The sequence below is a fragment of the Vombatus ursinus genome, unplaced genomic scaffold (assembly GCF_900497805.2).
Source record: "Vombatus ursinus unplaced genomic scaffold, bare-nosed wombat genome assembly UNPS02014798.1, whole genome shotgun sequence".
Taxonomy (NCBI): Eukaryota; Metazoa; Chordata; class Mammalia; order Diprotodontia; family Vombatidae; genus Vombatus; species Vombatus ursinus.
In genome coordinates, this window is record NW_020954576.1 from 1,030,394 (window position 1) to 1,163,045 (window position 132,652).

At 42.6% G+C, this 132,652-nt stretch overlaps 5 protein-coding genes and 2 non-coding genes across 19 annotated transcripts in view; 1 reads left to right on the forward strand and 6 right to left on the reverse strand.

Annotated features, from left to right (window-relative positions):
- Nucleotides 1-23,829: 23,829 nt before the first annotated feature.
- Nucleotides 23,830-49,815, reverse strand: LOC114049858 (phospholipid-transporting ATPase ID). 2 transcript variants are annotated; one of them, XM_027871295.1, is made up of 28 exons: nucleotides 49,578-49,815; nucleotides 44,656-44,723; nucleotides 40,661-40,719; nucleotides 40,305-40,418; nucleotides 40,090-40,188; nucleotides 39,790-39,851; nucleotides 39,574-39,646; nucleotides 36,617-36,687; nucleotides 36,312-36,391; nucleotides 35,855-36,013; nucleotides 35,519-35,607; nucleotides 34,471-34,667; nucleotides 31,445-31,653; nucleotides 30,545-30,588; nucleotides 30,016-30,181; nucleotides 29,661-29,849; nucleotides 29,356-29,471; nucleotides 29,095-29,259; nucleotides 28,892-29,003; nucleotides 28,539-28,644; nucleotides 28,207-28,351; nucleotides 27,777-27,960; nucleotides 27,380-27,603; nucleotides 27,127-27,210; nucleotides 26,491-26,736; nucleotides 26,148-26,286; nucleotides 25,074-25,204; nucleotides 23,830-24,747 (listed from the first exon to the last, which is right to left on the reverse strand). In XM_027871295.1, the coding sequence occupies exons 2-28, from the start codon at nucleotides 44,684-44,686 to the stop codon at nucleotides 24,469-24,471; spliced, it is 3,573 nt and encodes a 1,190-aa protein (XP_027727096.1). In that variant the 5' UTR covers nucleotides 44,687-44,723; nucleotides 49,578-49,815; the 3' UTR covers nucleotides 23,830-24,468. The 2 variants fall into 2 exon arrangements, with proteins under 2 accessions (XP_027727096.1, XP_027727095.1); XM_027871294.1 differs by lacking the exon at nucleotides 49,578-49,815 and adding an exon at nucleotides 48,996-49,071.
- A 3,410-nt stretch (nucleotides 49,816-53,225) lies between these two features.
- Nucleotides 53,226-55,584, reverse strand: LOC114049833 (aquaporin-10-like). Its single transcript, XM_027871256.1, is given in 5 exon segments — nucleotides 53,226-53,474; nucleotides 53,996-54,122; nucleotides 54,297-54,437; nucleotides 54,795-54,907; nucleotides 55,480-55,584. Coding segments are annotated over 5 exon segments (735 nt in total).
- Nucleotides 55,585-77,592: 22,008 nt separating this feature from the next.
- Nucleotides 77,593-80,578, reverse strand: LOC114049829 (HCLS1-associated protein X-1-like). 2 transcript variants are annotated; one of them, XM_027871252.1, is made up of 7 exons: nucleotides 80,433-80,578; nucleotides 79,874-80,127; nucleotides 79,508-79,695; nucleotides 78,892-78,943; nucleotides 78,611-78,717; nucleotides 78,418-78,523; nucleotides 77,593-77,901 (listed from the first exon to the last, which is right to left on the reverse strand). In XM_027871252.1, the coding sequence occupies exons 1-7, from the start codon at nucleotides 80,483-80,485 to the stop codon at nucleotides 77,816-77,818; spliced, it is 846 nt and encodes a 281-aa protein (XP_027727053.1). In that variant the 5' UTR covers nucleotides 80,486-80,578; the 3' UTR covers nucleotides 77,593-77,815. The 2 variants fall into 2 exon arrangements, with proteins under 2 accessions (XP_027727053.1, XP_027727054.1); XM_027871253.1 differs by having other exon boundaries at nucleotides 78,418-78,508; nucleotides 80,433-80,577.
- Nucleotides 80,579-82,467: 1,889 nt separating this feature from the next.
- Nucleotides 82,468-127,519, reverse strand: LOC114050196 (ubiquitin-associated protein 2-like). 8 transcript variants are annotated; one of them, XM_027871831.1, is made up of 27 exons: nucleotides 127,467-127,519; nucleotides 123,117-123,246; nucleotides 121,420-121,497; nucleotides 120,321-120,431; nucleotides 116,948-117,116; nucleotides 116,173-116,268; nucleotides 115,744-115,789; nucleotides 115,036-115,148; nucleotides 111,061-111,113; nucleotides 109,359-109,444; nucleotides 107,722-107,893; nucleotides 104,665-104,866; nucleotides 103,833-104,110; nucleotides 102,565-102,737; nucleotides 100,334-100,523; nucleotides 99,552-99,606; nucleotides 97,924-98,098; nucleotides 97,358-97,430; nucleotides 94,027-94,222; nucleotides 93,845-93,933; nucleotides 92,875-92,928; nucleotides 92,281-92,362; nucleotides 90,596-90,813; nucleotides 90,033-90,138; nucleotides 85,397-85,464; nucleotides 84,592-84,789; nucleotides 83,042-83,256 (listed from the first exon to the last, which is right to left on the reverse strand). In XM_027871831.1, the coding sequence occupies exons 2-27, from the start codon at nucleotides 123,204-123,206 to the stop codon at nucleotides 83,161-83,163; spliced, it is 3,267 nt and encodes a 1,088-aa protein (XP_027727632.1). In that variant the 5' UTR covers nucleotides 123,207-123,246; nucleotides 127,467-127,519; the 3' UTR covers nucleotides 83,042-83,160. The 8 variants fall into 8 exon arrangements, with proteins under 8 accessions (XP_027727627.1, XP_027727631.1, XP_027727632.1 ...); XM_027871826.1 differs by lacking the exons at nucleotides 83,042-83,256; nucleotides 120,321-120,431; nucleotides 121,420-121,497; nucleotides 123,117-123,246; nucleotides 127,467-127,519 and adding exons at nucleotides 82,468-82,591; nucleotides 84,131-84,193; nucleotides 113,288-113,347 and having other exon boundaries at nucleotides 116,948-117,088; XM_027871823.1 differs by lacking the exons at nucleotides 120,321-120,431; nucleotides 121,420-121,497; nucleotides 123,117-123,246; nucleotides 127,467-127,519 and adding exons at nucleotides 84,131-84,193; nucleotides 113,288-113,347 and having other exon boundaries at nucleotides 84,592-84,786; nucleotides 116,948-117,088.
- LOC114050266 lies at nucleotides 92,438-92,572 on the reverse strand. The gene has a single exon (XR_003569971.1). It is a non-coding gene; the product is annotated as a small nucleolar RNA SNORA58 (small nucleolar RNA).
- On the reverse strand, nucleotides 99,896-100,036 carry LOC114050268. Its single transcript, XR_003569973.1, has one exon. It is a non-coding gene; the product is annotated as a small nucleolar RNA SNORA58 (small nucleolar RNA).
- A 322-nt stretch (nucleotides 127,520-127,841) lies between the features above and the next one.
- Nucleotides 127,842-132,652, forward strand: part of LOC114050038 (uncharacterized protein C1orf43 homolog) — a 5,856-nt gene continuing 1,045 nt past the window's right edge. The window contains exons 1-6 of one of the 4 annotated variants that reach the window (XM_027871572.1): nucleotides 127,842-128,076; nucleotides 128,320-128,421; nucleotides 128,906-129,023; nucleotides 129,240-129,308; nucleotides 130,619-130,785; nucleotides 130,888-130,956. In XM_027871572.1, the coding sequence (XP_027727373.1) occupies nucleotides 128,011-128,076; nucleotides 128,320-128,421; nucleotides 128,906-129,023; nucleotides 129,240-129,308; nucleotides 130,619-130,785; nucleotides 130,888-130,950 (585 nt within the window). In that variant the 5' untranslated portion in view covers nucleotides 127,842-128,010 and the 3' untranslated portion in view covers nucleotides 130,951-130,956. The remainder of the gene's footprint in view (nucleotides 128,077-128,319; nucleotides 128,422-128,905; nucleotides 129,024-129,239; nucleotides 129,309-130,618; nucleotides 130,786-130,887; nucleotides 130,957-132,652) is intronic. The other 3 variants (XM_027871570.1, XM_027871573.1, XM_027871571.1) reach the window with 3 other exon arrangements.

The window sequence follows — 132,652 nt, forward strand, 5'->3', positions numbered from 1 at the left end:
CTGAGGTTTTCTCCTTTCTCTAATAACCTCAGACAGGTTCTGGACCTACAAAACCCCAACTACTGCCACCATGACACCCAGAGTCTTACAGAATGTCTATTTCTCCTAGGTCTCTAGGGTTCATTGTAGACCAAGTCTTTCTTTCCCCAGGTCAACTGAAATACTAAGAGTCAATGGTTGGGTTTTTCAAAAGGAGCTTTACAATGTAAGGAATGTTTCTACAATACTGTTTTATCTGTGGGGGGGAGAGCCAAGGAGCCCCCAAAGACCCCATAAGGGAGAAAACAGATTTGTGGGACCATGAAGTGACTATATCTGTATTTATATAAAGGTTTCAGTGTTTCATTTTTCCTTGGCCCATAAGAAACTCCTGTTCACCACGTGAGGAACTGGGGTATTTGGTGTCTGTCATTAGAGACAGGGTTGCTGATTGTCATGACAGAACCAGGTAGCTAACTTTTGGGACTGAACCTGCCAGGGTGTCAGAAGGCCATGATAGTAAGAGAAGCTATTTACTGCAGCCCTAGGACTCTGTTTGGGGGTTGATGAGACCATTGGAGGAGCTATGCAAGCAGAGACAGGCTCCCAAAATCCAAGGTGCTTACAGACCCAGATAGTAGAAATCAATATGGTGGAAAAGGGTCCCAGAATGGCAGGGATAGACAGCTAGTGAAAATCCCATTGTTTGGTGAGAGGGAGAGGAATATGACTTTCTTGACCCTGTGCTTCCCTGGTTTCCCTATGGTAAGATCTAGAACTAGCCCCCGGATATGAATATTTTTCCTTTATTCTCTCTCTACAATCAGCCTACTAAGCCAAAAGAATGGGGAAGATAATTAGGAGGAACTTTGGAAGAAGGTTGAGTGGAGGTCTCCAGGTAGGAGTGCTCAATATCTGGTCACTGTATATTGAAAGTCTTTGTCCTGTGAATATGAGGTTGCTGAGATGGAAGAATCTAGATGCAGAGCAGGCATGAAATCATAAGTTTTCTACTTTCAAAAAAAAAATTGGGGGATAATATTCAATATCATATCCTAGCTAAAATCAGAACACAGCATGATTTTTAAAAAGTTATTCCGCACTGCTGTTAAAAGTCATGTGACATAGGGGGCAGCTAGGTGGCGCAGTGGATAGAGCACCCGCCCTGGATTCAGGAGGACCTGAGTTCAAATATGACCTCAGACACATAACACTTACCAGCTGTGTGACCTTGGGCAAGTTACTTAACCCCCATTGCCAAAACAAAAACAAAAACAAAAAACAAAAAACAAAGTCATGTGACATGGTGGGAAGGGAAGCCCCTCACATACGGGCACCAGAGATACTTGGATGAAATCCTTTGACTGGTGGCTTGAGAAGAGTGAAGTCTGGTAGACAACTCAACTATTACCTTCCCTTGGTGGATAATTAATATAATGACATTCTACCCTCCTGCAGGCTTAAAGAAGGCAGCACATGGGCCAATTTGAGCTGCTTGCACTACTGCAGTGCCCCAAACGTCATCTAGTATACACATGTGGTGCAACAAACACACCACCATGGGTGTCACAACAAGAGAGAATAAAGGTCAAGTGAAAAAAAACACCAAAGTCATGATAGGTAGCTAAGTATTGAAGGTCTATTAGTTGATCAATCAATCAACATTTATTAAGTGCTTACTAATTGCCAGGCACTGTGTTAGGCACAGGGATACAAATACGAAGAATGAAATATTTACTTGTAAGAAACTGACATTCTAATGGGGGAGAAAACAATATATAGATGAGTACATACTGAATAAATTTAAAGAGAATAAATGCAAGGTAGTCAAGGAAGGAGAATGCCAGCATTTGGAAGGACTAATGAAGGTTTCTTGTAGCAGGTGCTGCCTAAGCTTCACCTTGAAGGAAAAGAGGGTATATTCTAGGCATGAGAACAAAGGCATAGAATGGAAAGGCACATGATGCAGGTATTTGAGGAACAGAGAGAGTCTAGTTTGGCTGGATCTCAGAGTGTGAGAGGAAGAGTAATGTCCAATGAGGCTGAAAAAAGAATTGATGCCAAATTATAGAATACTTTAAAAGCTAAACAGAATATGTATGTATGCATATAGGCAATATACATAGGAGATAGATAGATAGACAGACAGACAGACAGATAGATAGATAGAGGCAATAGGGAAACATCGGTGTTGAGCAAATAGAAACGTGACATAGCCAGGTCTGTATTTTAAGCAAATTACTTTGACAACAATAAGTAGGATGATCTGGAATGTGGAGAGACTTGAAGAAGGGAGACCAATTAGGAGACTGTTGTAATAACCTAGGTGAGAGGTGATGAGGTAAAGTGGTAGTTGTATGAGTAGAGAAAAGGGATAAGATGTGAGAGATAATATAGAGGTAAAAAGGGTGATGTTTGGCAATTGATTGTATACATGGGGTGACAGAGAGTAAGGAGTCAAGGATAACACTGAGGTTAGGAACCTGGGAGACCAGAAGAATAATGATGCCTTCGACAAAAATGGTGACATTTGGAAAAGTGATGGGTTTGGGGAAAAAGATAGAGTTCAGTTTTGTATATGTTATGTTTAAATTGTCTTTGGACATCCAGAAAGAAGTATACAATAGGCAACTGGTGGGAAGAAGGTGATTATGATGACAGGTAGATAGATAGATAGATGGATGGATGGATGGATAGATAGTAATATATACATATATATATACATAGAGAGAGAGATGATAAATAGTTGGATAGATAAATTGTTGTTGTAAACGTATTACATTTAAAAGTTAATGATATCATGGTAACTGATTTTATGTAAATGGAAGCACACTGGTGAGGGCTCAGAAGCTACAGTGGCAACTAGTTAGAGCCCATCACACCTCACCCTCCATAACAATGTTGTCCCTTGTACCAGTGTGATGGTGATCCTTCTCTAGGAACTCTAGACTTACCAGTGTGGGGACAGGTTGTGTGAACAAGTCAGTTTAAAGAATAAGAATCATAGCACACCTGTACCAAATAAGTGTATACAAATAGATGCAAAGTAACTTGTGAGTAGACTGGATAGCAGTGGGGAGGGGGGGGGTGGATCAGAAAAGGCTTCCGGTAGAAGGGACTCAAAGGTGGAGATGAGGCAGCAGTACATTTCAGGCATAGGGGACATGAGCTGCAAAGGAACAGGAAATGCAGTGTCTTGCATAAGGAATAATAAAAACATCAGTTTGGCTGAACCACAGAATGTGGTATAACAAGATTAGAAGAGCAGGTCAGGGTCAGATTATGAAAAGCTTTGAAAGCCAAAGAAAGGAGTTTTATCTTAAAGGCAGTCAGGAGCTATTGTAGTTTATTAAGTAGGGAAGTGACATGGTCAGACCTATACTATGGGAAAATCACTTGAGCCCTTCAGGTGGTATCCCTGGGCTCTTTTTTTTTTTTTTTTTTTTTGGTTAGGCAATGGGGTTAAGTGACTTGCCCAGGGTCACACAGCTAGTGTTATGTGTCTGAGGCCGGACTTGAACTCAGGTCCTTCTGCGCCCCTACCTGCCCCCTTGGGATCTTCTTATAGGGAATTTCTGATTGACTTCTCTGTTGGTCAAGGACTCTCAGTTACCTCATCAGTTTCCCAAGCCTTTCTACATAAACACTCCTTTCTGTGTTCCATCCTCACCTACTTATCTTCAACACCTGGTTCCATCCTTGCTGCTTTCCTTTTATCTGCTCTCTTTTTCCTTTTAAGGGTGTTGTAGTGGGCTATTTCTCTAGTTCCTTCATTCCAGACTGACTTACCGGCCTTCTCTTTAGTTTCTTTCTGAAAACTCAGTTTTACTTTAAAAAAAAAAAGCCTTCTTTCCTCTTCCCCTGTCAAGGCCATCAGTTAGGACCAGCTCAAAGTTCCTATTCTCCCTCTCATCCCAAATTCTCCAACCCCTATTCCAGGAGGAGTCCAGCTATATCCCTTCTCAGGGATTCAGGCAGCTCAAATAGACAGGAGTGAGTTAAACATGGCTACCATTGGGGTTTATAAGGTCCCACATTGCGTTCTCTTAAAACTTTAAAAAATATCAGAGGGCCCACCTCTATATTTATCACATAAATCTATGCACACCCACAGAAAACTAGGGTCACCCCTCCATCCACAATTTCTTTTTGACCATTTTTTTTTGCTACAGAGGGATATACAGTTGAGATCAGATTTGGGCTTGGCTGGGGTCATCTGTGGTCAGAAAGATTCAAGCAAGTCTTAAGAAAGAGGTGAGGAGGGGTAGCTAGGTGGCACAGTGGATAGACCACTGGCCTTGGAGTCCAAAGGACCTGAGTTCGACTCCACCCTCAGGCACTTGACACTTCCTAGCTGTGTGACTCTGGGCAAGTCACTTAACCCCAATTGCCTCACCAAAAAAAAAAAAAAAAAAAAGGTGAGGTTGGAGAAATGACTATACCAAAACTATGTGAAAAATATCCTATTGGGATAAAGTTGGAGGCAGGTGCTATGGATCTGAATCCCAGTCTGTTATTAGTTACTCTGGACAAGTCACTTCATCTTCATGAATCTGCTTTCTCGTCTATAAAATGAAAATAATACCTAGACCACCTATTTTATAGGGGTAAAGTGAAATAAGTGCCTTTTAAGCTTTAAACTACAAAAATATAAGTGATATGTGAGGCCAGTGACCTCTCAAAATGAGATGAACATTGTAACCTCCTTTTTGCCATATTTTCTCTTGTCTCCTTGCCCCAGTGTAAAGAGCACTGGATCCGAGGTCACAGCACCCAAGGTCTAAACCTATTAGAGAAGAATTAGTTACTATCTGTGTGACCTTGGGTAAGTCACTTAATTTTGCTTCATCTCACCTTTTTCCTCACCTATAAAGTGAAGGGATTGAATTGGTTGGTCTCTAAGGCCACTTCCAGCTTTCCATCTATTATCCTATAAACTTTTGGTCTAATTGGTAGGGCCAAACAACACACATATGCACTCCAAAAGACAGGTATTAGAGGATACCTGGTCACAGTACTCACTTATGAATCATCTAATAATAGCTTAATTATTGATTTATAATAATGATGATGCACATTTATCTAGCATCTTAAAGTTTACACAGTATTCTTCTCAATACAACCTTGTGAGGTAGGTAAGACGAGTATTATTAGCCTCATTTTACAGATGAAGAAATGGTGGCTGAGAGATGAAGGGGCTTGACACGAGCCCACTATAGCATAGTGGGTAGTTACCACAAATTGCAGGTCCTCGCACTGGAGAGGTTGAGTCATTTGGGGAAGTAAAGCTGCTGAAAGGAGCCCTAAGGAACAGAGCATTGTGATGGGAAAAGGGCCAAGAAGAAGGTAGCTATTGTTAGGGTTTGGACCCTCCCACAGAGACCCATCTCAGGCCGAGCCTGGCCTCCCCCCCCACCTCTGTCTCTTCCACATGCCCAAGGGACTGCTGCAGCCTTTCTAACTGCCACAACCCATTCTTCTACCAGGGTTTATCGCCTCTCAGGACCACTGAGCAACAGGATGCAATCTCACAATTTGCCCCTGCCCTGCCTTCCTGTCCCCGACACAAAACACATGGCCCTTTTGAAGTTTTCTGAGAGTGTTTATTCCTATAAGGAAACAGAAAATCATCAATGTTAGGAAATCAAAATATTAGGATCATAGGATTTAGAACTGGAAGGGACCTTAAGGGTCATCTAGTCCCACTGCCTCGTTTTAGAGATGAGGAAACTGAGACCCAGGGAAGGGAAGTGGTTAGCCCAAGTTCTGACAGACACTAAGTGCCAGAACCGAGATTTGAACCCAGCCGGAAAGAACTTTGGAGATCATCTCATGTTCTGCCACTGCTGTGCCCATTTTTCACATAAGAAAACTGTGGTCTGGAGAAGGGAAGGGTTTGGTTTTTGTTTTGTTTTGTTTCGTTTTGTTTTTAATGATACCTCAACTCAACAGTAGCAGAGCCAGAGACAGAAAGCAACTCTCTCACTTCCTAGTCCAGTGGTTCATGCCACAACCCCATCCAGGAATTTTGCTATCTCAAATACTGCTCAGAATAAATAGTCTAAGACTTGGGCATATTTTTGTCATGTCGACATTTTTTATTATAATTATAGTCTTTGTAATAGAACTTAACTTTTACTCTGTGATGTTAAAGCCAAAAATGACGATTGAGCCTAGAGATGCTATTAGCATATTCCCCAATCCCCCTACTTAAGAATAGGTCTTTGCCTTCATGTCTTGTCACCACCCTCAGTTCCCTACAGTCTCCCATCTGGCTTCTATCCTTATCGGTCAATAGAACTATTTTAAAGTAGAGGTGTGCTAGGCTAGGGAGTCTATTGTTAAATTTTCAGTGCAAGCATTTACACCTTGAAAATCAACAAATCAGGGCTTGATTTATTGTTTTGTTGATTGTCTAGATTTAAGGAAGTGATGGAGAAAATTATGGTAATGCAGATTAAACTTAAAAGTGTGTGGAGGGCAAGGCTTTGTGGAGAGCTGGTTGTTAAACATTTACCAGCACATCCCTGCTCTCTCTTAGTTAAAACAAGAGGTTTTTGTTTTTGTTTTTTAAATTCTCATGGTTGTTGGCCTCTCTTTAATGGAACTGGTGCTGCCAACCAAGGTCTTTTCTGTGAGAGGTGGCTTCTGGGGCAGCTAACTGGCACAGGAGGACATGAATTCAAATCTGGCCTCAGACACTTACTTGCTGTGTGACCCTGGGCAAGTCACTTAACCCCAATTGCCTAAAAAAAGAAAAAAAAATAAGAAAGTTGACTTCCATTACACTGTTCTCTCCTGTTTCTTCTACAGATGTTCTTTCTCACTGGAAGTTTTGAACTGAGAGCTGTCCCAGTCACAGAGGTAGTTGAATACGGCTGCAGCAGCAGGATTCCATAGAGCAAAGAGATGAAATAGAGGTTTGAGGGATGGTCTAGACACTGGAGAACTGAGTATTGATGCACAGCAAGAAGCCCCGAAAGCTCTAGCAGCCCCCTCCTTCCATGAGCCAGAATGGGAAGGTGCTTGCTTGTTCTAGTCTTACTTTTCTTCCCCCTTCTCTCTTCCCAAGTAGGGCAGCATCTGATTACAAAGCTCACTCTATTCTATAAAGCTAGTTTTCTTATTTCTGTTTAAGTAGTTTGAATGTATTTTGTAGGCTAGATAAGTGTGATCTGTCTACCTGCTACCAATCTTTGTATTTACTGCTTTATTTGTGAGTGGGGGGACTGCAGCAGGGAGAAATAGTGTTTGGGTATTAGTACTGGTATACACAGTGGTGTTGCTAGGTGGTGAAATAACTGAAGGCAGGAAGATGAGTGTTCTTGAGTTCAAATCTGGCCTCAGACACTTAACTACTTGTGTGACATTAGTTAAGTCACTTAACCCCATTTGCCTCAGTTCCTCATCTGTGAAATGAGCTGGAGAAGAAAATGGTAAAACACTCCAGTATCTTTGCCAAGAAAACTCCAAATGGGGTCATGAAAAGTCAGACACAACTGAAAAATGACTAAACAACAGTTTACAGAAAGGACCAGGGTTCAAACTCTGGTGCACCAAAGTGCCAGGTCCTGGTGGGGGTGGGGTGGGGTGGTTAAGCAAACTAAAAGAATCTATTGTTTTTAATTCATTGATTTTTGGATATACTTCCAAAAGGCTGAACTAGGATTGTCTTTCTGCCCCTCGGGTTAAAATGAGTCAAGAGTACCATTTTGCTGTCTGAGACAAGGCTTCCCTGTTGGGTGGTCTGGCCTTAATCACTCCCCAGTTTCTCATGCTTACACAGAGAAAGCTCTCCGCAGGGCTGAAGAAGACCGTGGTCACTCATATAGAAGATATATACCATACTCTACATTTTAGGCACAAGCCTGCCAGAGACAATTTGTATTAACTAATTCAAAGCATTTCTGCTTAGAGAGAAAAATCCAAAAAGAGAAATCCATCCTGCCTTTAGGAACCTCGGTCTGACACAAGCTGTTTTCACTCACAACTTGTCAAATCTGTGACAAAGACAAAATTCAACAATAAGAGATATGGCACGTAACTGTACTGTGGAGTCACTCTCCTGACCCCCATTCAAGTTAACAGATCAGGTCCCCAGAGTAAGGGTGCTTTCCCATTGATTATCAGTTGATTTCAGTCAGCTAGTCAGGTTTAAATAGCTTTTAGAGAAACAGGTTATTGACTAAGAACCAAAGTACAAAAATGTCCATAGCTGGGATTCCACTCTCCTCTATCCCCTGAGTCCCTGGGGAGAGTACATTCAAACTGAGGGTGGTAACTAGTCTGAAAGGTGACTGAACTCTCCTCCCTTTTAGAAATATTAAGTGTTTTTACATTAGACAAATCTGAAAGAGAAGCCCTTCTTAGTCCTCTTTAACCATCAGTTCTGAAACAGGGTCTTGCTCACCTCTCTCCAGACCAGTCCAGGAAAGCACTCTTTCCTGAAGTAATCAACACAGTGACCTAAAGGGAAAGGGGCCCCCGATCGATCCATCTAAGAATAGTTCCTTCTCTCCCTATGTCCTTCAGGGATTGGGGTAATTATCAGAAGGAAGAAATCTCTTTGATTCCTTCAGTTAAAAGAAGAATCTTTTGAGCTCACTTTTTACCACCTGAAAGGAGAACTCTTAAAAGCGGGGGTTCTTAATCTGAGGATCATGAATTTGGCTTTGTTTTTTTAAATATTTTGATAACTGCATTTCAATATAATTGATTGCCTTGGTCATCTTTCACACACTTAAAAACATTCTTCTGAGGAGCAGTCCATTAGCTTCACCAGGCTGCCGACGGAGTCCTGGACACACAAAAAAAGATTAAGAACTTCTGCCTTAGAGGAGTGGTCAAAGAGGAATTGAATATTTCTCTAAAGGCCTGGATAGTTGCCATCTCAATAAGGGGGTGGGGGAGAGGGGAGGAAAGGGGGGAAAGAATTTGGAACTCAAAATTTTTTTTAAAGAAGGTTAAAAATTATTTTCACATGTAATTGGGGGGGAAGAAAATATTATATTAAAGGCATGCTGAAATTTAAGTGACTTGTTCTGCTTGATGAAGCACACTGTTAACTGAACTGCTACATAAACTCTGGACCCTTGCTCAGTCTTGGCTGTGAAATGTTCTTTGTTCAACAATCCTAATAACTTTGAGCTCAAAATGACATGTTAGAGAGATGTACAAGAGTATGAAGAGGCTGTCCATTTGGATGTTTTTCTCTCTAAGCAGAAATGTTTGGTTAAAATAATCACAAGTTAATAAGCGCTTCTGGCAGACTTGTGCCTAAAATGCAGAGCACAGAGTTTCCTCCTTATATCACTAGCATTTCCCCAACTTCACTTCTGGGTGGAGCACAACAGATGGATGAGACACATCCTTGCTTGCAGGACTGGTATTCTGGCTGCTGGATCAGTTCTCTTGATAACATCAAGTGGGTTGATCCTCACTTGCCTTGGCCGCTGCAGCTATTATATGGCAGATTCTATTATAGGCTCTAGTTGCTTGACCTTGTCTCGTTCTTCTGACCTTTCAAAGCTTATAAAGTCATAGTCTAATATCAGGGACAGATGATACAGTAGGGCCATGCATTCACAGCCTCATGGAAGTCTGTGAGGAGAGATCTCTCTCTCTCTCTCTCTCTCTCTCTTTTTCCCCCCCCCCCCCCCCGGCCTCCCCTCCGGAGTCTTACTCTTGGACAGAACTTATACAGAGTTCTTCTCCCTCTTCTGAAACAGAACTGGAAGAGCTAAGTTCTGGCTCAGTAGCCAATTAACATGCTTTTTATCACCTTGTGGTAAGCCAACAGGAAATAATCAGAGAATGCTTTCACATGCTCTGAAGAGAGGAAATAAGAGCTACCTTTCCATCATGCACTACCACCAAACTCACCAAACTTCCATGAGGGTTGATACTGAGAAGAGCATATTGGGAATGTTGCAGGTACTACACCCATATTAACCATAGTCACAGCGTTCGGGTGAAGTTTCAATGAGCATTTTTCTTTACTACTGTTGTTCACAAAACAAGTTACTTAATCCTCTGCACACCCTGTGGAATCATTTTCCTAAAACTGTTCAATCTCTCTTTAACTATTCTTTCCTTAGAAATTCCTCTTTTGGGGGCAGTTAGGTGGCGCAGTGGATAAAGCACCGGCCCTGCAGTCAAGAGGACCTGAGTTCAAATCCGGATTCAAACATATAACACTCACTAGCTGTGTGACCCTGGGCAAGTCACTTAACCCCAACTGCCTCACCAAAAAAAAAAAAGAAAGAAAGAAATTCCTCTTTCAGAAGGGAGTGGTGATAGAAGGGAGGGCAGATTGGGGGAGAGAGTAGTCAGAAGGAAAACACTTTTGAGGAGGACCAGGGTGAAAGGAGAGAGAATAGAATAAATGGGGGGAGGGGATATCATGGAAGGAAATACAGTTCTTGTCGTTCTTCCCTTTTGCTCTGATTCTTCCTTCACAACAAGGCTAATGTGGAAATATGTCTAAAAAAAGAAAAAAAAAGAAATTCCTTTTTCAGCCTAGTCAAAAGCAAACACAAAATACTTGCATTAACTGAATTAATCAAAGATTTCTTCCTTCCCTTAATAGGATAATTATCCTAATCATTTCTGGAAAGAGTCTTTCCTGGAATGATTAGGCCCACCCTTCAATAGCTGGTCAGGCCTTGATAAAGATTACATAAAAAAGATTTCAGAGTAGGTCATTGTTTGAGAATTGATAGTTAAAGATTGATAGGGTTTTCTCATTCAGGTGGTTCCAAGAACTTAAAGCATTGTTCTAAAGTTACTTTGTATTATGTCCCTAAGGCACTCCATCTTCCAACTCGGAGGATTTTCACTGGCTGTCCCTCACATCTGGAATTCTCTCCCCCTGCCCCATCTTCATCTCCGGATGTCAGGGCCTTCCTTCAAGTTCCAACTAAAAGCCTATTCTCTATAAGAAGCCTTTCCTGATACCCCTTAATTGCTAGTGCTTTCTCTCTGTTGATTATCTCCAATATAGCCTGTATATATCTTGCCTGCATATAGCTGCTTCTGTGCTATCACAGACATTTAACTGTGAGCTCCTTGAAAGCAGAACCTGGGTTTTTATAGGGGTTTTTTGGAAGGGAGATGCCTTTTTTTTTAACCCTAGAGATTAGTGTATTTCCTGGCACATACTAATTACTTAAAAAGTGCTTGGTTTCCTATTTACTGACCCTAAGGAATGAATAAGGGTCATTAGACTGATTCTACACTAAAGACAAAAACTGCCTAATAAGAAGAAAAAAATATAACTGTACCTGGCCCACAATACACATATTCCAAAGCTGAGAGTCAGAGACAGGGAGATAGTACTTTCAGGCTAGTTGTGAGTCTCTATATCTCCTCTATCCTCTGAAACTCCAAAACACAAGCCAACAGGCAAACACGGCTCTTGACCAGACATCAGCAAGTATGGAGGAGAGTCTGTGGCAGTATCCAGGTAAAATTACATACATTGATGTTGCTGAGATTTCTGGTCACTACCTTGGTCAGCAACATGAGATTAAAACACTCAAACTGTAGGTCTCTCTGGGGGGATAGTGTGATTCTAGATTTTCTTTTGTCACATCCAATTTTATTTTAAGCACATAGATGAAGTTTTTGAATCTTAAGTCTTCACCCTGCCATTTGACATTCATTGAAGGTCATAGAATCACAGAATTCCACGGTTGAAAGGAGCCTCGATACATACTGTCTTAATTTCACCTAGACAAGCACATGCTCTCAGGGTCATATGCAAGAAGCCACTATCCTGGCTGAGAGAGGAAAGGGAGAGAGATCCTCTCCTTCCCAACCCAAGAGCATGAGGGAATCCTCTAGGCATTCTGACATGCTTAAAAGATGGGAAGAAAGAAAAAAGGTTAGGGGATTCTTATTAAAGTCTATGGAGTGGAACACACTCTTCCTGCCTCAGTGACTAATCATCTTTATCACAGGTCACCAACCTCACCAACCACCCCAGGCCATCAGGGTGCAGAATCATCCCCATAGGAAGTGCTTCAGCCTGTGCACATCAATCAATAAGTGTCAGGCCTGGAGTCAGAAAGACCCAAGTTCAAATCCAGCCTCAGTTCAATCCACACTGACACTTATAAAAAGTTAGAGAGACATAGTTTCTGAGTAATTAATCATTTTATATTAATAAAATGCTAGAGGATAATTAATTAATAGTGGCACTCTCAAATGCCAAAGACCCCTCATGGAACCCACTGAATGCTTATATGCCCTTGGAAGAGTGGATGTTCCTTAGGATGGCAATCAACTCTGGTTAACAATTAATAAGAAGAATGTTGTTGTTGTTGTTTATCCTTCATTCTCTAAGAGGACCATGACATCAGTTGTTGCCATGACTTGCAAGTGAATTGGATCTAAGTGAGGGAGGGCTGTGTAAAGTCACCAGCCTCACTTTCTTCTCCAGAGCCATCTGGGTCCAGTGGCCAGATATAGATCAGGATGACTTGGAGAGGGCCCTGGATGAAGTGGAAGACCTTGGCCTTTTAAAGCTAAGGTCTTTAATAACAGGTCTCAGTTTGAGTGAGGCAACGGCCATTCAGTGATTAAGGCTAGGTAATAAAGGAAGCAAAGAATGGTCTCTTTTACCTAGACAAAAAAAAAAAAAGAAAAGAAAGAAAAGAAATCAATCTGGGAAGGGTTGATTGGCCTAAGACCTACTGTTGGCCAATCAAGGAAAGTCAGAGGGATTTGGGTTTAAGGCATGGTCCTTAAGAAAGCAATCTAGCCAGTAAACTCCAAGATATCTTGGGAGATTTCAGCAATCAAAATTTACTTTCCTTTGGGCAGAGCACTCCAAAGAGAGGGCAGAGCTCTCATCTGAGCCAACAACAGATCCCAAGCCAAACCCCATTTGGTCATTGTTTGGGCCCTGATTGGCTCAGAGTGAATGTAAATAGCAATTGTTTCTATTTTGGCCAGAAACCCTTCCCAGATTGATTTTTTTTTTGACTAGGTATAAGAGACCATTCTTTGCTTCATTTCTTACTGAGCCTTAATCACTGTTGCCCTCTATAGTAATAAAGAAGGTAGGAGTGGGAAGGGTTTAGGGAATATAAGTCCCATTTTAGACATGCTGAGTTTAAGATCATTTACTGGCCAGCCACATTAAGATGTCTAAAAGGCAGTTGTAGATACAAGATTGAAGATCAACAGAGAATTTGGGGCAGGATAGGTAGATTTAAGAATCATTAGCATAGAGATGGTAAATCCTTGGGAGTGGATGAGCTCACCAAGTGAGTGAGAAGAGAGAAAAAAGAGAGAAGAGGGCTCAGGACCAAACCCTGAAGTATATCTGCCATTAGAAGGCATAATCTAGAAGAGGACCCAGCAAAAGAAACAGAAAGAATGATCAGATAGGTAGGGTGGGAACCAGGAGAGGATGGTGTTTGGAAACCCTAGGAGAAAAAAAGAATATCAAGATGGAGACAGTGAGGTACCACATCACACCTATCAGACTGGCCAACATAACAAAACAGGAAAATGATAAATGGGAAAACTGGAACACTAATGCATTGTTGGTGGAGTTGTGAACAGACCCAACCATTTTGGAGAGCAATTTGGAACTATGCCCAAAGGGCTATAAAAATGTGCATACCCTTTGACCCAACAATAGCACTTCTAAAGCTGTATCCCAAAGAGATCATAAAAATGGGAAAAGAACCCACATGTACAAAAATATTTATAGAAGCTCTTTCTGTGGTGGCAAAGAATTGGAAATTGAGGGGATGCCCATCAACTGGGGAATGGCTGAACAGGTTGTGGCATATGAACGTAATGGAATATTATTGTGCTATAAGAAATGATGAGCAGACAGATTTCAGAAAAACCTGGAAAGATTTGTATGGACTGATGTTGAGTGAAGTGAGCAGAACCAAGAGAACATCGTACACAGTAACAGCCACATTGTATGATGACTAACTTGATAAATTTAACCCTTCTCAGCAATGTAAGACATCCCCCAAAGTCTCATGATGGAAAATGCTATCCACATCCAGAGAAAGAACTATGGAGTTGGAATGCAGATTGAAGTTAAGAGGGTTTCATTCAGTTTCAGAAGCCGAGACCTTTGCCACTAATAATTTTATTGTTAAGCCCTTTTCCAAAGCCTCAGCCTGGCCTTTTTGATACCATCTTTCCTCCCAGACCCAAAAAAGAACCTGGTTCCTGTGTGTCTCTCTTTAGCTCCATTTGAAAGCAAACATCCCCCTTTCCAGTTCCCTTCATTATTTTCATTGTCTGTTCAAATCTCTCAGACCTTCCAAACACCTGGACCCTCTTTTTTTCAACCACCTCCCCCCTTCAACTGGCCTTTCCCATTGTTTCACCTTCCTGTGGCCCCTGGTCATTTCTCACCCTTAATCCTAGCTAGGCACCATGAGGTCCAGGACCCAGGAGTTCTGTTCACCCCAGCTTACTAGCCACTCCCATCCAGATCTCCTTAGACCCCCTCCTCCCATCACTCCAAACTGCTTGGCCACTCCTGGATCCCTCCCACAGTCTTTTTGTACTTACGACTCACCTTTGCCCCATTCAGATGCTGGGAATTTCTCACGCCCCTAGAGGCTTGAGATTCGCATGCCAGCCTGTCTTTACAGGCGGCACCTGACTTGGGATTCACCTGGCCTCCCCCATTCAGATGCTGAGCTGTTCTCAAGCCTAGAAGCTGAGACTGTCTCAAGCCCGCTCATCCTTAGAGCCTCACCTGACCACCTTTGCCCCCTTTCTGATGCTGAGAATCTCTCAAGCCCAGAGGACAAGACTCCTCACAGGTGTGACCTGGCCTATATGTGATTTATCTTTAGTAAACTTTTTCTCTGACTGGAAGATTTTGGGTTGAATTCATTTAGGCAGACTTGGCACCGCGATCTGGGGCTTTTCCCAGCACCCCAAAACCTCCTGCGATCTTGGGGTGCCTCTGTGCATCTAGGAGCACCCCAAAACCCCCACCCCTCTTCAGAAGCATACTATTCTTTTTTTCCCTTCTGTTTTGTTTTCTTTCCTCTTTCTTGTGGTTCCTCCGATTGGTTCTAATTCTTCCTTACAACATGACTAATATGAAAATGTTTAATATGAATGTATACATAGAGCCTATATCAGATTGCACGACCTCTTGAGGAGGGAGGTGGAGAAAAATTTAAAACTCAAAAGCTTATGGAAGTGATTGTTGAAAACTAAAAATAAATTAATAAAAATTTTTTTTTAAAGATTTAAAAAAAGATGGAGACAGTGATCAACAGTGTCAAAGATAGCAGAAGGCAAGGAGAATGAGCTCAGGAGAGATATTAGAAAAAATAGGCCACTGGATTTAGCAACTAAAAGATAATTAGTAACTTTAGAGAAGGCAGTTTGCAGTGGAATGTTAAGGTCAGAAATCAGGTTGTAAGAGGTTAAGAAGAGAGAGTAGGAGGTGAGAAAGTGAAGGCAACTATTGCAGACTTGTAGAGAAGTTTAGCTACAAAGGGCAGAAGAGACACAAGGCAATAGTTAGCAGGGACAAGGATCAAGGGCTTGAGCTAGTAAGGAGCTGCTATAGCTCATTCACAGGAGTAAAGTAGTCAGACCTAAGCTTTAGAAAAAATTGCCTTAGGACTCATAATTAAGCATACTATCTACCTCCAGATAGAAAGTTGATGAACTCATTGCATATTTCCTTTTCTTTCTTTTTTTCTTGGATATGTATAATGTGGCATAACAGTACATATTTGTAACAGGTTTTGTTTTTCTTGTCTTCTCAGTGGGTTGGAGAATGGAAGGAGGGCAGGAGGGAATTTGGAACTGAAAAAAAAATTGAATTAAAGGGAAAAAAAAGACCATCTTAACATCTAAAGGGAGAATGGACTGAAGTTGGGAAGAAACTAGAGATTCAGGAAAACCAATTAGCAGGCTATTGCAATAATCCAGGCAAGTGAAATGGTCTTGAACTCACTGTTAGAGTGGAAAGAATGGAAGATAGAAGAGAAATATTGTAAAGGTAGAAAAATGACTTGGCAACAGATTGGATATGTGAGATGCGTGAAAGTAAGGAAGGAGCTGAGGATGACATTGAAGTTTTGAGTTTGAGGGAATTGTGTCTCTCAATATTAGCAGAGAGGTTTAGAAGAAAAAGGAGGGGGGGCGGCTAGGTGGTGCAGTGGATAGAGCACCAGCCCTGAAGTCAGGAGGACCTGAGTTCAAATCCAGCCTCAGACCAAACACTTGACATTTACTAGTTGTGTGACCCTGGGCAAGTCACTTAACCCCAATTGCCTAAAAAAAAAGAAGAAAAAAAAGGTAAGAGGAAATAATGAATTTTGTTTTGGACATTTGAGTTTGAGGAGCCCACAGGACATCTAGTTTAAAATGTCCAGAAGGCAGTTGGAGATGTACAGCTGCAGCTTAGGAGGATGCTAGGGCTGGATGTATATAGATCTGGCAATTATCTTCACAGAGATGATAATAGGAGCTGATGAGATCTGTAAACTATATCTACCACATTTACCCAATCTAGCCGATTACTCCCACCCTTGGCATCTTCTCCTGCTTGTATACTCTTCCTGTTAAGTTCTATCACTGAAAAAGGATTCTGATTCAGATTGGTGGTCCTGGATTCTGGTAGACTTTATCCCACCTGAACTTTAAAGTCAACAAATCAACAAGCATTTATTAAAAGTTTACCACCTGCCAGGCTCTACACTAGCCACTGGGCATACAAAGAAAAAGCATAAAGTCCCTCCCCTCAAGAATCTTACATTCTAATGGGGGAAGACAGTATATAAAAGGGATATGAAAGAGGAGGAGAGATGAAAAGGGAGGCAACAGAGAAAGTCCTGTGGTGGTCCGGAGTGCAGCCTGAAGAGAAATGATGGCATGGGTGGCCTGGACCTTCTCCTTGAAATAGACACTCTGGAAGAAATCAGCCAATCAGAGAGACAAGGTACTTCCAATCTGAATATAGTTCAGGAGGGGAGCGAGCTTCTAAAGTGAAGAGGTTTCCATGGCATGGTAGACAAAGTCCATTGAAGAGTCAAGAGTACAGCCTAGGGAGGATTGAAGATTTCCCAGACTTTTGAACTCTCCTGTCTCCCCTTCCTACTTTGGCCTCCGCTCAATTAATCAATCAATCAACAAGTATTACTATTAAGTACCTACTATTAAGTCCAGTACTCTGAACCAAGCGTTCAGAGCAAGTAGGGATATGAAAACAAAAATAAAACATCCTCTTCCTTTGAGCAGATTACATTGTATCTGGGGAGTAAACACATACAAACATAAGTATACACAAATTAAAGTGAGCTTTGCAGAGGTGGCACAAGCAGCTGGAGGGTAACAAGGAAGACTTTAAGTAGGAGTTAGCTCTTGGGCTGAGGTCTGAAGGAAACTTAGATTCTAGGAGGCTAATGTGAAGACAAAGTACACCCCAAGTTTAAGGAACAGAGACAGGAAAGTATCCTGGTCAGAACCGTGATTTAGATATATCACTTTGGCAACTGGTTTGGAGGATAAATTAGAGAAACTGGAAGCAGACCGACCAACAAAGAAGCTGTTGTAATAATCCAGCAAGATGTGATGATGAACTAGGGTGCTAGCTGGGTGAGGGAAAAGGTAGATGCAAAAAGATGTTGTAGTGTAGCTAGTGACATTAGCAGAGAGAGTTGCTGGGCCTGGAGTCAGGAAGAACCAAATTCAAATCTGGCCTCAAGACACTTATTTGCTATAGGACCCTGGGCAAGTCATCTAACTTCTGTCTGCATTAGTTTCCTCATCTGTAAAATGGGGATAATAACAGCATCTACCTCCCAGAGTTGTTGTGAAGATCAATGAGATAATATTTGTAAAACACTCAGCATGGCACCTGGTACAGAGTAGGTGCTTAATAAATGCTTTTTTCTTTCCGCCCTTTCTTCCTTTTTTCCTCTAAAATCCATTTCGAATGAGTGTTAAGCAGTGGGGAAAAAATTGAGGATGACCTCAGAGTTGCGATGAAAAACAACATAATGGCCTCAACAAAAATAAGGAAGTTAGAAAGAGGAATCGGTTTTGTGGGAAACAGGATGAGTTCTGTTTTGTATATTTGGCCAATCATAGTTCTGAGTGTATGTTAAAACTGACTTCCAGATTTATTAGCCTCCTGTGAATCTGATTAACATGAAATAATAGCCCAGAGTCTAAATACTGTGAGTAACGTTCCTGAATCTGTAAACCTGAGGATTAGAGTATTGAGACCCAAGACAAGTCTACCAAGGTGCAGAGACCATGTGAGGCTTAGGTAGGCAGCCAATCTTTCCCTTTCTTGAGTCTCTTTCCTAAAAGAACCCTAATATAGTCAGACATTATTTACCCCTATAGAAACCATGTTTCCTACCCAAACACATACACACACAAGCTATGTTTTCACATTAATGATCTTACTCCCCCATCCCCCCCTTTATTTTTGGTCTGGACCAATGATCTCTTCCGTGCAGTTTTCCCCTAAGGAGAAAACTCCCCTTACCAATGCTGACCAGCACTTGTTCATCATTTTATTATTCTGGAGTGTTGTGCCTCTGAGCACTGAGAGATTAAGTGATTTGTCCAGGGTCACACAGCCAATATGTGTCAGAGGTCAGATTTGGAACCCTGTTATATTCTGAAGTCAGCTCTCTATCTGCTATACCACAATGTATAGCCTGCACACTATAGGCCCCCAATCCAATCTGACAAGGGGAAGGAGGAAGAGAAGGGAACAAGCACTTATTAAGCACCTACTATGTGCTAAGTGCTTTACACATATTATTTCATTTAATCCTCACAATAGTCCTGGGAGGTAAGTGCTGTTAGTATCCCAATTTTACAGATGAGGAAACCAAAATTAAGTGACTTGCCCAGGGTTAAACAGCTAGTAAGGGTCTGAGGCTGGATGTGAACTCAGGTCTTCCGGACTCCAGGCCAAGCATTCTATCCGCTGAGCCACTTAGCTATGCCTACTGTGCACAAGAAACTGTTCTAGGTTACAAATACAAAAACAAAACATATCGATTCACATGAGGAGCTTATAGTCTATTGAAGGGAAAACAACATGTAAATAGGCAAATATAGTCACAATAATTTGAGGGAGAACACTAAAAGGGAAATCAGGAAAGGCTTCTTTTAAGAGATAGGGCATAAGCTGAGTTTTGAACAAAGACAAAGATTCTAAGGTGGCTAGGTAGTACAGTGGATAGAGTGCCAGGCCTGGAGTCAGGAAGACTCATCTTCCTAAGTTCAAATCTCGCCTCAGGGGGCAGCTAGGTGATGCAGTGGATAGAGTCAGGAGGACCTGAATTCAAATCTAGCCTCAGACACTTGACACTTACTAGCTGTGTGATCCTGGCCAAGTCACTTAACCCTGTTTGCCTCAGTTTCCTTATCTATAAAATGAGTTGGAGAAGGAAATGGCAAACTCGTTCCAGTATCTTTGCCAAGAAAACCCCAAATAGAGTCACAAAGGGTTGACCAAGATTGAACTCACTGAACAAGAACAACAAAGATTCTAAGAGACAGAGGTGATAAGGAATATCTAACAGTCATGTGAAATGCAAGGGCAAAGAGGTGGGGGACAGAGTGTGATATTTGAGGAACAATAAGTAGGCCAATTTGGCTGGAATAGAGAGAGCATGAAAGGTAGAAACATGAAATAAAATCTCCAAAGATAGGCTGGAGTTGGATTGTGGAGGCCCTTACTTGCCAAACTGAAGCATTCACACACTCTTGGTCCCTGGTGCCCATCTTTCTTGGCCAAAAGGACCTTTCTTCCTGACTGGTCTGCTGTTTTCCCCAAAAATTAAAAATGAAGGAAATTTGATGGCATATTGTCCTGACAGAACTCACTGGGTAGGATTCTTTCTCCAAGGGAAAAATCACCAGTAATTTTTCCTCTGGTCTGCCATATATCAGTTTGCAGAAATATCTCTTCAAGAGAGGATGGCATTTCCAAAAGGGATTCCCCCCCCCCCAAAAAAAGGATCCCTATGTGCTCCCTCTTACTTTTTTCTTAATGGCTGGGCCCAGAAAGGGGATTAGAAAGCGACTATCTCCCTCAATAGTCCAGAATACCAAGTGCTCCTTTCCCTACTCAGCCAACAGCTTCTCTAAGGGGAGAAGATGAGGGAAACAGACCCCAAATATGTAAAACCCTAAATATGCTGATGGAGGAAGCCCCTGACCTGAAATTAGAAAGCTTTGCACATCTGGGGAGATTAAGCATCTCTCACTTGATACTGGAACCCAGACTCAAGGCACATACATACCTTAAGAGATCAAGGTCAAAGTAGGTTATCTTTTACTTTACTAAGTCACAGGTGAAGGAAGATACCTTCAACCCAGGTGTTCTCAGACAAGTGTCAAGATGGAAAGGAATAACATTACAATTTCAATAGCACTAGATTTAGAGTGAAAAGATCTGCGTTCAATCCTAATTTTTCCAGTTATTACTTGTATCAACTTGAACAAGTCCCTGGACCTCTTCTGGGCCTCAGTTTCATTTGTAAAATGAAGGGATTGTATGAGATGACCTCCTAACATTTTTTCCAGCCCTAAATCTATCCCATGTGATTAAACCCTAGTCAAGAAGCCACGCCCTGAACTTTTAATTAAAAAAAAAACATGGGTGTAGTATTGCTGGTCTTGCTATGTTAACTCTAAAGGAGTTTGAATACATGATCTACCTTTCAGGCAAAGAGCATCTATGTTAAACCTGTGAATATTAACAGCTTAATCAAGGACTGGCATTTCTTCTGGTCCCTAGCCACTGCTTTAGGCTGACTCTTCTTGCTGCTAGCCCCCTATAAGATTTGGAATAGTCGACAACGTAGTAACTCCCTCATCCCATCCAAGAAGAGAAAAGTAAAACAGTTGAGGGACACAGTTCTCAGCACAGTCAAAATAATCAGAAGACATTTCATTAATCACAAGACCTAGTACAGCCTGAAGATATAAACAGGCTTGAAAAAGCTTTATGTAAAGACTTGAATAAAGGGACAGAACTGTAGTGGGAAATTGGAAAAGTTCAGTGGACAAGCTCAACCTTTGAGAAAGACTTCACAACTGGAAAACTGCCAAACACTATCTACCGTATCCCCTCACTACCCAATCAGGGACAGAACATAGACTAAATGGTCCCAATGAACCCAATAGGTATTTCTAATGCTACACATTGAGGCAATGTGCTTATAGTGGACTTGACAGCAGGGGAGACCTGTGTTCAAAACTTGCCTCTGATACTTACAAACAAGACACATGAGCATGGGCAAATTGCTTAATTTCTCTGAGCCTCAATATTGTTAGCTGTAAAATGGAGAAAATACCACCTGTATCTCTGATCTGTTGTGAAGATCAAAATGAGAAACATATGCAAAGTGCTTTGTCAACCTAATGTTGGCTGCTCTCTACTAAAGTCCCACAGGTTGGTAGCAGGATGATGAAATTTTTAAACCACAACCCTCAAAGACCATCCACTAAATTATAGGGGAGTTTCAACCTGTTTCAATGGGTCACTAACAAATTGTGGCTCCTTTAAGTACTGAAATAATACATTCTTGTGTTCTCAATTTTTCATGGCTTTTTATGTCTTTTGGGGAGAAAGCAAAATGAGATGAGAGAACCAATTTGGTGTTTTGAATATGAGGGTGAAAGGAAGAACAGAAAAGGTAGGTAAATTAAGGAAAAGAGAATACTGAATATCTGGAGGAGGTGAGGGGGTAGGAAGTGGAAAGACAAGAAGAGAGAACAGAAATGCTTAGCCACCAGGACAGCTGCTTTTCATGCTCTGGTTGTCTATGTGGCCTCATCACAAATCCAGTTTTGATCCTCCCACTATCTTTACCCCCTCCACCTCATGCCTTCAGCACAAGCCTTCCTGAGGTCACTCCTCTAACAACAGAAGCTCCTGGGACTTAACTAACATTTGCCAAGCTCATTCCCTACAATCACAGTTATCCTTGACCTATAAGGTTTTGTATCTTCTGGATGCTTATTCCTAGGAAGGGCCAGAACTATGAATCTGGTATATGGAGATCAGTAAAAGAACAGGGCTGGGGAGAAGGAGGTCACAGGCTACCACAGGGTGAGGGATAAGTTAACTAGTGTATGGGAAGAAAGTCAAGGAACAGGAGTCTGTCGGATCAGCTAAACAAAATATCTGTAACCTTCTTTCATGAATATCACCCACATGTAAGATACCAGATAGACCCCAGGCCCCAAAGAGAGAGGCAAACAGAAAGGAAAAGGATTACCTTGTTCACTGTAATTAAATTTAATCTCTACAACCCTTGTTTAGATCTGTCTCATATAAAACCTCTTTTCTGTTCATGGTGGTATCATCCTTTCATGATCCATCTTGTTAAATACCAGAAAAAAAGACGTTTGACACACTTAGAAACAGTAAATTTATAAAAGGCTTTCTCTTTATACCCATAAAATGATACAATTTGCAAGTATAGAAATGTGTCATAAATTATATGGAATGTTCCTTAATTACAGCTCAATGCAACTTAGCTCTTCCCCCCTCCCTAAAAAACGAGAGAGAACCAAAAATAATATATAACTATGTGTGTGTGTGTGTGGGCGGGTGTATATACACACACAGAGACACATACATACACACACACACACACACACACACATATATATACATATATATGTATATATATATTAGACAAACCAAACATGAAAAAAAATCATTTCCTCTTTGGTATAAAAATCAGACTCTCGCCTTGAGAGACACACAAAGACAGACGTGATGTACGGTTTGCAGACTGCTTGACTGACAGGACCATGCTTCTCCAGACTCCATCCACTCTGGGTCCCACTTCCCTTTGCCTCAGTGAAACTCTTCCTCACAGGCCCCAAAATCAAACCATTAAAATCCACACTATCCTTCAAAGAAAAGAAGGGGGTCTCCCCAAGGTTGATTTGGTAATGGAGCAAAACCAGCACTGTGGGAGATGAGGGCACAGCACAAGGAGACAGAGAGCCAACCTGTCCTTCCAAACCTGGGTTCTGTACATGTGACCCCAGGGTGAGGCCCAGGTCCACTGAGTCCTCTACTGGAGCTCTAGGCATTGTAGCTCTTCTTCTAAAACCTCTAATGACGGACAAGAGGGACAAGAAACAGCCTACTGATTGGACCCAAGAAAGTAGTTCCTTCAGAGGCTGCTGGGACGGGGCAGGGCATGATTTAGAACTAGGGCATGGCCCAGCCATGCTTCTCATCTTAGGGTTATTGCAGGATCAGGGATCGCCTAATTCACGTTCAGGGGAAGAAAGGGGAAGGAGTGAGGAGTAGCAGGGTTAAGTTCCCCTTTCTGCTGTGACCAAGGCCCTCCACAGAGATTGGGACAGAGCCAGATGTGGGGTGTTGAGGGAGGGAGCTTAACTACAAAATATTTTGGATCTAAAATTAAAATAAAGAAAAACCCACACCTTTTTCTTCTGGGCCAAAATTCTTCTTGGCTGCAGCTTAATAAAAACTTGATTCCATTCCCTACCATCACCCAGGCCCCATCACCAGCCAGCACTCACACAGTCCTTGTGCCCAGGGATGCAGGCAAGGACCCCAAGGGCCTGGTGCTAGAACAGGAGGGTGCTACACTTGAACCCCAAATTGAACCCCTTCAGGCTGCCCCTTAGGTAATCTATTCCCACAACTGTAAAAGCTACTCCCAAACTGCTAGATGGGCTAAAACAAACTCCCTCAGACAATGGTCCTTCTGTGTGTGCCTTCATGCCCACATGAGGCCTAGATTCTGAGAGGGGCATAGTGTGCACCAACTTTCTTCCCCAGGAGTCAGGATACCAATCACAACAGAGAAATCACCATAATGGCCTCCTCCATTTACCAAATAAGAAAACAAACCAAACCAAATATAAACACGAACCTATGCATGACACATGACAGGGTGTGAGGGGCCCCAGGCCCCGACAGCTTCCGGGCTTCCCAGCACAATACATTCTTGTGTAATTCAGGAACAGGGAATCTTGCGGTCCCCTCCAAGGATTAGGAGTAAAAAAATAAGGAGATTTAGTGAGTCCCACTTTCCCCTTTCATCCACCCAACCCGTGGACTCCCAGGCACAGTGGGAACAGCTCTCTTTCTGCAATAGGTCCTTCTCTTTGTTTTTGGTTCCATATCTGTGTTCCCCTACTGAAACTGGTCCTCTTTGACCCCAGCTTTGTTCTTAGTACCTCCATCCTCTCCACTGGCCTACTTTTGAGCTCCCTCAGCTGAGGATGTTCTCAGCCATTCTTGGTGGGAACAGCAAAAAGGAAGAGAAAGAATAGTGGTGGAGAGACCAAAGGGGAACACCACTCAGCAAAAAGGAAACCAGAAACAGCTTCTCAGGGACTCTGTTTCCTTAGTGCCAGGCTGACCTAGGTGCTAAGTCCAGCACCCAAGCAGAGTAAGAGTCTCAGCACATCCCTGGTCACCACCACAGGGGTATCCCAGGTTGTAGCTCATCACCCTTTGAGGGGCTTCTCAGACCCACCACTAGGGCTGCTGGCACTGTCACTCTTCTTCCTGCGCAGAGTCTCAATCCAGCTGGAACTGGAACGTGTGGTGAAGCTTGAGAGGGCAAGAGAACTGAGCCGCATATTTTTTCCAGACATAATGAGCTCCCCAAAGCCCTCTTGGTGGGAGAAGGCATAGCCAGAGCGTCGAGAGCCTGTGCGGCCCACCCGCCGCATACATCGGTGCTGTGCCTTCTGTTTCTTCCTCACCAGTTGCGTGTAGCGGACCTAAGGGACGACAAAAAAAGGAGAGAGGGTCAGCAGTCCTCTATTAATCGAATAAGTGAAGAGTTATGTAAGGGAACGAAAGGAGCAGAAATGGTACAACATCTATGGCCAAAGCTCTGGACTGGCCTGAAGGAGGGCAAACAGAATTCAAAATATCTAGAGTGAGGGGCAACTGACCATCACAGATCCGTCCTTGATCCCTGGACAGTCTAGAAACTAGACATTCAGGAGGAGTCAGCCCAACATACTTCCCTTTCAAGCCCACCACCACACCAACAGCTTAGCTTTCCCCAATCCCTCCCACACAAACATGCCTGGCCTCTCACCGTGTCAGAAAGCTCAGGCTTCAGGTCCAACTTTAGGAAGCGGAAGGCTACCACAGGCATGATGCAGACCACTGTGGTCAGCACAATTGTGAACCAGACTGTGGGCTGGGCCAATGTGTTCTGGGCATTACCTATGGAAGGAGAAAACAATCATTAGCCCAAGGGAGTAGGGAAACTGACGGAAAGGTGAAGGGATGATCTCCGGACTTTCGTATTTCTGTTCCTGTCATCTAGACTCAAAACCCCAGGATTCGTTCCCTTATTCCCCACATCCAATGAGTCACCAAGTTCTGTTCATTCTTCCTTTGCAATCTTTTACATCCATCCTTTCCTTTTCATTCCCACTGTCACCACTCCAGTTACAAAAGCCTTTCCAAATTAATTTTATGTCCTTTTCCCTCTAATCCATCCAGCCATATTCATCTTCCTAAAGCACTACTATGATCCTGTAAGTCTCCGAATCTAAACTTTTAAGGACTTTCACTTTCCACTGAATAATATTAAAACTCCTCAGCCTGGCATTCGAGGACAACTACACTCTGGCCCCAAACTACCTTTTCTACTTTCCCTCCCTCTACTATCCTACAAATAACCTATGCACAAGTAATCCTGGACTACTCACCATTCCCTATGCCCGATCCCACCTCTGAACCTTTGCTCAATCACAATCCCAACTTATCAAAATGCTAGCTATCCTTCAAAGGCCACTTAAAATGTCAACTCCTCCAAGAAGCCTTCCTTGATTTCCTTAGCCAGAAATGCTCTCTGTCTCTTACGAATTCTTATTGTTTATTCTGCTACCACCTTTGTTACAAGGTTTACTGTAGCGCACTTATTTGTATGAATCTTCTTTACATCCGACTGTATGCTCTTTGAAGGTAGAGATGACGTCTTAATTATCTTTGTGTCTCCCACAGTGCCCAATACATTGCTGGTAACACAATGCTGGCACATGATATTTAATTGAATTAATTATAAAAGTAACAGAGGAGACACTCTGGGGTCCTCAGCTGGGCTGGCCCCAGGCAATGTTTAGTTCTCTTACTCATCCAAAATGGGGCTTTGGGGACTCACCCACAAATCGGAACTGGTTGGGAAACATCTCAAAAAGCCCCTTGCTGTGCATGGCAAAGAGGATGGCAAAGTAAACAGCCAAGCTTCCCCAGATGAAGAAGTGGTTGATGGCTGTCCAGTAACCTGTATCCAGCCCAATCTGGGAAGGAGAAAGGGGATCAAAAGCAGAAAGAACAACCACAGGCCACAATCCAGGGGAATGAAACCATGATGCCCAGAAGAGCATGTGCCAAGGGAGCCCCACCATGAAAGAGCCCAAACAGGGAATTGACGGAGTAAGATCAACCTTACCCAGGGGTCAGAGTGGGGAAGGAGGTGCCAAGCATGCTGAGATGCTCCATACCTGCACACTGACTACAATGACCAATGAGGTGGCCACAGTGACAGCAAAGGACTGGTAGTCGGCCAATTGGGTGCCATCATCCCGAGTAGCCTCAGCGAACACCCCATAGGGGATGAAGAACATGAGGACTGAAGTGTAGATGCCTTGGGCTATGCAGATGAAGAACTCCCGCTTGTTAAAAAGAAGGTTGAGTTGGCCTGGTTCATAGAGTTTGGGGTACTCCATGCTCCGTTGTTCAGGTACATCCTGTAAGAGGATGACTCATGCTGGGACCGCAGTAGTCACAATTTAAGGTTTACAAGGAAACGTGCTACCCTAAATTCAGCCTCAGTGTCAGTTAACAAAAGCCCAAAACTGCCTCTCTCTTTCCTCCCTCCCAAATCCTCTGCCAAATGGATTTAGTCCCAAGCCAGCTATGTGCACACGAAGATACCCTAGTGTTGAACCAACTATGAAAAGGAGACATGGTGTCAGCTACAGGGCAACTGCATGTATTTCAGAGTGGCACACTCATGTCCTCCTCAGCCAGGTGAGCTTGCTTCCCACATAAGCAGACAATGGCTGATATGATGTCACATTCTTCCAATTGTGCAGAATTATTCAGTGAAGCCCTCTTAATCATCAGCAATCCCATACCTGATCAAAGACCCCCATGGCCAGGACTGGGAGCGAGGTGTATACAATGTTATAGAGCGTGATGAAATATTGATCATAGACGGTCTATAGAAAGGGAGAGATGGAAAGAGGCATAAGTGTACAGGGATAGGGAGGGCAGAGAGAACAGCTGATGTGAGGATACCATCCCCAATAAGGAAACAGCTAAGTCAGAGGCCCTCCTCAGCTCCCTCTCTAAAGCCAACCACACTGAAGGACTGTAAGCACTCCATACCTGGGCTGAGAAGCCGCAGAAGAAGCCAAACCAGAAGTGGACCATGGTGAAAGCAAAATTCTTATAGAAGAAATAACAAAGGAACTTGCACATGCGTAGGTAGGACCAACGCCCATGCACCAGCAGAAGGCGCTGCAGGAACTTGAACTGAGAGAAGGAGTAATCTGAGGCCAGCACTGCCTGTATCCCTTCCTGTCCACTGATCCCCACTCCGATGTGAGCAGCTGCAGAGAGAAAAGATGGGAAGGTCAAGAAATCTACAAACACAGAGCCAGGCCTTTCCTTACTCCCTTAACCTTGTTCCCAAGAGCTGGAGTTAGGTGGGGCTAAAAGACTCCAGAAAAAAGAAAATCCCCCCCATCAGCCTGTGTATCCAACCCAAGCACCAAGTGCTCACTCTTGATCATGCTGACATCATTGGCACCATCCCCAATGGCAAGGGTCACGGCCTTCTTGTACTTCTTCACCAGCTCCACCACCTGGGCCTTTTGCAGGGGGGTCACCCGGCAGCAAATGACTGCTTTGCAAGCACAGGCTGTCTCCAAGAACTCCAGCTCCATATCTGCTTCCAGGGCATGGGCCTGGGAGGTAAAGGACATGTCTCAGACCCGCCTCATTTTCACCTGGAAACTCACCTCCTCCCCTAACCACCACCACCAATTTCCTCTCAAGACAAGAAGAATGAGGACAGACTCGTAGGTGAAGACTACGTGAAAAGATCTCAAAAATCTGGACAATGACATCTTGTTTTTCTGACTATCCAAACTCCATAGAGTAAAGGCTTCAGGAGAGCCTGAGATCTGAGACATGGGAAGGTATTCCCTTACCAAGCTATGACCATTGATGACCAGGGCATACTCTCCAGCGATAGCCTCCAGGACAGAGGTAAGCTTGGAAGAGGAAAGCTTCTCCTGGTAAGAGAAGCCATTGCCAACTGTGCGAGATGACTCCATCATCTTCTCCCGGGCTTTCCTAAACAGAGAAAAGGAATTGGCTAAGTTGAGCAGATAGCATGTACTGTGGCATTTCCCAAGAGAATAAGAACTTGGAACTGAGTCTAAACAGGGGCAAGGAAATCTCCCAGCTCTGACCAAGCTGGCCGAGTAACAACCACCTCACCACTATGGAGCAGACAGGGCCACCACCTCAGGCTTCTCACCTGAGTTCTTCCCGAACCTCCAGAACAGTGTGTCCAGTGACAATAAACACTTCTGTCATGTCATCCGTCAGCATCTTGCAGGAGTAGCCAATATTTACTGCAGTCTCTAGCAAGGAAGAAGCTCAAGATTTAATAGACAGAAAGCACTGGGAGTGAGCAGAATCTCCTTTGTCCTCACAGATGGGAAGGGGGTATTCAGGAGATTTAGATTCAATAGGGGAATTGACCAGTTATAAGATCTACAGACTCCAGCTTTTTTCACTAAAGGGATCAACGCAGCAGAGGAGAAAACCACAAAGAAAAAACCTTGAGTCAGATAAATATCCAAGCCTGCTTCACACAAGTGGTCTCACCTTGCTTATCTCCAGTCAGCACCCAAATCTTAATATTGGCCAGAGTCAGAAGAGCAATTGTCTCTGGGACCCCTTGTTGTAACTTGTCCTCAATGGCTGTTGCACCCAGAAGCTGAAAAAGACCACAATTGAAGAGGGATGAGGTCTCATCGATGTTTTCCATCCATACCCCGCCCCCCAACACAGATCCCTATGCCCCATACCATCATGTCATTTTCAACTTCCTCATAGACACTAGCCAGTCTGTCCTCTCTGCTGTCCTGGGCCAAGCTGGCTCTGAGTCGTCTTTCTGCCCATTCCTCATAGTATTCTTCTTCTAGATCTTTGTAGGCCAGGACCAAAGTCCGTAGCCCATCCCCTGCATATTCCTGGGAGATAAAAGGAGGGGTCAAAACCTTTGGCCCCCAAAATCGTGCTCAGAGCTGGCAAGAAGTTACAGTCCTCCTTACTCTCCCCACACTCACATTCAGATGATCAGTAGTGGTATTGAGCAGTTCTTGATTGGATGGGTGGAGTCTCTCCAACAGGATAGTGTCAGCTCCTTTGCAGTACAGTCGGATCTTGCCCTCTGGATTCCGTACTGTAATGGGAGAGAAGTTCCCGGAAAGATTCAGGCAAGCAGAGACTCAAATAATGTCCTCTCCTACATTCTGACACTAGATTTCAAGTACCCCTTGGCCTGGAGGTGGAATCCTCCTCAGAATGCAGGACTTCACCCACTCCAGGATGGAACTACCTGCCAACACTGCTTCCAGGTCGCTGACCTCACCTATGACTGACATGCGTTTGCGAATATTGTTGAAGTCCAGAATGGCCAGGAGCTGGTAGGTAATGGCTTTCCCCATCTCATGAACGGTGATCGTCTTTGGAGTGCGTGAACGGAACACGAAGCCAAAATTCCTGGCTGCAGTGACCAGTGCCCCCTCATCCGGGGACTGAGCTTTGTAGTACAGCTCCCCTGGTAAGGACAAAGCAAGCTCACTCTGAATAAATCACTCACTCAAAGGACTGCCACATCCAGAAAGCCTGAGCCTGGATTCGCAGCAGAACAAAAACCCCAAGAAAGCAATTAATGAACTAAACTAAAGCCAACACGAACAGCTAAGTCCAGCTTCCCTACTCACCTTCGTTCTTTTCTTCTGACATGACTGTGTGACACAGTGAAAGGAGCCGAAAGAACTCATGAGTGTGGCGGTCCCCCACCTTCACTGCTTCTAGCAGGCTCGGGTCCCAGAACAAGAATTTCTTGTCAGCCAGGGGGTTGAAAGAGAAGTCAATGGGCTCAGGCCTCTAGAATAGACACAAGTTGAGTGTGAGAGTGACCACATGGTCCACAATCAAGTGAGGTTGCTCAGCTGAATTCCAATGAAGGCGCTGCCCCTTATCCTATACCAGTCATTGGACACCCCAAGCTTCCTCTACCCAAACCTAACAAGCTTCCAGGCAGACTGAGCCACTTCCCCTTCGATGCCTGAAGGTAGATCATTAATGAGGTACAGGGTAGTCTTAATCTTAAGACCAGAAATCAGCATTCCCACATCTCCTCCCAACAAACCTTGCCCCTAGATTACTCCTAGATATAACAATTAATACATTTGAACCTTGTCCATGTTTAATGACTGTATTAGAATAATAAATGAGACTCAATCCTACCTCTCCCAATTCAGCCTTGTGTCCCAGGACATCAAAGACATCACCTGCCAACCACACACATCCCCGGAGAGAGATAAAGGGAGAGCATTAGAGCTGGTATTTCAGAGCAAGAAGGAGGTAGGGGGCAGAGGGAAGCTTTCCATCAGGTACATGGAGCCCTGAATCCAAATCTTTCAAATAGAATTACTTACATCATAAAACTAATTCTAAGGGCAACTTGGGGCTATAACTTCTACAGACTTAGAAGGAACCATCACATATTCCACCCAACTCACAGCATTCTCCCCAAAGACAATTTTCATTCTAATACTCATCCATGCTTCCCAAAAGCCTCACACTCTACCAGGTCCACACTTTAAAAAAAACCCAAACAATCCAAATGGTGGCCATTACATTGAGGTTAGTGCAAGCAGCAGTCACTACAGGGACTTAAGCTCTGCAAAACCATCAGTTGCTCTCCATGCTGTGCCAGCAGCTCAGCTATAAGGGCCGCTACAGCATGGCAGCCAATCTACAGGGCACATAAGAAAACCCAAGGCCATTTCCCAGAGACTCACAAGGCCCCTGTGCAGCAGGCAGAAGGCACTGCCTGCAGATCCACTCAGAGTTCAGCCTAGAAGTGCCACTCAGTGGCCAGTTTCTCAGGCTTCCTATCAGCCAAGGAACTCCCCTGTACCCTGGAGCTAGGACCAGGGCAACAACATGAACAGAGTATAAGGGAAGAAATACTCACATCACCTATACCAAAAGACACTTAAAATTGACCCTTTCATAGGTCTTTGTTGCAGTCCACATCAGAAAAATGCAAATTCCCCAAATAATGAAAAAACCCTCCAGTTGAGGGCTAAACCCCTAAATCCCCTCCCACCCTCTGAACTCAAACACCGGCCAGGGCCTCACCATAGCTTCGCCCATAGATGGAACACTTATTGAAGATCATGATATTCTGCGTGAGGGTGCCTGTCTTGTCAGAGAAGATGTACTCCACTTGACCCAGCTCCTCGTTCAGTGTGGTGGTACGAGCCTCTGCAGGCGTCCGCTTCTTCACACAGTACATCTTCTTGTCCCAGTTGATGAAGTAGCTATGACCAAGACGGATCACTTCCACACTGCATGGGGGAGGGGCAAGGGATGGAGAAGGAGATAAAGCTTACAATCACCTCCAGATACCACAATCTCTAACAGGATGAGGGAGAAGGAACACCACCCCCACGAACCATAGGGCATTCATTAGCTGCAGACTTCTACCAAGAACATCTGCCAGGGGAGAAACAAGAATGATGCAGGATCCTGGGAGCAGGAGGGGAAAAACCGTGCCCAGGAATGGGGTTGGCCACTTATACATGGCAAAGGAACCACCCCAACCCCTGCCCTCGAGTCTCTCTCCAGACAGAAAAGTAGAAAAGACCAGAGCAGGCAGGAGGACCACAGGTAAAGGAAGAGGAAAGGGCTGCTAACTAGAAAGGGAACTTCGTTCTTACCTCAGGGCTAATAATGACAGAAACCATGCAGAGAAAAAAACAAGAGAAAGTATGAGAGGGAAGAAAGAAAAGAGAAAAATAGTGAGGTTGTTGGGCATGCCAGGGCAAACTGCATTGTGGAAAGAACCAAAAAGAAGATTCCGGACAGGATTTCTTGACCTCCCAAATGCAAGGCAGGAATGGGCCTTATAACCTGGTTTTTGAACCCCATACCTACGCTGAAGCACTCTGAAAAAAGAGGGAGGGAACAAGGAAACTTGGAGGTCAATACCACTGTACATACGCAAAGTTTTTGGCAGGGTTTTCTTCAACTTTTCAAAATGTTTTTACATCTTTTGTCTCCAATTACCTGGTGGATATGGGCAGTTGGCATTTTCAGAAAAAATCCTATTTCTAGCAGAAAATGGAAAGCTAAAGAGACACTGACCTCATGTCATCCTAGTACCCTGTTCCCAAACCTGATTATAGATCCTATCAAAATTCAATTAAAATACTTGGAAAAATCTGGGTATCAATGAAATCTCCTAAAAACAAATACTCTGCTCAATTTACCAAACACCCCTACCACCACATTTCAACCTGATGAAGCTTTTTCTTGACTGAGATCAATGAAATGACTAATCTTAAGCCCAGAGGTCTAATAATGAAATACACCTCTCTCCTCTCAGTAGCGAGGTGGTGGGCTACCAGTGGAAAATGAAGTATACAGTATCATATATGGTCAATTTTTCCATTTATTTTGCTTAAATGTACTTTCCTTGTTACAAAGAAGGTTTCTTCTGGGTAGGTTATTCAGAAGAGATAGTAATATAAAAAGAATTGTTTTAAACCTCTGCAACACACACCAACCTACATTATAAAGAAGCTTCATTACCTCTCCCTAAACCCACCAAGAAAGAACTTTTTTGGGGCAGCCACTGAGGACAAAGAGAATGCTCAGAAGGAAGATGCAGGAGCCATCTTTAGTTAATAGCTTAAAGGCTCACGTCTGAAAGAAATCAGGCTCTGGTCGAGCAAACACTTGTGCATTATGTACAATCATGCTTCTCCATGCTACTTGCATAGTATTTTGATTTTTAAGTGCTTTCCAATCTATTGGTTCCTTTACTTTTCTCGACACTCCTGTTAAGTAGGCAGAACAAGTATTATCAGTCTCATTTTTCATGTGAGAAAACGGATTCATTGGGATGTTATAAATGACTTGCCTGTGGCCATATGGCTAATGAGTGGCACAGTTAGAATTAGAACCCAGAGCTCCACTCATCTCTGGCCTCATTTCTCAAAGTAAAGGCTCTTCCCTCCTTTTGAATCCCTCACCATCAATTATACCACTGCCAGAACAGTACATGGAAGACTAAGTCAAAACAAAAGGCAGTAGATCTGAGGAGTTTTTAAAAATGTTATCTGAAAAACTGCTTTCAGACAAATTCTCAAGTCCAAGTCATTTAGAAAGAAATGAAAGGTACACAATCATAAATTTTCAAGGTTAGTAGGATCTTGGAGATCATTTGGTCCAAACCCATCGATGGAAGGGTCCAGACGAGCAAAGAGACTTGCCCAAGGTCACATTGCCAGGCAATGGTGGAGCCAATATGGAAAGCCAAGCCTCAGGGCTCCAAGGCCAGTGTTCTTGCCAATGTACCACATAAATTTCTATCTTTCACTGCTGATTCTCATTCCAACCTATTTTCACATAACTGATTTTTTCCTAAAGAACCACTATTATATATCACTTCGCTACTTACAAATTTTCAGTGGCTTCTCAAGGCCTATTGAATAAAGTAAAATTCCTCAGAGCCTCACATGCAAATCTGTCTATAGCTTGGATCTCACCTGTCTATCCAGGCTTACCTGTCTCTACTGCCCAATATATATCACATGTTCTGGCCCAACCAGAATATGTATTATCTGAACAAACCAAATCTTGCCTCTTCCTGATTCTATTCCTGCCTTGATTCCCTTCACCTTTAATACCTTCAACTCTCATTTCTGTCATAATACTACTCAGCCTTCAAATGCCACCTCCTCCAAGCTTTCCCTGCTTCCAGGGAAAGTAATCCAGTAGTAATTTCTTTCTTCGCTGAACTCCCATGGCATTTTCTCTGCACATTCATTCCATAATGCCATATATCAAAGTTATTTATGCATAGATTTGGTAGGTTATGAGCTCCTGAAGGGCAGGGGCAGTGGTATTCAAAGTGCCTAGTTCGATGACTTGAACATAGTAGACAGTATATGTTAAATTTGGTTTTCATACAATATATCACAAAATATTTAGTTACCGTTGCGAAAAGTATGAAACATACATAACCAGGCAATGTTAATGTTTCACCTTTTTGTCCTATGAGGACTCCAAGTTACTTTCTTTAGAATTATAATAGGCTCATAAATATAAAGAACTGCTAAGGAGGCTCCTGATATTTCCAAGGCAGAGGAAGCACATACCTGACATAGAGTGAAATGGGCACCACAGTGTTGAGGATGATTATGTAGGACCAGAAGGAGAGAAAGCCGGAGAAAAAGGCACTGTCCACAGCCTCATCCCATGGCAGGTAGACCTGGAAGCGTGCTCCGACCTCATACTCCCAGATGGCGTTACCGATAGCCAGGATCACCCCCATGCAGACCAAGAAGCCAAAGATCTATTGAAGACAGGATGGGGGCTCAGCTCTCCTTGGCAGGAAAAGGTCACCTTACTACCATGTAACTACTCCTAGCCAAATGCCAACGAGGTTGAAAGAAGGTACTACTTCCACTCTGACGACCCCTCAAACAGGAGGCAGCTTCCCTGCTTACTTGGGATAAATCTGAAGTTCACAAAGTGGAAAATGTTAGTGTTCACAAGGGCCACCAGGGGGCGATCCATATCCACTGAGCGCCAATTTCTGCCATATTAACTCAGGCGAAGTCTGCCAACAGCCTGATCAGGACCAGGGCGGAAGCTCCTTCACCACAGAAGTTGGCGTCAGGCTACCTAGAGTGTGTTGGGGTGGGCAGAGGGGTACAAAAAGGGGAGCAGTACTCAGATTTCTAATGAGGCAAGATAGAATTTTAGAAACTGCCAGAATTAAGTCGGAAATTTTCCCTCTGGGACTCTATCCTGAGAAGGGGTAAAAGAAAGACCCCATTATTCCCCTCTAAAATAGCAATGTTTTCTACATAAGTCCTTCCCCACTCCAATGCAGGTACTGTAATCAGTCAAAGAGAAAACACCCTAAGGTCTGGTCTCCTGTCTCTGGCTGAAAAGCTGCCTTAGGCACATGCCATACTAGGTCATCCACACAGTTGGTATCCAGAGGAGGAGATCCACTGTAATTGTTTTTGTTGTTGATTTGTGCATGTTATTAACTAGATCTAAAAGATCCTGAAATAAACACAGGTTTTGACTGAATGTCTTGCCAGTGACTTTTAAATCAAAACTCAAAACTGTAATGATTACTATGGAAAAGAGACCACAGGAGGTAACAAAAGCACCAGCAGCATCCAGCCTTACCCAGAGCACCAGCGTATTCATCAGCCGGTCAATGCTCGTCCTCTTGAACTTTGTCCTACCACTGTTCTGCATCAACTTTGTGTCAGGACCTGAAAGAAAATGGTAAGTTAGGAAAGTGAAATGACAGACTTTCCTCAAAGATTCTATCCTCACTTCCGGAATGTAGAACTCACCAAAAATTCAGGCAAATGCAGGTTACATTGCTAAAATTTGGGATTGATATCCTTGCCGTTACACATTCTATCAGCCTCAAAGTCTTTCCTGTCACACATCTCAAGCACTGGGTTAAATTCCTAACTGTCTCTCACTCAATTCCTTGGCCTTTGGGAAGCTCACCTGCAAAGATGACCAGTCCAAAGCACCACTCAGTGTTGCGGAGCACACATCCCCGAAGTAGCATATTCTGGTTGCTCAAAGGGAACTTGTTCTCCTTCCAATAAAGGGTGCCACTGAACTTATCCAGCTTGTTGTTGGGGGGTTCACAGATAACTTCACCTGAAGTGAGGACAACAGTGTTACTGGCCTAGCCATGGCTGGCATTCCAAGAAGCAACCAAACTGAGAGAAGAAAGTAGCCTAGTGTCAAAACTCCAAGCCTCTCCCAGCACACATGGCAATAGCAGGAATCTATAACCCATGACGTTTACACAAACAAACCTCCAAGTTATAGATTTCAGTGGATATAGCCAAAAGCTAAAAAAAAAAAGAAAGAAAAAAAAAGAAAGAAAAGATTGAAACATTCCCACCAACCCACCCAATCCTGGCCAAAGACTGGCTCTCCTAGTTCTACTCACCATCAAATTTGGCTAGCTTATTGATGTCCCCCAGTTCTGAGGTCACAGGAATCGCCTGTCGTACTTTCATGTTGGTCTCCCTGGAATGATAGTTCCTCAGAATTCTAACTTCCTTCTCCCCTACATTCTGCCCATGGGCACCAAGAGGGTCTGACTGTTCAACCCTGCTTCCAAAACCCCTCTCATCCCTCAATTCCCAAGTAAGTATAGAATCTAGAACTAAGAACATCTTACCAAATCATTTTTTTAGTCACAGTAGGAAATGAGATGTGAGGCTTGGGATAATACATTTTTATGCTACTTACCCATCCAATTCTGCTGTCTCTATGTAGCATAATCCATGGGGTTCACTACTGGAAAGGAGAAGGAGATCCGCCTGGAGAGAGAATTCCATGAGGTGGTGATGGTAATCCTGTAACCCCAATAGCATCATTCACTGACCCCAACTTAGATCCTACTGCAAAAAGTTCTGGGTCTGCTTACATACTTGAAAATAGAAGAAATAGAATGTGCGCCAAACCTCATGGTAAAAAACAATATAGAGGTCACACTCAGAAAATATTTCTTCTATATTTTGTTAAAGAAGGAAGCAGTCAGTTAGCCAACAAGTAAGTATTAAGCATTTACTGTATTTCAAGGTCTGTGCTAAGCTCTGGGGGTACAAAAAAAGGAGAAAACAAAACCAAAAAACAATCAAAAACCAGTCCCTGCCCTCGAGGATCTCACATCTTAATGGGGGAGATAAACATGAAGATAATTAGGTACATGTACATGATGTAAGGTAATCTCAAAGGGGAAGACACTAGCAGCTAAGTGTACCAAGAAAAGTTTCCTGCAGAAGTCAAGATGTGAAGTGAGTCTTATAGGAAAACAGGGAAGGAAGCTAAAAGATGGAGGTGAGGATCCCAGGCATGGAAGTCAGCCAAGGCAAAAGCACAGAGTTGGGAGAAAAAAGTATCATGTACAAAGAATAACAAGAAAGCCAATGTAGCTGGATCTTAGGGCATGTGGGAGTTAGGGAAGGGAGTAAAGAATAAGAAGATCTGAAAGGTAGGAAAAGGCTAGATTGTGAAGGTCTTTAAAAGCCAAACAAAAGATCCTATACTTGATCCTGGAGATATCAGGGAACCACTGGAATCTGTTGAGTGAGAGGGATGAAATGGTCACATCTGTGCTTCAGGAAGATCACTTTGTCAGCTTAGTGGAGAATGGATTGGAGCGGGGGGGGGGGGGGGACGGGGCGGGGGACTTGAAGCAGGGGGGCCAATTAGAAGGCTATTGTAACAGTCCAGCTGACAGGTGACGATGGCCTTAATTACAACGGTAGCTCTATCAGTGGATAGAAGGGGGCATAAGAGAGATGTTCTGTGAAAGTAAGCCTTTCAAAGGTGACCCTGAGGTTTTGAGTACCCACAACAGCCATAGTCAAGTATGGAAAAGGGGAGCATCTGGAGGGGGTGGAAATAATGAATTCAGTTTTCGAAATGTTACGTTTGTGATGCCTATAGGACACTGAGTTCAAAATGTCTCAGAAGCAGTTGTTAATACAAGAGTGCAGGACAGGAGAGAGATTAGGGATGGATATATAGATCTGAGAATCATTTGCATAGAGGCAATAACAGAATCCACAGGAGCTGATAAGATCACCAAGTGAGACAGTAGAGGAGGAGAAGAAAAAAGGCCCAGGACAGAGTCATGAGGGATACCTATAGTTAGCAGGTTTGACATAGATGAAGAACCAGTAAAGCACATTGAGAATCAAGAGAGAGCAGTGTCAAAAAGAAAAGAAAAAGAAAACAAAAACAAAAAACTCAGAGGGGATCCAGGAACAAAAAGTGATCAACCACATCAAATGCTACAGAAAGGTAAAGCTGGATGATGAGAATTGAGGAAAAGTCATTAGATTCATCAATGAAAAAACCAACAGAAATTTTGAAAAAGGCAGTTTCAGTTGAAGGAAGCTAGATTACAAAGGATTTAGAAGCAAGTAAAAGAAGAAAAGGCACCAAATAGAAAGCTTTCTCAACCAGCCAACGATTTTTCCAAGGAGGAGAGATATAGGATTACAAATAGCAGAGATGGTGGGATCAAGTAAGAGGCCTGTTGTTTTGTTTTGTTTTCTTTTTAAGGATTTTAGAAGACACAGGCATGAAGGTACTAGAAAAGGACCCAATAGATACAGAGAAATTGAAGATTAAAAAGGAAGAGGACACGACAGTGGGGGCAATCTTCTGCAGAAGACGGGAGGGGAAGGGATCGAAGGTACATGTAGAGGGACTGGACTGGGCAAGAAGTACCACTTCTCACCGCAAAACCAGAGTAAAGGAGGGATAATAAGGAGGAAGTCTTGGCAAACAGCCTTAATTTGTTCAGTGAAGTGTGAAGCAAGGTCCTCAGCTGAGGGAGGGAGTGGCATGAGATGGGAGACCAGATGATTTGAAACGACCACTGTGAAGAGTGGGACAGTAAATCAATTAGGGAAGAGTAGAATGATTGCCTTGTTGCAGTGAGGACTCAGTTCAGATTAGATAATACAAATGTGTAGTATACCCAGTTTCATGATTTCCTCCAGCTCTGTTCAGCAGCACATGAATAGAAGCAAAGAAGGCAGATGGTAGGAGTAACTCAGGGTTGAGATTTGGCAAAGCATGGTCAGCAATAAAACAGAGGGAAAGAAATTCAAGAGTAGAAGTTAGTATAAAGTTGAGTTGGTTCACCAAGAGATGACAATAGCTATCATTTATATAGCACTTTAAGGTTACAAAACCCTTTATAAATATCTCATCTGGGGCAGCTAGATGGCGCAGTGGATAAAGCTCTGGCCCTGGAGTGAGGAGGACCTGAGTTCAAATCCGGCCTCAGACACTTGACACTTACTAGCTGTGTGACCCTGGGCAAGTCACTTAACCCCAATTGCCTCACCAAAAAATAAATAAATAAATAAATAAATATCTCATCTTATCTTCATAATAGCCCTGGAAAGTAGATGCTATTATTACCATCCCCAACTTACAGAGAAGAAACTAAAGGAGACCAAGATTACATGACTTGCCCAGGATCACACAGCTAGTAAGTGTCTGAGACTGGATTTAAACTCAGGTCTTCCTGACTCCAGGTCCAGTGCTCTATCCACTGGGCCACTTAGATGGGAATAAAGGGGAGTACCCTAGCCAGGGCAGGCTTCTCTAAATGGAGTAACTATACTATTCTGCCAAAGGTTAGAAACAATCTTACATGCCCAGAATGTTGCCCTGTTTCTTACCGCCACAAACTGGTTATTTTCTAGCTTTATAATATCACCAACACGGACATTCATCCATTGTTCTTGCTGGAGGCTGCAGAGGACAAAGAGACGAAGAAGTGCAGCATCAGTTACTAGTCTAGTTCTTTTTTTTTTTTTTTTTGGGTGTAAGTGACTTGCCCAGAGTCACACAGGATGAGACTGGTTCAAAGCCTCCTTCCTTAGGTAGGTACTTACATCCCACTGATCAGCACCTGAGACTGTCGGTTATTCACCTGGTTATCACTCTTGTGGCGGAACTGAAGAGAAAAGAAAGACCCAAAAAGGTGAAGGACACCATATCCCCCAGCTCCTTTTCACCTCCCAGGTATCAGATTAGGATGGTTTTAGGTGATGACTAGAACAAAGACTGCCCAGGATAATACCATTTGGTCCCAGGTAGATATACTCTGAATGGGCCAGGTTAGCCACGACAAGATATCCACTAACTTTTGTTGGGAGGAGGGTGGAGAGAATAGAGGATGGAAAACAACTCACATAATCATCAGTGGCATCTTTTACAGCTGTGATGGTAAGGACAAGAACCAAAGGCACAATGGTGGTGAACCAAGACAAGGAAGAGATCTGTGGGATCAACTACAAAGGAAAAAAACATGTATTCTTCTATTGCCTTGCCTTATTCCTCTCATTTGCTTCTCTCATTCCTGTGCTTTTCTGAGGTTAGTGGAGCGTACAGTATAAGGGTCACTCACCTGCAGAATGAGGAGGAACAAGAAGTAGGTATTGGCAACTTCCTGGAACTGTTCAAAGAGGTTGACAGGCAGGAAAGTGACAATGTTGTACTTGGAGGTCTTGATGCAGTTACTCTGTGGCAGGGAAAGGGTGGGGGTAACAGATGAGCATGGAGTGGCTACATTCTACTCCACTGACAAGTAACTAAATGAAAAATGCATGAGCAGCAACAGATGTGAAAATGGCCTAGGAAACTGGACCCACAACAGTCCCAGAATACCAAGAGAAAGATATACATTCCCACTTTGGTGTAATTTCAACATCTTTCCTTTAGGTAGACCAAATGCACAGCAGAGACTGAGACAAGGTCACTCACCGCATACTGGAACTTCTCATTGTATTCTCGGTCATTGGCCCGTGCCCGCCTCTCTTCCTCTACGACAGACATAATAATGAGTGTTAGCAGAGACAACTTGAGACCCAACCTACTATTTCATCACCCCTACTCCATTCTGTAGGGGTTCCACTTTCCTCTTAGAACACTTGGCTCCTTTTGCTTATTATAGTTCTAATAGCCCCCCTTCCTGGGGGAAAAATCTGTATCAATAAATTTCTCTTCCCAACACACAGCTATGCAGATATAGCTCACACTACAGAAAATGGCACAGCCAACATAGCTTTCTCTTTTCCTCAATATGCATTTCAACTGCTGGCACTCAATTTCTTTAACCCCTATTACCTTTGTAGCCGGCTAAAAGAATGCCACTGGAGAATTTCCCAGATCCCTTAGTATCACTGATTCAGTCCTCTTTTTCAAGAAGGGGTGGCAAGTGAAGAAACAACCCCTTTAACCTTTCTCTATCTACTTTCTCTACTACTAGCATAGTGCAAAGCACTACCCCTCACTCAAATGAAGGTGATAAAGGGTGGGGGCAGAAGGGAAACACTAGATGAAAAGGAGGAGAGTCACAGTGCCCCAAGAAACTACACTGCTGCTGCTGCAGTGTCCCAGCCCCACGTGTAGTCTCCCCAACAGGAGCCACCGATTGTCACATGTCACCAAGACTGGCTCCTTACTGGTCCATGATGACATCAGCTTATTTCAAAGCTCATCTTCAAGTCGGAAGGAGGGGGAAGAGGTCAGGGATATGGGTCATGCAGACTCAGACAGGGACTTTAGGGTAGGGGATAGTGAAGAAGAGCATGAAGGGAAGAAGGGAATGCAGTCAGAGCAGTTATACTCTAGCTCTCCAGCTATAATCCTCTATACTCCATGTTCTCTCTCCCCCACATATACCCTAAATGATGTTTACCAAGAATATGTCCAATGTATAATTATCCCAAACCCCTTCTACAGTTCCTACATAGACTTTAGGTGTCCAAAGGGACAGATCAGTGCCCAAAACCCCAGTCCCATTGAACTGTAGTGTTAACCCACGAATGGTGACCTCAGTATCAACTTATATCCAGGGGTTACCCTGACCCTCAGGCTAAGAAAGGGAGGGAGTACAAGGGCTTTTGCTGCCTTAGTCAGCAATTCTGGTATTTTCTAAACCTGAGAGAGACCTAAGCAGGAGGTAGGAAGAAAGGGGGAGGTGTATTGGGACACCACCTGCAGAACATACTGCAGTGCTAAACATCAACTCAATATCACTCACCTCCTCAGGCCCAATCCCAGGGGTCTCTTTCCCTGCTAAACCAATTTCTCTCAAGAACTTCCCAACAAGCTTTCCCCTTTTTCTGTCCCCTTGAACCACAGATATCACCATCCTGGAACTCTGCTAGTTCTGCACCACTGCCCCTCCCCCTACCTAGACTCCCCCAAATAGCAAGGAGGAATAAGGAGAGTAAACTAAGAGGCCACAGTACCAGCCAACAATCCCACAGACCTGGGGGGGGGGGGGACCTTGGAGAATGAAGTGATTGGGAAGGTCATGAGGGTGGAAGGGAATAAAAGGTCACAGGGAAGTGAGAAATAGGAATTTGAGGGGAGGTCTCCAAGAGGGGTAGGGTTAAAGATGTGGAGGTTTGGGGAAGAACTGATGGGCTGGGGGTCAGAGAGATAGCACAGCGAAGGGATTACAAAGATGGGAGTTACAGAGATAGCATGAGTGGCAGAGAGTCACAGAAATGTGATGGGGGTCTGAGGAATAAAGCAGAGAGACATAGATATTGGGACACCTAAGAAAGAAGAGTCAGAAAAGGAAAGGGTAACAGAGATAGAGGGGTTTGCAGACAAGGGATGAATGGTCATAGATATGGAGAGTGCCATGGTGATGGGATGGGGAGGTCAGAGAGATGGGATGGAGGAAGCCAGAGATGCAGTGGAGGGGGCCACAGAAATGCAATGGGGAGGTCACAGAGATGGGACAGAGAGGTCTCAGAGATGAAGTGGAGGGCCACAAAGATGGGACGGAGGGTTAAAGAAAGGAGATGGAGGACCAGAGAGAAAAGATGAGGGATGTACACAAGATGGGGGGCCAAAGAGATGAGTTAGGGAAGGTCACAGAGATGGAATGGGGGGGGACACAAAGATGGGATAGAGAACCACAAATAGGATTGAGAGCCAGGGAGAAGGGATGGGGGTGCAAAGATGGGTTGGGAGCCCACTGAGTTGGGATGGGGAAGTCGCAGAGATGGGATAGAAAGGGGCATAGAGATGAGATGGGGATACAGAGATAGGATGAAGAGGTCACAGGGGCAGAACAGTCAGAGGAGGGCGGGTAGGAAGAAAGCCTGGGTGGGGGTGAATGAAGAGAGCTCCCTCCCGTTACCTGTCCCCCAGGAGGGCTTCTTTCGACTCCAGGCGGGGGGCACCCCTGCCCGGGACCACTTCTCGGGCATCTCCTTGGGGACCGTCATGATCCCGGCTACAGTGAGGGGTGCAGACAGTTCGCAGGGTCCCTCCCTCCCTCCCTGTCTCCTCAACGGAGGAGGAGGAGGAGGAGAAGGCGGCGGGCGGGCGGCCCCCCAGGGAGGAGAGGGAGCAGCGGCCGCTCTGAGGGGAGCCCCGGCCGCCGGGAGCGCGCCGCACTAGCCTGCCCGGCCATCCTCGCGGCCGCCGCGAGCTCTGTCTCCGCCACCGCCCCCAGCACGCCCCCTCCCCTCCCATCCAGCCCCGCCCCCAACCGCCCCCAACCGCGCACGCAGAGGGGCTGGCGCACGCAAGCGTGCGAGTCCGGAGTCCCGCCCCCTCCCACGACTGCAGGGAGAACCCACTTGCCAGCGCGCCGCGTAGACGAAAGAGAACGCGCGAGCCCTACCTCTCCCTCCCCCTCCCCGCCCCTCAGCCTCCCATCTCTCAGGGATTAGCCAGTACGGTTACGGGATCACCGGCGTCTCCCGGGGCAACCGCCTCCAACCAGCTCCCGCTGCAGGGAAGCTCCCGACTAGGGGGGCAGGGCGGGGGCGGGATGTAGGAGAAGAGGAAGATGGGGTGGGGATGGTAGAAGGAAAGGATGGGGTTTGGGGAAAGGAAGGAAAGAAGGAAAAGGAGGGACCCAGAGAAACCTCTTTGTTAACGCCAGAGAATGGAAAAAGTGATGAAGAATGAGGAAAAATAGCACCGTGACTGGCCTGGCACTGGCCTCATTACTGCATACTCAAGGAGCTCTGTGTGACCCTGGCAAGTCGCTTAACTCTGAATCTGTTTGTTCATCTTTAAGATTAGAATAACACCTATTTTACGTGGTTGATGGGAGCATCAAATGAATATGTAAAGTTAATTGAGCACTATATAAGCGATCTATTATTATTAGCTAAAAGAGATCTTACAATTCATCTAGTACAAGCACTTCATTTCACAGACGATCAAACTGAGGTTCAAAGTGGGAAAGTGATTTGAGGTAATATCTTGGACCGGGGATTCCAATCCAAATGGCTCCAAATCCATCAGTCTTCCCACCACACCACTCTGCCTGCAATTCCTCCTCCCCACAACTGGTCCCACTCTGCTACTAGCAGCTGAAAGTACTCCCTAAGATGTAGAAAGGGAGATCTTCGATCCTTGTCCCCAATGCTGTTAGATTTATTCCCAAAGGGACTTTCAATACATAAAAACATAGGATTCAGAATGGAAATGGATCTTAGAGATCATAGTCTAATGCTCTCATTTTACTTTTGAGGAAACTGAGGCTTATATAGTAACCTGATAAAGATTCATCCAATCATTATTTATGGATCTATGTGCAAAGGTACTTTTTTTTTTTAAATTTCAGGTGTTTTTTTTTGTCCTAGAGTAGGGAGAGGTCAAACCCAGTATTATTGACTCTACTTCCCTCTAGTCCCCTTGCTGTTTTCCTAATCCCCTTTAAGCATTGGTGACACTCCTACAGTGATTAAAAAGAGCCATGCCATTCTTATTTTCCTTACCTGGGGGGCGCTTTTTTGTACACAATGCCATCTCACCCACAGCAATCCCGGCAAGCCCATGGGAGATCCTGCAGGGAGAAAGAGCGGGGATGCATCAAGACAATGACATCTATAACTGGATGTCCCGTGGACATCTTCAACTCAACATGACCAAAACTGAACTCAATCTTTTCCCTAAGCTCTTCCTGCTTTCAAACTTGTCCCCTAGACTTGAAACCTAGGTGTCATCCTTGATTCACTATAACTCCCCATGTCCAACCCGTTGCCAAGGCCTGTTGGTTTTATTTTTGCAACACCTCTACAATACACTCCCTCCTCTCTTCTGATACTACCACTGCCCTGATTGTGCACAGACCTCTGGACTACTGAAGCAACCTGCTGGTTGCCCTGCTTGCCACGTCTTTCCCTTCTCTAGCTAGTACACACTCCACTTAACTGCTAAAGTGATTTTTATATAGTCTAACCATTACACACACACACACACACACACACACACACACACACACTCTCTCTCTCTCTCTCTCTCTCTCTCTCTCTCAGTCCTCCCTCAACAAACTCCAGCAGCTCCCCATCACATCCCGGATCAAATAGAAAATCCTCTAGTGTGCACAGCCCTTGACTTACCCCACGATCACACACACTTTTCCGGTCTTCTTATACCTTACACCACTACACACACATACTCTTCAATCCACTGACACTGGCCTCCTTGTTGTTCTCAAAGGAGACACTCCATTTCCTGACTCGGGGTATTTTCACTGGCTGTCCCCCATTCATGGAAAGCTTTCCCGCCTCATCTGTCTCCTGGCTTCCCTGGCTTCCTTCAAGTCCCAACTAAAATCCTACCTTCTACAGGAAGCCTTTCACAATCCCTCTTAATTACGGTACTTTCCCTCCCTGGACTATTTCCTATTTATCTTGGACGTAGCTTGTTTATAAATAGTTGTTTGCAAGTTATCTCCCCCATTAGATTGTAAACTCCATGAGGACAGGATTGCCTTTGACCTTTCTTTGTATCCCTGGCACTTAGCACAGTGTCTGGTACACAGTAGGTATTTAATTAAATGTTTACTGCCTGACACCCTATGGATTTCCCCATCCCCCTCCAATACACACATTTTCAAATCAGGTCATCATTTTAGTCCTTTAAGAACAAGTTCAAGGGCTACTTCCTCTTTATAGGCCTCCAATCTCTTCTGCTGGTCCCTTTATGAACTTTTAATTCAGTTAGCTGAACGTACACTGATGAAGTACCTCCTCTGCACTTAGTAAAAACTGTGTGTTTTTAATTATTCTAACTTGTATTATAGTAACTATGCATATTCTTTTTCTCCCCTATTAAACTATCAGTTCCCTGACAACAGACTGTCCTTTTTTTATTTTTAAAACTGGTATCCCTGCCACCAAGCAGGGCCTTATTCACAGGTTATAGTATTAAACAGTTCATCAAATCCTGTTTTCCCCAGCTTCCAGCCTTTCAGCAACTAGTCCTACCTGTACCTCTCAATGATCTCAGAAAATGCTGATGCTGCTTATCCCCTACGTCCTCCCCTCTCTCTATGCTCCTCTTGGTGACGCTTCACCAAGGGCCCCAGCTGCCAAAAGCTGGGTAGCCTTACTTGTAGGGAAAACAGCTAGGAGCAGCTAGGTATTGAAGTGAACAGAGCTCTGGCCTAGGAGTCAGGAGAACCTGAATTCAAATCCAAACTCAGACACTTAACACCTACTAGCTGTGTGACCCTGGGCAAATCACTTAATCCGACTGCCTCACCAAAAAACAAAAAAAACCAAACAAACCAAAAAAAAGCTAAGAATGGAGAACAAACGTGGCTTTGTCTTTGGGGAACCCGCAAGGCCTTCAAGGAGAGAGAGATGCCTATATATGTGGCAGAGAAATCTGATGGGAGTATTCTCTACAAAGTGGAGTCCCCTAAGGACAAAGGTTAAGGGAGCTTGCTAGGGTATGAAAGGAAGCACCTGCCAGAGTATCCGGAAGAGGGTGGGTCCCACCCTTCAGGCCCCTGCTTCCTTTCCCCTCATTCCAGGGGCTCCTGTTATTACCTCCTCCAAAGGCTCTCACATCAGAGGTGTGGCCCTCACTTCCTGTACAAGTAGCACCCAAATTTCTTCCTCTTAGAATGGGGCTGGCTAACTGGCTCTCTTTCCTCTTTTTGATGGAGAAGTCTCCAAAGTTCTTGCAGGGAACTACCCCATCAACATCTAGCTTGGGAACATGACAGCACTCTATTCCTGCCCAGAGAACAGGGGACCAGGATAGGTACTGAGACCTTTCTGTTATGCTACTCTCTCCTTCTTTCTCTCCACTCCCTTCACGTATCCCAGAGTTTAAAATGACTTGGCCACCAAAAGGCTGTTGGAAGCATCTCCTCCCTAATTAAGCATGGTCCAGAGAAAGTTGCCAACCTGGTACCTGCCCCTTTCACCACCTCCTTTTCCCTTTATACAAGGGGTGGAGGCTTTCCCTCCTTCTCTGTCTGAGACACACCCCACAGCCTGTCAGCCCCAAGAGATACTAATTGCCTGTCTACTCAACCTATATAATTACAGTCTCTGGCTGAAGCCCCAGTCACATACATACCACGTTCTCCCTAAGCTGGCTCAAAGTTCCACCTCAAATCCCAAATCAGGGTTCAAGTTAGCCAAAGTTTTGCCCTGCCCCACTTTTTAACCTCAGAACCTGAGGGGTTTAGCTCAGAAATTGTAGGAGATATAGCCTTATCCACATTTTGAAGATACCAACCCCACCCAGTCTGGGGGATGACTCATGGGTGGGTGGGGTGATGGGGGTGAAGGGAGAGAATTGAAGGGAGGATAGGGCATCACGAGGTTCCTGTGACTCCATCAGTAATCCCAGCCCCACCCTGGGGTTTGAAGGCAATTTGGAGACCACTATCAGGGCCTCGGGAGGGAATCCTATGGGAGGTGGTTAATGAAAGAGACATAAACTCCTCTCAGGAGCCTTGGATGCCTCCCATCCCTGCCAAGAAAATTATTTCAATGTCTCAGACTCTGGGGAGATTCAAATTGGAAAATTAAACTCCCAACCCTTTGGAGTCCTCTCACCCCAACTCCATCTAGTTTCAGGGACTCTATACCTGGAAAAAGGAGTGGAAGAGATCATAGGAGAGGGCGTCCATACCTCACCTTCCTCCCAAGCCTAGTCTCTGAGACTGATCAGGGTCAACCCTGGCCGCCAGATTCCACCTCCACTCCCCCAGTCCCTTCGAGAGACACCCACCATGTATAAATAGCTACCAATGGAAAAGAAGCTGGGCTGCTTTGGGGCTGAAGAGAGGGAGAATAGTTGTGATAAACTCCTCTTCCTAAGTCAAGATACTACCCTGTCTTCTTAGAGAGCCCCTCTCCCAAATGTTCCTTCCCTCCTTTCCAGAGGATCTTGAAATAGACATGGAGGGAATACATCTAAGTATAAATAGGTAAGAACATGGAATTCAAGCACCGTAGGTCATTGCTTTTCCCACCAACCCACTTCCCAAAATGAAGAACTGAACCCTGGAAGTCCACAGCTCCCAATTTCCTTCCACTGGTCAATCAATATCTGCTTCTCCCCAGCTTTAAGGCGGGGAGTAAGGCCCTCATATAAAGGAATTTGGCCCTCTTTTCTCTATCAATTCTGTTCTTAAAACTTCACTGCCCCATTCTCCCCCCATCTTCAGTTTTTCTACCATCCCACACTCAAAGATAAAAATCTCCCAGACGGTCCTAGATCTCCCCAGAATCCCTTTTTTAACCAAGCACTCAGAAGTCTCCTGCTTTTTTCCAAATCTCTTTTTCTTCAATATCACTTCCTAGTACTCTCAGCCCCAAATCTCTGCATAATATTCTTACCTTCCATGCCCCTTCCCTCCTAGTTTTTCCCAAGCTCTCCAATATTCGAATTTCCTAGTTCCCAGTAATCCTATCAACCCATCCCACCTAGCCCTTCCTAGCTTCCATAGCTACTCTTATTCCCCCAGTGTCCTAAACAATCCTCATGTAAGCCAGTCGTCAGTTCTTCCTCCTTCTCTACCTGCAGATTTCCCCACCTTCTCTCACTCCTCTCCAAAATTCCTTTTCCTCCCTGGCTTGTCTGCCTCATCTGCTCCCAGGACCCCCATCTTCCCTTCTAACCTCATCCCTGCTCCCCATTTCCCCCTCTATCTGTCCCCGGGAGGGACCTCACGCCTCCCCTCCTCTATCCCTTCTCATCACCCCGAGCCCTTCCGCGCTCTGCCTCTCCCGATGCCCCCGACTCATCCCCTTTCCGCTGCTCCGGCACCCCCGCACTATCCACCCACGGGGCTCCGCTGCCCCCTCACCTCTCCTCAGCTTTCAGCGCCCTGCGCCCGGCCCCGGTGGCCCTGTCCTGCCCATGCCGGGGGCTGGGGCGGGGAGCACTCGGCTCCCCGCGGGCTCCCGCCCCCCCCACCCCAGCTACAGCCCCAGCTCCCCCCTGGGCCTCCAGCCGCTACTTTGTGTCAGTTTCGGCCACGGCGGGGCGGAAGTGACGGAGACATCTGTAGAGGGCGGGGGGCGGGAGAGGGGGGATTTGGGGAGCGGGAGATGGGGGGCGGGAAGGTGGGCGCCGCCATCTTTGTGAGGGGCAAGGCGAAGGTCTTAACCCTTGAGCCTCTGCAGTCTTGTAGTGCAATCCCTTCTACCCCCACTGGTCGCCCCTCCCATCCCCTCCCATCCCCTCCCATTCCCCGTCCATGTTAGGGGCAGGAGGGCAGAGAGAGGTTAGTTAGGTTTTGGTTTTCTAAAGGGAACGAGAAAGCTGTGAAAATTTCTCTGCGTCTGGAAGGACTGCCCGAGCATCTCCTTTATGCTGTGGAAGGGGCGAGGCCGAGGAAGCGGTGAGTGAGGAGGGTCTCCCTCTAGAGGCTGCTTCTCCAACTTACCCCTTCTGCTCATGCCCTGTAGAGTTGCCCCGTGCCCTGCATTCTTCTCGCCTTAGCTCATCTCAGTGCATTCCTTCCTCTCCTGGGAGAAACTCTAAGAAGTCGATGTTGGGCCTCTCGTGCCTCAGTTTCCCCCATCTCCGGGCCTCGGGTGCTGGGAAGGGTGGAACCCTATAATTAGCAGCAGAGGCGGCACTAAGACCGCTCCTTAGCTGGCTCACTCATTCCCTGTCTTCCCCAGGTCTTCTAGTGTCCGGGACAGATTCCCCCACCCCTAATTAACCTTTGAAGGTGTCTGAGTCAAGGGGAGGAGCCCCATTGGTGGTAAGAAATGACACTCGGGTGACCAGAATTTAGCCAGAGTTGAACGAAATAGGGAATTTGGATATTTCTGGGGGCGAGGAGAGGGGTGGGAAAGGGGATGCCAAAGACCAGCGAAGCTTTCTCAGGCGTCAAGGATACAGTGTCCCACGTTTGTTTTCCCATTCGGCTCCCTGGTGTCCTGGCATCTAGCTATCTGCGTGTCGTCCTCTGGCGGTCATTTTTAAGAACTGACGCTCCCGGGAAACTCCCCCCACTCCCACCCTTTCCCCCAGCACACTCCTCCAAGCCTTCTTTGAGAAGTGTGGTGAGTGTACCTTAGTAGATGGCTTAAGAGATTCGAGACAGAAGACCACAGCCTCCAGGTAGTCTTCCCCATCCCACATACAAACTCTGCCCAGCGCAAAAAGGAATGCTGTCTCCAGTGGAATTACAACTATGTAACAATTCAGCTGTTCAACAGGGTCTTCCTACAGCAGTTTGAACCTATTTTCCACTCTCCCATCACTCATCTACCGCTATTTTCATCCAGCGCTATTGCAAGCAGGAGAGAGAAGAGGAGGAAAGTACATAATTATGCCCAGTGGGAGGCCCTAAAAAGACAGAAATTGTGAGGAAAAGGTAATTTGGGTCACATTTGTCTAGGAGATGGGAGAGACAGTCTAAATTATGGAATCCAAATTCTGAGAATGGCCCAGCTCTTTACCTTGAGGCAAGAAAGGTATTATTTTACTACTTTACAGAGAGCTAATAATAACTCACAATTTTCCAGCTCTTTAAGGTTTGCAAATCCTTCATATATATTGCCTCATTTGATCAACTGAGGTAACTGAGACTCAGAGCAGCAGAATGACTTGCCTGAGATTACACTGTTAGTTAAGTGGTAGGCAGTGGAGAGGGGCCTAGAATCCAGGTGTCCAGATTCTGATTACTGGGACCTTTCCATTCTATCCCTGCTTTTCAGTGATGTGGGAAGTAAAGGAGAAAGTGAGCACCAGGGAGGTTGAATGAACCAGAGACCCAGTGGAGAGGAGAAAACAGGGAAGAGGCAGAGGAATAGAGGGACAGAAGAAGAACACATTGAGAAGCTAGGAAAATGGAATAGGGAAGGTACCAGGGGAAGCAGAAGATGCAGGAAGAAAGTCAGTCAGTAAGTCCTTACCATGTGCCAGGCACTATGCTAAACTCTAGGGATACAAAGAAAAGCAAAAAGGAGTTCTTATACTAATGTCCTCAAGGAGTTCACATGCTAATAGAGGAAACAAAAATGAAAATAGTTTAACTAGGTATATGAGATATATGTATATATATATATATACATATATACATAATAGAGGAAATAAAAATGAAAATAGTTTAACTAGGTATATGAGATACATGTGTATATATACACATATATACATGTACATATAACATGTATATAAGGCATGTGCAATATACACACATATGTTACACATATATAACATGTGTGTGTTACACTGCCTTATATACATATATACATGTGTATATATGTGCGTGTGTGTGTGTGTGTGTGTGTGTGTGTATATGTAGAGAGAGAAAGAATGGATGTAATCTCAGAAAGGGAGGTACTAGCAGCTAGGGGAACCAGGAAGGGTCTCCTACTGAAGGTGGGATGTGAGTTTAAGCTTCAGGGAAGCCAAGATGCAGAAGACAGGAAGGAAAGTGTTCCAGGTATGAGGGACAGCAATTGCAAAGATATAGAGAAAGGAGATGGAATGTCATGTGTGAGGAACAGCAAGTAGATTGGTGTAGCTAGATTATAGGTTTTATAAAGGGGAGAGCCAAGTTATGAAGAACTTTAAACACCAGAAGTCTTCATATGTAATCTTAGAGATAATAGATATCCATAGATAGAGTTTATAGAGTAGGAAGATGATATGATCAGACTTATGCTTTTAAAAAATCATTTTGGCACCTTGTAGTAGAGAGAGGCATCAGAAAAGGAGGAGGAGGAGGAAGAAGAAAAAGAAGAAATACTTGCTGATGAGGGCCTGAGAAAGGGACATAAATGAAGTAACAAGAAATAACAAAAATAACAAGATTTGTGGAATACATGGGAATGAGGAATAAAGAATGATAATAATGTTGTGAGACTGAATAACTAGGAAGATGGTGGTACCTTGAACAATAATAAAGAAGTTTAGAAGAGGAAAGAATTTGGAGGAAAATCTGAGTTCTGTATTTTGGATATATTGAGTTTGAGTGTCCTCTAGGACATTGAGTTCAAGATGTCCAAAAGTCAGTTGGAGATAAAAGACTGGAGCTCAGAAGAGAGATCTTCATGAAGATGATAAATCCATGGCAGCTGATGTGCTCATCCAGAGAGATAGTATACAGTAAAAAGAGCCTATGACAAAGCTTTGAGGACTCATGGTTAATGGATATGGCATGGATGAAGGATCTAGCAAAAGAGGCTGAGAATGGGGTGATTAGATAGGTGTGAGAAGAACCAGAGGAGAGCAGTGCCATACAAACCTAGAGAGGAGGGAGAAGGTGATCGACATTATCAATGCTGCAGAAAGGCCAAGAAAGATGAAGGTTAATAAAAGGCTGTTAGATATGGCGATTAAGAGATTATTGGAGGAGCAGCTAGGTGGCGCAGTGGCTAGAGCACCAGGAGGACCTGAGTTCAAATGTGGCCTCAGACACTTCATACTGACTAGCTGTGTAACCTTGGGCAAGTCACTTAACCCCACTGCCTACCACAAAAAAAAAAAAGACAAAAGAAAAGAAAAGAAAGAGATTATTGGTAACTTTGAAGAGAGAGGTTCAGTTAAATGATGAAGTCAGAATCCAGATTGCAGAGTGTTAACAAGAAAGGGAAAGGAGGGGGCAGCTAGGTGGTACAGTGGATAGAGCTCCCACCTTGGAGTCAGGAGGACCTGAGTTCAAATATGACCTCAGACACATGACACTTATTAGCTGTGTGACCCTGGGCAAGTCACTTAACCCCGATTGCCTCACCAAAAAGGCAAAAAAAAAAAAAAGAGGAGAGGAGCTAGAGGAACCTAGTGTGATGACTTTCTCAATGAGTTTAATTGGGAAGGAAAGAAGAGATATGTAAGATGACAGACTTGAGACAGTGTGGAAAATAGAAAGAAGGCTGGAAAAGCCATAGGTTCAAGTCCCATTTCTCCCACTTACTAGCTGTGAGACCTTGAGCAAATTGTTTTTAACTCCTCTGCAGCTTGGTTTCACCAACTGGAATGGAAACAATCTATACACTACTTCACAGGGTTTTGAGGATTATATAAAGTTATCTATGGAAAAACACTTTGTAAGGTATAAAGTACTATGTACATTAAGTTAATAGTAAAAAAGGGAAATACTGGGGGTAGGGAACACCTCAGGTCCCCAGCCAGCCACATAGGTGAAGAGCTGAGGTCCGAAGTCTCAAGGAGGGTTAAGTGGTAAACCACAGTTGACAAGCATGGAGAGGCCAATGGCCAGAATCAGCAGCCTAACTGTCACTGGCTTCAGTTCCGCAGGTACCCCCTTATTCTTGGTGTCTGTGATGGCAAAGATGCCCACAATCAGCATAGCAGTGCCTAGAACCTTGGGAGAAAGGTTTTCCTGTTAGATGATCCAGGGCTCCCCTGTAACTACCCTTACATCCATACTTTTCAGGCTTCCCCCACACCCCACCCTCCACACCTTTATCTTTCTTTTCTTTTCTCTCTCTTTTTTTTTTTTGGCAAATGGGGTTAAGTGACTTGCCCAGAGTCACACGGCTAGTAAGTGTTATGTGTCTGAGGCCTGCATTTGAACTCAGGTTCTTCTGACTCCAGGGCCAGTGCTCTATCCGCTGCGTCACCTAGCTGCTCCCTATCTTTCTTTATACATCCCATACTCTCACTTCCCACACCCTTTGATTTTATCCTTGGTTGCTGAGGGATGTATCAAGGCAAAGAGATCAACTGAATATTCTATGTTAGGATAGCACAGGACCTAGGAAAACAATAATGGAAGAAAGATAAGGATTGGGGGTACTAGAGGAAAGGGGGTAGGGACTGGGGGAATGCTGGAGGAGAGGGTTGAAGAACATTGGGTATTTTGGTGTGGTCTCCCACTTCTACTCCCCCCTGGTCCAGGAAGCCATTTCCCAGGGACAGATAAGGGGCTAGGTAGGTGGCAAAGATAGAGGCTGTCTCTTTGGGGCCTGTCACTGTCAGGTTTCCACCATTATAGTTCTGCAGAGCATCTGGTTCAGGAAGTAGAGGCAATGGACATTCAGCTTGAGGTCCTCCCTATCAATGTACAGAGGGAGTTTCCCACATGTGAACTGAATATCCCCATCTCCATCCCTAAGGTACCTCCCCATAGTCTGGGCTTCTCTCTTATGAATCCTGAATCTTTGAAAAGGCTATTCCATACCATAAATAGAGGACATAGGTTACTCCTGAAGCAGAGAAGGCAGAAAGCAGCTGTACCAGTATGTAGATGGGAAGTTTGGCCCAAGGTAGACAACCCATGAGGCACATGGACAAGGAGAAGGCAGGATTCAGGTGGGCCCCAAGGGAACAAAGGTTGTGGCAGGAAGAAATAGAGGAGTGAAAAGCAGTCTAGAATGGGTTGGGAAGATAATATATACAGAGAGTAAGCCCCACCCTCCCTCACTGAGGGTCTCTTCTTTGCCAGTAGGGTCCAGTTTGAGGAGAGAGATGGAAGTTAGACCTAGAGAGAAAACAAGGAAAACTTGGAAAGTGAACTAGGGAAGGTAGGCAGAGTAGAAACGTTGGGGGAAAAGGTTGGAGAGATCCAAGGGCTTGCCAATACCATGTGAAGTGTCCAATAGATAATATTCATGAGTCAGTGACTTGGGTAGTATCCACTTCCTGTCATTCCTCCAATCTGGGGTCTCCTTACTCACCCAAGACATTGCCTTCCACATAGAGGGCCACCACCACAGCCAGGGTGCCTTCCAGGAACATGGTGAAGAAGTTGCCTTTGGTTTCTTCACTGGTAACAGCCTGAGCCACTGCCCCCCTCTGGGATGAGCTGATGAAGACAAGTGAGGAGGAGGGAAAAAATGAGAGGAAAGAGGATAAGAAAGAAGAGGAGAAAAAGAGAGGTAAGAAGGGTAGGGGAATATTAGAGAGATTAGTAAGGGAAGGAAAAAAGGTAGAATTGGTGAAGAGAGGGGAGGGAAAGAAAAGGGAGATGAGATGAAGGAATAGGAATAGAGGAAGGGAAGATTGGGAGAGAAATTGGGAGAAAGAAGAAATCAGGGAAAGCCTCAAGAGAAACAGGGTGGGAAGAGGAGAGACAGGGATGGGAAGAAAGAGGAAAGGAGAAAGGGCCAATGAAGGGAGAGAGGACAGGGAGAGGAAAGAACGTGAGAGAGGAGAAGGAAAGAAGGGATAGAGTAGAAGATGAACAATGAACAGTGCAGTATAGGAGATAATCAGAGAAAACTGGAGAGATGGCAAAGGGCAGAAAAAGACAATAAAGAAGAGAAAAGGAACAGAAAGGATGGGGAGATAGGGTCACAGGTAAGAATAAAAATCATTTCCTTTCCCACCCTCCTCTCCTCTTGATTACCCCCATTCAACCCACCTACTATGAGTACAAAGACACCCAGAAATTCAGCCAAGCACTGTCGGGCTAGGAAGTTGCGGATTTGGATCCAGGCCCTGATCTGGGCCAGGAACATAGACTGAATCATGATGAAAGATGTCAGTGGGAGCCCAAGGGGGCAACCTCTCCGTGGCCACTGATCATCCAACTGGCTACTAGACTACACAAATAACTGAAGATAACAAAGAGACTTTAAAACCAATTAACCCCTGTGTAGATCCTGCTCAGCTGAGGCTACGAGGCTACACAGACAGCCAAAGATAGCAAAGAGACTTTAAGACCAATTAACTACTGTGCAGTCGTCACTCTTGATAGTGGGCAAGGTTAAGGAAAAGTTCTCATGGCACCTACATGAACTATGTGCCTGGAATGTTCTGGGCTTCCTCATCTTTAACCCCTAAGTCCTTGCAGATTAGACAAAGGTTCCTATGGGGCAGCAGCATCTGGTAGTGGAGTGAGCACTTGGTGACAGTAGACCTGGGTTTGAGTCCCAGTTTTCCTACTTACTTTCGGCAAGTCTATTAACCTTTCTGAAACCAATTTCTTCATTTGTAAAATGGAGATAAGAATATTTGTTCAGCCTGTCTCATGGGTTTGTTGTGAGCAAAGTGTTTCAAGAACTATATAAACGGAATGTGTTGTTGTTCAGGCATTTCAGTCGTATCTGACTCTTCATGACCCCATTTGATGTTTTCTTGGCAAAGGTTCTGGAGTGGTTTGCCATTTCCTTCTCCAGCTCATTCTACAGATGAGGAAACTGAGGCAAACAGAGTGAAGTGATTTGCCTAGGGTCACTGTCTGAGGCTGGATTTGGAATCAGGTCTTCCTGATTCCAGTTCCCATGCTCTATCTACTACACCACCTAGCTGCCCACATAAATGGAAATCGTTGTTGTATTCTGAGACCCCAACAAGAATGGAGGCAGTAGCAGTATCTTCCATTCTACGGGTGTGTGTACACACACCAATCTTGGTGGAGGCCCTGAGACACAGTGCAACTTACCCAAGGCCCCCAATATTTTGGGACTCAGACTCTCTTATCTCCAATCCCCTGGATAACCCTCAGATCCTTTGTTGGCTCTGGGATTATCCAGGGGCGCTTCCTTGGCACCCATGCCTGAAATGCTCTCTTTCCTTACCTGCACCTCCTGGTTTTCCTGACTTTCTTCAAGTCACAGCTAAAAATCCCGCCTTCTACAAGAAGCATTTCCTGGTCCTTCTTAATTCTAGTGCCTTCTCTCTGTTGATTACCTTCAGTTTATCCTGTGTATGATTTATTTATACATCCTTGTTTGTGTGTTGTTTTCCCCACTAGACTGTGAGCTCCTCATGAGCAGGAACTGTCTTTTGCCTTTTTTGGTATCCTCAGGGCTTAGCACAGTGCCTGGTTACATGACTGATTGTTGACTGAGGTCTTAATCTAGTTTTTCCTCTGGTAATGGAAGTGAGCATCTCCTGCCCACATGGATCTCTCTTCTCTGAAGGAGGTTTCAAATGACACTTCAAAAACTCAACATATCCCAAACCAGATTCATTCTGTTTTAGCCTTCTTCCTAATTCCTCCCTTCTGACTTGTGATTTTTATCAGTGTTCTGTCACTGCCAGTACCAATCACCCATGGTATTGAATTGCTGTCAGCTTTCATTCTTCCCACTCTTTCATCCCCACATTTAGTTGTTAAACCCAGTTATTTCTATCTCCATATCTTTTTTGCATCCAGCCCCTCTTATAGTCCATTGTCATGCCAGGGCCTTCTAATGTAACGTAACATTTTATCTCTGGTCTCCATGCATACCTTTGCATGCACTATACCCCTTTGTTTGAAATGCATTCCCTCCTCACCTGAGCATCTTTGAATCCCTGGCTTTCTTCTGGGCTCAGCTCAGACATCATCTCCTACAGTCAGCAGAGCCCTCTTCCCCCCACACAATATGGCTTTGTATTTACTTTACGTATATTTTGTATTTACTTATTTGTGTCCACATTGCCTTACTTGATAGAATGTAAACTCCCTGGGGGAAGGAATTGTTTCATTTTTATTTTTGTATCACTAATCTAGCAGAGTGCAGGGCACAGCCTAAGGACTTAGGAACTTATTAATAGATGATTGTTGAGTCTTTCCACTCTTCCTCTCCATTTTTCTGCCCATCCATTCCATTGACAGCTTAATTTTTTTTCTAATGTACTGATCACAGATCATGTTAAATGTCTGATCAAATCTCTCAAAGGCTTCCTAATACCTACCAGATAAAGTTCAAACTTTTTAGCCTGGCATTCAAGTTTGAATAGCTGAGAGGTAGATTGTCTAGTGGTTAGAGCACTGGACTTTCAGCCCAGAAGAAATGGGTTCAAATTGCACCCTCTGAAACTTATTAGCTATTTGTCACTTAATCTCTTTGAGCCTCAGTATCCTCATGTGTTAAAAATGAGGGTAATAATATTTGAAATACCAACCTTACAGGATCATTATGAGATTTAAATGAAAAAATGTAAGAGTAACAGAAGTTCCTAATGCCTTCCAGAAGGAGAAATGGATCAATGAGAAAGCTTGGGGTAGATAGGAATTATGTTTCCTCTAATCATCAATTTACTTCTCTTTGCAGGATCCAGAGTCAGGAAGACCTAAGTTCAAATCCAACCTTAGACACTTACTAGCTGTGTGACCCTAGGCAAGTCACTTAACCTCTATTTGCCTCAGTTTCCTCATCTTTAAAAAAGGGGTGATAATAATAGCACTTATCTCCCAGAGTTGTGAAGATGAGTTAATATTTGTGAAGTGCTTTGCAAACCTTAAATCACTATATAAATACTAGCTATTACTATTATTATCATGATCATCATCACCATCCCTGAAAAAAATTCTCATCTGCCATTCCAGGTCACTCTTTCCACACTACTGGCAAAGTAAGAGGTCCCCTAACTTCCCACTGCTAGCCATTTTCTGTTCCCCATGTCTGAAGGAGCCACTGTCACTGCAGTCTGAACTGAGCATCCTGAAGGATGAGTGGGGAAAGATCCTTAGACCTGCAGAGAAACATGCAGATATGAAGCAAAGCCTGCATCAAGGCTATGAATGACCTGGGAACAACATGGGGTCAACAGGGCACGATTGGGTATTGTAGTAGTGAAATAGACTAGGGTCCAGGAAAGATCAACCCAGTAGTTGCCATGAAACCTCAGCCTCCAGGGAGACTGAGCCAAGAGCCCAATCCCTATCACTGGGGTTTCCTCCTTATTTTTCTGGGACATCTTCAGAGCCAGTTTCCAAACAATACGCTCTTATTCTTTCTCCCATCTGCTTGTTGGAAAGAGGTTTGAAGAAAAAGACAATTGGGTAGAGAAGTTTCTTTACAGGTTTGTTGTGCTCTTTTATCATCACTTTACCACATGTTAATAAATCACAAGGACATTAAAAAAAAAGTCATCCATTTAAGTCATTTTGTCTTAGTCTTATGAATAAAATGGTTGATGGAAAGCAGATTTCCCAAATGCTGGGTGGAGGTAGAGCCACAAAGACAGCCATATTGAGATTTTCCTATATCCCATATTTCAGAGTAGCATTCCATTTCTTTTCTTCAGACTAAACTGAATCTAACCACCACAATCATGAGTCCTGGCCCAATTCAGGGCAATGGAAAGGATAGTAGTATAAGGGTACCTTAAGCTGAGTACCTTTAAGTGTGCTGTCATTCAGTCGTGTTTGATTCTTCATGACCCCATTGGGGTTTTCTTGGCAGAGATACTAGAGTGGTTTGCCATTTCCTTCTCTAGCTCATTTTACAAATGAGGAAACTGAGGCAAATAGAGGTTAAGTGACTTGCTCAGGGTCATATAGCTAGCTAGTAAGTGTCTGAGGCTGGATTTGAACTCGGGAAGATGAGTCTTTCTGATTCCAAGCCAGTGCTCTAACCACTGCACCACCTAGCTGCCCCACTCTTTAGTTAGCAGTGGGGAATATTATAATACCACAGCCTCTTGGGAAGCTAGTGGCCCACATTGAATGTCCTCTGACTCTGCCCCTTGGCTGGTGGTCTGAAGATAGTGCCAACTTGTGGCCAAATTTTATATTATATTTCTTTGCTCAGCATTTAATTAATTAATAATATGACAGCCTGCTTCTGTCTAGATTACAAAGAAAGAAAATGAGTCAGCTGTGGCTGCTATTACTATTGCAGCCCCACAAAGCCCACTCCAACTGCCAAATACGTGAAATTCTATAATTATTATTATTTATCTTGTTCTTACCTTTTTCAGTGGAGCTCAGATATTAGTAGTCCTGAGACAAGGAACTATCCTGCTATTTGTTGTTCAACTGTGTTGGACTCTTCATGACCCCATTTGGGGTTTTCTTGGCAAAGATACTGGAGTGGTTTGCCATTTCTTTTTCCATCTCAGTTTACAGATAAGAAAAATGAGGCAAACAGGTCACACTACTAGTGTCTGTGGCCACATTTGAACTAATGAAGATGAGTGTTCCTGACTTGGGACCCAGTCTGTGCTTTATCCACTGCCCCACCTAGCTTCCCCACTCTGTTATTAATTTTTTACTTTTAATGTTCTGTAGACTGTTGCATAAGTAGATAACATATCTGTTCATCTGTAATTGAATGAAACAATTAAGATAAACGCTCATCTTCTGTAAGCTCACTGAAAATATCTTTGGGATTATTTCAATAGTAGACAGGATACTGGGATGATATGTACTTCATCCTGTTCCCACATTCTTTTTTATTTCTTCTGCTGGGTTTCTACATTCTGGAAACTTTTCCATTTAGTTTGGACCTTATGAGTGTTTTTGAATCAATGTTTTGTTCAGGCAATTGGGGGTAGTGTCTCTGTCTGTGATAATGATTTGGTTCCACTACAATTTATTTGGTGAATTCTCAAGGATCTTTTGAAGTCTGTATTTTTTATATGGAGATTTGTCATCTATTATTTTATGAAAGATAAAAAGTTTCTGATGTATGATTCTGGCCACCAGGGTATTTTGTGGCTGCTAAATTTTCACAGCTTTCAGTGAGGTGTTACATAGTTTCCACCATTTCCTTGCATTAACTGAATTGACCAATAAGCCCAAGATTATTAAGGACAAGCCATATGTGATTTCTGTTGGCATTGGCAATGACGTGATCCGGAATTGACGTCATAAACTCTTCTGTTTCTATAAATAAATGCATGTGACTCAACAACTTATTTGATATTGGTGATTGAGTTCATGTGGATGTCACCCATGAAGGGCCTTTTCATCCACTGTTTGGATCTTTGATGATTGAATAATTAACTAATTGATGGATTAGCATACCAGAGGCTCCAACTCTCAGTAAATCTATTGGCAGCCTTTACTATTGCTTGGTGAAATGATAACTGTTCATTCCAAAAGTATTTCTATAAGTTTCTGACATGTTTATCATGTGCTCTGAGAATGTTTATCAATTCTCTTCTTCCTTTTTGATGAAAAAGTTTTCATTTTTTCATAGTTGCCTTCAGTTGATGAATGTGTTTCATTAATATTGTACAGATTTTTGTTAGGATGCTTTCCAAATCTGTTCTGGTCCATTTTACAATTCTGAAAGTCTATGTTAAGACTGGCATGGCTTAAGCATCAATTACTTTAAATATGTTCTTCCCAATGAGCTTTGATTTCAGTGTTTTCACTGAGTCTCTTGGCATGCACACCCACAGCTTTTCCCTTGAGAGTGCATGCTCAATGTCTTGCCTGAAGGAAACCAAAGTATTCATCCAGTGGACATCTGGATTCATCCTCAAAGTCTCTGTCTTTCCTTGGTGTTCATTAAGAATTGTAAACTTACTAAGTTCAAATAATATTCAGTATCATTGGAGGAAGATTCCTTGAGATGGAGAAGCTGTTTAATGTTTTTCAATAGAATCATATATATCTTGATGTTATCCACTTGTAACCAACTTTTTAAAGCTCTGCCCAAAGGCTTGGACACAGAGCAAGGAGTGAAAAGGGCAGGGCTCCTTGCTGAAGGGCAACCCCTTGTCCAGCATTCTCTAAACTCTGAGATCATTTCAGACCTGACCTAAGGGTAAACTTCCCAGAGTTCCCTTGACCTTTGATGGGGTTTGTGGATAAGACAGGCTGAAGCCCAGACAAGCAAAAAAGATGTGAAGGAACAAACACGTTAACTTTGGCACACAGTAGGGAAGGGCAGAGTTAAGGAGCCAGAATGATGTCTCAGCAGGAATTTATATGCTGTAATCTGCCATTGTGGGTTAAGACCAGCACCATCAGGCATCATCGCTCCCCAGTGACAGGGATGCAGCAAGGAAGATGGCGTCACCCACACTCACTTGTACCTCAGCCTTCTACTTGATGTGTTCTAATATTTAATTTTATCATCCCAAGATCGAGAGTGTTCTAGGGTATGTTTGAATATTTCCTTTCTAATTAATACAATTGTGACCTCTTTCTCACTAATTAATTAGCTGTCTTGGACTCCATGCCAATTCATGAAGTATTATCTACTAAATAAACTGTAGAAAATTCATTTTCCAATAATAGTTACTCATTTACAATTCATTAACAAATAAAAATAATAAAACAAAATCAGAGATACTTACAATATTTTGCTTATAAGAAAAATCATAGCCAGAATTGCCTCAATTTTTACCATAAAAGGATATTATTTCACTTCCAGAAACAAAATTTCACCATTCAGTTCACTCCAGATACTGATTAATGTCTCTTATGAATCTTTTTCATATTTCTCAAGATAAGAATTAAATTCAGTCTCCCAGGAAATGAGATAGGTCAGTCCCTTTCCTTTGTCATCTCTTTAATCATCACAGAAAAACAGTCTTTCTAGAATACACTATTCTTACCAGAGCCTCACAAACTCATAGAAATCTGCTTATAACTTTTGTAACAACTATTAAGACGGTCCTGATGAGAAATTTCTTCTCACCTTTCTCCCCATGTTCTCCTCCAATTCCTCAGAGAACCTCATAGCTAAAAGAAAAAAGACACACACTCTCTTAGCTCAAAAGGGAGAAGCCTTTCACAGCAAAACATTTTTCAAATGACTGCCAACTGCCAACACAAATTACTATGTTAAGTAGTCTCTGGCTCTATATCCCAGATCCAGGCCAGCAACACCTGTTGCTAGAACCTCAGGGCTCTAGGGGTATGCTGGGGGAGGGGAACAGGGGCAGATTCTCTTTCTCTAATGTCATTTGTTCAAACCTGACCAGTTCTCCCATTATTAAGTGCCATTAACTGGGTAGGCCTCAATTCAATTTAACCACTTAACATCAATTAGCAATTACAAAAGGACATTTACTTCAAAGATATGCCAAGGACAAATGTACAAATATTTCCCTCAGGTTCTCAGATACAAACTCTTCTCTATTCCACCTTGTATCTGGGAAGAGTAGGTTCCTTCTTCTTGCAGTTCCTACATAGCATTGAGCCCTCCAAGTTCACATCCCAATGTGGCATCACCGCCAGATAAATCCTTGTCTCAGCTAATACCAGACTGGGTCCTAAACATCACTGCTGATAGTCACTTCTGACTCCTCAGGACATTGATGCGTTGAGCTAGCTGCAAAACCCACCCAGACAGTGGCACATTGGTATATTATTTCTCTCCCGAACCTTTTAAAACTCACAAGGTAACAGTTTCCCATCCCTTTACCTAAAATGAAAGAACAAACAGCAAGGCAGGCAGAGAACCCAGGCCTATATTCACAGGAAATATGTAGGCCTCAATGAGGGGACCCCAAGGCCTCTCCATCAGTGAAAGCCAAAGAGATGAAGCAAGATCAAGCAGCCAAAGACAATGGCTAAGGCTAAGGCCTTTTGAACCCCAAGTTATACAGACCATCAGAAAAGGTTTTTTTCAACCACATAGCAGACTGAAAAGTTGCAGAAGCTCTATGCGTGCTCAGATCTCCCCAAGGCACTTCCATTATGTATTATCACAACCATTCCACATGAGGAAATGCTGTCAGAGGCTCTTTATACATGTGCTGGTATGTACATGTGCAGATATTCTTTCCCCACAATATTTCATTGGGCTCTTAAAGATAAAATAATGTTTCTAAATTGGTCTACAGAATGGTTGGACCAGTTCATGTCTTTACCAACAGTGCTGGTCCAACCATTCTGTAAAACAATTTGGAACCATACCCAAAGGGTTATAAAATTGTGTGTCTCGAGGCAGCTAGGTGGCGCAGTGGCTAGAGCACCGGCCCTGGAGTCAGAAGGACCTGAGTTCAAATCTGGTCTCAGACCAGACACTTGACGCTTACTAGCTGTGTAACTCTGGGCAAGTCACTTAACCCTAATTGCCTCGCCAAAAAATAAATAAATAAATAAGATTGTGTGTCTCCCTTGACTCAGCAATACCACTACTAGGCCTGTATTCCAAAAAGATGAAAGAAAAAAGAAAAGGATCCATATGTACAAAAATACGTATAGCAGTTTTGTTTTGTTTTGTTTTTGTGGTGGCAAAGAATTGAAAATTACAGGGATGCCCATCAATTGGAGAATGGCTGAACTATTTGTGGTATATGATTGGGATAGAATACTATTATGCTTTAGGAAATGACAAAAGGGATGGTTTCAGAAAAGCCTGGGAAGACTTGAACTGATGCAAAATGAAGTGAAGAGAAGCAGAACATCGCGCACAGTAACAGCAATATGGCAACGATAATCAACTGTGAAAGACTTAGTGACTCTGATCAACACAATGATCCACAACAATTCCAAAGGATTAATGATGAAAAGTGCTGTCCACATTCAGAGAGAGAACTGATGAACTCTGGGTATAGACTGAAGTATACTTTTTAAATTTTATTTTTCTTGTTTTGTTTTGTTTTTCAACGTGCCTAATGTGGAAATGTTTTGCATAACTTTAAATGTTGCCTTCTCGGTGGGTGGAGAAGGGACTAGAAAGAGGGAAAGAATTTAGAATTCAAAGAATATAGGAATAGATCTTAAAGGAAGAAATCTAAGCTATCAACAACTATATGTTAAAATGATTCAAATCACTAATAATTTTTGTTGTTGTTCAGTCGTGTCCAACTCTTCATGACCCAATTTGGAGTTTTATTAGCAGAGATATTGGAGTGGTTTACCATTTCTACCTCAGTTTCTTCACCTGTAAAATGGAGATAATAATAGCACCTACCTCCCAAAGTTGTGAGGATAAAATAAAATAGTATTTGTAAGCATTTTTCAAATCTTAAAAGTACTAAATAATGCTAGCCATTATCATAATCAAGACTATACTGGGCTTTCTTCTTTTTTTCCTCCGCATTGTCTTGTATGGTGATGTCATCAGCTCCCATGAGTTCAATTGTCACTTTTATACAGATGACCCCCAGATCCATATCCAGCCCTAGTCTCTCCTGAGCTCCAGTCTTGTGTTACCACCTGTCTTTTGGACATCTCAAATTAGATGTGCTATAAGTATCTAGGGCAACTAAGTGGTGCAGTGGATAGAGCACTGGTCCTGAAGTCAGGAAGACTCTTCTTCATGAGTTCAGTCTGGCCCCAGGTATCTACTAATTGTGTGACCCTGGGCAAGTCACTTAGTTTGCCTCAGTTTCCTCATCTGTCAAATGAACTGGAGAAGGAAATGGCAAACCTCTCCAGTATCTGTGCCAAGAAAACCTCAAGAATTGGGGTCACAAGAATTGGATACACTGAAAAACAACTAAACAACAACAACTTGATTGGCTAGAACACTGGCCAGATCTAGGAAGATGGAAGTTAATAGAGATAAAATAAAGTCTTATGGTAGAGTCTCCTCCCAAAACAAATAGACAAACAACTTTAGAAGTATAAGCTGATAGAGACATAACTGAAGAAAAACAACAAAAACCAATCCTGAAGATTTTAGTAGGCTGTGAGCACAGTATGTATCACATTCTGTCATAGCAAACAAACAAAGAACAAAAAACTTCTGTGACTAAGCTGCATTAAATGTCCTGGATTAGAGAGCTGATAGTGTTACTGTACTCTGCCCTGGTCAGACAACATTTGGATTACTGTGTTCCATTCTGGACACCATATTTTGTTTTATTGAGGGGTATGTTTTTGCTTATTATTTTTTTTAGCTTTAATTCAATTTTATTTATTTTCAGTTCTAAATTCTCTCCCTCATCCCTTCCCCTCTCCCACCCATTGAGAAGTCAGGAAAAATAAAAACCATTATAAATATGTATACGTATGCGAAATCAATTTCCACATTAGCCGCATTGCAAAAAAAAAAAAAAAAGAAGGAAAAAGAAAGTATGCTTCAATTTGTACTTTGAGTCCATTGATTCTCTTTCTGGAGGTAGCAAGCATGTTTCAGCATGAGTACTTTTGGAATGGTGGTTGGTCATTGTGTTGATCAAAGTTATTAAGTCTTTCAGAGTTGATTACCTTTACAAAATTGCTGTTACTGTACAAATTGTTCTCTAGGTGCTACTCACTTTTCTTTGCAGCAGTTCATCAAGTCTTCCCACACAAGACGTATGTTTTCCATCCAGTGCTTTCAGAACTCTGGAGCTCTCTTCTAGTGCCCTTATGAGAGGGCTTGCTTTTTCTCTCAGGTTCTCTCATAACTATATTTCTTCGAACAGATTTTCTCTGTGTTTAACACAAAATGTTCTTTTTGTGGCTTTTTAAGGCAAATAAAATGTCTACTTAAGGAGCAGGACTTTTTATGAACAATTCATGTTTTTTAATTTACCTATGCATTTACTAATCTAATTAAATTGCATGTGTGGATCATTACCTTTAGCAACTGTAGATCAATGAAATATTAGAAAGGAAAGAAAAAGAAAAGGGCAGGAAGGGGAGAGGGGAGGAAGGGAAGATTAGAATTGGGAAGTCAAAACTTTTTAAAAAACTGAATGCTAAAAACTGTTTTTACATGTAATTGGGGAAAAAATAAAATATTATTAAGAAAGAAAGAAAGAAAGAAAGAAAGAAAGAAAGAAAGAAAGAAAGAGGCATGGCCAAGCGGGTAGGGGACCAACCAAAGATTAAATGAGTCTTCTGTATGGGAAACCAGTGAAAAATCAGTGGAGAAGGAACACTGATTGACAGCCATATGCCCCAGGATAATAACTTTTGACTAGATGTCAGACTGAAGTCTAACATGTATTACTGAGTGACACAAATCTCAAATTATCTTAATCAAATTATCTTTTTTTCTTTTTAAAAAATTTTTATTCATTTTAAACTTAAATACAAAAAAAAGGAACATTTCCATGTACAGAGCAGAACATAAGACAGGGTTCCATATAAAACAATAAATTTCCATTTCATGAAAACCTATGTAATAAATCCTACACATTGTTTTTAAAGCAACCCAGCCTTTCTGTGCTTCCTTCTAGGTTTTCTTTTGTTCTCTGCTATGCATTTTTTAATTTTTTTTCGCCTGTCCTCCCCGCCTCCCCTGCCCTAGAGAAGGCTTCAAGTAAACACAAATATGTCTATATGTACATACATATCCATAATGTACACATGTATACACACACACACACACATATATGTGTAAGACCATATCACGCATATTTCAATTTGTCAGTTCTTTCTCTGGAGGTGGATAGCATCTTCCTTCATAGGTCCAAGTCTATCTTTGTTTTTCTAAATCAATTAGCTCATCATTTCTTAAATCACAACAGTATTCCATCATAATCATATCCCACAACTTACTTAGCCATTCTCCAATTGAAGAGCATCTATAATTTTAGCCAATCTAATAGGTGTCAGATGATATCTCAAACTTATTTTAATTTGCATTTCTCTAATCAATAATGATTTAGACCATTTTCTCATATTTATATATAATCTTGATTTCTTCATCAAGAAACTACCTGTTCTTATCATTTAACCATTCATCAATTGCGATATGACTTGTATTCTTACAAATTTGACAAAGTTCTCTATATATTTGAAAAATGAGACCTCTATCTGAGAGATGGTCTATGAAAGTTTCCCCCCAATTTTCTGCTTTCCTTCTAATCTTGGCTACATTGGTTTTATTTATACAAGAACTTTTAAATTTAAATTTAAATTTAATTTAAAATAATCTAAATTATCCATTTTACACCTCAACAATGCTCTCTATCTCTTATTGCTTCACATGTTATTATCTTATCCATGAGTCTGATAGGTAATATATTCCATGTTCTTCGAATTTTCTTGTAATATGTCCCCCCTTTATATTTAGGTCACAAATCCATTTTGACCTTATCTTGGTACATGGTTCAGTATATTGATCTATGCCCAATTCCTGCCAGACTGCTTTCCAGTTTTCCCAACAATTTTTACCAAAAAATGAATTGTTATCCCAAAAACTTAAATCTTTAAATTGTCAAACACAAAGTTACTATAGTCCTTTACTACTATGTATCGTATATATCTATTCTGTTCCACTAATCCACCTGTCCATTTCTTAGCCAGTACCAGATAGTTCTACTATCCATTTCTATTTTATGGGTAAATTCATCCCATTCACGTTCTAAGTTATAATTACTTGCTCTGTATTTCCCTCCATCCTGTTTTTCCTCACTGTCCTTCTCATCCTATTTACCCTATCCCTCTTCACCTGTCTAATTCACTTCTACCTGCAACTTTGCTCTCTGATTCCTTAATCTACCCTCCTCTATAATAGTAATTTAGAAGACTTTTATACCCCTCTAGATTTCCCATGAGAGTAAGTTTCTAGCAATACCTACCCTCCCCACCACTTGCTTCTTCTGTATCAATTCTTCCTTTCATGCCTTATTTGTATGAGATAATTACTCCTTTTATCTCTCCCTATGCAGTTTTATTTTTTTAGAATCACTCCATCATACACAACTTAGCCCAGGCCTTTCTTTCAAACTACCCAGACAATGATGACAGTCATAAGAGTACTGATAACATTTTGACATACAAAAAGTAAACAATTTGACCTTATTGAGTCCCTTATAATTAGTCTCTAATGTTTACCTTGTATTTCTTCTGGATCTTATATGTCAAATTTTCCATTAAGTTCTGCTGTTTTTGTCATAAATACCTGAAAGTCTTTTAGTTTGTTAAATGTCCACTTTTTTTTCATCATGATTCTACTTAACTTGCTGGGTAAGTTACACTTGGACATAACCCCAGCTCTTTTGCTCTATGAAATACTATGTTCCAAGACCTACACTCCTTCAACGTAGTAGCTGCTAGATCTTGTGTAATCCTTATTGTAGCTCCATGATATTTAAATTGCTTTTTTTCTTGTTACTTGTAATATTTTCTCCTTAACATGGGCGCTTTGAAACTTGACTATAATATTCCTGTTAAATTTTCTTCCTGAGATCTCTTTCAGGTGCTGATCTGTGGATATTTTTTTTTCTATTTTAGCTTTACCTTCTGTTCTAGTACTTCAGGGCAATTTTCCTTGATAATTTCTTATAATATTGTATCAAGATTCTTTTTTTTAATCATAACTTTCAGGTAGTTCAACTATTCTTATATTGTCTCTCCTCAACATGTTCTCCAGATCAGTTGTTTTTCTGATGAGATGTTTCATATTCTCTTCTATTTTTTTTTCTTTTGATTTGGTTTTATTATTTCTTGGTGTCTCATAATGTCATTTGCTTCCCCTTACCCAGTTCTAGTTTTCAAGGAATTATTTTTTCCTTGAGTTTTCAATTTTCCATTTCCAGTTGGTTGACTTTCTTTTCATAATTTTCTTGATTTTCTTGGATTGCTCTTAATATTTTTCCTCAGTCTCTCTTATTTGATTTTTATAGGCCTTTTAAAGTTCTTTCAACAACTCTTTTTGGGCTTGTGAAGATTTGATGTTTCTCACTGGAAAAGGAGTGGCTTTTTTAGCTATTTTCCTCTGAATATGAACCCAGAGCTTCTCTGTCTCCATAGTAGCTACCTATAGTTGGGTTCTTTCTCCTTTGCTTAGTCATTTTCATTTTGTTTTTAGCAGCTATTATTATAATCAAATTCTAGTCTGGAGGTGTAGAGAATGATGGCCCAAACCTCAGGTCCTTCTTACTGTTATTTTCTTTCTTCCTTTTGTTTTTTGGAAAATGATTTTTTTTCATTGTTTTCTATTTTAGTTTCGTGTATACTGTTAATGGTTACCACTGCATATATGATGTGACCAAAGCATCCTTTTTTCCCCTACTGTCATTTTTTAATTTTTTTAATTAATCAATTTATTAATTTTCAACATTCACCTCCATACGCTTTTGAGTTTTAAATTTTCTCCCCCTCCCTTCCCACCTTCCTCCCTAAGACAGTGTGCAATCTGATATAGGCTCTACATATACGTTTCTATTAAACATATTTTCACATTAGTCATGTTGCAAGGAAGTACAGTTATTTTCTGAACCCTGCCCTGGGGCCTAACCTTGGGCACTCCTCTCCACCCCTACATCATGGCCAAGCCTTCTCCAGCCATGCTGTCCTGCAAATGCTCCCTGTGGTCCCTCTGGTGGCTGCAAACTCCAACTGTCCTCTCTGCCCTGGAACCAAAACCAGGGACTGTGCTCTCCTGCAAGTGCCTATAGCCAGCAGTTTCCCCATGTCTCTGCTACTGCACTCACCAGGTATGCTACCTCCTTCTGCCCCACAGCAGCAGCCCAGGACAGCATCTGGAACACACAGCCGCTTAGTGTCCCTTGACAGTGAAAGGTCTTTCAATCATCTCCTACTCAGCCTTCTGACCCTGACAGGGGGGTCAATCTTCTCCTATGCTTTTGTTTACAATTCTCTTCCAGGAGGCTCTGCAATGTTCCTGGGCTTTATGTGATTAGTATGTCATCTATGAACAGGAGCATTTGGGGAAGTAAACCATTTGTAAAAGATTTCTCTAGGGGAAGGTAGGTGGTGCAATGGATAGAGCACCGGCCTTGAAGTCAGGAGGACCTGACTTTAAATCTGACCTCAGACACATAACACTCACTACCTGTGTGACTCTGGGCAAATCACTCAATTGCCTCACAAAAAAAAAAAAAATTTCTCTTAACCTGGACTCTGCACTGGATTTCCTCCATTAGCACTAGTCCTGGAGCCAGGAAGATCAGAGTTCAAATCTGGCCTCAAATACTTATTAGTTGTGTGATTCTGTGCAGATTGTTTAACCTTCATCTGCCTCAGTTTCCTCATCTGTAAAATGGAGATAATAATAGTACCTATCTCCAAGGGTTATTGTGAAGATCAGACGAGATGATATTTGTAAATCACTTTGAAAATCTTAAAGCACTCTATGAATACTAGCTGTTATTATTTATGAGAGTAGCAAATATCTTGCTTTATGCCTTACTTGATGTTAATGATCTAAGGATCATTGAACAAGGTTAAAACTGTTATTATATCATTCAAATAATTTTGAATGACTTTGAATGCTAGTCCGAAGCAGCAAATCACTGCAATTTTTGTTGACTTTAACATAACAACCAAATAGTTCTTTCTTATAGTGGATGGAAACATTTTATTATTTAGTTTAGCATGAAATCAGGAGGATCTGAGTTTAACTTTGGTCTCAGGCACTTACTAGCTATGTGACCCTGGGGAAGTTACTTTACCCATAGTAAAGTCTGGGGCTGGATATAAACTCAGGTCTTCCTTGATTGTAGACTCAGTGCTCTATCCATTGAGCCACGTTGTGGCTTTGCTCCACTTCACACGCTCTGCCAAAATGGGTTCTGATTGACCAATCCCCCTTTATATATGCTTTGGGACCTTTGAGTACTAAATTGCTTGAGAGAGATGAAAATCACAGGATCAGAATGTTTGCCCAGTTTGGCTAACAAGGGGGATGTGGGAGAATCGTATTTTTTAAGATTCCAGGTGTGGGGGCAGCTAGGTGGTGCAGTGGATAGAGCACCAGCCCTGAAGTCAGGAGGACCTGAGTTCAAATCTGGCCTCAGACCAAACACTTGACACTTACTAGCTGTGTGACTCTGGGCAAGTCACTTAACCCCAATTACCTTAAAAAAAAAAGAAATTATTGGGGCAGCTAGGTGGCGCAGTGGATAGAGCACCGGCGCTGGATTCAGGAGGACCTGAGTTCAAATCTGGTCTCAGACCAAACACTTGACACTTACTAGCTGTGTGACCCTGGGCAGGTCATTTAACCCCGATTGCCTCACCAAAAAAAAAAAAAAAATTGCTGGATGTTGAGACAAAAGACTTGGATTCAAATCCTGCCTTTTACCACTCACTTCCTCTGTGATTGTGGGCCTCATCTGTAAAATGAGAGCATTGAGTAAGACAGCCTCTAAAGTCCCTTCCACTTCTAGTTCTGTGATCCTGTGCTTCCTACGTCAATAATGAATCTTTTACCATCTGCTAAAATGTAATCCTTTTCCTTTTTCATGATCGTATTTAATGCTCACTATATCTAGTGCTTACCAATTCTTTTCTCAAAGAAATTATTCATGATATAAGTTCATGAATTTTCTGTGCAGTTATTGGCTTCTCATATTCCTTCTTCCTGACCCAGGCTTTCCACTGTATTCCTCAGCTATTCCAATTTGACACTGATGTCATCAGATATCATAGTGTATGTTTATTTTGTTGGGGTATCAGTAAGTCCTGTGTAAAATGTCTTTACCTCTTAGTCCTCTGCAACTTTTGTTGGTACATAAATTGCAATTATTTTCATGGTTATCTTTTTGCAAATACTTTTCATAAGCACTATAATACCAAATAGCTAAATTTCACAAAATAGTTCTTATTGTCTTTGAGTATAAGATCAACTCCTCCAGCTCTTTCTTTTTGCCTTTCCAAGGAGCCCTTATGAACCAGCCTTCCAATTAGTTTTAACTTTTTTTTTTCCTTCTGGCTTCAGTTACACAAGAATGTAAAGATGGATATGATTCAGCTCCTTGAGCAGCATAGCCATTCACTGGTCATATATAGGACAAGGATCTCACATTTAGAGTGCCAGCTTCCAAGTTAAGGTTTATAGACGGTCTAAAAACTGCCTAATTCTAAGGACCCTCTGCCACATTTTCCACCCCTCTTCTGTTCTGCCAATGCTTGCACATACTGTTTAACAAACACATTCATTCATTCACACATTCAATCTGCCACTGTCTCTGTAGAAGTTTGAAGAGTGTCTGCAGAAGACTGAGGACCATTTTGTGTTTTTATTTCATGGGTTGCCAGGCCAAAGAATTCATCACCTAATAGGCAGCCCCCTGGAAATAAAGCTTGCCTTCACATTCCTTCCAACCTCATTTCACCTAGGTAAAAATAACAAGATCTTACATCATCTGGTACTTTACAGTGATAAAGCACTTCCCCTCACATGTTAATTAGTCAATTACATCCTGACCTTGTGCGTATAGGGGAGATAGGGCAGGCATTATTTTCATTTAATAGATGAGGAAACTGAGGCCAATTTCCATTTCTTCATGACCACCGAACGATACTGATAACTATACACTCATGGGGAGACTGTCCCCCAACCCTCACTGACTTTTTTTTTTATTTTTGTTTTTGGTGAGGCAGTTGGGGTTAAGTGACTTGCCTAGGGTCACACAGCTACCTCATTGACTTTTTAAAGTCATAAGCTAGTCATAATGATTCAGATATAATAACAAATGATAGATAAGGGAAATTGATCCTGCTTTTATTGAGTTCAAAGTGGTTCTGACATAGATGGGGAACTGGGGCAATATTGTTATTGGGATCCTCTTGTGGTTTCTGTTCTCTTCTGTCTTCCACTCTGGCTCTTATATGTGATTTTCCCTTTTAAAGCTTGTCTGTCCCCTAATCTTTTAGCCCAGTATGTCCCTCCATCTTTCACACTAATTGCCTTATTTAAGAGGAAGTACGGTACAGCGGAAAATAAATTAGATTTTAAGTCAAAGGACTCGGATTCAAATCCTAGCTACATCACTTAACCCCCCAGCATAACCTTGGACAAGTCGTTTCATCTCTGCATCTATATTTCCCTTTATGTAAAAGGAAAAGATGGCTGACTGAAAGGGAAGCAGACTGCCAAGCTAGCAAATGTCTATTCCAGTAAAGGCCTGAATCTTACACCAGTCTGAATAATCATCAAGAAATCCAGCGAAGGGGAAGTTAGGTGGCACAGTGGATAGAGCATCAGCCCTGAAGTCAGGAGGGCCTGAGTTCAAATGTGGCACACACACACACACACACACACACACACACACGAATCCGGTAGAGAACTACCATGACTTGTCCCATCCCAGAACTGCACAAAAGTCTGCCAGGCGCCCAATGGCAATAGGGCCACTTCCAAAACCAGAGTCACCACAGGCTAGCCTCCCAACGGGACTAGAGCAGGCCAGGGCCACGGGTGGCCTTTGAGGCTCTGTGTACAGAGGCAGCAAAAGCAGAGGACCCCCTTGAGAAAACCCCAACGTGGTCAGAAAGCCTGAGAGTGAAGGCTTTCGAAGCCAAGGGAGCAAGAACCCAGTGGCAGCAACCGGCAAAGCAAGAGGACGCTGAGACTGGGGCTCTGACATCCCTAGCACTTTGTCCTGAGACGTCAGAAAAGGCCTTCAAGATCCAGTGCTCTGAATTCAGAAACCCAGGAGGGGCCTAACCCTTGGTTATACTTGTCCCTGGGAAGTGAAAGTCAAAACAGGAATCCAGGAAACCCAGGGCAAGATCAAAGAGGGCCAAGCATCACAGCCCAGAGTGCAGCAAGGGATGGTGCCTGGCCCTAGCATAAAGGTCCAATTCAGGAACTAAAGCTGGAGAGATGAATACATTTTTAAAAATATTGACCAGTATAAAAAAGTATTACAAATCTAAGGAGTCTCCCAAAAGAGAATGACAACTCTGTAACAATTGCAAACTCAAAAGAAAAAATACAGATTTTTCCACAAGGACTACATGAATACTTAGAAGAAATGAAACAGTGAATAAGAAAAAATGAAATTAAAGCTCTGGAGGAAAAAAACTGGAAGGAAAATAAATAGTTTAGAAGAGAGTGGTAAACATTACCCAAGAAAATCTTACTCCCTGAAAACTAGAATAGCCCAAACAGGAATCAGTCGCTCCACGATAGTAAGAAATATTAGAAAATCAAAATATTAAAAACATAAAAGAAAGTATAAGATATCTGACATGAAAAATAACTGACCTAGAAAACAGGTCAAGGAGAGATAATTTAAGAATTGTTGAACTTAGAGGACTGAAGATGAAACACTATACCCACCTCCTACCAAAGAGGTATTGAAATTAAAGTGCAGAGTCACATACGTTTTTTGGACATAGGCTCTAGAAATTTGTTTTGCTGGACTATGTATATTTGTTAAAAAGTTTTTATTTCTGTTGTTTTAACTGTTCAAGTGGAGGAGGGGCAGCGAATGGGAAATCAATGCTTGTCAAAATAAATAATTTTTAGAAAAAAAGAATCATTGGATTAGCTGAAAAAATTATCCTTTTTTAAAAACTCCAGTCACTATACTTCAAGATATAAATAAAAATCTCCTGCATCCATTAGAACCAGTGGACAAAGTGAAGATAGAATTCACCAACCACTTCTTGAAACTCTCAAAGAAATCCAAGAAATGTCATAGACAAGATCAAAAGCTGCCATGTCAAAAAAAAGTACCAAAAGATCACGGACAATCACCTAAGACCTGGAAGGAAACCCCTACAGTAAAGGAGAGACTTTGGCATACAAATATTCCAAAAAGCAAAAGAGATAGACTTAGAACCAAGAATAATTTAACTTCACAAAGTCAAACATAATCCTACAGGGGGAAAATGGACCTTTTAAGGAGTATAGGACTTTTAAGCATTTCTGATGAAAATAAAAAAGCTGAGTAGAAACTTTGAAATACAGGCACGAAAGTCCAAAGAAACACAGAAAGGAAAACTTATTTGAATAATTGGAAGGAGCTATAGGATGATGCAGTGCTAATATTCTAACAGGAGAAGAAAAGTATCCCAGCAAAAATTTAATGTCTTCCTTATGATGGAAAATGCTAACCACATCCAGAAAAAGAACTATGGAGTCTGAATACAGATGGAAGCATACCGTTTTCACTTTTGTTTTTTCTTTCTTGTGGTTTTTCACTTTTATTCTGATTCTTTCACAACATGGCTAATATGGAAACATGTTTAACATAACTGTACATCTATAACATATCAGATTGCTTGCTGTCTTGGGGAGGGGAGAGGGAAGGGAGGGAGGAAGAAAAATTTGGAACTCAAAATCTTACAAAGATGAATGCTGAAAACTATTTACATGTAATTGGGAAAAAATACAGTTTAAAAGAAAGAAATTTAATGTCTTCAAAGGGCTTTAAGGGAGTTAAATGAAAAACAGAGGTCTTCAGAATGGATTAGTTCTGTTTTGAGGGCTTAAAGAAAGGAAAGACGTAAGGGTAAAACACACGTACAAAGGAGGAAGAAGGGGGTAGAACTTCCTAGTTTGCATGTTTGGGGTGCAGAATATATAAACATGAAGGAAGGAAGAAGTTGAACTGTGTATCATCTGTCATTTTTATCTGAAATGGAAGAGAAGAGGGTGAAACTCATTAAATATGCACACAGTTTGGTATAGAAATACATCAGACTCAAGGAGGAAAAAAGCAGGGATAGGAGAGGAGTTAATGGTACTGTTTTAAGAATGACTTTGAGGGCAGGTAGGTGGCGCAGTGGATAGAGCACCGGCTCTGAAGTCAGGACGACCTGAATTCAAATCCGACCTCAGACCAACCACTTGTCACTAACTAGCTGTGTGACCCTGGGCAAGTCACTTAACCCCAATTGCCAAAAAAAAAAAAAAAAAAAAAAAAGAATGACTTTGAGTGACTAAGTCATTTTGACTATTATACACAAATTAAAAATAAACGACATATGAAGAAACACTTTCTGCATCCAGAGAAAGAACTGATGAATAGAAATATGTATAGAATAATTTTACATATATATACCTATTTGTGTCTAATGGTAGCCATCTCTAGGGCAGGGGAAAAGTGGGGAGAAGGAAAAAAAAAAGAAGAGGGAGAATACCTGGGAGGGAATGGCTATAAGCAAAACTGCCAGCCTTAAAAACAAAAGAAGGGGAAGGAAACAAAGAACTAGAGGCTAAAGGGGTACCCTAAAATGCCCCCTAAATAACTGTGGAATGGATGAACAAGTTGTGATATATGAACCTATGAGAATATTATCGTATTGTAAGAAATAATCAAAGAGGCAATTCAGAAAATGCTGGATAGTATGAACCTATGCAGAGTGAAATGAGCTGAACTAGGAAACCAATTTATATGAAGAACTACTATAAAGAAAAAGACTCTGAAAGACTCAAGAACATGCAATGCAATGTCTCCAGAGGACTTACAGATGAAGTATGTTATTCATCTCCTGATGGAGAGGTACTGGACACAAGGTGAAGAAACATAAGTATTTGTGGACCTAGCCACTGTGTGAACTCATTTTGCTTGACTATGCTTATTCCTTTCAAGAGTTTTGTGTTTTTCTTCCTGTTAATTAGGGAGGGAAGGTTTTGGGAGGGAAGAGGAGAAAGCTTGCATTAGTAACACAAAAGAAAAAGAGGCCCATTAAAAAGGTTTGTTTTTTTAATTAATGCACAAAAGGAAGAACAGACAAGAAGGGCAGTTTTGAAGTTAACAGAATTTGTTCTACACTTTTAAAAAAATGCAAGTAATATGAAATGGAGATTTAGGATTTCATAGAGATTCCTTTGCACAATCTGCTATGTGTATTTAAGTTTAGAGTATAAAAATAAATAGAATGAAGATGTTGGTATAATGACTTCTAAGGTCCTCTAAGCCTATGATCCTATGTGAAAATTTGAAACAACCAAGATTGAATAGACTGCCTCCCTAAACACTGGTCTCCTTCTCCACAGGCCCTACCAAATCACCAGCATTTGATAACATCAGTTACTTCTTACTAGATGTGCTGGGTTAGGACTGTTGTGATTTTTTAAAATTTTGATCCCGGTAACTTTATTTCCTAGTGAGGAATGTGCCTCACTAGGAACATTAATATTTGATTCAAGTACAAGAATCCAAGAATATTTATACTTGATTCTCATTCATTACAAGGTGGGGACAGATCAAAGAGAAACAAAATGCCCAGGATGGGCCCTAGAGGGAGCTAGGCACACCAAGAGACTGAGGCAATAGCATAAATAAAGATTTTATTTTGGGGGGCAAGGGGTGGGGGGAAAGAGTGGAGGGTACCTTTTCCTTTACCTGTCACATTCCTTACCTCCCCCCCCCCCCAGTGCCCTCACTGTGGCAGGAAGAGCAGCTGAGCCAGCTAGTGATGTCAGGAACCCCAGATGGTAATGAGTGGGGTGAGGAGGGGAGGGATGGAGTCCTCCATGAAGTCAACTTGGGCTACCAAAACCGGAACCATCGTCTTAGGAATGAATCCAGGATGGAAGAGCTGTCCCCTAAGTCTGGAGGCCGTGGGGTGCCTGAATCTGGAGGAAAGTGATACATCCAGGTAGGAAGGGATGAACCAGAAGTGTGTCAGATGGAGTATCTTGAATTCTAGGCTATTTGCTGTTCCCTGTAAAATACCTTTCTTCCCCTAGCTCCAGGCCTTTGCAAGGGCTGATCCCCTTGCCTGGTTGAGTACCCTCTAAGACAAAATAACTCTGGGTGCTTTTATTTACTTACCTGTGTACATGTGGTTTCCCCCATTAGAATGTGGCACTCTTAAGGACAGAATGATTTTATTTTTGTCTTTACCTCCCCAGGGTATGACACAGTAGTAGGTGTTTAATAAAGGTTTGTTGATTGTATTTAATTGAGAGGTCAAGAGGGGAAAAGGGGAACAGGATAGAGCCTGATACAGTGTAGGAAGGAACTAGGGAGAGCAAAAGGGAGAGAATTAAGAGGAGAAGACAGCCCAACTAACTCAGCTTCTCCTTCAAGAGCCTTTCACCCCTGTAGCTCAGGGATGGTCTCACCATTGCCTTCCCTCCCCAACTCACCATCTCTAGAACTGCCATCTGCTTCTCGACGGGTTACCGTGGTTTCTTTGTGGCCCTCACTATCCACAACAGTGCGTCGCTCCTCCACCGTCTGTGGGTCACCCCACTCATTCCAGATCAGAACAGATGACATTTTCCATGGACCCCAGCCCTTCATGATCCCCCCAACCCCAACCCATCCCATCTAGCTCACCCCATCTGGTCCAGTGATTTTAGTAACGGAGACACTTCTGAAGTACGATTTAGGCTGGGGCTGTAGGACTTGACCCAGGCCCTCCTGTGAGACCTGGGAATCAAGATCTGGTTGGGGGTGGAAGAGGAGAGATAAGGCATTAAAAAAAAAAGTGGGGGGGCGGGATATCAGATACTCAGGAAGCAAGATGGAAATGTTCTGGGTCAAAAAGTGAACCTGAGTGTAAGGGTGTGTGTAAAAATTCAGACAAGGTAATCAGGGACCCCTTCCCTCAGACTTACCCCTGTCCTCTCTAGTTGCAGTATCAGAGGTCACTGGCCACATGTCATCAAACTGCAAAAGGAGCCACAGCTGATGAAAGGGGCCCCTTCTGAAGAGAAGCAACCCATCGCCTCCCCAACTCCATCATCTGCCCTGCCCCACCTTCCTGAACTACCCTCTACCTCGGGGCTCACTGTGGTATAGTGACAAGGGCAATGAATGTGAAATCAGGGGACCGAGGTTTGAATTGTGGCTCCACCACTTATTGTTTCTGTGACCTTGGACAAATCACAAGGCTCACTTCTTTGGGTCTATCCCTTTATCTGTAAATGGTAGACTAGATGTAGACTGGATGACCTCTGAGGTGTCTGACCTTGCCCCGCCTTCCTGGGCTCACCATTCCCCACCTTGCCAAGCTCGGCCCCTCTCAAGCCTGCTTTGCCCTCACAGGGCCGCGGCACTAATGTACTAATGTTTAAAGTTCTGCTAGGTTGGACTATCAGTCTTGGAAGGTGCATGTTCTGTCTCCTCCATTAGACTAAGAGTTCCCTGAGATTTAGGAATCTCATCCCAGGCGATTTCTCTCAAGTCCCTCAGGCAAAGGTTTACTGGGTTTTCAAGGGCAACAGGACTCACCCCAGGAAAAGGCCTCTTGGAGTCCCAGTCTGGGACTACTTTGGGAGATGGCTGCCCCAGATCACTCTCCGAGTCCCGGCTGAAAATCCTAGCCCGGTGACTGTCTGGATACTTGAGCATCGAATCCCGGATGGTTTCCCCCTCCCTGTGCCTCTCGTTTGGGGCCTCTGGCTCTGGGCCCGGGAGCTCTGCAAAAGGAGAATGGAAAATCAGGGCTGGGGTCGGGGGCAGCCTTGGGTTTCCTCTGCCTCCCCAACGTCATTTCTCCGCTAGTCCCCTCACACCCTTCTCCTTCGTGCCCCCCAACTCTGTCCGTGCTGCAGTACTGGAGGCCAGGTATCAAAGTGCTGAGGGGGCCACACCCACCAGGGGGGCGGGAGGGCAGGGTCCAGGCCCCCAGGTCTCCGAAAATACGATTGAAATCCCGAATCAGTTCGTCAAAGCCAAAGTTATCGTGGAAACGCATCTCGTCTTCAAGGCCAAAACTAAAGCCAAAAGTGAAGTCTTCGGGGGACCTGGGGCTTCCAAACCGGGGACCCCAGGCACCTCCTCCTCCTTCTTCCTCCTCATCTTCATCATCATCTTCTCTAGTCATCCCTCCAAAGAAAGGATCCCTGGGTCTGAGAGGTGGAGAAAGAGCCACAAAGATGTCCACACCGAGAGGCAATTAAAGCAAGCCGGCAGCTCGGGGTCGGGGGGGGGGGGGGGCTGGGAACGTCGGGGTTCTTAGGCGTTGTGCACTGGTGTTTTTGTCAGAGTGTGCAGTTGGGGCCACACGCCCCCCACCCCCCACCCCCCGCCGCCGCCACCACCTGTTGGGATAGCTTGGCTGGGTGTACCATATGGTCCGGGGAGATGGAGGGAGGTGTTTGGCCTCCCTGTCGGAAGGCCACCCCCCCCTTACCCGTTCGAGCCCCACTCTCACCTCTGAGGCCCCGGGAATCCGAAAAAGCCCCGAAAAAGGTCGAACAGGCTCATCCCTCAGGCGGGACTCGAACCCTTCACCTCCCCGTAACCCAAGGCCCGGGAGGGCACCGGAAGGCCAGGATCCGCCACACTGCCGGAAAGTGATCTTAGGACCGAGGGTGGGCGGGTCGGTCCCGCCACACTGCCGAAAAGCGAGAGGGCAGTACGACCGCACTACCGGAAAGCGAGAAGGGCGGGCGGACCAGCCACATTACAGTTGATCTAGACTTTAAGGTAGTCCCGACACTGATGAAAAAGTAGTCATAATGTCGTAAAACGAGCGTGAGAGCGGGCTCATGGGAAGGTGGGAGAGACGAGACCGGGAGGGAGGCTGGACCAAGGGGTGGGGCGATAGACTGGAGGTGGGACAGAACTGGAGGGAGGCGGAGCATGTCCGAGGCGAGGCGGAGGAGGACGGGGTTTCACTCCCGTGAAGAGATTCATAGTTCAGTACCGGCGGCTTCCCGGTTGTTAGGGTCTTCTTGTCTCGCAGAGGAGAGGCTTTCATGGAAGCAGAATCCCTGCATCCTTCCATCCGTCCGTCTTTGCCCTCCCGGCCGCTCCCCGGCGGGGGGGGGGCCTTTAGGGATCGCACCCGGGGTGGCATCGGCTCAGCCCCTGCTCCCCGGCCCTACTGCATTGAGTGATTGACGCCCCCAGCCCCTCCAGAGGCTTTGTCTCTACCGAAGACCCTACCATTCTAGAGTCCAGAAGCCCTGCGTTATGTGAGGGGAGGAGGGAAGAGAACAGCCCGTGCAACAGGAAACCCGGGACCCCTTGGGCCGGAGTTGTTGCGGGACCTCGGGCAGGAAGAGGTTGGAACTCGGTCTGGTCAGGAAACCTAAGCCAGAAACAGTGCAGGGCCTCGGCACAACCCTACATTTCGAGGGCAGCCAGGTGGTGCAGCGGATAGAGTACCGGCTCTGGAGTCAGGAGGACCCGAGTTCAAATGCGGCCTCAGACACATGGAAAGTCACTAGCTGTGTGACCCTGGGAAAGTCATTTAACCCCAATTGCCTCCCAAAAAAAAATATAAAAAAACCCCTAAATTTCAAGGCGCCCTCCCACAGTCCACCCCCCGCCTGACCAAGTTGCCCCCAAAGCCTTGCAGGATATCTGGGCTGAACCGAGATCTCCTTTGAGAGAAACAGGGGAAGACTCATCACCGGGGCCAAGCGAATAGGGTTGTCCCGCCAGCCCCTGGTGGTTAGCAGAAGTTGTTTACATCAGAACGGGACATGAGAAGCTGGGGAAACTCCTCAGTGGAAGAGTACTTGGGTAAGCTGTGTGTCCGGGCAAAAACAAAACCTCAATAGAACTGGGCCCCTCACTGGACGAGATCCAGGTGACCGTCTCCAAGGTGCCTGTCAGTTCTGACGTTTTAAAATTCTGATTCTTGACAGGCTGGTATGTCTAAAAGCAAGGAGATGTTCAAGACATCTTCAAAGTGCTTTCTATGTTCACAAAGGCAATTGGAGACATAAGACAGATTTACTCCATCCTCACTCTTAATTATTAAACTTTGTGGGAACAAAAGGGTTAAGCTTTCCTTTGGCCCCTAGGGTAGCACAGATCCTGGAAGTAGGGAGAACAATGATTCGATGGAAAGGGAAGCTGGAGTTGTGTGGTGCCCCCCCCCCCCAAGTATGCTCTCTATTCCCACTGCTTTCTACCTAAACAAGACCCTCAATGAGATAAGTTCAGGAGCCTCTTTGGGAGAACAGTAAGAACTAGTATGTCTTCAACCCCAAGGAAAAAGAACACCACAAACTGGTTCTGCCAGTGTTGTGTACCCTTCTCCTGGGTGCTTCCCAAGTAATCTGTTTAGAGCAGCCCATGTTCCATTGCTTTTCTGTCTGAAAACATTGTTTCCAACCCAGTTTCTCCCCACTGCCCTTCTCACTCCCTAGTTTAACACTAAAGGTGAGATGCTTCTGAGAACTGAGCTGAATGACTGTCAGGGTCAGGAAGAAGGGGACACCGGCACATCATAGTTAAGAGTTGTTAAAGGGCGAAGATTTCATTTTATTCCACTGCCTTCGGAGCCTGCTAGTAGAGGCCCAGTTGGTACAGTAATACTTATTCACCCAGCTGGTCATCAGGGAGACTGAGGACATCCTAGACGAAGCAAGAATGGGCAGAGGCTGAAGGTAGAGGTTTTCTTTTTATATATACAAGACACATTAATCCATTAAATTTGAGGACACAGTACAAAAAAAACCACTTCAACTAATTCATCTGACAATTCTGTTCATATTCATGACTTTTTTGTTTTGTTTTCCTAATAATAAAAAGGGAGACTTAGGGCTGTTGGGCTGATGATATCTATTTGGAGTCCTCTCCCCCAGCCACTTCCCACCACCAGGGTGAGCAGGAAGAGGAAGAGGAAGGCCAGAGCCCACAGCCCACAGCAAAGAGTTTCATAATCTTGAATGCAGGGGTAATGTAGGGAGAGAAGAAAAAAGAGAAAGGAAAAAAATACAAATCCTATATTACATACAAGAGGATAGGTAGGAGAGGAAAGAAATGGGCCTTCAGAAGTGAAGCTGAGGCCTGGGGCAGGCTGCGGGGGCGCAGCAGGACCCTCCGCTCCACGTGCTTTTGTGTTGTAGCTGTTTCCTTAGGTGCCAGGCTGAGAGGCCCTCTCGGCAGGTAGGGGGGCCAAGGAGGTGAAGAGGGCCAGGGCCTCAGTTGGCCCCCCAGCTGTAGCTGTTGTAGGCAGACTTGCTGCTCTGGGGCTTCTGCGGGATGGAGCTGGTCTGGCTACGTTGCCCGCTGCCCGTCTGCAGGGGAAGGGATATTGGGGTGGGGGGAGGACAGGGAGGAGAAAGGAGGCCAATTAGCAGGGACCTTTTGGTGGGAAGGCCTGGGAACTGTCATGTTCCTCCATTTCTCCTCCTGCCAAAAGATCATTCAAAGGCTACACTCTCCCTTAAGCCCTTAATCCAAAGAAGTTGTTGTCTGCATAATCGGTGAAACCCTTGGAAGTTCTAGTCCCTCTCCGGTCAGCAATAGCACAATTCTGATTTCAAGACAAGAAGAAAATGCAGAGGGCAAGATGCCTTCAGAACTCATTTAAGGGACTAAGTCAGTTTCTGCTCATTCTCCATCTTACCCCTCCCATCTCACCAAAAAGGCCACTCATCTGGAAAAAGATTTCTCAGATGAGTGATCCAAGAGCTGCTTTAACTGATTTTGATCTGTGTGACTCCTTATTTGCACTGCCTTAGAAATAAGGCAGTTGGAAACAAGGGAGCACAGCATTCTGCTGTGGAGATAGGGCACTAACAGAATGGGCTCCACAACACCCCTTCCGCCACCCCACCCCCATCACATCAATGGACCCCTATATACTAAGCAGGGTAGTGCGGGGAGACTTGTCTACGGCCTCCAAGATTCAGATGCTTTCCCAAGAACCCTATCCACTCTAATAGCCAAGTGCCATCTACAATTGGGAAGAGAGAAAAGGAGAGGAGGAGAAGGGAAGGGGAGGCCGGAGAGCCCAGCAAGATGTGTGAGTGTGTCTATGTGTGTCTGTGTATCCCGATTTGTGGCCGCGCAATCTTTCTTCTCCTTGATTTCCCCAGGGCTGTGGCAAGTGGGGTTTGGGACTGGCAGGGGGTAGGTACAATTATATCATTCAGAGAGTTTCATTACCTGCTCCTCCTGCTGGCGCTGGCAACAGAGAATCATCTGCAAATATGGTAGCTGAGGCAGAACCAGGATATATGGAAAATAAAGGGACAAACTTTGACAATAGAAATCCATGGTTAGAAGGGAAAGCTATAGTGGCAGGATTGGGGAGGGGTAGGGCATGGTCCAGGGCTACTGGGAAAATATAGGGGACAAAGTGTGCCACAGTGGGGAGGGGACTCAAACTCCCTCCAGATACCTATCGAACTAAGCAAAGAGCTCCCCAACCTGGCCCCCTCTCTGTCAACTCCCTTGCCGGCCGCTTGTGTCATGTACGCTTGTGTCTGTGTGTGTTGTGTGCCCATGGCCGGCGCTGGGGATAGATGGGGAAAGGGAAGGGAAGAGGGAAGGGGGAGGCAGCTTTAAGGAGTGGTAGGGAAAAGGATCAGTGGGAGAAGAAAGACAAGAGGGGAATAGTGTGTTACCTGGCCATCCTGCTGCAGGTGGTGATGGAGGATCTGGGAGTGTGGCTGCTGATGGGGGGTCAGGATGTGCATAAAAGGGGCTGGCGGATAGGCAGCAGCTGTGGCCGGATTGATAGGCCCTCCACTCCCCAGGGCTGAAGGCAAGTTGAAGGAGGCAGCAGGAGTTCCAGAATGAAAACCTTGTTTCTCAAAGGACTGCTGTTCAGGGATGGGGAAAAAGCACAATGGCATCAGCAGAGCCATTCCTGACTACTACTGATTCCCTATCCTCTAACACTTCATCCTTCATTCTTGACAATTCATCGAACTAGACTGAAAACTCCAAGACAGCAAGATCCTTACTTCCACTGTCTTTTATTTTTGCCTATCTTGTAGAGTGTTAACTACAGGTTAAAAATGCCAATGACACTTGTTGAATTTAGGACTGTCATGTGTAAAGGTAGATAGCATTCAGAGCTACTTTTGAGTTCTTAGAAGAAATGGTGAAGTAGTTTGAAAATTCTTGGGTACTGACGGCCTTAAAAATGGACATCTCCCCAAAATCCTTAGTAAATTATAGTAAACTCTTGATACTGAGAGTTGGCTACTCCTCATCTTTATCTGTCATTTCTACTCTTCCATTTCATTCTGAAGAAGCAGGGGGGAACAGAAATGATAAACCTTTAGAGAAGGGAGATTTTTTTTTTTAAGATCAAATGCCCTGATCCAAGAATTTGGGTCTCTTGACACCTCTCTCAAGGCCTACTTTGCACCATTATTACGACAGCCTCTTTCTCTACCTCTGCTGAGTGAGCTAAGGACCTACCTGAGTTTTGGAGTACACAGAACCCGAAATATCTGGCACGCCTGTATTACTGGAGGTGACTGATACACCTGAGAAAGGAAGAAATAGATAGGAGGATTAACATAGCTGACTGTCCTTTTCCCCTGGTTCCTCAAGTCAGGGGAGGTGGGAAGTAGGTTGATAGGGGAGGTCAAGGTAATGCTATCTGAGGCTCTTCCAACTCAATCACTGCATGGGAAGCTTCAGTCCAGTCACAATAAGGGCCCATGATACAAAGGCTCCCTAAGAATTAGCTTGGCTTGTTTCTGAGTATGGGTAAGAGGTGACAGTCCAGCTTCCAGTGAAGCCTACATCCAAACCAGAGTTAACACAAACAATCTCCAGGACCCTCTGTCCCAAATTCCAACAGTAATTCAATAATTTTTACAAGTTAATTTAGAATCATTTCACCCTTCCACCTTCCCACCCCAATTATGTCTACCTCAATAGGCACCAAACCTCTATCCAAGTACCAAGGGAACTCCTGGGCTCCGGAGCTGTACGTCAAGGTGAATGCCAAAACAAAAGAGGCCAACTCAGGTCTATAGCCAGTGTCCTTTACCTGACCTCTATGCTCACTCAGAAGTGGTCAGTTTCAATTTACTCACACCAGTTTTCCCAGAGGTGTCTGCTAGAGGTATAAATGGGCTGGCATACAGATCACCATGTAGGCAATAATGCATAGAAGCCACTGTCCACAAGGAATAGAGAATTCAAATGCCATTTACATAGTCCCATCATCTTAGTTGCCAGAGTTTTAAGTGAGATATCCTGTCTCATATCTTCCTGACAGGAAGTCTCTCCTACTGCTACAGTTCCAGGGTAACCAGAGAGGGATACAAGCCATTTTCCACAGTAATCAAATCACAACTGAAGATCCCTCCACCTATTATCCTTATGCATTATTCATATCCTATCCCTTAACACTGGAGGTGCTCATTCCAGACCTAGAATCCAAGTCCTTCTTTATATTCAAGCCTACATTCAGCTTCTAGTCATCTCAAAACAGAGACTGTATACCCAACTGAGGCCTTCTCAATAGAGAAAGGGACATCCTAGCCAGGAAAATCCCTCCCCCATACAAGTCCTGACCAGCTCAGGAAGCTCCCAACTGACAATAAATATTTCCCTACTCCCAGGGTAGCCTCCACTCTATATCTTAAGGCACCACAGATAGGTAAGAGGGAAAAAGACAAAGAATACTGTCAGTTATTTGTTTTCTTTAAGCCCTAGATGTTTCTCTTAGCTAAATTTGTAATGGAAGCAAAATTTCTGATTCCTAAGTATTAGGGTAGGAACCTAGTTAGAAGGACTAAACCTAAGAGGAAGTGTGCAGGAGGGTAGGATTAATGCTAGATGGGATAAGAGTTAATTTTAGAAGGCAAACCCAAAGGCAACACAGGTTCACCTTTATTGCTAGAGATAGTTAGCTAATACTGCTGGGGGTCCCTTGGGAAACTGGGAATCACTGACAACAGAATGAAGGGCTAGGCTTTCCATTTGTGGGTGGAGAGAAATGTGGGTCCTCTGTGACACCCTGTCTAGCTCTGATCAGGAGCCACTGGGAATAAGTTCCCATTCCCACAATAAATATCTTTTTGGAGAGAGGGGGAGGCAAAAAGAGAGAAAAAGGAAAACCTTCAGTCTCATAGCTATGAAGTAGGGAAAGAAATAAAGGTTAACAACTAGAGGGGTCTTCACCCCAACTAAGGGACTAGGCAAGATCCTCTCAAGATTATAATGCCCTCCTCCCCAAAGGAACAGTTATAATCACATCAACACAGTGTGAAACGTTGTAACAGGAGAAACAGTAAGAACACATCTCCCCTAGTATGGTGAACCTCAAGCACCTATGACTGGGAAAAGTTGATCAGATCTCTATATCATTTAAGGGTTCCAATATCTGAAAAAGATCCAAGGAGAGGCAAACAGCTGGATTTCTAGTTAGCCAGGACAAAAAATTGGGGAGGATAGACTGTTGAATGAATTTGACACCCTCCCTCCCAAAGAAGGGTCTAGCTCCCCCAAAATGACTCCATAAAAAGAAGGCTGATTGGTGTGCAAGCTGGATTGGGAAGGGAGCCAAGAAGACACTGACAAAACCTTACCCACAGAACCTTGGTTACATCCAGAAATCCATGAGGACCACTAAAGAGTCACATGTGCTTGAAGGAAAAGAGGTACAATGCCCTACCTCTGATTAGAGAGGATTCATAAAGGGACCAAAACATACATTAGGTGGTTATTAATGACCAGGTCATATCTGAGTCAGCCCCTTGGTCTTCAAGAGGCAGGAACAGCAGTTAAGCTACTGAAAACTTTTCCCAAGCTCTGGATCCCCAGTGCCAATTCTTCTACCTCTCTTAACATGGGTACCTCAATGCTACTCCAAATGCCTTGCCTTAGAGTAGAAACAAAGAGAGGAATGAATGGAAAGGTGAATAGAGATTAAGCTTGGGAAGTCAGGAGTTCATTACAAATTTAGCTTTTCTCAATAACCAATAGGCTGGGACCTGAGACTACTACCCTCTTCCTGAGAAGGCCAGTGTACCAAGAAGTTAACCAGTGGCTTCTCTGGCTGTGCTGCGGTTTGATTGACAAGATCATCCTTCCACCCTTCCATCCCCCATATGCCACAGCACAATATTAGCTCCTGTTGTCCAGAGAGACATGCACGGAAAGAACGCCAGAGTTAGCTAAAGAAATACCACAGTTTATTGAAGACTACAAATATTTGTTACAAGTTGAAACTACATGCCTTCCAGAAATCAAAAGCAACAGTGGGTGTGTGCATTGCGGCTTCAGAGGCGCTGCACCGCTTGTACTCGAAATGGTTAAGACGGGGTCAGACACACCGAGAGGGGGGAGGGGGGCAGGTTCAAAAGCCCAGAAGGTATCCACCAACTCATTCCCCCAAGCCACGTAGGCCTTGGCCTCAGCTCAGCAGGCTTTCCTCAGTGGTCTGGTTTCTGAAACAAGACTTCAGTGCAAATTCACACACACACACAAAACACAGCCCCCAGCCATGGGCCAAATTAGCTCTCAGCCGTCCAGAAATGCTTGTAAGGGGGTGGATATTTTCTTCCTAAAAGGAATCAGATACATAAAAATAAATGAATTTAAGAGGTTGATGAGGGAGGGGGAATGACCAGAATCCCCTATGGGGTTGGGGGAATGGGGCTTCTAAAATGAATCACATCAGGTCTCTAAAAATCTTGGGCAAGGGAAGGCAGGAAGGAGAAGGGGAGGAATGCAATGCTGCCCCCACTCACCCTTGGTTTTTCTGTAATCAGACAGGACCACAAAACCCCATGTTATCTTGTTCTCTCAGATTTCTGACCCTGGCCCAGCCAGTATCTAAAGCTAATGTTTTGGTGATAGGGATGAGGTCACTCCAAGGAGGGGGTTTATAACCCTCTTCACAAGTCACACTTCTGAGGTGTTTGGAATGGAGACTCTCTGCTCAATGAAAGGGCATAGCTGGGCTTAGAACCTGGCACGATGGGGCTTCCCAGAAACACTCAGCCCAAATCCACAACACTAATCCAACTCACACATTACAGCTTCATGCCTCCACCCCACTAGCAGCTCCTGAAGTACCCACGTGCCCCATTCCCTATTATTAAAAAATCTGGGATAGTTTACCCACCTGGTTCCCACAGAGAAGGGGGGAAGCACAAAAGCTGCTGCCTCCAGATTATTCTGGAGCTGAGACTGAGCTGAAGGCTCTAAAGGACTCATAAGGAGGCAAACCCCACTCCCACCAATGCAACATTCTCCTTCCCATACACAACTGAACCTGCAAAGCCGCTGAAAAGGAAGAATAAAACTGAATGGTCCTCCCCCTTGACTCAGAATCTCTGAGGGAGTTAGAAAAATCAGTCAGGTGCCAGGCAGAATGTTTTCTACCCCAACATCTACTTTAGGGACCATCACCACTTCCCTGTAATCTGCCTTCTTCATGGTTGAGCTCAAAACATGAGTTGTTAAAGAGCTGTCTTATCAGCAGAGACATGAAACCAGGCTTGTGCAAAGAGAACGGTCATACAACTGAAAGAACCACTGAAGATACAACTCTCCTAGCCCACTCTCCCAATTACTTCTCCATGTATTACTATTTCACCCTCCACCCCTAAACTTCACTCATGTTCCCTTATCTGAGGAAGAGAAACCACAAGAAAAACCTAGGCACATAAAGAGAACAGCACTGAGCCAGTCACAGTCTCCCAAGGACATATTCAATCCTAGGTACAATGAATCTATCTATCCCCTTCAAGTTTATTGGTGCCACACATATTGCCACTTGCCTCCACTGGCATCATCTCAACCAAATTTCAGGTCCCTTTGCCCAGCAGCACTGCTCCGCCCCCACTACTGCCAGCCATGCTATCTGGCAGCCAACACATGCCCCGACAATCCCCCAGGTGTGGGTAAGTGGGCACTAGAACACAATGCCAAATTTTCTTGCTGGTGCTGAACAGAGGCTAAAGGCCAACTGCCCAACGCCTAGCACCTCCTCTTCATAGGATTCTCCAACCCTAACTGTGACCCCTCCAAGATTGCCCCCACAGCCAATTCCCCCTGAACATCAAGACATCTGGGATCAAGATGGGCTTACCAGTGTTATATCCATGAGATCCATACCCACTTGGCTGTTGGAAAGGGGTGGCCGATGCGTTCACACTGACATTCACACCATGCTGCTTGGAAGAGGTAGGAGCGACCTGGAAGAGAAAGGGGGTGGGGCCTCAGTGACCAGTGAGGACAGCCCTGACCCTGTCCCATGGTACTAACTCATAGCAGTATATTGGTCAGTTCAATGTGGGAACTGAACTCAGTTAAGGAATGTGGAATGCTCACTTTATTACCAGAATGAAAGTCTTAAGAACCTACCAATGCTGTCAAAAATGGTCAAGTGAAGGTCAATGTGGGGAGGGAAGATCAGGCTATTAACATGTCTGTGGAAAATTTCTAGATGAGAATACACTCCTCATTTATTCTACATAGAGATAAACAACCATTATCTCGCCCCACTTCCCCACCTTCCACACCACCCGAAGGTTTGGGATCAGGAATGCCTTCCCACCTACTGAGAAAGCCAGCAGTACTGGAAGAGTCAGAGTGAGTGAATGCAGATCAGGAAACCTGCCCTCTAGGGAATGATGAAGGTGAGGTACTCACAGGGAATACAGCAGGCCCATACTGGAAGGTGCTGGGGAGGCCCGGGACCCCTGTGTAGTACGGCAGGCTGGTGTAACTGTAGCCAGGAGGCAGCGCCGGGTTCAGGAATGTCTGCTGTGTGGTGTGGTGAGTCTGCGTCTGATTCTGCTGGGGCTGTGCCAGGGTTGTGGCTGGGGCTGGGGACGAGGCATCTCCACGGCCGAATTTTGAGAGGTCACCTATGCCAAGAAAGACCAAGTGTACATGGGCCCCTTCACCTCTCATGCCAATGTGGAATCATATATTTCCTGGGGATACCTTTTCAGAGCTGTAAAAACTCAGTAACAGGTTAAGTAACACGCAGTGTCATATTTTTACTTAGTGGTAGAGCTGTGATGAAAACCCAGGTCCTCTGACTATTTCCCAGAACTACGCATGCTAGGGCTTCTAAAGACTGTGTAAAGGTTTTCCCTGATGATTTCTGGATACCAATGAGTCAGACAGATGCCATTCCTTCTACCTGGAATATTTATCTGCCATACTTTCTCCCTTTCCCAGCTACCAAATTCTATACCTCTCTGATAATCCCAACTGTTCTGAACACACAGCAGGCACTCATAAAACCACAATCAAGTTTAGGAAAATTTCCTGAATGCCTACTACATGGAGGGCGCTTCAGTGTGTGTTGATGGTGACTATGTAATAGTTGGCACACAGGGCAACAGTAAGGGACCCCCAGGATATCTCCCTCAAAATTCCACACGGAGGCAGCTAGGTGGCGCAGTGGATAGAGCACTGGCCCTGGACTCAGGAGGACCTAAGTTCAAATCTGGCCTCAGACACATAACACTTACTAGCTGTGTGACTCTGGGCAAGTCATTTAACCCCCAACTGCCTCACCAAAAAAAAAAAAAAAAAAAAAAATTCTACACAGCTTTCTTCTACTACACTGCTAATCCATGCCCTCTTTCACCACTTTGGAAATGGGTCTCCCTTAGCACTCACTCTCTGGGTATCTGCCTTCAGGTGATGCCAACTAGTCATGTTTCACTGAAGCTAGCTTCCCTTTCCCCTCTAGTGCATACACACAGGTGAAAGAGCTACATCTCTATGAGATGAGGAGAATGAAGGATAGAAGATTCCAGATGGAGGACAGAAGGATAGAAGCTACATTCACACAGCCCTTCACAGCTACAAAGCACATTATAGGTCTTCTCTCTGGATTCTCAGCCCTGTCAGCAGTGGGAAAAGACTCTTCCAGAAAAGGACAACAAAGTTCAAAGAGATTAAGGAACTTTTTCTAGATCACACAGCTAATGATCATTTAGACTCCCAGGCTAGTATACCAAAATAATGACAGATCAGAAAAAACATAAAGACCAAGGAAACTGGATGTCTAATAGGCAACAACACTGTTACCAAAAAAAGGACAAGGAGAAGAAGGAAAGATGAACTCAAGAAACTTAAGATTAGAAGGTGAGGTCACAAGGTAAAGTATGGGTCAGGGTATTTTCTCAGAAAAGCTGATGAAAAAACAGTAGAACCATGGAAAAGCTGGGAAAGTAGCCACAGCAACTAGCCTTTTCCACTAGGAGACAAAATTTAACATCTTATGTTTGTTCCAGCCCCTTCCTGGGGCTGACAAAACACCTCAAGGACAAGTCTCATTAGCTCCAACATCATGTCCAGCCCCATTCCAGTCCTACCAGAGTAAGGATTGCTGGCCAGGCTACCATCCCTCCCGGTCAACGGAGTGGTAGGTGTAGGGAACGGGATGCTGTAGTAATCCTAGAAAACAGAACAAGCAGGCTGAGACTCCATACTTTTGTCCCAATCCCAGTGATCCTCCACAGGGTCGAAACAAGATGTTAGAGTAATGCAATACAACCAGCCATTGATGATGCTGGCCATAGCTCACAGAAGCTCTGTTTCCTCTGGCACATACTGTCCCCCCTGCTTGACTATAGACAGAGTCAGGTAAGGTCTACGGGTGTGCGCATTTAAGTTGCCCAAATACCTACAAGGTTCCTTGGTCCTGATCTATCTCCCAGGCCTGTTGAAGTCGTCTCCTCAAGAGTCACGGCCAAGATTACTCTCTTGAACAAACAGATATGGCTCTCTGGATTTGCCAGGGACAAAGCAAGACACTCCAAGTCCCAGGGAGCTGAGGAATGTCAGGCAGGGGTCCCCAACTTGTCACATAATTTTGATTCTTATTGCATTAAGAAATCATCTCTTCCCACCAACTCCCAGTCTCTCTGAGCACCTTTTTTTGTCATGACTCTACCCCACATACTCACCAAGGGGAATCTTGTCTGAAGCATCTGCAAGTCGTCATAACCATACACTTGTGGCTGAAAAACACAGATGTATCTGTGATGAGGGAAGGTTAGTCACTATGTCCTTCCTATACCATACTCAAATATGCTAAGGACAGGACAAGAAAAAAAAAAAGAGTCAAGAGAAACCAACAGCCAGCTTCTAAAGAGAAATTCCATTCTATCTCCTTACCAAGAAAACTTTACAAGGCCAGAAAAGAACATATATGATTTCTGGGAAAAAACAAAAGGCCCAAAAGGGTAATGTATGCATGATTATACTTTTAATGTAGATCTGGGATGAAAATCTATTCATCAATTTTTATCAACCTTTTTCAAAATCTGGCTTAAAATCTCTCTCCTAAAAAGCCTTGTCAAATAACTATATACTCTATCACTCAGTTACCCCTCAGCTTTTATCTACTGAGTTGGTACTAGGGTTTTTTTTTTTTTTGGTTTGTTTGTTTTGGTTTTTTTTTTGTACTTGTAGGAGCTTTAAAAGCACATTAACGTTTTTGAAGTCAGGAAGTTGGAGAGGTGAAGTCTTCTGCCAAGTTTGGAGTCAACAACCCTAGCAAAGAATACTGAAAAATTCAATCCCAAAATCCCAAGTCTTCCCTGAGGCATACTAAAGAGACATGGGGAAGAAAACAACTTTCTCCAGATAAATTGAGAAAGATCTCAAATTTACATTCAAACCACTAAAGAGCCACTCCAGGCATGGATGATGGCATAACTTGACTAGACCTCATTTTTCTTCCTCTTTTATGCTGTAAAACCAAAAAAAAAAAAAAAAAAATGAACTCCCTTGTTCATATGTGATTCCAACTAGCTTATTCTGGAATATTCTTATTCTAGTACCCACTCGGTAGGCAGAATTATGAAGCAAAAGGGAAGAGAAAAAGAGAGACAACTTTACTCTGCAGAGAGACATCCCCCAAATCCCACTTACCGGGTAGGCATGTAACAGCCCTGGAGCCATGATATATGGATTAGGCAACAACGGTGGGACCCCAGGAGGAAGGTTGGGGGGAGCTTTACCTGAAAGAGAAAGTGTACTTCTAATATGATAAATGACCATTCCTCTTCCTCCTTACCCTGAAGAGGTACCACCCACCTCCCAAGTAGGGCTACCTGAAGTTGTGGCGACTGAGCTTCTGGTTGAGGCGGTGACGGTAGAGTTACTGCCCAGGCTGAGGCCTAGACTACTGCCACTGTTTAGGCTGGATGAGACGCTGACCACAGGAGGAGGCGCCGAGACTGTGCTGGATGCAGTAGAGAAAGTGCTGGAGGAAGAATGAAGGCTCGCCTCACTTTCAACACTTGTGTGCTACAAACAAACAAAAACAAAACAAAACAAAAAAAACAAGAGATAGGGAGGTAGAAGGGAACAGAAGTTGGTATATTATGTAAGAAGTCCAAGACCCTCCTACTAACCAAGCAATGAACTCATGTAGTCAGAAGAGTTAAGAGATTACATAAGTGCCCCATGCCAATACAGTGGGAAGAGTACAACCCTTCAGCTAGCAGAGGTCTGAGGATCAGTTTCTCAAACACAGAACCATTTTGGCCGAGACCTGTTACTCCAAAAAACAGAGGATGAAACTAACATAACCAATATGGAAACTTCACATAAGGCATGTGAGAAGGGTAAAAAGACTTAGCCTACGGCCACACACAGTAAGACACTGAAGAGGAATTTTAATTCAGATGTTCTGACAACCAAATTGTTCCTGCTTTCATTATACCACAATCGAAGCCACGGATCTGTAAAGCTGCCTTTTGCCTAAGGAATCAATCTTCACCAGACAAAGACTAGGAGATGAGTGCGGCACCCATAAAACATCTCTCATATCCAAGACCATTCTGGGATACAATGTGTTGAATTATTTCATCATCTGGGAAGGAGTTGTCATCAGGTCAGAAATAAAGTACCCATTCAAATGCAAGGATAATTGGGAACTCCATAAAAAACTAGCATGGTATAATGCAAAAAGCACAGATTTGGAAACAAAATCTGAGTTCAAATTAAAGTATATGAAGGGATGTCATGTGAAGGGGGATTAAATTAATTTGTTTTGCCTTGAGGTAGCAGAATCAGATGGAAATTAAAAAGCATCAAATTCAGAATTAATTTCAGGAAAAAATTCCTAACAATTAGAGCTACCTGTAAGTGGAAAAGGCTGCCTTGAGACATGCTAGGTCCCCTCTCCTTTAATGTTTTCAAGCTGAAGCCAAACAATCCCCAGTCAGCTGTGCTCTGGTGGGGATTCCTTTAGAACATGGGTTAGATAAGATGCCTGCTGAGGTCCCTCCCAATTTTCAAAATTCATATTCATATTCAAATCCTAATTCTTCAACCAGCATGACCTTGGGCAATTTCTTCAACTACTTTGGGTCTAAGTTCCCATATCTATAAAATGAGGAGGTTGAGCTAGAAGATGTCAATAATCCCTTCCAACTCTAAATATTATGGACCTATGATCTCAAGGTATATAGAAGAGAGAAATACCTTCAAAATCATAAGAATGGTAAAAGGATCTTAAAGCTCAGTGAGTATTTTAAATTTAGTCAGTCAATAAACATTTATTAAGTGCTTACTATGTGTCAAGGACTATGTTAAGCACTGAGGATGCAAGAAGAACAAAAGATAGTTCCTGCCCTCAAAAAGTGGACAATTACTTAAGCTTCTCAAACAAAGTAACAGATGGTAGTTTTATAGACGCCCCCAAAAGATTCAAATTCCAACTAAAATTCCTAGAAATTTAGCCCTATTAAAGGTTCATGTTGTACAGCAGCAAGCACTAGAATAGGAATCAGAAGGTCAGCTCTGCTACTAGGCAACTCAATTAACCTCTCCAGAGGCCTCAGTCTAGTAGATAGGCTAAGTTGAGTTCCAGAGTAGATTGGAAAAGGATATCTGAAAGGCAGGCCTGAAATATCTACTCAAATCCTTTTCTCTAGGAAACCTGAGGATCCTAAAACTTCTGCTTAACAGTCCAAAATGAGGTCCTATTAAAATCACTGACATTCCTGCTTTTATTCATATTCCTGGGAAAAGTCACTTTTGGTGAAATGCTGCAAAAAATTGGTGAAATTCTGTTGTCAAATCTCCAAAAGTCTTATGATAGAAAATGCTATCCACATCCAAAGAAAAAACTATGGAGTTTGAATGCAGATTGCAGCATACTACTTGCTATTTTTTTCCTTCTGTTTTGTTTTGTTTCCTCTTTCTTGTGGTTCCTCTTATTGGTACTAATTCTTCCTTACAATATGACTAATGTGAAAATATGTTTAATAGGAATGTATATGTATAGCCTATACCAGATTGTGCGCCATCTTGGGGAGGGAGGGGGAGAAAAATTTTAAACTCAAAAGCTTATGGAAGTAATTGCTGATAAATCAAAATAAATTAATAAAAATTTTAAAAAAAAAAAAGAAATTCTGTTGTCAAAAGCTCCAAGTTTGGCCTCCATTTTAACAGTTCAGATACAGATGTAATGCATATGCCAGACCAAGAGAAAAGGAAGGCATTATATAATGGCTGGGAACCACTCAAGGCTGCAATGACTCATAAGGTCATAGATGGTCTCTCAGGTATCTTCTACCTCTGAATCTATGACTTAATGACTTAACCGCTGAGGGCCTCAGGCAACTCTCTAAGTTGAAGAAAAGATGTCAAACTGAACTGGTATAGGAAGTTCCCTATACCAATAAATACAGGTTCAATCAAAAAAAAATGCTTTTGAAACTTTCAGGAGCCAAGTTGTTAGAACAACTTTACTACAACAGCTAGGTGGTGTAGTGGATAAAGAACTGGGTTTGAAGTCAGTTAGACTCCTCTCCCAGACTTCAAATCCAGCCTCAGACTTACTAGCTCTGTGACTCTGCTCGAGCCACTTAACTCTGTTTGCCTCAGTTTCCTCATCTATAAAATAAGTTGGAGAAGGAAATGGCAAACCACTCCAGTATCTTTGCCAAGAAATTCCCAAATGGGGTGACGAAGAGTCAGACACTACTGAAATGACTCAACAACTACAATACTGACTTGTGAATGTCCACTGCTGAGGTTCAAATGATTGGTCGCACCACTCCATTACTAGCAGGGTCTACTCTCTCACCCCTCACTTCACTTGCCATCACCCTGTCACCTCTATCCTCTTGTAGTCAAATTTTCACTGTAATCTCCTAAATTCTTAAGAAAATTTGCAAATTTGTTATTTACCCTGGAGAAACCTTTTTAAATCAAGGAATTTGGAAAGCACATTTATACATACACTCACACCAAATTCATCTCAAATCTTGGTGGTTTTTTGTTTAACCATGTTTATTTTACAAAGGAGTTAAATGACTTGATTCAGGGTCACAAAATAAGTGAGTAGAAGTGGGGAATGAAGTTTCCTGTGGAGAGGTAGTAAATAGAAGGAAGTCTTGTATCCGAGCTGCAACATCAACTTATACTCACCAAAAGAGTTGATGTTGAAGTGCGCCCAGAAGATGATGATGACGAAAGTGTATTCTGTTGTGTAGATAATGTGCTAGAAAGATACAGAGAAAGTATTTTCAGTCAAAGGACCTCAGCCATCTCTTTCTTCTTGGGATGCTAAATCAGGCAAGGAGTCATGAAAAAAGGGGGTGGGTGGGGAACCAAAGGACCAGAAGGCAATCACTCTATTTGAAATGATCAGTAAAACAAGTGGTTGCTGGAAAATGAAGGAAATTCCTTTTTGCCTCCAAAGTTCTTAAGTCATCTGATTATAGCAAAGCCAGGGCTATAGCAACCTTTGCTAATAATAATAACAACAGCAACAATCAACGATTCATAGAATTTTAAGATTTACAAAACGTTTCACATAGACTATTCATTTAAGCTTAACAAGATCATTCTGCTAGTAGATGTTTGAGGCAGAATTTGAAACCCTTCTTGACTTCAAATCAAGTACTCCATATGCCACTCAGGTAGACCTTCTGTTAAGTATCAGCAAGGACCCCAGAGGGCTACAATGACCAGTAGCATCCCCATTTACTCACCTGCTGTGTTGGGTGGTGGTAGTATTTGGAAGCTCCTCACTGTGGCTCAAGCCACCCAATGCAGATGAATGCTGATTGGCTGTGGTCAGCAAGGAAGCTGCAGATACCGTGTCATTGAGAGGGGGGATGCTGGGAGCAGAGGGTGAGTCAGATTTCACCGCAGGGCCAGTAGCACCTAAAAAGAAAGGGGAAAGGAAAGGGAAATTACAATTTTAGAAGCCCTGCAGGGAAAGAGTAAAGATGTGACCACTATTCAAAGTTGCATCACCTATAAGCAAGTAAAATTATTAATTACTTATTATAATAAGTAATTATTAAGTCTACTTTGATTTCTATAGAATTGATTTTCTTTACAAAAAACCCAAATATTTGAAGTTATTATTTTCATTTCATTTAAAAAATAATTTTCCATCTCATTTTCATAAGGGAAGGGGGAAATCATGATATCCATTCCAAACAAAGAAACTAAAGCAAAGGGATGTTTAAGATTTGCTAAGATCAGTAAGTCAGAACAGAGGTAAGACTATAACTCTCTCCCAGTTGTTGGCTCAGAATTCTCTTCAGTAGACTATAATTTATCATCTAAGGCAACTGTTTGCAGATGTTTTACAATGGAAGAACCTTTCACTTTTAAAAGACTTACTTAGAACCCCTCCAGTAAAAATTTTAAAATATTTGTAAATATCTGTAACTATTATCAAATGATGTCGACTTTTAAAAACCTTTGATTCACATGTTGTTCTAAATCTATCAGCATTACAAACTGCTTTAGTGCAAAGGGTATATACAGCCTTTACCTACTGGTGTTTTGTAAATGAGAATATTGGACAGATTTAATAGCTTACCCTATAAAGATAATTAAATCTTTATTTCCTCATTTATTTTATATAAACAAAAATCTGGGAGTGGGGAGATAGAGATTATTTTGATTCATCACATTTCCACTTCGAAAAAGAGTTTTATAATTTTTACTGCAGTTTGTTGATCAATAAATGCCTTTACAACTTTGTCAGAGCTATTTTTATAAATTTTGTATCATTAATACATTGTGTGTCAGAATCACCATAAGCACAAATTGAATACAGCTGTCATATGTATATTTCTTTTATATCTGAACTGGGTTTGTGAATATTTGTTTTTACTGTCCCTCTTAGACACCTTCACTTTCTTCTCCCTTCAAATTCTTTAATCTTGTCTAATCACATTTTTTTTTGCACATAGTTTTTAAAAAACCATTAATAGAAATACATTCTAATCTTTTAAATTCCTTCTGCTAAAACCAATAATCAACTCATTATGTATTACATGTATTACATGGTACTACTGGATATGCTTAAAATCTGATTCTACATGAACAGAAACTTGATCCTTTTGATCCCAATGTTCTTCATCCTATCTAATGGTTTTCTATAATTATGGAGCATATACATACTGTATACAACTAACAGAGAGCAAAGCAGATGGGTTGTTTGATTTGCTGTGCCTGCCTGCGAATATAACTTTCTTTTTCACGGACATCTTTCCAATAACTTTGTGGAATCGAGTTTGAGAAATGCTGATTATACAGATACTAGAAAGTTCATAAAACAAAACACCTTTAATTAGAGAGAAAACTGAAGAACACTCACCTTCAACAGATTGTGTGTTCTGTAACTGTGTGGCCTGCACGGAGCTGAAGCCATTCTGGAGCAAGAAATAGAGACTCAAGTGAGGGAGGGCAGGTTAGCATTTGCCCAAGCTCAGCCTCTACCAGCAAGCCTTCTCTTCCAGAATTCAGGGGAAATTTACAGGTTAATCAAAGGATTAACACTCCCCACACCCAGATAAAGGAATTTGTGGGAGTCTTAGAAGGGAAGATGTATGTGCATTAGGGTACAGCAAGTGATGACCCCCTATCTACTAAGGAAGGCCAGAGCCCTAAAAAGATGCTGGAAAGACTCACAGAACCAGACCAGTGATCCTTAGGGGGAATGTCTATGGAAGTAATGCAGTCCAGCCAAGCCATTAATTTGGCAGCCTGTAGATCTGGCAATCACTCCACATTTCCTCTTGCATACGCTGTCCCCCTCAACTGGCCACGAGGCAAAGCCAGATGAGGTCTACTGGTATGCACCTAGCACTCTAGCAATCAGATATCCCAATGAGATGGGGCAGGCCCTGGACTAGACACAAACCCTGCTCCATCAGCTGGGATCTTTACATTTATTCTTCCAGGGAGAATGATTCCTTGGTGCCAAGAGACCAGTCAGCTGGGCTTGGCCCAATCGCAGCAATGTGCTCTCCTTTCCTGCCTCTGCCCAGGTGCTCCCCAAGGACCCTCTGCAGCATTTGTAGCAAGGTGAAATGTTGAACCAAGGATTTTGTCCTCGTGTTCTCCCAACCACCTACCAGGGGCTGCTAAACAACCTACCTTTGCCTGAGTCAGGTCCTTCTGGGGAGACGAGGAGATGGAGTTGGGGTACCGCCGAGTCTGTGTGGATCTCTGTTCATAGAGCGGGCCCTGAGCACTGTTTTGGGAGGTATAGGTTGTCGACTGAATTGGGCCGCTCTGGTAGCCAGACTCCTGACTCTGGTTGGATGAAATTGTGGATGAAGACTCACTATGTGGGATGAACAGAGAAACACACAATCATGTGAGGAATAGGTCAAGCTTACTAATAAACAAGGGTTTTCAGGAAAGGCCCTACTAGGCTATAGGTCTAACTCAATCCCCATACAGAAATCCTGTAACACCAAGTTACCAAGTCTGAATCTCTACCATTTCCTCCTGGCAACTTTCAGGATACAACATGCGCCCATAATACCAGTGGCACAGGCAACAATATAGTTCAGAAAACCTGACTGCCAACTTTGATTAGAAGGCACAAAGGATTCGCCAAATGTAAAACTAAATAGGAGGGACCTTAAATGTCAAGAGTTCAAACTCCAAATCCATGTAGGAACCTCTACAACATTCAACACTGAATATCTGTAATAGGTAGTATTTATACAGCATTTTGTGGTTTGCAAAATTACACATATTATCCCATGTGATCTTTATAACTATACAAGGTAAGTGCTATTATTATCCTTATTTTACAAATGAGGAAATTGAAGCTAATAGAGGGTAAGTGACTTGTCCAGCATCACATAGCTAGATCACATAGCTATGATCTGAGTTTAAATCCATTCCATCAACTACAACACCAACCTGTAAAGTACTACAGTCTATATCAGGTTTGTAAATTCCCTGACAAGTAGTCATCCAGTTGAAATTTACCTCCCTCTTATTTATACCCATTTGGTCCTAATTCTGCCAAGCAGCAGCACTTTCGATATCAAACCACTTCCTGTTCTCCAATAGCTAAGTAACCAGAGAGAGATAAAATATCTATTTTGCCTCTCCACTCCTTCAGGAGGATCAGCTATTCCGGATCTTTAATTTTCTCCCATTTTAGGAGAAAAAAAAAAGCCACGAATATGAATGGGAATAGTGCTATATTCATAGTATGGGCAGCCCAATGAATATTTACATTTTGAGTCCTAAGCATCGTATTCACTCTCTATTATTCAACTTAAGCAAATTTAACCTCAGGACCAATTCTTGGGAACTGCGTTAATTCAACAAACATTTACTAATATAACTACGAGGGTCAATGAAAAGGTTTCCTTGAGATGATCTAGTTTCATTCTCTCATACTGCCCAATATTTTATTCAACTTCATTCCTCTCTTTAAGCCTTCAAAGTTTAATAGGCAAGTTATTGTTAATTACTTTGAAAGGGAGTCTTTTCACACCTGTGGAGTGAATGGCTACAGGTGGACAAGATCATGTAACTCCAAGGTTTTCTGTTACATATCCTAACCTTGGGAGCCACGGAAAAAAAGCCAAAAAAGAACCTACAGCTATTCATTAGTCATCCCTCACTCTAACAATATGACCCAACTCTTTTTCCAGATCTCTCTATTCACATCTTTTATGTCACTTACATTATGCAACTGTACTCACACCTACCCATACTTACCATGTACCTTACATTAGCCCCCTCCCAATACACACACTTAAAATACCACTTAAGTGGGGAAGAGAATAAGCATTTATATAACACTATCCAAGAGGCACTGTACTAAGTAAGAATCTTTTACAAATATTATCTCATTTGGTCCTCACAACAACCCTGCAAGGTAGGTGGTGTTATACAGATTTCATTACAGCTGAGGAAACAGAGGCAAACAAAGGGATTTGCCCAGGGTCACACAGCAAGTGTCTTGAGTCTGGATTTGAACTCAGGTCTTCATGATTCCAGGTGCAGGGTTCTATCCCTTGCACCACCAGCTGCCTCCAAAAAGCCAATGACAGCAAGTTTTTCAGATGTGTTGAAGCCTACACTTACATCATCTGCATTAAGTCTGAAGATTTACCAGAGGAGTCAAAAAGGCATATATTAATTACTACTCCCTTAAAAAATGACACGACCCTGATAGTGTTGATTTAAAGGAACACTAAACATAAGAACATCAACAATTAAAATGCAATTCTAAGATCTGAAAAAAAAAATCTACCTTCAACATCTCCCCTACCTGAAACAGATTTAGGCTAGTTTTGGAGTCTTAAAGTGACATAAACCTAAACCACAGAAAAGCAGGCAGCTCTGACTTGTACCTTGCAGTGCTCGTATAGAGACTGCTTGGAGTCTGACTTGACGAGGCGCTCGTGGTAGGAGTGGACTCATACTCTGAGAGGACAGGCTCTGACCCAAACTGTAATGCCCCAAACTGCAGGTTTAGCCCTGAGATATCCGCTGAGCCAGGCATCTCCACTGCCAGAGCAGGAATCTGTAGAAAGGAGACAATAGGAAGGAAGGTGTGAGTTTTAATGAAACCTTTCAACAGGTTCATAAAGTTAAACTACTCTATAACTTTTGAAGATTTCACAGTCACATACTAAATGTATGTAGCTGTTACTAAACTAAATAGATATGTAACTGTAAATCGGTCCACTCTTTCTTTCATCCAAGGATAAAAATGAAGATGATAATAGCTAATATGTTTACATAGCTCTTTAAGTGTTAATCTCATTTGATCCTAACCATAATCCTGTGAGGGCGATACTATTATTATCCCCATTTTTCAGATGAGGAAACTGAGGCTTTCAGAGATTAAGTAATTTGCCCAAGTACTGTCTGAGACCAGATTTAAACTCAAATCTTTCTGATTCTTTATTCCAGCGTTCTCTTCACTACACCCCCAGGTAGCTCCCACCACTCAATATAAACCAAAATACTAAAATAAGCACTTTTTATATTGTCAAAAAACTGTAAAAAGTAGATGCTTATCAACTGGGGAATGGCTAAATAAATTAGAGTACACAAATATAATCAAGTATTACTGTGCTGTTAATAAGCAAGGAATATGAAGAATACTGATAATTTTAGGAAGCTTTATAAGAAATACAAAATAAAGCGAACAGAATCAGAAAAATAATGTACACAAGGATTATAATATTGTAAATGGAGGAACTCCAAAGTGAATGCTGGAAAATGATGATAACCAAGCTTGGCTCCTAATTAGAGATAAAAGAATGCCATTCCCTCTCTTCTTTGCAGAGTTAGAGACCATGGTTATCGAGTACTGCATTTAATTTCAGAATTTTTTGATGTGTTGAGCATTTTGCTCAATTATTTTTCTCAGTTAGAAAGGATGGCTCTCTGAGAAAGGAAGAGGAGAGGGAGGGAAGATGCATTGGGAAATAAAGGCGATGTAAAAAATATTGATAAAAATTATCAAATGAAGGCAACAAGTTAGGGGTGTAACTAACTCCCCTATGACCTTGAACATGACTTGCCTTAAGTTACTGCCTGTATCTATCTTGACAGGCCCTCATAAAACTATGCCAGGTCCCACAGTCCAAAGTACCAAGAGATCAGGTACCTTCGAAGTCAAGGAGGCCTTTTTCTTTTGCTGCTTCAGTTTCTGCTGAGCCGGCTGGGGGCTGGAGGACTGGTTGTCTGAAGATCCCGGGGACATCTGTGGAGCTGAGGTGGACTTGCTCGGCAATGGAGAGGAAGGGGCCGGAGGTGCAGTTGTAGAGGTGGTCACTGCAGGTGGCTTTTCCTGCAGGAACACCTCCATCATGGCTGAAGATGGGGTGAAGGCCTGGCGTTTTGTGAATGGGCTGTGGACTGCTGAATCTGTTGGGTTCTTCAAATCTGTTTGGAGAAAAACAGATGTATATGTATGAGACCAAGCAAAGGGTACAGAATGAACTATGAGAAAACTCTGGTCTAAAGTCCTAGATTGTGCCTAAGGGATATCAGTACTCTCTCAATGCAGACCAAGAGGCTGGCTTCCTTCTGATTGACACTATCACCATTCCAGGGCAGAGATATAAACAGAGAAGCTCCTTGGGGCTGACTCTTTTGTCAAGTCATACCCCTGGTTCTGAACTCTCCAAAGTTGGAAATATCTGCTTTTCACAATCAACCCAGGTGAACCAGAAGAAACTTTGTGAAATCTCCTGGTCAATGCAGGGTCTCCAGACCAGGATATAGGAACCCATTCAATCAGATAAGAATTAAGATTTATAGCCTCATAAATTCCTGTGATTCCCCAACTGCCTGGGCTCAACTTATCCGGCCAGGGGAAGCTAATGTGGGAAATGAGTCATTTGGCTGCCCCTTTCATCACCCCACCATACATCTCTACCTACCCACTAGCAGCAACATTCCAACAATAAGGACTCTGACCTCCTGTCTTCCCTTACCATACTGCACCAGCGATGGGGATTGTGTTGTAGAGCCCATGTCCCAAGAGGAAGTGGTGGTGCTCCCACCCGACTGAGAGTGCTGAGCTGCCAACTGGGCCAAAGCCTGGGCTGTCTTGAACTGCTCCAAGAATTGGGAGCCTGTGGTGCTACCACCTTTAGCTTCGCCGACATCACCAAACCCCTTTCCTAGCATGCTCACCTGCAGATCAAGACAGAATCACAGAATTTCACTAAGGAATTCAAATGGAATTACTAGCTTAGAGTGACATAGGCCAGGTGAGTCAAGCCTATATTATACCTTCATACCTCCTGCAGGGAAAAATGTCAATGGCTGTTTTTATAAAACAACTAACTTGATTATCCATGACAATGAGGGACAAGAAAACCACAAATAATTGAAACATAGATAACCCAAAATATCATTTTAGCCAATAAAGCAAGACTCATTTCCACTTCTAGCTTTTCCACAAGAAGCCAAAGGACACCTTGGGAGTTTCTCCTCTCTGCCCATAAGTAGATGAGATGAAGAGACAAAGCCAAAAGGCTTTCACAAACCCTACACTGGATAAGTCAAATCTTATGGCTTCAGTAGCAGGTTTATGCCTTATCTGAGTTTTAAAAACAGAAAAGATGACTCAGTCCAAGTCCTATCAGCTGTCCAAGCTTATACTGCTGAATTTATTGTTTCCATGTCACCAATTTGTGGATGAAAGAACTAGCCTAATGATTATGCCCAGATAAAGCTACCTCAAACCCATTCCAGATCAATCAAGCTGTCTCATTTGTTCTAGAAAATCTGCAAAGAAGGGAATTTATCCCAATCTTCCTTTAGCACTTATCCACCACATCATAATGCCAGCAGTCTTCCTCACACCTAGAATTTATAAGACTGCAGCTCAGGTACAATTTCTCTTATTCTATCTCTATCTCTACCAGGAATAGCAAGAAAATAAATTACAGGAATTCGAGTGAAAGTTTCAGGATTACAGGTGACAATCTCATATCTCTAATGAATTATAAAGAACTTTTCTAGTACAAGGTACTTGACCAGGAGTGGAGAACCTGTGGCCTTGAGGTCATGAGTGCCCCACCCCTGTACTAGACAAATGCTTCATAATATTTCATTATCCAACATGACATATCACAATTAAGTGAAAATACTAGAATTCTAAAGTGATTTTTAAAACAAACCAATACTGAAACATAATTTATAAGAAATCAATTTAATTAACTCCAAAAGACTCACAGTGGAAAATGCTATCCACATCCAGAGAAAGAACTATGGAGTCTGAATGCAGATGGAAGCATACTATTTGCTCTCCTTTTCCTTTGTTGTTTTGTTTTATTGCTTCATTCTCATGGTTCCTCCCATTAGTTTTAATTGTTCTTTACATCACGATTAATGGGAAAATATGCTTAATAGGAATGTATAAGTAGAGCCTATATCAGATTGCATGCCATTTTGGGGAGTGGGGAGAGGGAAAAAATTTGAAACTCAAAATCTTATGGAAGTGAATGTTGAAAACCAAAAATAAATAATTTTTTTAAAAAAGTGCCACTGACCTCTTTTATTAATAAAATGCTAGCATTATTAATAAAATGACTGATTGCCCAGGAAAAAAAATCAATTTAATTCAATCAATATTTGAGCCCTTCATTACATGAGGTCCTGGAAATATAAAATAATAATAGATAAAATCAGAGATTTCGAGCTGGAATGGATTTATTTAGTTCAACCCCCTCATTTTACAGATGAGGAAAATTAGGTCCAAAGAACTGAAGCAAGTTGCCCCAGGTCAAACATATAGACAGTAAGAAGTAATGCCAGGATTTCTTCTGACTCCAGATCTAACCCTCATACCATACCACCTGTTGACCTCAAGGAATTGATAATCCAATTATGAATTAAACTTATAGTTCTTCTCTCGAGGAGGTTATGCAGCATGAAGCAATATGTAAAAATATTTCATAACCTGAACAAGGGAAGGAATCAAGCAAATCCTTAACCTAACACAAAACATGCAACATGTAGGGTATGAAGGTGAAGTTGCAGTAATGGGAAATATCATAGGTTAATACTATTAGGCATTTCTCTAGCATCGTATCTTTGGCAACAAGAAACCTAAGCCCTTTAGGATCAGAATGTAAAACAGTCTTAATTCCACATGCAGCAGGGTTCAGGCTCCAACCAAATTTCACAGCTCTAGCAAGTCCGAGGCTTCATTATACTAAGGTTTAGTGTGTGGGAACAAGATTAAGAAGGACTAGCTAATTTGATTTTGAATAAGATACTCAACCATGGTCCAGGATACCATCTTCTCCCTCCTAAATACCCTTTTGTAACAGTCTACTTCCATTCTGGAAAGAGTACTAGGGATCAGAAGAATTAAGACTCTAGCCCTAGCTCTATTAACTAGCTTTTTGACCTTGGGCAATTCATTAAACTTTGCTTCCATCTAATCACCTATAAAATGAAGTTGATAAACTAGATGATTTCCAAGGTACCTTTCAACACGAAGACTCTCTAAATCTTAATTCTCTTCTGGATTAAGACTTCCAGAATCATTTTTGTCTCAAGATGTGATGAACTTAACAAGAATAGTACCTGCTTCAGCCTCTGTCTAGCACAACGCATCATATTTTGGCTCAATTTAACTACCGTGGATTTTGGAACCAAGTCACGTGGTACAGTTTTTTTGTTGAAGGGTTTGGTTTATGGTAACAATGCAATTTCTGCCTCCATCATGAAAAAAGAAAGATTGTTGCCTATCAAACATTGTAATATTGTCAACCTCATAAACTAGAAAAAAAAGTGTTCACAATTTGATTTGAAGCAACCTCTTTCTCCTTCTTGAAGTTATCTAATACTGTGTTAACTCATTCAAACTTATTACAGGACCCTATTTGACCAGACACCAACTTTTTTCCTATAGCTAGTTCTATTCCACCATTTCTATACTCGAGTCACAGAAAAACAGACTAAAAACTTTTTAGCTTCTGACTACTTCTTGAAGGGGATGGAGCAGGAATTGGTGAAGATTTTCCCCTACTTACCATGCTGTGATGGGAGAAGGTGCTTCCTGATGCAGGCTGCGATATGGTGCTCTGCTTTGAGTTACTGAACACCAAAGGCTGGGCCAGGGAAGGAGCCTGAGATGGATCCATATTGGTTGACTCATTCTCCATTGAAGAAGGTGTCTTCCCTAGTAACACAGCAAGGTCGATCCTAGCAAAGAGAGGAATAGTATTTGAAGAACAAAGGTTCTTCCAAGCACCCCCTAATAACTTTGATTCAGTTATAGCATCACAAGTGCTGAGAGGCAAATTAGATGACAAAACCCGAAGTTTTTCTTCTTCTATGTGGAATCCAACAATATAGAGGCAGCCCTCAGCAACCAGTATACTAAGTAAACATAAATATAACTATATCCAAGTGGCAGTTTGAAAGAATACTACTAATATGCCAGGTATAATGAATGCAAAGGTTTTCTAAAGCTTTGTTTTAGCATGAATTTGATAATTTAGTAGCTTAAGTCTTGGCTTGATATAGTAACTTGATAATTAGGGCTGAATTTGCTAAAATTCAGGAACTTCACCTGTAAGTTTGAAATTTGAATATGTCTCATCAACAATGTATAAAAATCTAAAACATGCATTTAATACAAAGCATTTTAAGAGAGATTCTTTCAAAAACTAAATTTTATACCACTTTGAAAGCCATTTCTGATAACATCATTACTAATATCCTACATTTGTCATCATCACTGGATAGCCATTACAAATGGAAAAAAAGAACACCAAATCCAATAGCTGACAGGATTGGTTCAAGAAACAATGAGGACTGCTGAACAGAAATGCCCCTCAGAATCTGATGGTTTGACCTTGGCTATTCTGGAGGATAGGGAATGACAACGGTCATTCAATATCCAAGAGGGGCCTAAATCCTATTAGACTGACCAAAGGGGCAGCTATATGGCACAGTGGATAGAGCTCCAGCCTTGGAGTCAGGAGGACCCGAGTTCAAATCTGGCCTCAGACACTTCACACTTACTAGCTTTGTGACCCTGAGCAAGTCACTTAACCCCGACTGCCCCCCCTACACACACACACACAAAGACTGACTAGATAAAAATCAGCATTGTAAATTAAGTAGATATCCTACTGAATTTTCAGAATTCAGAAGTGGATCTTCACCTGAATCCCAGTAAGGTATTTACTTTGCAAGAAATTAGGTTTATGGGCCAGGAACACTGAAGTTAAACTGGACTAAAAGCAGTTTCCAAAAAAAAAAAAAAATCAGAAGCACTAACACGTGGGAAAAATAGGAAAGGCCATGTGTAAAAGGTAGTAAATAAGCTAAGCTTTAAAGGGAGAGTTATGGATTCCAAAAGGCGTATGTGAAGAAGGAGAATATTCCTTGCAGTCAACCTGTACAAAGGCACAGAGAACAGGATAGTTATGTAAGAAGACAGTAAAGAGACATTTATCAGAGAATTGAGGTGAATCTAAGGCTAGAGTTTACATCTTAACAAAAGTGAGTGATTTTGGCTTATAGGACTAATATAACAATCACTTAAAACTGCTTATTAGAGGTTCCTAAAAGTATAGGAAAAAATAGAGACTTATTCAAAATTCATCCCCATAGTCACCTCAGACATACTAAGACAAAGTTTATTATACAATTTTCTTACCTCTGACCAGCAGTGATTGTCACATTTTCTGCAGGCAGGGGCACTGAAGACACATTAGAGGCAGTGAAGATCTTGGTCTCAGAAAGCTGGAACAGAGATAAAGGAATGAGTCACTACCAATTCCAAGTAGGCTGTATTCAATGAGATGCATGGAAAGAATAATTTAGCCTCAAAAAAAAAAAAAGAACCCTGTGCTGTCTACACCCTTGATAAACCAAACAACTTATTTCTTCAATAGATTTGAGGTACTCTGGTCTGGAATTAGGGAGAACAGATTAGACAGACATGCCTCATCCATACACATACACATACACACACACACACACACACATATACATACACATATACAGACTGTGATTTTATTCATAATAAACGTGAAGTCGGGGAACCCAACAGAATAAATGATCAAAGGTTCACAGGATCATAGATTTAGAGTTTCAAGGGGTAAGGGGGATAGAGGTACATCTAATCCAACAGAAGATGAAACTGGGACTGAGAGATAAAGTGAGAGGTGAAGCCACACAGAGAGTAAACAGCAGAACTGGGATTCAAACTCAGGTCCTTTTGACTCTAAACCCAACACTCTTTTCACTGTATCACACTGACCCCTCCATAAAGCCAAACAAGTAAAAGAACAGTGTCTACAATTGAAGAATTTGGCTTTTATCATTATGAGAATTTCTTTTAAAAATAGTAGATTTAATAAAATTTAATCAAAGGGGTAGAAATCCTTTTTTCAATATGATTGAACCAATGTTCCAAGCTTCTGGAAGACATAGGAGAATTTACTTAAATGTTCAGCCAATCTGCTCGGGTGACAGTCACTATCTGATGTTCAATATGCCTTGGAGAAAATACTTCAGGCCTGGCAACTAGTATTAAGGATGGTATTTGACACTGTCATTTCCTTGGTCATTCAGTCATCCATAGTGAAGACTTCACAAAGAATTGGAACATAAGGAAAAATTGCCAACAAAACAGGGACTCATTCTTAGAAATCAACCCTGAGGTTCAAAGCATGAAAATTTCAGTTCAGAGCAGGGATATAGTTATTTCAACTCAGGTAGCATTTACCTAAGCCATCCTAGAGATCTTCTTTTACATGTAACTTTACATAATTGCAAGTGGGGAAGGGATATGCTAATGGAGTCTAGCAACATTAAACACAAAATGAAAGGGACCATAAGATCAACTACATTATACACTTGAGGGTAAGGATTCATTATCATCCACCCTTCTACTTCCTTTGCATCTCACACACAGCCTCTTATGGAGTTATACAGGGAGTAAGTGCTTAAAGTGACTATAAAGTGTTGGTTATGCTGGGTCTCGGCAGTTGTTACATAAGTTAATACCACCAGAGTTCTGTTTCTAACATAATCCCCAGGACTTGTCACTTTCCTGGCAGTATGTCTTACAGTAAACTGCCATAGCCAGGCATGTATATATAGTTCCAAGGTATAGTTATGTGATAGAACCTATATCTGTATAGGCTCCTCGCCCAACCCCACCCAAGTGGCTTCCTTCAATCTTACTTATCCCTGAAGATGTCTTTACATGCCACTTGATATGTTCACGGGTCAACACCCCACAGTTATCCACAGGTTGCTAAGACCTGATTTAGACCATTAATGGTAAGTGGAGGTCTGGTCAACTTCTACCCCTGAGAATTCAGTTTAAGAAGACTTTTGGGAGCGCTTACATCTTCATTCCAATCTTCTGTACCCCATTCCTCTGTTGCAGTCCTCCATGCACCTAGAAGCAAAGCAAAGAATTGAGAAGAGACCTAAAACACTATGAGGTAAGACATACTTCAGAAACAACTCTAAAATGTTTTTCAGGCAAAAAACTGATAGGGATCTAGTAGTCAGAAAAGATTGCCAAGCACAAAATCATGGCCCAAACCCTCCCAAAGAGACATCTCTGAACATAAGATTTTACTAGGGTTATGGCTTCATACTCATCAACACGGCCTTTTACAATCAGTTCAGCACCAGCCACAAAAAAACCAACTATCCACCCCACCTCCCACAGGGCAACATCCTTTATAGCACTCAGCCCTCTGGCCTGGTGGAAATTACTAGGTCATACAGTAGGATGGTAACAGAAAACATAAGCAAGAGCATGCAACTAAGCTTACTTAACTGGGATAAAAAAAAAAAACCAAAAAACCAGGTGATCTGAAGAGAGATGGCAACACTGATTTAACAGCACAGATGGACTCAGTAAAAAATGGTTTTGATGATGGTTGATGACAAAGCAGTGAAGGAAGGATGGGAATCTAAATCTAGAGCAGTGAAGTAGAAGGTAGGGTACTGTAGTAAAATGGGCCAGACTTGGGAGTCAGAAGAGACCCGAGTTTATATCCTGGTTCCAAAACTTACTGTGACACCATGGTCACATGACCTTGATGAAGTTTCAGTTTCCTCATCTGTAAAATGGGGATATTACTTCAGATGATCTCCCTCACAGTGTAATGTGAGGAAAAAAGCTGTGCTAACTTTAAAATCCTATAGAAACATGAGCAATTATTACCTGCCATTTACTTAATTTCAAGGTAAGGACATGATTGGCTCAACTAGATACTAAAAATAAAAGATCTGATCCCTCTCAAAATCCACACTGCGGAAAGGTATATAACACCAAAGGCAGGACTAAAGGACACAACCTCTAACTCCTTCAATTGCAACAGGTTTATCTATTGAGTACGGAAGAGGGTTGGAGAGAAGGTAAACAGGTATATGGCAAAAAGACTTTATTTGTTGGTTCTGATTGTTTTTCTCTCAGTTTAACCTGGGAATCTCTGGCTCCATTTCATATACTGATGCCTCCCTAAGACTCACCCTATCTTTGTCTAATTTAAAAAAACAAACTCTAGTCTACTACAGTTTGGGGTAATGGGGTCTATGGGAGAAAAGACTGAAGCACAAGAAGATCCATTCCATAGAATATAGATATAGAATATCCCTCATCTCTAGTTCTATATATTTCTATCATCTTCTACTTCAATCTACTCTCGTAAGATTTTGGGGCAGTGTGAGGGTATTAAAAAATTAGGTGAACACTGCTCTACTCTTAAGACTTTCTTTGGCAACTAAACAATCATATGGTACCTGCCTGGTTAAGAGAAGGATGAACTCCCTCTCTCACTCTTTCCAAGGCCAATTCTCAGAGCACCTCCCTAACTTACACAACAGAGTTAGATTTCTCACAAAAGAGAATGATTCTTGATGGAACCAAGAGAGAAATAAAGCCTGTAGGCTCACATTTATTTTAGTCTCTGAAGCAAAGTATTTATGTGACACTTGCAACTTCCAACTCAATATCAACATAATAAAAAATTTGTTACTTTCAACAAGAAGATGTTTGGCACAATGATTTTTTTCAGCAACATCTTAAAACTCTCCAATAGGAGACCAGACATTCTTCAATCTGAGCAGAGATCCAACTCTAATCTACTCAAGCAGTAAACTATATCATATTCTCCCTCTGGAAACACAATTTTCTCCTTCCTTCCTCCTCTTCCTTCTCCTGCAAATTTCTATTCCAACCTGGGTCAAGCCAAAAGACTAGCTAGCAGGAAATTTCCTGGTGACTTTGGTGGGGAGGGAAGAATACAGGAACCTGACTGATATTGCTTCATATGAGCTGCAAAGTGATAGCTGAGGGTGGGTTTAGAATAGAACTGTGTAGAGAGGACTAAGGAACAGTGGGAGCTGAAATGCTTTTGATGACAAAGAATTATCACTTCCTTCCAATCAACAGAAAACACAGAAAGCAAACATCAAATATTCACTAAATTAAAAAAATCTGAGAGACAGACAGACGGAAACAGCAAGATATAAGAATGACATATCCACAGATATTTCAGTTTATAAAAAGCTATAAAAATAATATCCGGGGCAGTTAGGCGCCTGGATGTATCATACCAGGAGCAGTCTCAAATTTTCGGGGATAATTTGACCCCTCAACCCCCATGAAATCAAGTCCTGAAACAAAAAAGAAAAGAAAAGAAAAAACAACCAGTGAAATTTTGCTTATGAATGAGAACGTTTGCCCCCAGTACACAACTCCTACTGTACCTGTGGATATTTGGGGGTAGATTTTTTTCCCCTAATTTTAAATTAAGAAAAGATGTTGGAAGTTGCTTATATGGAAACACAAAAATGGATCATGCATGAGAGTATGTTCATATCATGAATTAACAATGATGGAAATGTATGAACCTATACCTGAAGCTTTAACAATAACAGGATGATTGATGGTATATCACACACAATTTCATTCAGTCAAAAATCATAAGATCTCAAACTCTAGTATCCCAAATCAGCCCCCCCACTTTCCCACTTTAGCATATAGGAAAATAGTCCTCAATCAGCCAGTTTCTTGTTGAAGATATATTTACTGTTTACAATCTAAGGCTAGGATCCTGAATTTAATTCCTCTTTCTAACTGAAAGCAAATTCCTATAAGCCTGCCCTTAGCTCTGTCAATCAAGACAGATTAAGACCAATGGGGCTAAATATCAAACTAATGTTCAAAAACATTAACTTCAACATTCATATTAAAAAGACCCAGACCAGACACCTCTACCTCCCAAAGAACCCAGATGAATGAAGAGCTGGCTACCCAAGAGTTGTCTACTCTACAACATGGAGTTAAAATAGGAACAGGACATTTGATGGCAGAATGGTCAGACATAAGGGGAATTCAAGGTATCTATCTGGCCAATAACAACTTTAGCCTCCGTTCAATGGGGTAGAGTGGACTCAGGAGACAGCAGTTCAGTACACGGAAAGAGCAAAGAAAAATTAAGGGAATATCTTTTGGATAAGAACTTTAGTTCAGGCCAAGAAGCCCCCAAAACTTTAGATATTATCTCCACCTAGATCTGAAGTGGATAGTAATGAATTTGTGGTTTTTCAAGGTGCTAGAATCCAAACATCCCTCATGACTAGAAAAATGATAACAGCCGGGGTTCCTGATGTTAAACAACTGCTCAACCAGGCAAAGGATACCTTCAAAAGTGGAAGGAACTCAGGGAGAACAAGGAGCCCAGATTATATTTAAAACAAGACACACAGGCGCACGCGCGGGCGCGCGCACGCACGCATACATACACACACACACACACACTCACTCCCTTCAAAAACAAAATAAAACAAAAACACATTTTGTTAGTGCCACACCAACTTAGCATCTGCTTTTACATTCACATCCACTCTGCAGGCAGGTACCAAAGCTGGCTCAGAAGAATATACATGTACCCTGGGTAAAGCCCCATAATGCTCCACCACCCAAGAGCATCTGCAGAAGAGAACTGGGAGTGCTGAGGACCTCTTCCTTGCCTGACTACCTCTATCAGACTCCCTGATGGAGAAAGGAGTGAGGCGGTTTTCAACCTTGTTACTAGAAAGCAAACTGGCAGTAGAGAGCTTTGGATTAGGGTCATCTCCTCTTCGGTAGACAGTAGTTTAAATAGGCCCTTCACTCTTCTCCAAGAACAGAAGTCCCAATGAATACTCTAATTCATTTTAGAAATCTAAATGGTGAATTCTAGAACCAATCCTATCACTCATCCCAAAATATTTTTTCTACATGTCTCTGTTACCCAAAAAGATTAGTACCCCAGATTCCCAAAGGGATTTGGGAATATAACATATAAAGGTTAACTCACTCGTCCCATCATCTGGCTCAAAACTGCCAGTATTGTTCCACGTATTGCCACTATTATTGCCATAGTTTTCATCGGTGTTGGTTGGTTCTGCATAATCAGCTGGGTTAAAGGTTCTAAAAGAGAGGAAACAAGACTTAAAAGATTCTCCAGTCTCTAAGAACTTCCACCAAATAGCACTATAATGAAGACAGTGAGACTCTTGAACCCTACTGTCCCCAAGTCCTGCACAGAATGGCCCCGCTTCACAAAACCCACTTGCTGTCTGTTGTTTTCTCACTGGCCTGCAATGTTTCATAGTAAAGCCTCAACTTCACACTTACTGCCTATTTAAACTAATATAGCACTATCCATCACAAAACTCCTATGGGATTTCAGATAAAAGTAGCAAACATCCGCATTCAAGTGAAGCTGCCAAGCAGGATTACAAGAGACAACCCAAGCAGCAACCACTGTATAAAGCAAAGAAGTAGCAGATCACATGCCCTTCCTCTTATTCATCTCAGGAATCTTCTGTGTGGGATTTGGGGTATAACTAGGAAGGAATATCTTTTGGTCTTATTTTGGGATTTCTTCAATTACTAGTCTAATCTAGAACGGGACAGTATATATTTAATTGCTTTAAGATATTACCATATCTTAATCAGTATGGCAACACCTAAAAGGAAAGAAGATAATTTATTTTCTAAACTTGTAGTCAATGAAACTTACCCCATGCCTTGGGCAGAAAATCGTCCTCCCCTCCTACCAGAGCCACCTAGAAATAAAACGAGAAAAAGTTTTAAAACATATACTCACGTCATAAAACTTACTGAGGCAGCCTTGGAAAAACAGATGCTGAGTGGATAGTTTAATAAAATGCTCTCTCTACAATTTCACGAAGAGGATCAGTTAATACGAGTCAGTCATTACTAATGACAAAGATCTCCTCTCCTGTCTAATCTATTACATACTCATTTAAGTACATTAATACCCACTACAAAAAACTGCTTTGATTGTATCCCTCACCCAAAACAACAACCCTCAGTTCTTGCAAAGAACTTCAAAAATGATGGCAAGGAGATCTCATCTCAACTCCTTTGAAAAAAAAAAATCTCTGCAAAATAAATTTCTTGCCCCCCAACCTAGCAAGATGCTCACCTCTGCCTCGTCCACGGCCCCTTCGGCCTCTTTCTGTGCCTCTTCCAGATGGGCCTCCAGTCTTAGCACCATCCAGTCCATTTTCCTGACCTCGAACTAAAATATAAAGATGCACAAACAAGTAATCACAACAGGGTCAACAGGACATATTCAGCATAAGAGAGGATTAACTAGAATATGAAAACAATCTTAATTTCTAGGGTATTTGGAGAAAGGTGGGTAGTTTTACAGATTTACACTGGCTAGAAACAAAAAATCGTACCCAATCCCACCGGGATTTAACCCACATGTGGATTAAATCATTACTACAAGTATTTATGGGATGGTCACAGGAGAATTTGGCAGCACAGATAGAAAAGAATTTATGCAAGGGAGACAAAGATCTTCATAAAAGGGAAGGTGATTAGGAGAAAGGAGGAGTGGTTTAAGACTTGAATCCTCCCCTTGGAGGACACTGCTATGTTCCTAAAGACTAAATCTCTTAATAGTAATTGACATTAATTATTAAGGTTTGCAAAGCATTTTATATACATTAACTTATTTGATCCTCACAACCTAATGAGATAGGTTTTATAGGTAAAAGGTATTCTCTCCATTTTACAGATTAGGAAACCAAGGTTTAAAGAGGTTACATGACTTGCTCGTTGTTCCATGACTACTAAATGTAAGAGGCAGGTACTGGACTCAGGTTTTCCTGACTCCAAGTCCAGCCCTCTATCCACTATACCATGCTGCCTTGGTAACTCAGTAGGTTTTAATAAAACCACATGCATACACTCTCGTCCACGACTGGCGCCTCTTCCCCGCCTTGGTGGTCCACCACGTCGCCTGCTATAATCCCTATCTCGGTCTCGATTCTCTTTGCCTTCCTCATTGGATTCCATCTGTCCGCCATCCTTCTGTCCGGAGACTCCCTTCTTTTCCCCACCCTTTTCCGGGGAATGCTAAAAAAAAGGGGGGGGGGGGGAGAAGTTACTAGTCTGCAAGGCACAGACTATTCATAAGATATCTTAGACTATGCCTGAGAAGGCTAAGCATTTTCTCATCTTCTTTTCTCAATTTCAAGTTCTACGTATTCCCCCACATATCATCCTCCACACAGACGAAAACCGTAAACAAAGTTAAAAAAATGTCAAGTTACAGGCCAATAATCCTTAAGTATAGTTCTTCCTATAGGTGAAGCATCTATAGTTCCCAATCAGCTAAGACCATGTCCAAGACCATTTTCAAGATGTGTCCATCTACAATGCTTGGATGATCAACCAAGAGACCTTACTTGTCCTTCTCTCTCATATCTGTTTATTTTGAATTGAGCATCAATTGTTTTTGAGTTAGTATATCCCTCCAAAAGATCAAATATCCTATTCTAACCAACTGAAACAAAAAGGAGACTAAATGCTTAACTTGAGAAAATGTTTATTTTGTTTTGCTTTTTAGACTACTAATACAATTTTTAAAATAAGTTTTATTGATGTCTCTTGTTCTCATTATCAGTCATTTCTGGAAATACTTCTCTTTCCCATTGGTTGTTACTCAATTTTCCTTACAACAAAGAAAAATTGAAGCAAAAATTCCTGATTCAGAGACTGTGCCTGATGACATATATAACATTCTACCTTTGTAGAACCCACCTCTCAAGAAGAGGGGGAAATATATTTCATTATTTGTTCTAAAGGCCCATTATTAGTTTTTTAATGATTTAAAGTTTTTTAACTTAAATAAACTGTAGAGTTCAAACATTTACATAGTTGCAGAAACTGTATATATTCTTTTGGTTCTGCTTATTTCACACAAATCTGCCCAAGCTTCTCTCGATTCCTCATAATTGTCATTCCTTTCTGTACAATAATCTTTTGTTATATATTTACTGCAGTTTATTTGGCAATTTCGCCAATCAATGGATACCCACTGCTTCCAATTCTTCACTTAAAAAAAAAAAACCAACCTGAATATTTTGGAATACATTGGATCTTTGTTTTATCTGTGATTTATTTTATTTTATTTTAGGCAATTGGTGTTAAGTGACTTGCCCAGAGTCACACAGCTAGTAAGTGTTAAGTCTGAGGCCGGATTTTAACTCAGGTCCTCCTGACTTCAGGGCCAGTGCTCTATCCACTGTGTCACCTAACTGCCCCCAGTTTTGATTTCTTTCAAGTAAATGCCCAACCATGGAATTGCTTGGGCCAAGGGTATAAATAGTTTATTCACTTTTCTTTTTCCTCAGCTAAGGACACTAATTCAACCTCTAGTTTATAGTCAAAGGAATTTTCTCCTTTTTTTTTTTTGTGCTTTTTGGTGAGGCAATTGAGGTTAAGTGACTTGCCCAAGATCACACAGTTAGTAAGTGTCAAGTGTCTAAGGCCAGATTTGAACTCAGGTTCTCCTGACTCCAAGGCTGGAGCTCTATCCACTGTGCCACCTAGCTGCCCTTAGGAATTTTCTCAAAGAATGAAATTTAGATTTGAAGAAAAGACTTACAGCTCAGAAAATCAGCTAAATGATTTTGTAAACATAAACCTCAGATAAAGTAAACTTCTTAGAGATATTAAAAACCTCAAATTCAACACATCCTAGTTCACATAGTAATACTACATATTCAAAATCAGTCACAGACAAATACTTTAAAATAGCTGGGCAGGCAAAGGTTCCATTTCATAACCCAAGATAGTCAGGAGATAGCTCCCCAATCATTCCATTGAACCAAACAACAATGGCCATGATCCTCAGCAATTAACTAAACTATTAAAATAAAAAGTGTCCTTTCAAGAACAAATGTTCCATCCATAGTTCCTAAGTGTCATCTCATCTTCCAATCCAAGTTACCTCCCCGGACAGCACATTACAACAAGTGAGTCATTTTATGTTCAGGGTAGCTTCAATGGATCAGTAATTGCCCATGGTTAAATTGCTTCATTGTTACAAGAACCTTTAGAACACTGGAAATTAGATTCAAGTAAAACAAAACAACAGTAATGAATGACCACTGGATTTTCTGCTGATATTAAAGGGGAAAAGAGAAGACCATAACAGAAGTATCACCTCCCTCCTCTTTACTTGATGGCAGTGTCATCACTGCTGACATCTACACATAGGTCCTATAAAATAAAGGGTTGCTACAATTTTCTCAACATCACGTTAATCTGTTTGGATCTCAACTATCCAACCAAATTCAAAATCACTGCAAAATTATCTTGTTTCCCACTGATTTCATGAAGTAGTGATGAATCTATGGCCTAATTCCCTAGCTTCGGTCTTCCCTTGCATGATTATGGAAGGTTAGAAGTGCTAAGACAGATGTGTGAAAAAGATGGCGTGGGTTAAAAAGCATACCATAATTCATATCTGGGACCTCAAGCCAAAGGCCCTCATCTTCATAAAAATCTCGTAAACTCATGGCCTTAAAATTCAAACTCCTTCAAAATTAACCATTATTCACAAACACTTTGAGAAGAAAAAAAGCAGGGAGGGAAGGGGTGGGAGTAGTGTCTTCACTGGATATTTTTGTTCTTATAAGTCTTTTGCTTAAGAAAAATTAAGAGAATTTCTCATTTTATGCTAAATATTTGTCCTTCCCTCATTACCAAGATAAGGTCAGGAAAGCTACAAAACTTACTGTACCTCTTTCTTCATTAGAAATAGGTTCAAAAGATGAAACAGCACTGTGTGATCCTCAGTCAATGTTTATGGGAATGTACTGAGTTTAGAATGGTGCAAAGATTGTGACTTTGACTCTTCAGCAATGAAAATGACCAATCCAGTCTCATAATTAATAACTAAGAGTATCAAATGCTGCCTCTTACAATTCAAATATAGCCTTGAAAATAGTCACTAGCCTAGAATGAATTACAATTTATACTGAGCAAAGCAGAAAAGACACATTTTATCTGTTTACCTACCAGTGTTATCTCCTTAAAGGAGGGCTAACTGGTTAAAATAAAGGACACACCATATACTACACACACACATAATTAATCTTTTGCCACCTTTTAATATGGCTGTAATCTGCTGCAAACAAACTTCCAAGAAAGTTCCCTACTATCTGGGAGGATAATGCTTTATTGAAAGTATGCAACCCCATTTGGTATTATGCAGGGATCATATCTTCCAATGGCACCCAATACTACAATATCATAAGCTAAGCACCCTACCGTATCCGGGTTCCCCTCCAGCAGCACATTGATAGCTCTATTGACATCTCCATTGCAGTCATGCAATGCAATCACACATTCATCCTGGTTCTTGCCTGTGATATCAATCAGCTGCAAAGAGAAAGACTATAATCACCATGAGCCAGTTTGTATCTCTCATAAAAAGAAAATTGCGGGGCAGGAGAAGGGGAGGAATCAAGGAAAAAGAGAGATGGAACAAAGAGAAAATAAGTACCTTGAAAAGCAAACTAAATAACATTTTGAGGTTCTGTATCTAAAAGCAAAATATCATCAATACCAGGTTGGCTATTATGGTTGTACATAGGAGTTTATCTATACTAGCTTAAAACCAACTCGGTACCAAATAGAGAACAAATCCTCAACACACATTTATTAGTGAAAGACAGTATATGACAGAGCCCATTGAATCTGGCACTTTAGGGCCATTGGCATCATTGGTATTGGTATCATCATCATCATCATCACTAGTATTTATATGGCACTTTAAAGTTGCAAAGCACTTCACAAATATTTTATCCTCACAACAATTTTTGGGAAATAGCTATTATTGCCATTTCATGGATGGGTAAACTAAGGCAAGAGATAGGTTAAGTGATCTGTCTGGGGTCACACAACTAGTTAAGAATGCAACCATATTTGAACTTTGATCATCCGATTCCAGGTCTGGTGTTCTATCCAATGTGCCACCTACTGCCCCATTTAAATGTACTATATATCTTTGTATGTGCAAAAATATAAGAAGTGCCACAATAGTTTGAAGTTGATATGGAATATACATCAACATTTATTCAACAATTAACTGGAAAATAAAGGTCAGTATACAATACAATACAGAATATACCTGCCCAAAGGAGTAAGAAAGAAATTCAGACTAGGGGGAAAACTTGTTTCTTGGCTAAGGTCAGTGACATTTCAGGCTATAAACATGTATAAATGACATAATCCTTCCAATGTCCCTGGAAGAGTCAGCATCTTGAGCTATGCAGGAGGCATGTATGGTTACTTGATAGCAATACTTCCACCCATCACCCTCCCCTTAAAAACAAAACAAAACAAAACAATAAATCGGTATACTCACTTGCTTCACCTTCTCCTCAAAGTCAGCATCATTGTGGTCCGATATCATCTGTGCAAGTCTTATCTGTTCTGCAGTAGCCTATGAGTTGAGATGGAAATCAGGAAAGTATGATCAGGAGAGTACAATGAGAAACAGTGAGGACAGTGCTGTGCAAAATAATTTCAAATCTCTTTCCTTTTCCTTTAGAAATTCCTTTTCCCCTTACAAATGATAGGGCACCAAGGGCTCTAAGACCATCTGACAGTACTTTACAGTTTACAAGGTATTTTCACATATACATTTCATGCTATTTCATTTGATCCTCATAACGACCCTCTAAGGTAGATAGGGCAGGTATTATTATCCCCATTTTACAGATAAGCAAACTGTGGCTCAGAAATGTTAACTGGCCTGTCCAGAGACATAAAAAAAAAGTAGCAGGATTAAGATTTAGCATTCAATTCCAAGTCTTCTGAATTTTAGTGCTCATTCTGTTCATGCTGACATTGAAGCAGCAGTGAACACTGAATAGAGGACTTAAAGAGGGAGAAGTAGCCATTAATACAGTTCTTATAATATCCAGTCATTTCACTAAAAAGAGGAAGCTGCTTATGTTTAGCAGAGTTTTCCCCTTAGCAGCAAAAGTTTCCAAAATGCTACACTCAAAGTGACTTGGTCACAATTCTAAATGTATGCTCAATTGTAATTTTTATTAGAAAAGCCCACCCAATTTCCAAGGTTGCCTTTTTGCTTCTAAGGCTAGAAATATCTTAAGAACAGCAGGTATGGCCTGAGGATAGAAACAATCTTCCTACTGAATGACCATTACAAGAATATAAGGTACTTAGGACCATGACGACTTGCTTGATAACAAACTTAATGGGCACCAGACTCCATTTGCTGGGAACAATCCTGAGAATAGTTGTGAAAAAGAAAAAGTAAAGGGAAGTCTCTCTGAGCAAAAGTCTCCCCCCACCAAATAATGGAATACAATTCATTTATTCACATTAATAACCAAATATGAATTATTTACTCACAATAGGGACCAATCAACAACCAATTGGCTATAAAAAATAGATCTACATCAACCTTCAAAAGAACCTACAAAGTTTGGTTGCCAGATGGTTAATTTTCCCTTTTAAACCTGTAACTGAACAATGCCTATGAGTATCTTACTGGACAATTTTTGAAAACTAAAAAACAAACAAACAAAAAAAAAAACACCAAGCCCAGGGAAGAGGCTAAGTCCAGATGTGAAGGGAAACACAGATAAAACTTCCAAAGGCCCCAAAGGAACAAGACAAAAGAGAAAGAAAAGATCAGACCCAGAAGCAGGGAAATGGCTAGCCATACATAGGCTAAAGAGTGGAGTCACAGTGAAAAATCTAAGAAATTAGGAAGATACTATACTAGAGGGCCAGAAAAGGAAAAGAAGTGCTATTACCAAATTGTAGCCATAGGGGGTCTAAAAAACAAAAGTCACATAATCCCTTTTCTCAAAGCCTCACACAGCAACATGAAACAGCAAAAGAAAAAAAAAGGCAGTTTTTTCTAACAGCACAAAGAAAGCATCCAGGGAGAATAAGAGACCTAAGATCTAATTCTGAAAAACAGAATACAGAAAGAAAACTCAAATCACAGAATAAAGCTGTGCTGGATGTAAAGCTTTATCAGCCATTTGGGTTGCCTAAACTCTACTTTCTCTCAAATTTCTTTACCTGTGGCCTCTGCTTGTGCTGTGTCTGGTTCTGTGTCTGTGTCTGCTCCCAGTTTCCCCGGGCTCGGTTAGTGCCCACTGATGTCATCATTTACAGTATATACAAATAACAGTATTTACAAGGTAGAATGCTGGAAAAAAAAAGTTTCTTATTAGAGATCAAATATGATCAAAATATATTTACCACTCACTGTCCTCACTCCCCTTTAAAAAAAATTTTTTTTTAAATCATTCGTCTCTAGGCACAGCAAACCAAGAGAATGTATCTGCTTTTAGGGAAACATCATATTTAGATTTATAAGCTTCTTAAGGCCTTGGTTTTTAACCCGCTTTGTAAAGCACAGTGTATTGTATTTATTATTGGCTTGATGATGGGCAGTCACATAAAAAGTACAGAAAAGTTACCAGCTCATTCCAGTTCTACTAGTCCTTAGCAAGTGGGGCCATCTTTAAGTCTACACAACATGCTGATTAAAACACACACACACATACACACACACACACACACACACACTCCCTAAGACTCAAAACCCCTTCAAACAAAGAGTCTGCTCAATTACCTTTACGTTATAGAATTATCAAAAAGTACGAGTAGAGGTCTTCTATGAAGGGGATCACTAAGCCACACGCACAACAAGAAAATCAGTTCAAAGTATCCCTACCTAAAAAAATACATAACCTCTACCTCTGAAATCCAGGCTCTATCTCTAATACTCTCACCTCCTTTAAATTTTTATCTGTATACATGATGTGCAGGCTTCTTTTTTTTTAAACTAGAGCCTTCCAAAAGAGACATATTAACTCCAATGACTTTGCCTGGAATCTCAGCTCCCCCAGCAATCCTTGTTCCCTGTCTTTGCAGTGGCTTCTCCACCTAACCTGCTGGTCAACAAACCCCAAACTCTTAGGGTTCACAACTGCCATTATTATCTGCCACAGCTCTTCTGAAGTCGAATATCCGAGAACTGCAGAATTAGCCAAAGCCCAAAGCACCCAACACAATGTCTTACTTGTAAGGGGAAGGAAGCATTATAAAGTCATCTCATGACTGCACTGATAGAATACTATATGGGAAGTTCACCCTAGCCTGAATATAAACTTAACTCTAACTACTCTAACAAGAAACAGTACAACTGGAGTACCACACATGCCTTCAGCTTAAACGCAACCTCAGCTGCTGTTTTTAGTTTAAAAAACAAAAACAAAACCTTTCTTTTGCCAGTGGTAGGCAAAAGGAGAGCAGGATATTTTACCACTAATTTATTCTCTTTCAAAGGTGCTCACTTTTCTAATAAGTTTGGAAAAATCTGACCCAAATAATTTTTGGCTAATGGAAATTTATTAATTAATTAGTCAATTCTGGGCTCCTTGTAATTGACACAATATGGCCACAAATAGGATGCTGAATTTGGTAAGGAGGTTTTGATATTTCACCTCTTTCATTTTCTTGGATAGTCCACAGAAAGATACTTGAATTGCTAATAAAAACAATTTATTTGGGATAAGTTCTTTACAAATTTGTGACACTATGGTTACATACATCCTTGTTTATTACAATGTCATTAAAAGTTTCATTTTCTTCCATTTCCAAAAAGTAGTTAAGCCTTTACGGAACATTTTAAGGGAGAGTCAGATACCAATTTTAACAACAAAAAACATACAAATATGTCAAGGGAGAACAGGCTATATGCTACACAGTAGTCTATCTGTCTAGGCTGGAATCATAGTCAAGTTTTAACATTTCATCTACAAAAATACAAACATCATTTAGCTAACCACCACTGCATCCAAACCAGCAGTGGAGATAAAGCAATGTCAAGACAAGAACAAAAGTATTCATATTGGTTATATTTTAAAATTGCCTACTCTGGGGTTTCTAATTTAATATGAGTTGGCACTTCCCATCTCAACCTACAATTTCTAAATGTTGACTTCCTTCCACCACACATTTGATTTCAATTTGAAAGGATGAGTTAGGAGACCATATGCTAGCTACACAATTATATTGCATAGCTACAGCTATTTGCACAATTGTCTGGACCTTAATTCTGTTTGGAACACTTAATGGAAAAACACTACCAATCATTTAAGACATTCTTTTGATCACTAGTGACTGAATTCCCTTATCTCTCTTACAAATGCTTGGTAAAATGTGATTGAGACAACTTGCAAAACAGTGAGCAAGGTCAGCAGGAAGCAACTGATCTAAAAGATTACTTGGAACACAGACTCGGTACCTTCTAGTAGTGGGCAGGCAAATACATCCACAGTTGGCAGGGAACAAGAGAACCATCTTACATACTACCTTCCTTAAAGTATAAGGATGTGCTGATGGGGAGGGAAAAGGAGAAATCTCAAATTAATTACTAAAGCTTAAAGGAACACAACATGATAGTAGGTAGAGTGCAGTTTCAAAAGGAGCTATCAGACCTTCTTGGAAAAACCAACAACTTAAAAAACAGCCATTGAGAGGTTAAAAAATATTTTACTGAAATCAATCGATCAACAAACATTTATTTGCATACCTATATGTGCAGTACCATGGGGTATACAAAAGTAGAATGAGACATGGTCCCTGCCCTCAAGCTTACAATCTAATTGGAAATACAAAATGCAATTAGAAAATAAGTGCTATGAGTGCACTAAACTAAGCACAACAATTCAGAGAAGACCACACAAGAGCCTGGCAGATACATCTTTTTGCTTCTAATGTCAACTCTAATTCGTAAGTAGCTTTAGTAAGTTGACCACCTGGCTATATGTTCTCCCCACATCCAATCCCACTCTGACAAGACAAAATATCTCCCCATAAAGGTATGCTTGGTACACCTTTAAAAACAAAGAACTTGTTTCTATAACCTTTTTACTAGTCCACAAAACTCAGCTAATTAGAAATAGAACTCCTGTCTGCTGTGGAAGTAATCAATCCCACTGAAAGGTTTGGGTCATTTAAAATCAGGGACCTAAACTATTCAACAGGGTAGCTATTAGGATGCCAAACATTTTAATTCTGTAGTAATGAAGAGTTTCAATCGGGGCTGAATATATTGCAGCACAAGCACATCACGTTTCCCAAGCCAGGATATAAGAAGGAAAAAGGCCCCACTAGCTTTATGAAGCTAATAGTAAAGGATATACTAAGGCAAAAAACTGCCTGTTACTGTGGTCGTTTTCTTTTCCTAACATCCCACCAAAGAGGTGGCTGTTTCAGGCAGTTTGTTATGGCATCAGTTTACAAAGCAATCTGGGTACTCTCCACAATGTGAAAGAATTCGATAAATTTGGAATTTGTGCCCCATTATGGGAAATGCTTTGCACGTAGTACGGACTAATGAACAGTTCTTGAACTCAATTGAGAACACAGTGATAAAGACAGCCGGTGCTCCAGGGCAATATACCCAAGGGGCTTGCAGCAGGGAGGTCAAGCTCCCCCACATGCTTTTTATTGTTGAAAGTACCCAAGGCTCCACTGGGCAAAGATTAAAGGTATTAATTAAAATACCTCCAAAAATCCAGAAGAGGAGATAAAGTGAGAAGAACTAGAGCAGCTGACAAAGGGGCTAGGAGTGGAGAAGAAACAGGGCGGAGGGCCGACGAGTAGAGATTCAGTTCCAGAAATACAAGGGTAGCCGGCAGGACCAATCGCCCACCTCTCCCCAAAAGATTAATTCTTTGCACTCAAATTTAATAGCCCATACGGAAATAAACCAAGGGGCGTGGGCAACTTCGTCCCACCGCTCCCCTGATCTCTCCGTGCTCAAACCCAGGCCGAGTCCTAGCTCGGGTGAGGGAAGGCCCCGAGGAGGTCCTAAGGCTGGAGGGGGAGAATGCCGCGGCCTCCTCCCCCCACCCCCGCCCCGACCTTCTCCTTAGGCACAGGGTTATAAAAAGAGAGGAAGGGGGAGCCCTACCTCAGGCCCGGCCCAGACCGCGCTCACTCCCTCGCGCTCCACTCCCCCAGGCCCGAGCCGCATGGCCCCCCCCGGCCACCACGCGCCCCGCCCGGCCACGCTCCCAAATCTAGGCCCCGGCTCCGGCGCGGCCCAGTAGGCCGCAAGCCCGACCATAAACAAAACCCCGGCGGCTGGCCCAGAGTGGCGGGGGTGGGGGAGATGGGGGAGCCTGGGGCCCGCGCGACTGGAGGGGGGGGGCACAGCGCGCGGAAGGGGGAGGGGAAGCCCGCACCGCGCGAGGTAGGGGGGGCGGCTGGTGGGAGAAGGGGCCACGGCGGGAGGAGAGAAAGGGTGAAGGGGGAATCGCGGATTTAAAGGGGCCGCGGACAATACCCGGCCCCGCCGCGCTGCCGCTACCGCCGCCGCCGCCGCCGCCGCCGCCGCGCTCCCAACTTTACCTCAGTCTCCTCCACACTGACACCCCGGGCCGCGCCGCCCCTGTCACGTGATATAGGCCCCCCCTTCCCCCCCCCCCCCCCCCCCCTTTTTCCTCTCGAGCTCGCTCTCGCGCCTTTCCCCTCCCACTCTCCTTCCTTCCTCCCTCAGCACGTGACACGCAAAGAGGCGCGCGCCCGTCGTCCTGCCACGAGCCACCTTCTCTGGATCCGTGAGTCCGCCTCCTCCGGTCACATGATCTACCCATGACCTCCTTTTCCTCCCTGCCGCGGAGTCCCGCCTTCCTCGCACGCGCTTTCTCCTTCCACCTTGCCGGTGTCACGTGCCAAGGGAGAGGAGGAACTCGTCACGCTTCTCTCCGCCCTCTTTCCCTTTCCCTCCTCAGTTCCGCCCTCCCCCCACCAGTTCCCCGCGCTCCCCTGGCCGCCATGTTTTCCAACAGGGCCCGGCTTTGGCTTCCCCCATAAGGAAATGGCCAAGGAACACCAAGGAGCCCTAGGGCCATCGCTACTACGGAGCCCGAGCTAACGAAGCTTGAAGGAGGCCATGGCGTCCAGCAGTAACTGGTTGTCCGGGGTGAACGTCGTGCTGGTGATGGCCTACGGGAGCTTGGTGAGGAGACGAACCCCTCCCCCCACTCCCGGGGCCAGCCCCAAGGCCAGCCAACCACGCCTTCCCGGCTCCGCGCCCACCCCAGCTCCCCTCGTGCGGGCTCCCCCAGCCTGCTGACCCGCCCCCCCGGGGGGAGGGCCCAAGTGTGCTTCCCCGGACCCCCGAATTGGGGGTGGGGGTGGGGAGCAGCGGGATCTCCCGGAGCCCCCCTCCAGGCGGCTTCTAGCCCGTCTTTCCCGCCAGGTATTTGTGCTGCTGTTCATTTTTGTGAAGAGGCAGATCATGCGTTTTGCTATGAAGTCTCGAAGAGGCCCCCATGTCCCTGTGGGACACAATGCTCCCAAGGTGGGTGTCTAGAAATTCTCGAAATTCGTAATCAGTAGCTTTGTTTAAGTGGAGTGGTAGGATTTTCTCATCTCTGGGGTATATCTTTTAATCTACTTATGGTCTATCTACATCCTTTAATTTGGGTTTGGGGAAAGAACACGGTGTTAGGAATGATGATCCCCTGTTGATTGATTACTGTCGGTTAGTGTCTTCTGATTCTTCCCGCTGTGATTCATTGCCTGAATGCCAGTGCTGAGTGATTCTAGAGGGTTTGAGTCTCTGGGTGTTGGAGAACTCTAGTCCCACTTCTTCTTGGGTGCTTTTCTGCCACATACCAGTAGTCAAAAGGATTTTTATTTGCTTCCTGTTCCTGATTCAGTTGTTTATGCCCATCCCCAGAGTTTACTTCATTTCCAAGTTGGTGAGAGGTAGAGAATAAGCTAATCCATGAGGGGATACATATTCTAAGATGATAGCTCTTTTTTTCTCTCCATGGGAGCAGGATCTGAAGGAAGAGATTGACATCCGACTATCCAAGGTCCAGGATGTAAAGTATGAACCCCAGCTTCTTGAAGAGGATGATGCCAGACTTTTGCAGCTGGAGACACCAGGAAATCAACGTATGGGGCGAGTTTTCCACCTTGGGGATGGGTAAATTTGGAAAGCCAAGGGTTCAGAGTTTTTGGGAGCTGAGAGAGAAATATGGAGATGCTCAGAAACCATAATTTTAGTTATTTTCTGTATAGCTAATCTGAGAAAGCAAGCTTAGTAGTGAAAGGGTTGTCATATAAGGGAGGTGGGAGTGGTATTACTGATTCCAGCCATTATCCTTACAGATTGCTACAACTACCTGTACAGGATGAAAGCATTGGATGCCATTCGTGCCTCTGGTAAGAGTCGGTCAGGTATGGGAAGGTCTCTTCAGGAATTTTGATTCTCCAGATAGAGAAGAAACTTATGACCTACATCATGGGGATAAGAATAAATTCGGCTTCTACTTAATCAGGCATACCTGTGTTAGGAACTCCCTTGAATCTAAAGAATCTGTTTCCTCCTCTTGAGGAACTGAGTTGATAAGGAAATGAATTCTCCTTTGAGATATTTTGCCAGTGATTCCCTAGCTTTTGAATGGGAAGGATGGGAGCAGGGAAAATAGTTTACTGAATTCTTAAAAGGCATGAAAGATCCAATTCTGTTTCAGCTCAAATTAGGAAAGGGCTGGTTAGATGGCCCAATGTATAGACTGCTGGACCTGGAGTCAGGAAAACCTGAGTTAAAATCCACCCTCAAATACTTACTGTGATCCCAAGCAAGTCACTTAACCTCTCTTAGCCTTAGTTTCTTCTGTAAAATGGGAATACTATACCTCTTTGGGTGGTTGTGAAGATCAAATGTTATATTTGTAAACCTCTTTGCAAAACTTAGATGTATCTAAATGCTAGTTGTTAATATTGTTATTTGTTAACTTGTACATTCTATGACTTTTAAGGATTTGTACAATGCTATTTCTAGAAAAGAATAAACATCTAGTCTTAGCATTTATTTTACAGATAAGGAAACTTGTACTTAGAAATGTAAAGTGACTTTATAAAGGTCATAGGCTAGCTAATGTGTGGTAAAACCTGAGTCTCTTGACTCATACCCTATTACTCAACCATCGTCTTAGCTGCCTTCTTTGATAGAAGCACATGGTCCCTAGGAAAAGCATTCCCTAAGTTTGGACAGTCCCAGCCTGGAACCTATCCTTTTGCAAAGGAAGGCGTTGTCCTAGAGTTCAGAAGTAGACAATCCAGAGGGGGGGAGAACAGATATTCCAAAGCATTAGGTTTCAGGCCCTAACTTGAATTCTGTCTTCTTTGAGACTAAGTCTTGCATTCCCCATATCTAATCAAGCTGAAAGGTGATCACAAGAGCAGGTATAGGAAGAAATAGTTGGAGCCAAAGCTGTAGCATGTTTATCCATATATACCCACATTTTAAAAATGCTCATAGAATCTAAAAGGGCAGGAAATAGATAAATAAAGGGCCACATAATCTACCATTTGTTACCATTACCAAACAGTTGTTGAGGACTGGATGTCTGGTTTCTGTTGCTCCCTCCAAAATTTCCTAATTTGAAGAATTGATCAAGATTACTTGGAAATAATTAGCAGGGAATTTCTTGACCAGAAATGCATGAAAAATATTTTCATCTTGTCCTTCATGATCTCTTCAGAGATCCCATTCCATTCAGAAGGCCGGCATCCTCGTTCCCTAATGGGCAAGAACTTCCGCTCCTATCTGCTGGAGCTTCGAAACACAAGTACCCCCTTCAAGGGTGTCCGAAAAGCTCTCATTGATACCCTGCTGGACGGCTATGAGACAGCTAGATATGGAACTGGTGTAAGTCAGTTGATCTTTTTGCTGCATATAGATTTTTTATTTCATGTGGGAATGGTAGAGAACAGAGCTTAAAAGATCCTCATTCTCTTTTTTTCTCCTCAGGTCTTTGGCCAGACTGAATATCTACACTACCAAGAAGCACTGAGTGAACTGGCTGCAGCGTGAGTTTTGGTAAAACGTGTCAATGTGGGACTGGTTGTGGGTTTCTTTCTTTTTTTTTTTTTCTTCTAATATATATTAGAGTACCAAACAGTACTGGACTGACACTAGGGTGGGACCATCACCAGAAAATAAAGCAGGCAAAGTGTCTGTGATGCCAGGCAACTCAAGAGTTGTATTTTTATATACAGCTTACATTTTTATGTATTTTTACATACAACTTAGAAGACACCTTAGAGCTAAGATTGAAACCTAGGTCTTCCCATTTCCAAAATCAGTGTTTTTCTGTTACTCCAAACTGCTCCTCTGTTCCTTCCATCTCAGAGTAAAAGCTATTTTGCAAGCTAAGGAAAAATTCCTTCAACCCTGGCACACAAACCTTTGTTTGAATCCAGTCCAGTAGAATTCCTTATCCCCTAGGACCCTTACTATTATTGCGGTGTCCTTTTTAGTCTTATAATAGTAACAACTTAAGTAGCAGCTATCCTTAGTGTCTCATCTGGCAGTAGCAACCCCATTAGACCCACCAGACAAAAACATTGTAGTTAAGCTTTGATTACACTAAGAGAAAGGAACCCCAAAGTTTGGTTGATCCTTCTTGACTGGTTTGGAATATGTTGCTTCCCCTAGACACCCTAGATTTAGTTTCGTTATGTTAGGCTTGTGCAAGCATTCAAATGAGAGATTCTGGGTAGTAAGGGTAAACTATTCTCAAATTTTTAATTAGCATTGATAATGTAGAGTTAATTATATAGAGAAATACATTCTATTCCCTTCTGTCTTAAGATTTAATTTGGGTCTTTCTTAAAGGAAAGAAAGGGTTTGTATATCTCCTACCTCCTCTCTTTTTTGCCTCTTGAAAAGAATTGTTTTATTCTTTAAAAGCATATAAAAGAACACTTAGAGCTGTCAGAAAAATAAAACAGCAAGATCTGATTGAAATCAAGTAGCAAGTCTTGTAGAAGTCAGCAAAACCTGAGTTAAAATTCACCCTCACTTTTTCCTGAGCTGTATCTGTAAAGTGAAGGAAATGGTTAAGAATTTAGATGATCTAAAGATATCTGTTAGGCCCTCAGTCCATAAATATTAATTAAGTGCTTACTGTGTGCCAGTCATTGCTAAGTACTAGAAAGGCAATACAAAGACAGAAGTGGAACAGTGCCCCCAAAGAGCTTACATTCCAAAGGAGAGACAGCATTTACCTACAAAATATAGACAAAACCAGCTTAGAACCAACCACTCCCTTCCCTTTTAAATCATAAGGTTTCAAGCATTCTACCTTTCCACATTCCTCTCCCCTCCATTTACTCTATGGTCCATCCAGACTCAACTTGTGGTTCCTGAATGACACTTCCCAAGTTTGTGCCTCGTTAGCTGTTGCCAAGGGTAGAATGCTCTCCTTCCCTGCTCTTCTTAGAATTTCTGGTTTCCTTCAAAACTCAGCTTAAGTACCACCTTCTTTCTATTAGAAGCTTTTCTAGATGCCTCCAAGCTGCCAGCCCCCTCCTTCCCAAAACTATCTTACATTTTGTCCATATTCTATAGGTAAATGCTATCTCTCCTTAGGAATGCCTCTGCCAGATGCTCTTTCTCAAAATGAAATTGAATTTTAGCAGAGAGTGAGAGTGAGAGAGAGAGAGTGTGAGTGTGAGAGTGTGTGTGTGTGTGTGTGTGTGTGTGTGTGTGTGTGTGTGTGTGTGTGTGTGTG

Bases quoted from the DNA above. Each gene is read 5' to 3' on its own strand.
- LOC114050196 (XM_027871831.1), bottom strand. From the start codon at position 123,206: ATGATGACATCAGTGGGCACTAACCGAGCCCGGGGAAACTGGGAGCAG. The intron at 117,117-120,320 runs GTAGGGTGCTTA...CCTTTTTTTTAG, and splicing joins TGGAGGGGAACCCGGATACG to CATTCCCCGGAAAAGGGTGG. The intron at 94,223-97,357 runs GTGAGTATAAGT...GTTTGTTTGTAG, and splicing joins CTTCAACATCAACTCTTTTG to CACACAAGTGTTGAAAGTGA.
- LOC114049858 (XM_027871295.1), bottom strand. From the start codon at position 44,686: ATGGCATTGTGTACAAAAAAGCGCCCCCCAG. The intron at 40,189-40,304 runs GTGAGTGACCCT...TTTCCTTTGTAG, and splicing joins TGTTCCTCCTCATTCTGCAG to TTGATCCCACAGATCTCTTC. The intron at 31,654-34,470 runs GTATGTGCTTCC...TCCCCCATGCAG, and splicing joins CCCATTTCACTCTATGTCAG to TGTGGAAGTGATCCGTCTTG.
- LOC114049829 (XM_027871252.1), bottom strand. From the start codon at position 80,485: ATGAGCCTGTTCGACCTTTTTCGGGGCTTTTTCGGATTCCCGGGGCCT. The intron at 80,128-80,432 runs GTGAGAGTGGGG...TCCACCTCTCAG, and splicing joins GGATTCCCGGGGCCTCAGAG to ACCCAGGGATCCTTTCTTTG. The intron at 79,696-79,873 runs GTGGGTGTGGCC...CTCCTTTTGCAG, and splicing joins CCTGCCCTCCCGCCCCCCTG to AGCTCCCGGGCCCAGAGCCA.